Source organism: Saccostrea cucullata, unplaced genomic scaffold (assembly GCF_032062105.1).
Source record: "Saccostrea cucullata isolate Sc308-1 unplaced genomic scaffold, CSIRO_AGI_Scuc_v1 ctg3323, whole genome shotgun sequence".
Classification (NCBI taxonomy): Eukaryota; Metazoa; Mollusca; class Bivalvia; order Ostreida; family Ostreidae; genus Saccostrea; species Saccostrea cuccullata.
Window position 1 is genome coordinate 1 of NW_026930025.1, and position 107,540 is coordinate 107,540.

Below are 107,540 nucleotides of genomic sequence, written 5' to 3' on the forward strand. Positions count from 1 at the left end.
CTTATATGGATTTAACAAATTATGGATCAGTGTTTTCCCTTTATTTCAAAGTAAAAGGTTAGAGATCAGTTGTACCAGGCTAGGGGCTGAGGTTTATGAAAAAAATCTCTGTGAACCTTGTAACAAATTTTTCTTTCAAACATGTCAAAGCGGCATATTTGTCAATTGAAGCGGTCAATTTGGCCAGTTGCTGGTTCTTAGGGAAAACACTGTGGATATAGCGAAGTAACTTCATAGGTCCCAGTGACTTCTTTATAACAGAGTTTTACTGTGTATAATTACACATGTATCTAAGACCATCCAGGCTGTCTTTATAATGACACACAGTACATGTACCCACCCTTCTGGCAACACAACTCCATCTGTGTGTAAGTATTCCAAAAATTCTGCAGGTAGTGGTATCACAATACTGTAAATATAGAACTTCAACATGATTATACATTGTATGATATATATATATATATAAATTCAAGGATATTCAATGTCATGTATTAGAATTCTGAAAAATCTTCACAAATCAGAAATGTTGCCAATCATTATTTATTTGTCCTGCAGAAAAAAAGAAGCTTCACAGAAATGAATAAAGGGCTAATTATTACGGTCATACGCAATATAGTTTGAACTTTATTTGCCTCTTCCCCGGAGTTGGAAGATATCGAGTTCAACTAAATGAAGGACATGTGTCCATTATTTTTAATGTCTATATATGGATTTGTACACCTCTTCTAAAACTGTTTTTCGTGAAAAAAATCTGGAATCTAAGCTTTGTAATTTTTGTACATTTTGCTTTGAATAATGCAAAAATTAAAAAAAAAATATTTTCAAAACCCCTGGTAATTCATGCTGACTTCTTGTTTAAGAACATGTACTGGTAATATAAGTTTAAATTTAGAATATCTTGAAAAATTATCAATAGGTAAGGTACCTTGCATATGTCCTTAATTACTTCTTACCTCTTGATAGAAATATGTTTGAATTTGGGATACCAGACCGGAAAGCTACAGTACATCACTTCTGACACCTTCATTGCTGACTTCTATAGATGTTGAGATCTGAAAAGACAAATTATTCAGCGAACTCTCTTCCTGCAGTATTGAACATATGTTAATTGTCGTGAAAAAGTTAAGGTGTAATTAGTTAAATGTTGGTTTTACATTAGACCTAGCCTTAAGTAGCGCTTCGATTCACTTTTTAATTTTTTAACATTTATTTAGTTCTTACCAGGTCCAGTACAATCACTAGATTTAGCTACGTATGTAGAATTACCTACATAGTTTTATTTACCTACCTCAGGTAGCTTTATTTAGCTATTTCAATGTACCTTTTCAAAATTTTTTTTTTTATTTAAGAGAGACAAAAAAAATCACAATTAAGAGACTATTAATATTCATACTAAGGAGGCTTATAAAAACAATCCAAAGCATAGATAGTTTAAACATTGCTGCGTTTGGACAATTTAGAGCAAAATATGTTATTCCATTGTTTGATTACTGTCTTCTCTCTCATGTGTGCGGTGAGGCAATTGATTACTTCACATTGTGCTGAATGATTACTGACCTATTATTGTGTCAACCAGATGTGACCGACCGTCGGGGAGGGTAGGGGTCCACCCGGAATAAGTAGTGCACCCTACAACACTTGGTCACGCAGTAACCATTAGACTTGGTTACTGTCCTTGACATAAACCTTCAAGGATTAAGACATAAGTAGGAATGTCTTTACCAGTCTTTATTACAGGAATATGTACATTATATATAATACACATCTAAGACTGGGTCTGCTAGCTGCATGTCCTAACTCTAGCTAACACACTCTGTATCTCATTCTCAGTCTCTCTCTTCTTAAACATTTTACATATACATATATAATTGCTTTTGAGTCGATCTAAGTAATTAAGGTGATTTACTCAAATGTCTTGTCAATGAAAGAGTAGGTGACATGGACAGGTAGAGTGATAATTGTTGTCACACCTGTCGTGCCTCAGATATAGATAATTAGGCAACTTAATTGACTAAGAGATTAACTAATTAAACTTCAAGGGATTAATAACAATAATGTGATAGCTAAGCCATCTGGTTGATCTAAATACTGTCATGATTTGATTTTGACATAAACAGATATTGCAAATGAAGGGAAATAAAATAATATTCTAAATTTGCATTTTGTATGACCCCTAACCTTTTGGTTAGTGGCTATACATCCCCCTTGCCCACCTAATTTTACTCCTGTAAAATTAAAATATAAATGGATGGAGACAATGAGAACTATAAGAATCTAGTCATGTAATTATATATACATTTGTAAGTATATATAATCTATGCAGCATAGCAAACCCTAAAAAAAAAATAAAATATATACATTCTAATGAGCATAATGATAGTATGAAATGAAAGTATGATCAAAAGTCGACAGTCATATGAAAGAACATTAAAGTCAACACAGTATGAAAAGAATTTTTTGATTTGAAAGTTTCTGATTCCTAGCTCTTTGTGTTGTCGTCCTTGGACATCGTTAGGTTCTTAAAATCACACAGGAAGCTGTCTGTCAATAGCAAATCAAGTGAGATCCTTAGCAGAATATTGGAATCTTTCGGAATCAGGGATCACACAATAAACATTTCCATACAATTTTGACTATTCTACTAATTCACTGTAATATTTCACTTATTTCACCATGTTCACTGGGTGTTGATGGTTAATTGGTGTAGTTGATTTCAGCAAGTACACACACATATTTAGAAGGTGATCATTTAACTAAATGGAGTTGAATGTTGTATTGGATATACACTTCCTTTCTTGCTAGGTGTAGTTGTCTTGTTTGAAGCTCAAATCACATTGTCTCAGGGAGTCGATGGACTGAAAAGCTGCTTAAAAGTCATATGGTTTAAAGCAATATTGTTAAGTTGAACATGGTTTAGTGGTTTCTAAAGTTGAAAGGCTACATGAAGTTGTTGAGAATTCCAAATTGCTGGTACAGTAATTCTCATCAATTAATGGAAGAAATGTACAATCACAATCAAATACTCAACAGGAAAAACCTTATGCATGTGACACCATAACCTACAACTTACACAACAATCCTTAAGATGGCAATTTTGAAAACAGAGATCAATCATTTTGTACTTATATGTACTGTACTGTTCTCCAGCAGTTTAAGGAGTTAATCCAGCTGGCACATAAATTCACAAGTACACAACATACATTAAAGTACATTCCTTAAGATGCATTATGATATTTTAACAACTGGAAATAGATGCAATGTTGAGACCAAATCATCTTGCCTAAAGAACTTGTCAAGATTAATGCAGAAAACTGATTGAAATTAGGTAGAAAACCTTTACCCATAGGGTAACATAAGACCTATAACCAGTAGTATAGCCTACATTATTTTAAACTCTTATAATATTCCTGCAACTACAAGAATGAATATAGTCTAACCTGCTGAACTTATCTGAGAATGACAAAAACTTAAGTTTCAGTAATTTTGTAAACCGGAGAGCAATAACAGCTAAGTACAATTATTTGCTTGGAGACCAGGCCCATGTACTCCAAAACTAGCACTAAGGAACAGCTATTATTCCTCTCTAGCATAATGCCTAAACTTATGAAGAATGAAAATTAAAACTGAAGTTGATCTAGATTAAACAAAATATATCAGATGTTTAATGGTAAGTAATGTGTTGAGCTTTCTTAAGTTGATATGTCAGGACTGTTGATGAGTTGTGTAGGATTGACAGGTGTAGAAAATTTGCATAAAAACTGTTTATTAATTGTGGTTGTAAATTTAGCAACGAGTACAAGGTATTCCGCTATGAAGCTCATCCATTTCCATGACTATTTGAGCTTGTAAGTCTAGTCTAGCATGGTACTGTTCTAAAAGGTCAATGCCTAAGATAACGGGATGATGAAGAAGTTCAAACACATGAAAGGTATGAGATGTCTGATGACCACTAATATTCAAAGTTAGCTCTGTAGTTCCTAACATTTTGTGAATTTCTCCACAAACACCTATTCCGTGCACTTGATACTTGATAAGGAAATTTTACCGAATATTCTTTCAAGAAGACTCCTAGACACACAACTAAAACTAGCACCAGTATCAACTAGAGCAAAAAGATCATGTCGCCTTATTTGAACCGGTAGGAGATTTTTCTCCAAATCGACCGAGAATGATAAAATGGGATTATCTGGTGAAAGACTACCAATAAACGTCCCTGTACAGATCTCTCTTGAACACTCACTATAACAATCCATTATAAACCTTTTGCTATTTAATCACCTAAACCCTAACATACAAATATGCAATGGTGTCACAAGCATAAAGAAATGGTTCCTAGAAGTGTACAAAAGAAAGTGACTGTACTCACCATTAACTGTCGTGTAAGGAGTTGTCCCTTTTCTTGGGTTCTAGCTGGCTAACGTCTTGGGGAAACTCGCACGCTGCAGATAAGAGGTACCCGGATTATTCTCCACCACCTTGTGACCGACCGTCGGGGAGGGTAGGGGTCCACCCGGAATAAGTAGTGCACCCTACAACACTTGGTCACGCAGTAACCATTAGACTTGGTTACTGTCCTTGACATAAACCTTCAAGGATTAAGACATAAGTAGGAATGTCTTTACCAGTCTTTATTACAGGAATATGTACATTATATATAATACACATCTAAGACTGGGTCTGCTAGCTGCATGTCCTAACTCTAGCTAACACACTCTGTATCTCATTCTCAGTCTCTCTCTTCTTAAACATTTTACATATACATATATAATTGCTTTTGAGTCGATCTAAGTAATTAAGGTGATTTACTCAAATGTCTTGTCAATGAAAGAGTAGGTGACATGGACAGGTAGAGTGATAATTGTTGTCACACCTGTCGTGCCTCAGATATAGATAATTAGGCAACTTAATTGACTAAGAGATTAACTAATTAAACTTCAAGGGATTAATAACAATAATGTGATAGCTAAGCCATCTGGTTGATCTAAATACTGTCATGATTTGATTTTGACATAAACAGATATTGCAAATGAAGGGAAATAAAATAATATTCTAAATTTGCATTTTGTATGACCCCTAACCTTTTGGTTAGTGGCTATACAGAACTGGACTTCTTTGTCATTTCATTCAAGGAGTAACTGTTCTAACTGTCATCCATAGCCCCAAAACTTTCAGAACTTTGATTGCAATTGCGCAGAAAAATACATTTCTTCAAGAATGAGTTTTTCCTGAGTTGTTATCAGATGAGTTCAAAGTTGAAAATGATCACTGCATCAAAAGGATATTTTCCGCACACCCTGAGAAATATGCTTTTTTATAGAAATGATAGCTAAATAAAGCTACCTCAGGTAGGTAAATAAAACTATGTAGGTAAATCAAGATACGTAGCTAAATCTAGTGATTGTACCAGACCTGCTTATAGCTGCAGATCTGTAGCTCTCCGAAAAATTATATTGATAGACCGAAGAGCTACAGAGCCACCCATTGAAAAAACTGTATATTTATTGCGCACAAAAAAGTGCGCTCGGTTCTCAACTTATTTCTCTATGTTTTTAAAACTGTGATCTCAAAATATTACTAACCGTATGTTTCTAGCATATTCTTTTGCTGTTTCCACAACCAAACATTCCTCATAATTGCTGTTAATAGTCCTCCTGACCCTGATATTGTAATCATAGAACATTTCGCTTATTTATACTGCCATTTTGGTTTCAAAGATAATTCGGTCCAATATGCTTCATTCAGATGTCAACTAGGGGAGTACTTGATAAAGGAGAAAGGATTTTTTAAAATCTTCCCTTTTTTGCAATTGAGGTAAGAATTTGGAAGAATTAATCAAGAACCGAGCGCACTTTTTTGTGCGCAATAAATATACAGTTTTTTCAATGGGTGGGTCTGTAGCTCTTCGGTCTATCAATATAATTTTTCGGAGAGCTACAGATCTGCAGCTATAACCTGCTTACAGTTACCACATAAATATGAACACCATCTCTAATAAAAAATAATATTCTTTAAAGAATTACATATCAACATGATCAAAGTTAAAATAGCTAATACTTAAAAAACTGTATATATCAGTATTGACACAATCTTTATATTCCACATGAAATCTGATGCAATACCTCGAGGTGATGAAAATTTCATGGAAAACGGTTCAGACTAGTCACTCTTCATATATCTTTAAGCCTCCAAGTAAAATTTTCAACAGGAGTGCGTCCAACCAACATTAAAATCTGCTGATACTGCCGACAGTTTAGAAAAAAAGGTACAGAAGAGTTTTTCACTTGTCAATCGGGTGACAGTCGGCGTCGAACAACAACATAAACACATGGACACACCATTTGTAACTTCAACACTGGAGAGTTCCTATAGACTGGCCTTTCTATATGATCGCCAGTCTACTTTCTTTGATTTTCAAACCTTTCTAAAAAGTACTGCATAGAACACTTAAAGATTGGGCATATTTTTGGGAGATTATACTTTTTATAACCATTAAAAATATCAAAGTATGTGAATGACTCATTTCTGTGTAAAACAGATTCTCTTGCCATGGCGAATTCATACTAATACTTTTTATAAAAGTGTTCAAAGATAAAGAAAATTTTATATGATAGCATTGAATGATGAAAAATCGCTCCAAGAGTATTCGTGGTCTGGGATTGTGAGGGAGGGTGTGTCAGGTGTGTTTTGTGGGTGGGGTGGGGACTCATGCATGATTGCATGTTCTTCTCACGGTACATTGTATATAATCATGATAATAATCAATACATTGTATTGTATGCGTTGACCAAGACGGTTAAGAATTACACAATTAAAAAAAAAAAATAAAATAAAATTATCTGATAGAACAATTCATAATTCTATTTTTGTGAAATGGAAAAAAAAATACATGGACTAAATATCAAATAGATGTGCATGTCAGACTCTGTGGTATTTTTTATTTCAAACTCATGTCTTTTAGACAACAGGAGTTCTCGTACCTATCAATTTACCAAAAATTGCGGTAAATAAAAAAAAAAAAACGCGTTATTATTATAGGTATTACACTTTTTTTTACCTGACACTTTCGGTAAAATTTATTGATTAATTAGCGAACTCCTGTGTATATATTGACAAATGAAATCTAAATGTCAAGAGCTGAAGACCAAAGCAAGTGTTTTTTCTTCACAAGTATAAGGTTTGGGACATGCATGAATACTAAAATATAGGTTCGCTAATAATGGGGCATAATTGGTACCCATGGGAATTCTAAAAGATTGATGGAAGACCTGGCCTCTAAAAACCACTTCATATATTTTGTCAATCAGAAACTCAAGCATTTTTTTATATCAAATTCAGAGTGCTTGTGTGTATAAACAAGATGTTTTTAACCAAATAATTTTGTTTATGATCAATATATAGGTTTAGTAAAGATTCATGAGTTCCATCTTTATTGAAAAAGTTGCATGTAAATGATATAAAAAAGGCCGATACTTTTATTCTTGGGAATGGTTGTATATAAACTTGAAAAGTCTTAAGTTTTTATGCTGTTGATTTTAATGAAAATTCTCGTATATATTTTTGCACACTACTCCACTTTAATTAGAGATTCTGAGGAAAAGAAGTCTGACCAATAAGATGAAAACAGTATTTTTTTCAACAAACCCTCATATGCGTAATAAATAATAACACAATATTCTGAAAAATACAACTTATTCAACATTTCACCAAGAACACCATAGATTAATTTTATTAAACGAACAAAATTATCTTTGCATATTATCATGTACATAGAAAATGTACAATGACTAGAACGTAACCTTAAGTGTATAGTTTATAATTTTAAATAGCTTCCATTGTATAACTAAGTGTAAATAGTTAAATTTTTCATAAAACCAGAAAAATCCTATTTTTCACAAATAAAAGCAAGTTTTTCTCCACAAGGATTGTCGAAAAGACCCCCATTTCGCTCAATCCCAACACAATTTTCAGAACCGCCGCCATTGGGTTCATCTACACTCCAAAGACTGCTGCTGGCCGATAAAACATCCTGGTCACTGACCCATTTCCATTGACCAATCATTTCTTTCTCCTGAAGACCAGTCCAGTACTCAAGGTGGGTCAAATCTAAAGATAAAATTGAATAAATATATAGAATAACCTTCATGTACATGATTTTACTGTTGTTTCAGGTATAAAAGTTTGAAGCGTTAGTTTTATTTTAACAAACCAATTATTTGATAGCGTTCAAAGTTGGACACGTTGTGTGGACTTCTACACGCTGAAAATTTGTTTCTACAGGACAAGCCTTTTCTTTGTAAAATTTCGAACGGTTTGTTTGTTTGTATGTTATATTGTTTATTGTCTCCCGTATGAAGACGCTACCACTTGCCGGTGGAGAACTGCAACTTTTGTCCTGTACTTTGCACTCAAGGCCATTGTGCATTGAGGGATCAAACTGCGAGACCTTGGTTTATACTGTCTCCTCCGAAGGACCGTTCCCAACGTCCTATAGTGGAATTTGAACCTGCTACATGTACGTAAGAATCAACTCCTTACTTCGCGACTCGAGAGCAGAAATTCTTACCACTGCGTCACGCGGGCGACCGCACGGTTTGTATAGGCCTATGGTAATGTACTTACTTTTCAGAATTGCCTTTACTTGTATGCTGTTTAGTTTATCAACATTGTCCAATTTGGCGAGAAATCCACCGTCCGAGTTGCACCTTCTCTCGCTTTCTGTCCAGTTCATCTGGTCTTCATAAATTTTATAACATGAATTACCCGAACTAAGTTGGGTGTATCCATTTTCATGACAGTCTACAAAATACGACAACAAATGTTCAACATATATATCTAAGTAATGTAGACAAATGGAGTAAGCGTCATTTTGGGTATAGTTTAACATTGGATACCATACATTGGATAGTTTTTTTTTCAATGTGTAAGTCATATTCAGTGGAAAATGTTATGATAATGGAAAATGTTGGTCTTCTATAAGTAGATCACCTGAGTTTGTAAGTGTTATTTTTTTATTTGGAGCGGGTTCTGACTTACCTTCACTTTTTCTAAAATGTCTTGCTCCAGATTCTAAATACGAGCTCTCCAAATAATCAAATATTCTTCTATATCCTCTACAGGTGTGATTGAAGACAGTGAACGAAAAGCAAGCTTCTTTCTGACACAAGATGGCACATTCAGTATCAATTTTAATTGCAGCGAAGAAGGAAGGATCTTTAAAAGTAGTTCCGTCATGAAAGTAATCTCTTTTCTATATTTCTGAGCTAACATAACCTGCAAAACAACTGTAGGTAAGTATTTTATAAATATTATGATTATATTTGTATCATATTTATTATATTTTCGAGGGAAATATCTAATGGCCTGTATCTTGGAGATTGATTAGATAAGTTATACATGTAAGGATAATATAAAATAGAGCAATTTAAATATTTTGAAAAGAAATGCTTAAATGCTTATAGAAAAAAATCATTCACTACTTACCAAAATCTTTTAATGCAAAGAAAAAGAAAATCACCACAAGCATCGTTACGTTTCTCTAGTCCCCTTATTTAGATATCATACAAACTTTGATTCTTTCACACACAGGATTTCAAAGTTAAATCATTTATTGATTTTGTGTGAAAGGTTAATTTGACCATTCACATAACTTCCGTTTTCTTACACCATGTTTTATTTACCATTCATTTAAGCTTGTTAAACGGTAAACAATCTTCTTTCATTCTGATACAAAATCATGAACATCTGATAATTTGTAACTGACCAACGTGTGTCAGATCGAGAATTTTGACTACAATAATATTTTGAAGGCAGTATAGGTACCACTAAAAAGATTCTAAGCTGGACCATTTTTGAAATAATGTTTGCTTGACCTCTCCTGATTCAGGATAAATTTTTTGGTTGGTAGGTTGTTGGGGATTTTGTATTTTGCTCTACGAAGGTTATTCAATAAATAATGTCCTCGGTGCTGGGATAGAAGCAAAAGAGCTTTTCAATGATTAATCTTAAGCATTTAACTTATTTTATTATATGATTGAATAATTTCCATCTCTCTGATTGGCTGAGATCCAACTATGTTAGAAAAATATTACGCTGTATTGACCTGCACGTGACGTTCCAGGTCAATACAAGGATTTATTTCCTCTACATTGATCTAAAAATAGATTGGGAAATTCTAAATTGATACAAATTTTTTTAGAAAGCTATTTAAACGACTATGATTTTTATTTTCATGTGAACAAAACATAAGCGAATATATATTTTAGGTGAGGGTGGTAAGAGGGGATGCAGGGACCCCCCCCCCCCTCCAACACTTTTACTGAACAACAATTTTTTTTTACTTTTTGGCAGTCAGTTTTTCCTGATAATGCTCCTTCCTTTCAAAATCTATCCTAAAAAAAGACTGACAATATATATTTCTTTATGGCAACTAAAATTGATTTTAAAAAACATTTCAAATTGATACGACTGGTAAGGTTTATTCACATTTTAATTCTGCTTCTCTCTTGTATTTGGCTAGGACTTAATAAAAAAAATGCAAACAAGTAATGAGCTGTATCATTTTATCAGTGAATCATATAATAAAACAATTATTGCTGTTTTTTCGGTCAATACAATGATTTAGCCATCTTCGAAGTAAAATATTCACCTCGCCCTTCGGGCTCGGTGAATATTGTACTCCTCAGATGGCTAAATCATTGTATTGACCTCAAAAACCAGCAATAATTGTATAATATTCTTTTTAATTAAATTACATGTCCGTAACATTTTTTTTAATCCGATTTCCGATTGTTTTTAGAATTCATTTTTGGGTATGACCTTTTGTATACTGGAAAATTGCAGATCCTATGATTTCCTTGACTTGTTTCTTCCTTCTGAAAGGTTTTTTTTTCAAGTTTGGAAATAGAAGCTAGTCAAAAGTTCAAGGATCTGGCGAATATTGTTAATATGAAAAAAAAAAAACAACAACAAACAATCTATTTATCCCCAAAACTCCTTTTCTCTTCAGGGCGTGCCGGTTTGGATGCCGTCATGAAGAAATTAAATGTAGAAGATTCCTGATTCTGGGTCCTTCCTCCAATACCGATAAACCTTCGATCTTTTTGCTTTCTAGACTCCTCCAGAAATTAATCTGTCTCCCCAAATACGTATTTTGAACAATAAATACCACTAATGTTTACGAAAATTGCATAAAAATATGTCTTTGTGCTCTTGCAGTCCTTTGCTCTTGTCAGACCTTCGCCGTTTTTGTCAAGTACATGTTATGGTAAATTTTGTTTTGGGGGTTTTAATCAAAAGATTCAAGTTTCATTATCTGTTTGAATTTCAAACAAACGTGGATAACTACAATAACCTATATTTTGAAATAGTTGTTAAGACATTCGTACTCGCTGTGGTCGTTTCACTCATTTTTCAAAATATAGGGTGACCTTTGAGTACTAAGGGTTTTTTTACCGTCAAATCTTTCTTAAAAACAGTGTAAACTACTCCCGAAATGATGTCTATCAAATTCGCTATATCATACATCATCAGATATTATTTTTTGAAGTTTAGCAATCAGTACATACGTTGTTATAATTTTTTGTTGGCAATTTAAGGAGGGTACCATTCTTTGATGCCCATTATATAATTTTTTTTAATTGAAATCCACCTGCTCATTTGTCTATAAAACAGGCATTGGTTGCTGTAAATGTCATAAATTGTACATGAGTTGTTATAATCTTTGTTGGCAAGGACGGTACCCATTCTTGATGCCCATTATTAATTTTTTATCATTGAAATCCACCTGCTCATTTGTCTATAAAACAGGCATTGATTGCTGTAAATTATACATATTTCAGTTAATACTTCCCAAGGAGTTTTACAGCAGCTCTAAAGAAGCTTTTATTTTCACTCTAGTTTACTGATTCTTTACCATTCATTTATAATGCAGTGTCTCGAATAGTCCTTGTTTTCAAGCTGCTCAAAATAAAACTATGTGATAAAAAATGGTCGCAAAAATATATTCATTAAAGATTCAATAATCAGATAATGCGAGAAAGTCAAGCTTAATGTCATATGATATCTGTATTGTCTATCATACAGTTCAGGACATTATTAATTGAACAGCTCTCGTATATACACAGAATTGTCTTTGCCTTCATTGCAAAATTTACAAAGACATCACTGTGCCGTATAAGTTTTCTGCTCATGTCTTCTTTTACAGAAAACAGTGTCTCATTCGGTAGAGCGTAGAGCACTCACTCCTTGTTCAGAAGGTCGGGTGTATGGGCCACGGGCCTGTTGCGACTGACGTAAGTCGATAAAAAAGGTAGCAACTGTTCTTTCGCACAGCTCTAGGAACTTTGAAAAGGAAGTTGTGGGTCCTGCAGAGGTTACCCTAAATATTGAGGTTAAGACAGGCGAACGATCCTTTACTGCTCAATGGCCATGAGTGTCGTGAAACATTAAAATTACGTGGTGACGAGTGCACTATTTTCCAACAGGACATAAAACATTGTACATATACACCCAATCAATACCGTTAACCGGGTGATAATTTGAGCTTATTTTGGCGTTTTGCTGGTACTCTAAAATTTTAATTGCTATAATAGTCAGTACTCTTCTTAGTGTTCAGCTTCAAAGAACTGAAACACTGTTCCCCTAAAATTAAATACGCCAAAATATTGGCATATATCTAAGCAGGCAAAACGCCAAATTTTACACCCACCAAGAATATCCGCTATACTGTATTAATGACTTTAATAGATTATTCAAAAAGAAAGGAATTCTCTATCAACAGAATATACTACAAGTCTGATGTACTGCGAAACTTGCATTGTATTATGTCCATTTCTTTTGAAATGCAATAAGAAACTAGTGCTAATTGTAACGGGAACCGTTACAGATGTTCCCCAAACGCCCCCAAACTCCCTTTCGGTGCCATATTTCCTGTAAGCTTCATTAAATAAGACAAACTCTGTGCATTTTTGACTTTAACAACGTTTTCCCAGAAGGATAGAAAATATATTCAATTTTTAGCATTGCACCCAAGCGCATGTGAATGCATGTGCGTTATGACCATATCATCTTGTCTACACTATTTATATATTTTAATATACTATATATTAAAGCATTCAGTCCAAAAGTAATAAAAATCCCTCATTCAAGAGTATTTTTAAATATACTCGTTTCAAATGCACGCACGTGCGTGGACGTGCATGATGATCATACCTTCTTGTAGGAGTCCCTTACATCTATCTATGTTCTAAATCCCATCCTGTTTGGTTGAAAATCAAGGGAGTTATAGTCATTTAAAGTTTCAGCCAATCAGATTGCAGCACACGTGCATACGCGTTATTTCATGATTTTTCTATATCATTTTGTAGGATATCCTAATGCATGACTATATTTTAAATTTCAAAGAATTTCGTCAAAAAACAAAGGAGAAATAGCCATTTTAAGTTTTAGCCAATCAGATTGCAGCACACGTGCATGCGCGTTATTTCATGATTTTTTTTTCTTTATCATTTTGTAGGATATCCTAATGCATGACTATATTTTAAATTTCAAAGCATTTCGTCAAAAAACAAAGAAGAAATAGACATTTAAAGTTTAGCCAATCAGATTGCAGCACACGTGCATGCGCGTGATTTCATGATTTTTTTCTATATCATTTTGTAGGATATCCTAAAGCATGACTATATTTTAAATTTTAAAGAATTTCGTCAAAAAACAAAGGAGATATTGCCATTTAAATTTTCAGCCAATCAGCTTGCAGCACGCGCACATGCGCATGCTTTCATGAAAATTCTTATATATCATGCGGTAGATCTTCATAATTTAGGACTATGTTCAAAATTTCAAAGGATTATGACAAGAAACAAGAAAGTTATTGAAACTTTAGTTTCAGCCAATCGGAGCGAAGCGCACGTGCATGCGCGTGAGATCTTGCTATTTTGACCATGCTATCTTGTCTATACTACTAATGTATCCTTACATTATGAGTTTCAAAGCATCTCATCAAAAAATAGAAAAGCTACGGCAATATCCATTATATTGGTAATTTCACCTGTTGCACGTGCGCGCTCTTGCAAGCACGTGCGCGCAAAATGACCTTTGTTTGGCAACTCTACATAACATGCCTACTGACCCTAAAAAGGTTTCACCTAAGTCGGATGTGTAGTTTACAAGATCACTCGTGGACAAAATTTTCCCAGGAAGAAGAAAAATAATAATAAGAACTAGAAACGATCTCGTTGCGAGCAACGAGTAGGTCTTCCGTCCGATTCCGAAAAATAACCCATAAAATCGAGCTGAAAATGGATTAAACATATTTTGGACACACTGGTAATTGAAACGGGTCACTAGCGTGAAAATCCAATACGCTTATCGATTACGCTATTTGAACAACTACTCTTACTTCACTTGTATGTACATATAATTCTCCAACAGTTAATCTGTCTTGGAATTATGAAAGAAGGGTCACTATTCATAATTTCGCGCCAAACGCAACGAGTAAATCTTGCGAATTTCTCTTGGAATGTTCGTGGTCCCTCGGATGAGACGGTATAGACCGAGGCCCCGTGTCACAGCAGGTGTGGCAGGATAAAGATTCCTCCCTGCTCAATGGCCCTGAGTGCCGAGCATAGGCCCAAATTTGCAGCCCTTCACCGGCAATGGTGCCGTCTCCATATCAGTGAAATATTCTGGAGAGGGACGTTAAACAGTATACAATCAATCAATCAATCGTATATAGGCAAATAACACTAAAGCAGTGAAACAGCTATGAATGGTTAATTTTTCAATTTTCAATCACGAAAGTTGACTATTCCGATTACTTACACTTTCATGAAAAAAGGTGGTATGTTTCACCGAAAAAAAATGCCTCGATCGCCCTACGAGGGTCAAGAAATAAGATTCCATTATATTCAATAACTTGCATTGAGAAAATAAAATGTTTATATAGGTCAATTAAACGGTCTTTGAAAAATTATCTTTAAAAATAAAATATTTTCTTATTGTAACAGTTATCCTTTCTATTGATTTAATATGACACAAGTGTGCATTAGAAAACAGTGGTCACGTTTTTTACTTACTACATTCTTGAAAAACTATTAATTATAACTATGATTTAAGCTAGGTGTTACCGTGATGCAAAACAAAAGATATAGATATTGTACTTCATTTGCACATTAATTCTTTTCTATTTCTACTTTGAGAAACAACCAAAACCAATTAAAGAAGACTTGTAAGTAGACCTTGGATAATAAATGTAGTTTGACACCGAATTGCAACGAACCTACGACGTGACAATCCAAGTATCCCTACACATTTCATTGCTCCTTATGTTACTTTCGTTCAAGCAAACGCTCGGCTGCCTCTGTAAACCCCTATTGCGAAATGTCGGAATTGACAGAGACCGCCGCCATTAAGATCACGCTTCAGACTTTTGAATGTTAATATCTCGAGTTCGAATTCATCAATTTACAAACAAATTATATATTCAGCCTAATGAAAAATGTATCTATCAACCATAGAAATATGATTTGAAAATATTGAAAAACAAAAAAGTTCAAAAATTTGACTTTTTTTCTTTGCATGCCGTTACGACAGGAAGTAGAGACGACGTACAGAAGATCGCGTCTTGGATAGTACTTATTACGATCTATAATCCCTGAAAGTTTCACAGTGATATCTTTTACCGTTCCTTAGATTATCCGCGAACAAAATGTCAATTTAAAATCAGAAAATTGTCCGTAACTTGGCACCAGAAAAGAATTTCCAAAAAATCTCAAGGATATAATAACTGCAGATAGCAACACATTGTTCCTGCAAATTTCATAAAAATCCATCCAGTAGTCTTCGAGAAATCACGTGCACAAAATTTGATGGTCAGAAAAATAATAATTATACTGAGCTCATGGAAAGCTTCAACGCCTTTTGCGCTGGAAAGATATAGACTCAAAAAAGCAATTTAGCAATCCTTCCTCTACCTTCACTGAAAATCTCAAGTCAATATCTTCATTCGTTTTTTAGTGATTGCCCGGACAAGCTGACCCTCTTAAAATCAGTAAATCATCCATATCTCACGACCGGAAGTGACGACGTACTTATAAAAAATTTCCAATAAGGTTCAGACCAATATCTATCAGATCTGAAAGTTTCGTGAAAATCGACCGAGCCGTTTCCGAGAACTGGCGTGCACAAGAATCGGTAAGAAAAAAAAAAAATAATAATAACTAGAAACGATCTCGTTGCGAGCAACGAGTAGGTCTTCCGTCCGATTCCGAAAAATAACCCATAAAATCGAGCTGAAAATGGATTAAACATATTTTGGACACACTGGTAATTGAAACGGGTCACTAGCGTGAAAATCCAATACGCTTATCGATTACGCTATTTGAACAACTACTCTTACTTCACTTGTATGTACATATAATTCTCCAACAGTTAATCTGTCTTGGAATTATGAAAGAAGGGTCACTATTCATAATTTCGCGCCAAACGCAACGAGTAAATCTTGCAAATTTCTCTTGGAATGTTCATGGTCCTTCGGATGAGACGGTATAGACCGAGGCCCCGTGTCACAGCAGGTGTGGCAGGATAAAGATTCCTCCCTGCTCAATGGCCCTGAGTGCCGAGCATAGGCCCAAATTTGCAGCCCTTCACCGGCAATGGTGCCGTCTCCATATCAGTGAAATATTCTGGAGAGGGACGTTAAACAGTATACAATCAATCAATCAATCGTATATAGGCAAATAACACTAAAGCAGTGAAACAGCTATGAATGGTTAATTTTTCAATTTTCAATCACGAAAGTTGACTATTCCGATTACTTACACTTTCATGAAAAAGGTGGTATGTTTCACCGAAAAAAAATGCCTCGATCGCCCTACGAGGGTCAAGAAATAAGATTCCATTATATTCAATAACTTGCATTGAGAAAATAAAATGTTTATATAGGTCAATTAAACGGTCTTTGAAAAATTATCTTTAAAAATAAAATATTTTCTTATTGTAACAGTTATCCTTTCTATTGATTTAATATGACACAAGTGTGCATTAGAAAACAGTGGTCACGTTTTTTACTTACTACATTCTTGAAAAACTATTAATTATAACTATGATTTAAGCTAGGTGTTACCGTGATGCAAAACAAAAGATATAGATATTGTACTTCATTTGCACATTAATTCTTTTCTATTTCTACTTTGAGAAACAACCAAAACCAATTAAAGAAGACTTGTAAGTAGACCTTGGATAATAAATGTAGTTTGACACCGAATTGCAACGAACCTACGACGTGACAATCCAAGTATCCCTACACATTTCATTGCTCCTTATGTTACTTTCGTTCAAGCAAACGCTCGGCTGCCTCTGTAAACCCCTATTGCGAAATGTCGGAATTGACAGAGACCGCCGCCATTAAGATCACGCTTCAGACTTTTGAATGTTAATATCTCGAGTTCGAATTCATCAATTTACAAACAAATTATATATTCAGCCTAATGAGAAATGTATCTATCAACCATAGAAATATGATTTGAAAATATTGAAAAACAAAAAAGTTCAAAAATTTGACTTTTTTTCTTTGCATGCCGTTACGACAGGAAGTAGAGACGACGTACAGAAGATCGCGTCTTGGATAGTACTTATTACGATCTATAATCCCTGAAAGTTTCACAGTGATATCTTTTACCGTTCCTTAGATTATCCGCGAACAAAATGTCAATTTAAAATCAGAAAATTGTCCGTAACTTGGCACCAGAAAAGAATTTCCAAAAAATCTCAAGGATATAATAACTGCAGATAGCAACACATTGTTCCTGCAAATTTCATAAAAATCCATCCAGTAGTCTTCGAGAAATCACGTGCACAAAATTTGATGGTCAGAAAAATAATAATTATACTGAGCTCAGGGAAGCTTCAACGCCTTTTGCGCTGGAAAGATATAGACTCAAAAAAGCAATTTAGCAATCCTTCCTCTACCTTCACTGAAAATCTCAAGTCAATATCTTCATTCGTTTTTTAGTGATTGCCCGGACAAGCTGACCCTCTTAAAATCAGTAAATCATCCATATCTCACGACCGGAAGTGACGACGTACTTATAAAAAATTTCCAATAAGGTTCAGACCAATATCTATCAGATCTGAAAGTTTCGTGAAAATCGACCGAGCCGTTTCCGAGAACTGGCGTGCACAAAAATCGGTAAGAAAAAAAAAAAATAATAATAATAATAGGGAAAAAGAAACCGAACGAAAACAATAAGGTCTTCCGTTGGAAACGGAAGACCTTAATAATAATAGGGAAAAAGAAACCGAACGAAAACAATAAGGTCTTCCGTTGGAAACGGAAGACCTTAATAATAACTAGAAAGTCTGCTATTGCAAGCAATAGCATATGTCGCCCCGTACTGGACAAGACTTTCATTTTTATCATCACTAAAACAATGGTCCATTAGCTAAGCTTGGACAACCATCGAGTCGTATCAGTCCTTTCCGTTGGAAACGGAAGACCTTAATTGGGTACATCCCACTAATTATTTTTAGAATCGATAGGAGAAGAAAGTAGTGCAGGAAAAAATTACAAGTTCCTAAATTTGCAGACTTTCATAAAAGAAATTGGGCAGATGTACTGAAATGAGCCTCATACTTGTTAATTGGCAGTATCTTTCCTACCAAAAAAGCTTGGCAAATGTAATTTATTAAGAAGATCAGCTGAATTATTTTGTGTATTATAACGCCAGTGAGAACTCTGAAATTTCCCTACTTTCACTTTCATTTTTAGAGGTTCTGCCGGAAAACGAATCTGACATGCCACCTTCAATTCGAGCATTTCTGCATTGCACAGGGCTGATGTTTCTTATGAGATGATAAATCATGTGTAAACTTTCTCAGTTTAGCGGAATCATGAACATTTTCGGCGAGATGAATGTTTTGTTTACAGTAGTGATCAAGGCTTTGCGCACCTGTAGGAGCGGATCCAAGGATTTATGAATGAATAAAAACTATGGAAATAACGTACCAATTTTCTAATTTATACTTGCACTATCTAATGAAATTAATAATATACAAGTAATAGATATACAAAAAAAAAACGCGAAATGCTAATAAATGCAGCTGACAATCGTTATTTTTTTATATAGATAAAATAAAATAATTATAAAATCTAGAGACAAGACAGAAGAATGAATGTGGGCAAACTATCAAATCACATCAGGAGAACTGAATTTTATGAATGAAACTTTTAAAACGTTACTTGTAAACGGGGGGGGGGGGGGGGTCGTCTTGAACATAGTACCTTACGTTTGAACGGTAAGGGCTAGGGCTTTCGTATTTCAAATATGTAATCCTTGTGAAAAGATCTTTTATTGGACACGAAGAACTTTGACCCTTTGACCTAGACCTTGGAGAACACATGTGTACATCTTAACCTTTTTTTCTGTTTCGTTTCTATGACAACTGTAAGCGACTCATTACAATTATTTTAAAAGTAGAAATCACTTTGACACATTGCAAGGAATTAACATTGAAAGTTTCAAAACGATTGCTTGAGTAGTTATTGAGAAAATCGAAATTAAAGAATTTTAACATTCCCCTGGTTTCCATGGCAATAATCGACTATTTGAAAATTTTAAATGCAAATCGCACAACTACAGATACTAATCATTAAAATAAAAAAAGTTTCATGACGAACGTTTAAGGGACCAGAGAGAACACTCGCGGACAAAATTCGTCGCTTTTTACAGGTTTCCATGGCAACCGTAGACATATTGGAACTGAACGACCTCACTGCACAACTACAACCAGTGATCGTCCTTTGAGGAAAGTTTCAGGAAGATTGTCCCAGCCATCTCCGAGAAACAGCCTGGATAAAAAAAAACATGCGTACAATATCAATATGTCGTCCCCGACTTCGTTCGGGGTTCTTGAGTAGAAGATTTTCAAAGATTTTTCGTATAGATTTCTATGTAAAACTTTGATTCCCCATTGTGGCCCCGCCCTACCCCCAGGGTCATGATTTCTCTAGTACCAAAGACAGTACAGGTTCAATTCGATGTCCTTTATTTATATTCACATAGAAATCCTTCGATGTGTCTGACATAGATTGACTACAAAATAAATTTAAACATAATGAATAATAATACTCAATACTAAATGTACACATAATATAACCTTTTATCCATAGAAATCATGACATGAAAAGCGCTCCTTACATTTAACTTTGTAAACATTGATATTATTAGAAACTCCTACTTCAATTAAACGAAACAAGTAAATATAAACAGCCGGCAGCATGTAATAAACAATCAATAGATAATTACCGTGATGTATGTCTGGTACTTTCAATAACTTTCAGTTAAAACATGTAGAACACAACTTTACACTGAATATGGCGCTCGTGCATTTTTGGTAAACATCATAGTAAAGTATCATTCGGATAAATTTGGAATATACAGAAATCGAAAGTTACGGATTAAATTGGAATTCGAAATAAAATATACAGGTTGTCCATTACACCGGCCCCTAAATGTGTTTTTACAAAAACATATTTCTTAATAAATCAAAAATGGACAAAACAATCATCTAAAATGAGTTCAATCACTTTACGTTTAACTGCACGGAGGTTCACTGATTTGTTTTCTCTTTTTCACAATCTGTTTCCAAAAGAAGACAAAGCTTTGTGACTGGTCGCGTGAGAATGGAAGACACTGTCTTTATCCTTGCAACGCGCACAACATCATACTTGTCCTTTATCACTTCTAACACTCTGCCGAGATTCCATGTGTTTCTTGGAGTGTTTTCCACGATGAGAACTAAATCACCTTCTTGTAAGTTTCTTTCCTGCTTCAGCCACTTCTGTCTCTGTTGGAGAAGGGGTACATATTCTTTGATCCAACGCGTCCAAAACACATCAGCCAAATACTGTATCTGTTTCCATCGACGTTTTGCGTAGTTGTCCGATGCATGGAAAATTCCAGGGGGAAAACTCTCTCCTGATCGCATGAGTAGTATATGATTTGGCGTTAGTGCACAAAGGTCATTTGGGTCATTTGAAGCTTCTGTAAGAGGTCGTCCATTCATGATGGCTTCAATTTCACAAAACAAGGTTAACAGTCCCTCATCATCCAAATGAATCGTTTGTTCATGCAGAACAGAATACATGATTTTCCTGACTATCCTAATGAGGCGTTCCCATACTCCTCCGAAGTGAGACGCAGCTGGTGGATTAAAGCTCCATTCAATTCCTGACTGTAATAATTGACTAGAAATTCTGTTCATATTCCAGGAATTCAGCGCTGTTCTTAGCTCACGTTCTGCTCCTACCAGATTTGTTCCATTATCAGACAGTATATAAGTTGGTTTTCCTCGTCGTGCAATAAGCCTTCGAATGGCGTCAATACAGGAGTCTGTATCCAAGGAAAAGGCAACCTCTAAATGTACAGCTCGAGAAGATAGGCAAGTAAATATGACACCGTATCGTTTTACTATGCTTCTTCCTCTTATAAGCTCAAACGGACCAAAATAATCCATGCCCACTCGAGTAAAGGGGGGTTCATCAGCTTTTAGTCTCTCGCTGGGAAGGTCCGCCATTTTCTGTTTCAAAGCAGGTGCCTGATATTTTCTGCATATAACACATCTGGAAATGATTGACTTCACAATTGATGACACACCAAGAATCCAATATTTCTCACGGATACGTGCCAGCGTTGAATTTTTCCCCAAGTGTCCGACAGATTTATGTGCTTCCTCTGCTATCAATCTGGCTAATACAGACTCTTTAGGAATAATTATTTGATGTTTACTGTTTAGAGTTGTATCCAGTTTCTTAAGTCTACCGCCTACACGTAGAACTCCATTGTGAACAATTGGGTCTAACTTGGCTAGTTTTGATGACCTTTTTACAACTCCATTTTCACTTGAATTCAAGTCTTTAAATTCTTGGGCAAAATACTTCATCTGCACATACTTCAAAATGTTTGTTTCTGCTTTGTCAAGAATGTCTGCATTTAATGAAGGTCTTTCAGTTTGTTTAACATTTTTCAATCTGTCATGCTTCTCCTTCATTTCCAATTCTTGTATTTTCTCTTCTGTAAATCCCTCTGATATCATTCTTGATCTCTGTTCACTTTTCCTCTCTGCTATTATTTTGAGGTTTTCTCGTGCTAAGAGTAGCCATCCAGTCACTGTTTTCAGCTTCTTCCATGAAGAGAAGTGCTGGAGTAATCTTTCCATTCCTTCCACTGTTTCTGTCTCAACTGCTGTGTTGACACTCTCCTTAATTTCAGCACTGTCAATTTCTAACAAGTCACTAGCGATTTCAGTAGATGGCCATGAAACATCTGGTTTCCATAAAAACTCAGGGCCGCTGAACCATGATGCTGAATCTAGAAATCTACTCACTACTGGTATTCCCCTTGATGCACAGTCTGCTGGATTTAATTTCGAGGTGACATAGTGCCACTGGTTTATTGTAGTTGCTGCATGAATAATGGCAAGCCTATTTGCGACAAATGTGTGAAAGCGAGTTTTCGTGTTCTTTATATAACGAAGAACTGACATGCTATCTGTCCAGAAGTAAACTTGATCAATTTGGTAATCCAACTGTTTTGTGACTATCTTGCATAATTTCACTACCAGCTAAAAAAAATAGGGTAGGTAGGTAGGAAAATTATTTTATTTTATTTTTTTATTTTAAGGTTGATGATCAAATTAAACATATCACAAGTGCTCAAGTGGTACAGAACACTGTTGTCACTCAGCGAAGGACCATATGTGTTACAGAAACCATGAACTTTGTTAGATTACACTGTATTTGATTTCTGAGCAGGTTAATTTTATCGTTGTTTACTATTTGAAATCTAAAACAAAAAACAAAAAACAAACAAAGATGATGAAATGAAATATTTTAGTGAACAGGAACTAAATCTGAACAAATGTTAATTGAAATTTCTTTTTTAAAAAGTGGGAAATAGTATTTTGTTTACATTTATATAACGAAGATAAAGTCCATGCAATGGGTATTTTACTGATATTAGTCCCACCTTTCATTTAATATATGTATGTATTTACTGACATTGCAAGTTGTAAAAGTAATTATCCAGAAGTCAGACTGTGATAATAACAGATTGACCAGAGTATACTTGATAATTTTCAATGCCAACTGATCCTTTTGTGCACTTGGATTTGGTAATAAAATTAAAGTATATCAAGACAATTGCAAAGATAATTGGTATCACTGTTTTACAATGGTGCCACCATTTTGTTTTGTATTTATAACATGGGAGCCAAAAACGGTGACAGAACGAATTCCGGAAATATTTCATTTTTTTTCCGAATCGAAAAAAAAAAGGGTCGTAAGGTTGATGCCGTCAACTCAAGTCTCGGTATTGTCACTGTTTTTAATGGTGCCACCCGCGATTTCCCAAGAACGAAGGAACAGTGAATTTTTCCGGTTTCACTGACGAGTCGTAGATATATCACAACTCCAATTCCAACTTCACTTGCATCGGCAAAACAGTGCAACTCCTGACATGTCGTCTTCTCGAAGTCCTGTGGTTTGTAGCATCTTTCAAGTGTCACATTTTCAAGTTCTTTTGCTTGTGTCAGCCAATTTTTCCAGTCCTTTAGTTGACTTCCTGTAATCTCTTCATCCCATCCAACTGAATTTTTGCACATTTTTTGAAGAAGTGTCTTTGCTGTCATCACGAAAGGTGATACAATACCAAGAGGATCAAATATTGAACTCACTATAGATAGAATTCCTCTTCTGGTCGTTGGCTGATTTTTAATGTTTATCAGGAATCCTAAACGGTCACTGTTAACAAGCCAGTACACACCTAGTGCACGTTCGACGAGTGTTTCACTTTCACCTTCGAGGTTCCATTTCTGCACATCTTTGGCTCGATCTTCTTCTGGAACAGATTCTAACACTTGTTTGGAATTACTTATCCATTTTGTCAGATGGAAGCCACCTTTACTACAAAGTGTAGACAGATCTTCAATGAGTAACGCTGCTTTCTTCTCTGTGTCAACCGAAGACAAACAGTCATCTACATACATGTTCCTGAGTACTGTGGTCACAACTGTAGGGTCAAAGTCAGAACCATATTCTTTAGCTGTCTGTTGTAGTGCATAGTTACAGCAAGTAGGAGAGGAAGTGGCTCCAAAGATGTGAACTTTCATTCTGTATTGTTCAGGGCTGGCATCCAGATTGCCGTCCTTCCACCACAGAAATCTTAGACAGTCTCGATCTTGTTCAGGGATAGATACTTGGTGAAACATTGCTTCAATATCTCCTTGAATAGCAACTTTCTCCTGACGAAATCTTAAAAGTACACCAAGTAAACTATTTGTAAGGTCGGGTCCTTGGAGTAACTGGCTGTTTAGTGAAATCCCCATATAAACTGCAGAGCAGTCGAACACAACTCTGATTTTCCCTGGTTTTTTATCATTGTAAACTCCATGGTGTGGGAGGTACCATACTCTGCCGTCCTCTCTTTGTAACTGACTCTGGGGAACAGGTTCCGCATATCCCTTCTCAAACAGTTTGTTCATAAAAGTCACATAGTCATTTCTAACCTTTGGATCCCTTATCAGTTTCTTCTTCAGACTCTCAAGTCTCTGAAATCCCTGCATGATATTGTTGGGTAACTGAATCAAAGGATCCTTAAACGGAAGTCCAATCGAGTGATGACCATCTCGAATGTGAATCGATTCTGAAACTTGAGTTAAGAAGCTCTTATCTTCTAAAGAGTTTTCTTTCACATCATCTTCAAGACGTTCTGGAAAGTCATAGTTTATGGAATCTTTCACCATTTTTTCTAAGTTTCTGTCTCTTTCCTGAGCATCTTCTATAGCCACTCTGTTTACGTCAAATGTATCTGATGCATTTTCCCTTATGACATTCCATACGATCCATCCTAGTCTAGTCCTTGTTGCATGAGGAGAACCGCTTGGCCCAGCAATTACCTCGAATGGAGAGTAAGCATCAGGTACATTATTCCCAATCATAATTCCAATTTCTGCATCAATTTCAGATGTTTGAATCGTTGACAGATGTGGCCACTGTTTTAATTCTTGCTGTGTTGGAATGTGTTCCTTTGATACGGGCATGCATTCTTTCGTGTACACATTTGGTAGAGTTATAATATGCTCCATCGAAAGTCCACATACTTGCAACCCACTGACGACGTACGTGTTTAGTTTCTGGGAATCCCCCATTGTTTTTATGGTGATTTGTTTCTTCTTCCCGCTTGCTCCAAGTCTATGCATTATGTTTTCTGTACAAAATGACACACTGCTGCCAGAGTCAAAGAATGCATAAGTTTCTATGCTATATGGTTTATTTTTCAGTTTTACTCTCACTGGAATAATCGCCATAGCACAGGTTGTTTCTCCGGCCCCTTTATCACTAAAGGCACTGATCTGAGGTTTAGAGATCTTGCATGTAGTTTTGACATCCGTTGACACAGGATTAATGTTTTCTTCATCTGTAGGTTTTGCTACACATTTCGTAGGGTCATGTAGGATCGTAGGGTGACGTCTGCTGCATATGGAACACTGAAGTCTAGCTTTACATTTTTTAGTAACATGGCCTTTCCTAAGACATCCATAACACTGTCCATTATTTCGCAGGAAGTTGTATCTATCTTGAAGTCCTTTGGTTACAAACTTCTTGCAGTCATTCAGTGCATGGGTACTACTTTCACAGAATTCACATTTCTGTTCTCTTACTTTAAAGTCTTGTACATGTACTTCACTTGTGACATCAGTAGACGCGACAGCTCTCTTCTGGTTACGATCCTGATTCTTGGAATTTCCACCAATAGATGCGTTACCATATGTGGGATCGTTCGATTTCTTAGCTTCTGTTTTCACAAAACTAACAAAGTCTTTAAACTTCACTGTTTTCTTGGTTTCCTTAGTTTTCAGCACAACATTTCTCCACCTATCATGCATATACACAGGGAGTTTTGTCATAAGTCTCTTTATATTATCTGAATAGTCTAATACAGAAACACTATCGATGCTTTCAGCTGCATTCTGACACTCCACCAAGAACAAAGAGAACTCATCTAGCATCTTTGCATCCTTCACTGCTGGCCAGTCTAACGCCTTCTTTATGAATGCTGTTGCGATTACCTCATTGTCTCCATACCGCTCTTCAAGTTGATTCATTGCTGCTGTGTAGGCTCTGTCTCCCGACATATGACTAAATCCAGACACTACTCTGTGTGCTTCTCCGAAAGTCAATTGTTCCAGATAATTCATTCTTTCATCATTGTCTTTCGTATTCGTTACAACTTTAGTATTGAATTGTCTAATGAAACGTCTATACTCTAATGGATTTCCTCCAAATTTCCTTATTTCTGCTACCGGTTTTCGGAGATATTGTACGACACACTGTATAGCGTCTGATTCAGATATCTGTGGTTTTGTTTTGATATCAAGGCAATGAAGGTCAAGTGGAGGAATTTCTTCACGCTTGGGTGTGAATGTCTCTGCATTCGGATTCAAAGGCCTCTCAAACAAGGAAGGTACTGACGCAAAGTCACTATGAAACAAAGGCGTTTTTGGCGTTGGTTTTGGCGCTAATGTTCTAGGATTCACAATATCAATGTAAGAATCAACATCACGCAAATCAGCATCCTCATATCTTTCATATTTCTGAAGAACTTCTGTTTTAGCATTCGCAATAGCGATATTTGTATTCAAATCCAACTCTTCTTCTTCAAGTTTTAGTTTCACCTTTGCTAACTCTAGTTCCTTCTTATGGGAAGTGCTGCTTTGCGAGCTTTCAACTCAGCTACTCTTTGTTCCTCCTCAAGGCGTTTGGACGAAATACTTGAAGCTATAGATGTGTGAGACTTGGACTTTTGTGATTCCTCCTTAACACTCTGGTGTTTGGAAAAGAACTCTTCTATTTCTTTCTTGAAGTTCATGAGGAACACATCATAGTCATAATGAGCCTTAAGCAATTCTTCTTTCTCATTCTTGTCAGTGAATTGAGGTACAAGTTCATCAAATATCACAAGAAAATGTTCATAATCATCAAGCCAAGAAGCATACTTTTTTCTTACTGTTTCTGGAGATTCATTATCAGAAATAAGCTGTCTAATCGCACCACTTGTTAACCTCAGTGTTCTGAAAATTTTGTTGTACTGTTCATGTTTATATTCTCTTCCTTTTTCAGTCAATTTTCTGTTTCGTGTTCCCGGTTCTGTTTCTTCTGTAGCAGGCATTATGCTCATAACCTGGACCGTTCAGCGACGGAATCACGTCAATGTTGTGTTCTCTAGTACCAAAGACAGTACAGGTTCAATTCGATGTCCTTTATTTATATTCACATAGAAATCCTTCGATGTGTCTGACATAGATTGACTACAAAATAAATTTAAACATAATGAATAATAATACTCAATACTAAATGTACACATAATATAACCTTTTATCCATAGAAATCATGACATGAAAAGCGCTCCTTACATTTAACTTTGTAAACATTGATATTATTAGAAACTCCTACTTCAATTAAACGAAACAAGTAAATATAAACAGCCGGCAGCATGTAATAAACAATCAATAGATAATTACCGTGATGTATGTCTGGTACTTTCAATAACTTTCACTTAAAACATGTAGAACACAACTTTACACTGAATATGGCGCTCGTGCATTTTTGGTAAACATCATAGTAAAGTATCATTCGGATAAATTTGGAATATACAGAAATCGAAAGTTACGGACCTTAAATTGGAATTCGAAATAAAATATACAGGTTGTCCATTTGGTTTGATATTTCACTTTCCCATAGGATGCTTCCACATAAATGTCTACTTTTCTGGCCTTGTGGTTCTTGAGAAGATTTTTTACTGACCCCGCCCTATTTTTGTTTTTTTCTTGATTATCTCCCCTTGTGAGGGAACTTGGCCCTTCAATTTAACAATTTTAATTTCCTTTACCCAAGGATGCTTTTACCAAGTTTGGTCAAAATTGGCCCTGTGGTTCTTGAGAAGAAGTCGAAAACGTGAAAAGTTTACAGACGGACAGACAGACGGATGACTAGATAGCTAGACAGATGGACAGCTAGACAGCTAGACGGATGAACTGACGACGGACAAAATGTTATCAGAAAAAGTCAATTGAGTCTTCGGCTCAGGTGAGATAAAAATATCTAAATTTAGGTCAGAGAGCATTATAAGAACCATCTTTTAGCCTTTAATGATATTCATGTACTTGTGAAAAATGAAATATGGATTTTGCATCAAACTTTCACCAGTTAAATGACGTCACCTTTTGCATCCTCAACCTGGAATTGACTACACCTAAGATGCACTATCAGGATCAAAATACAACAATACACTGACATGATTTAAAATACACGTTATTGACAAGTGGGCCCAGCAGAGAGAGAGAGAGAGAGAGAGAGAGAGAGAGAGAGAGAGAGAGAGAGAGAGAGAGAGAGAGAGAGGCAATCGCGTAAGGTGATGGGATCCTTATAGCCAGGAAGGGTAACTCTTTACTTTTTCATTTTATTCAAATTTCTCAAAATGAAAATGAACCTTGGAATTTAAATCTTCTTATTCCACAATTCACCTGGATACCTATAATTTTTTTAATCCTAAAATATATTGATCAATATTCAATCCCAAAACACAAGTTACATGTAAGTGTTTGCATTCACTTTCGTGAATGTAAATTTGATATTTTTTTTATATACCACCCAGTATAATATAATTAATGATAAAGTTTGAAATGACAAAGAATTCAGGAATTTTTTTGTGAGTATTTTAAACGCCTGATTTGAGAAATCTGAGGATCGGACTACCTTGATGAACAATCAAAGTACAGCTACATTGTAGCATTGATTCCCTCTCTAGAGAAAATAATACATGCAGATATTTTGTTCCTTTCAACCTCTAACCTCAACGTGATAGAAAGCAACGATATGAGCTTTTATAATCAATTTATTGGATATTCGGATACAAAAACTTCACTACAATTTGTTTTCTCCATAAAACAAAAATGTATTTCTCTGAGTCAGTATTTATAATTTGTATTATATTTCATAGATTTTGGAGTGTCTGATGATGGTCCAGCCAACATGCTGTTGTCATGAATAACTCTGAAAGAAATAAAGAGGTCAGATTTTTAAATTTCTGTTAAACAATAGAACATTAATTTGTTGCTATACAATTGTTTGGTCATTATTTGTACATTGTATGATGACGGATTTCGACGTTTTTCTTCGATCATAAGTAGCAATCGGAGATGTAACGATCGACAGGGGATGCTTACCCCTCCATGGCACCCGACTGTTTTTTAAAGGTCCGTGTTTGTTTAGCTCCCGATTTGTTTTACTTTAATGGACTTCTGAGCGTGAATATACTGATCGTTACATGTATCTCCATATATAAATATGAATCATTATTCTCGGCATATAATTGAGTTAAATAATGTGTCAATAATGTACTTTTTCTTTATAATTTTAATTTTTCGTCAGTTTTACTTCACAGTGGTGTCAAAGTATTTTTTTGAGGAAACATGGCGTTTTTCTTTTAATTTAAAGAATACTTACCTCTCCTTCTTCTTTTTTATATAAAGAAACAGTAAAGTTATAGCAACTAGGAGAGGAACGGCGAAAACTATTGCAATAATCCACAGCTTTGAATCTGATTTCTCTTTCTCCACTTTACAGCCTAAACATATTATAGTAGATAATTATATAATATAATTTTGATTTTCGTCATCTTGCTTGCTTTGATTGTAGTTCAAATTAATTTGATATTAATTAAATTTCAATAGTTTAGAGGTAAATACTAATTGAAAAGTGCATTCTTTTATTAATAACAGTAGTGTTCATAAAATACCTTTGACATCTCCTCGAAATGACCATTCAAATGTGTTTCGGAGAACATCACATTCGTAGCACCCCTTTTGAAATCCATCCGCTAAGCATGAACCATGAATGAAACAGAACCCCGCCTGTTTTTGAAGAAATTGCATTTGGAAGATATTATTGAAAATCAAATTTAGGTAATTTTTACTTCTTAAAGCTGACACACTATTGTTTTGTTAAAAATAAATTGATCATAATATAGCGAAGACTTTCTATAAAAATACATTAAAACATAAAGATATAACTTTTTTGCATCGCAAAACACAGTGCATACAATTTTAACTTATATTCAGCAACGTTCTAAGCAAAATCAGGATATTCTACATGATTAAAATACCAGGAGTATTCAATAAGGAACAATGTTCTAGCAAAGTGTGGAAAATGGTGTAACCTTCAAAGCAAACCGAAGTTGACCAGAAACGTTCACCGTGTCTTGACAAGTGGAATCCAAGATATATATTGGATGGACATCGCTGAAATTTCTTTTGTTATTACTGACAGAAACGTGATATCCAGTAACAAAAGCTGTCTTTGATACCGATCTCTTTGAAATAGAGTGAGGAAATTTACATCGAATATCACCGATCGTGTTGTGATCTCCAGGAATTAACGTTGTTTCTAACTCCAGGGCTGTGCCATTCATGTTCATCTATTAACCCATGAAAATAAGAAACTAATTGAAATTTCTAGAACTAAATACATTCAACTACACACACATACATGTATATATGTATAATAAGAATTGGACAATCGTTAATAGAAAATGAATAATTCATTACATAATATAGATAATAGAATTAAAAAAAAAAAAAAGAAAGAAAGACTAAAGTTACATGTACCTTGTGTGTATTTTAGCATGTTACTTGGATATATTCGTACAATATATCTTGCAGTAAAACTGAGTAATTGTATTTTACATGCACGTATATCTTTAATTTGTTTCAGGACAGATGATACTAACAATTTCTTTCCTTCGGAGGAGACCTAATATCATGTCACAAGTTTAGAAAAGTGGATAATTCTCAGAAATTTTTAACAGAAACAAAATGACAGAAAATCAGCAATATCACACTGACTGATTTTTACCATTTTGCTTTTCCTGATAAAATTCACCTGGCTTGGTATATTTTTCTTAAGTCTATATTACACTTTTAGCACCAAGGTAACATATTCTGAAAGGATGACTGCACTTGAGGAAACTTAGAAATTGCGATATAATTAATTCTAAAAATGAATATTTTTCTTTTAATGGTAGAAATGGCCAACGTGTTAACTGCAACTTTGTGTAATTACGTTAATTAAAAGTTCGTATTAACGAAGTTCGAAGTCGTTTTTATAGGGAGGGATTATCGCATATTCTGGAATCTCCATAGGATAACGAGTACGCCCACGTTTTTACAGGCTTAATACATAGTCAGCGCATGTTTGTCTATTGTTCTCCTTTTTATGGTAGTTGTATATTTATATATATTACCTCATATTAAAAGGAGATCAATAGACAAACATGCGCTCATGGTTAAAAAGAGAAAAAACTGTTTCTTCGTGTGTTCACTTTGATCTATAGTAAACAGGCCATTTTGACCACGTTGTTACCTGTTGAATATTATAATTAACCACGTGACTTCTATACCCAGGTAACTCTGTGAATACTAAAATTCCATCACGTGACTTGTAAGGAAACACGCATTCTGCTGGGCGATAGTGATTGTCCATATCTGTTTCAATCCATTCCAATCGAGCCACGGGCTATTCTCTTTATTCTTAGATATCTATAAGATTATTCTTATATTTATCTCAAAAGCGTTTTATTTTACTATATTTAATCCATGTATTTTTGAGTGTATTATATGCCTCTACATGTTCGTAGTCTACAAAAAAACAGTTCTTTTTTTATGTTTTGAACCATTGCTTAACATGAACATCCAAAATAAGACCCAGTAAATAACAATGAAATCACATCATCCTCAACCCTTTAATTTATGAGGAAAAATAATTTTAAAAGAAACAAAAACACCTTTAGTATAATTGTGGTGTTTTTCTTTCTTTCTTTTTATAAAAAGGGAAAAATAAAGTACGTCTTACTGTTGTTACATGTAGCGGGTCTCGATCCCGGACCTCAATATTATTGATTCTGTGCATTACCAACTGAGCTAATCGGTACTTATATTCGAACAAGCGAATTATTATCATCAGCCATTGCTGTTGTTTATCAATGGCTACTTCTACCGGTCGATGTTATTAGTTATATTCTTTATTTGAATGATTAAAAAATAATAGTGAAAAACAGATGTCGAGAGAGAGAGAGAGAGAGAGAGAGAGAGAGAGAGAGAGAGAGAGCGAAATGCACCAAATATAAATACAGTAACTATTCTAATTTTAGACCACTCATTACAATATTAGCTCCACCTCTTGTGCATATTTATAAATTTTACCTTCAATAAAGGGCAGATAAGTCAAATTTCCCGATATTTGCAGAGAAGTGGGATAAGAAAACAACGAATTATTTTATTGCATCGCAGTTTATAACCATGCATTATGACATTGCATTTCATTTGGGCATAGACTAATCTCTATAACAAATGACTTAAGGCAAAAATAAAAACCAAAATAAATGTGACAACAGAAATTGAAAAAGACCCAAAAACCGGCGTTAAGCGCAGTCATCCTTTGTTTTTATCTGTAAACCTTTTCTGAGTGTGTTTTGTCCATTTCTGTAATTATATTGAAATATTAGTAATATTATCCAAGCCTATTTCATTTTCCAGTTCTTAGGGGAAAAATTCTAAGAATTATCCATTTTTCTAAACTTGTGACAAAAAAATGTATATATTATCTCTCCTTAAGTAAGCATCTTTGACTATTTACATACTAATATAAAGCACAGTGATTTAAACGACATTCCTTATTCTTCAGACTACGCAATAAAGTATCTGAAATAATTGTGTCTGCGTAATTTTCTGCAAACCTTTATTTTTATGTTTGTGCAATATCTATATATTGAGTAATTTTTAAAGAGTTTACTTTAACCTTTTTTTTAATTGAGACACCTTTTTATAGACTAATAAATATATCTTTGCTTTTGTTATTATGTGAATTTATAGGACACCTTTTTTATTTTACAAAGTTTTAAGGAAATAATATACATATACCTCGAAACGTTTCATTTTGCATGTCAGTTCCGGTCTATTTAAAAACTGGTCTCCCTCAACAACGGCAACTTTGCAATATAACTTATCACAAAGTCCCCCAGTTTCGTAGTTGACAGCAAACACCACCGGTGGATCATTGAGATTGATGGAACAATCTCCGGCTCCAAATCCTTCACTGCAATTGCAGGTACCTGTTTTCAAATAGAAAGGATCATAATTTAATTTTTTAATTCCCCCCTGCGACAGAGAAAGAGACGTCTTTTGCAAAGAACGATTTTTCCACACAAGTATTAATTTTGATGAATCGTGTTTCAATTTTCTTAAATTTCATAATAGAAAATTAACGCTAAAACATTTTAAAGTAAAATATGTATACTTCATTGGCACGCAAATATAGCACACTTAAAAAAGATTGATGCATAATTAGATTTTGTTTTTATGAGAAATTTTATCATAGTTTCTTAGAAAAGGTCTAAAGTTATTATTTGTGCTCAAAGACTGCTACAGCTCGTTTTTAGCTCTACTGGTCAGAGACCAGAAGAGCTTATGCGATAGTAATGCGTCCGTCCGTCTGTCTGTTTGTCTGTCTGTCTTTCTGTCTGTAAACAATTTTTCAAAATGCTACTCCTCCTACAGTTTTGGTCCGATTTCAATATAACTTGGCACACAAGTAGACTACGCTAAGATACATAATTCTGTCCATCGGTGTTTGATTTCGATGAATGGTGTTGCCGAGGCTACTAAAAATAGAAATTTCTGTGAAATTCTTTCAAAATGCGACTCCTTCTACAGTTTTGGTTCGATTTCAATATCACTTGGCACACAAGTAGACTACACTAAGATACATAATTCTGTGCATCAATTTTTGATTTCGATGAATGGTATTGCCATGGTTACTAAAAATAGAAATTCCTTTGAAATTCTTTCAAAATGCTACATGTACTCCTCCTATAGTTTTGGTCAAAACTAAGATACATAATTCTCTGCATCGGTGTTTGTTTTGATGAGTGACAAGGATCATTTATCTATTTATTGCTGTTTTAAAGTTTCAAGTCGCAACTGCTACTTTTATCTTCCTTTGTTTTAAGTATAAACCAGTAGAGCTACAGTCTCGACAGAGACTTCTGGTTTATCATAATACATAACGCAGTTTGAAATAAGATGTGCTTGTGTAACACTGAACTCCCCGTATAGTAGTTAATGGAGAGGATTGAAATTTCTCATTTGGAAGTTAAGCTTCAAAGGTCGTGGTCAAAAGGTTAAAAGTGTTGGTATCCAAAGAAAGGTCTTGTTACACACAACTGTGAAATATGAAAATCCCTGGTGCTATCTGCTCACTAATGGCCAAGATAAAAATTTGTTTGAAAGTGGGTAAAATTCTAAGGTCAATGTGAAAAGGTCTAAAATTTTCTACCTATTGCAAGTTCTGTCACAATCAATACATATTATGTGAAGTATGAACGCATACTTTGTTGAATAAAGCCTTTTATGATTTTAAAGTATATCAGTTTGCCGATTTTTTTTTGTTTTCCTGTTTAGAACAGTTCTTTAAAGATATTTGGTAGATATTCTATTTGCTTTGTAACTAGAAAATACATTAGTATCGGGGTCGTTTAGTTTATGTTACTGTTTTATATGGTTAACAGAATTTGAAAAAAGCATACCGTTCCTACAAATGCCATTGTCGCTGCAATCATTTGGACACGCTAAGGAGAAAATCTTTTCTGCTAGATTTTCTCCATTTTCAGAAGTATTTCTAAGAGTTTCATTTTGATCGAGTTCCTTTAAACAAGATGACTTTAGACTTTCTCGTGGCGCGCTAGCAAATACTGTTGAATTCGTAGCCTGAAAGTACACGGATGACAATTTCAGTTATGATGGTTAACAGATTTTTTTTTAAAAACAATTCTCTTTGATAAGTTGTTTGATTCTAAAAAGTGATCTCTGCTATGTACATGTAATCCCCATGAATCAAATAAGAATTTTGATCCGAAAAGAGAATTGCAACGAATAATACCAGAATATCCAAAACACAGATTTCCACTGCTCTTTCAATGTTCATGTTGGGTACAGCTTTGCATGCTACAAATCCAGGAGAGTTATTCAAGAAATTCTCGCACCATAATTTTGCTTCAGGTTCAGTCATGACAACGGTAATTGCTCTCTAAAGATAGAAATAGGTATGAAACACCAATCAAGTATTTTGACTTATTTCAGTGCTGTGATATAGACGTGAAGAGAAAGATTTCCACTCTATATGATTGTAAACAATGATTCAGCGTGTACCTTGTTTACGATGATTTGTACAGTGTATACTGTTTTCTTTGAATGGAAATTTTTAATAGACTGGCTGCAAAATTCTGAACTTCATGGGAATTTTAGCGATAATGTGACCCCTGTTTATGGAAATGTTAAATAAGTGGAAGGACAAAACATGTAAATATGTAGTGAGAAGAGTCTTGTTCGGAGATCTATGTAACAATCGGCAGAAAAATTTAACACAAGAGACACATCTTGGATTTCTTGAAACAGAGGATGCACTTAATTTAACATACATGTACTCCTGGATTTACGATGTAAAGTACCCTGAAATTTCAATTGCAAAGCACTGGATACTAAACCAATCGTTAAGTACTGCTGAGACTACACGGGATGCAGTATTACAACGCGAAATGTAATAACAACACGAAATGTAATAAACCCGGCTTAGTACATTTTGCGTTATTACATTTTGCGTCGAGATCAACGCAAAATGTAATAACACAAAATGTAATAACACGATTTTTAGATTATTACATTTTGCATTGATCTCGACGCAAAATGTAATAACGTGCTTTTTCCTTCTTACATTTTGCGTTATTTTATTTTTGCACTGAAGACAACGCAAAATGTAATAAAACAATTCGCGCACAGCCAATTGTGCCTAACGTTAATTTAGTGTTAATCTCAATTAACATTAAATTAACGTAAGCTTGATGTTAGTTTAATGTTACTTTCGTGTTAAGTTAACATTAAAAAGGTTAACATTAAATTAACGTTAATTTTTTAACGTTAAATTCATGTATAAGCTCGATTGACGTTAATTTAACGTTAAATATTTAACGTTAAATTAACGTTATTTTCATGTTAAATTAACGTTAGGCACAATTGGCTGTGTAGTGGAATGTAAGTTTTTTGTGCTATATCTGTTTTAAAAATTGAAAGAAGTTGTGTAGTGCCTGTAGCCATGATAATCAAACATAGAAAATGGTACTCTTACATTTCAAAAAAATATACACAATAAAAGTTTCATTGAATTTGAAATCTAAAAGGAGTGTTTAGGTGGCTTTCAATACCTGTTTCATTGTCTTTTTATGAATGGCGCTAAACTCTCTTTACCCTACCGTAATCTAAGATATAAAACATAGAAATATTTCAAAACGGCGCGACTTTGACTAAATGATAAAAAAAACTTGCCGATGTTTTACAGTGAGCACCTTTGAGGAATGTTTATCGGGGTAGAACTCACGTGACTATAAGTATTTTAAATAATTTATTCCACGAGTGGGTTCAACATGGGTCAACATGGGTTCAACATGGGTCTCACTTGCTATAGGAAAAACATTGTACTTTTTGTACATTTTAAATATTTTAACTACCAGCCTAATCGTGTACAAATTTCCTCCTTTCACACAAGTTTTATAAATGTATAATGCGTCTTTTGTCATTCGCACAAGTTTAATGACCGTTCTCGATTTATCATAGAAAATCACAAACGTCGACTGACCCCTGCCGCATTCTATGGTTTTGTTCTTTGTAAATTCGTGAATTTCAGCGGTAAAATTTATTGAATCTTACGGTTTAGATATCAATAAATGATTTGGGATGAAAAATTTTGCTTAATTTGAATGTTTATTTTTTCTCATTTTGCCTGGGCTCATAAGTGCACTCGTTCTTTCCAACCAATAACACATATATAACTGGATTTTTCTACGGGGTGCTATTTTTTGCGAAATTCTGCGATCAAGTCTTAATCGCAAAAAATTCAATCGCAAAAAAATAAGTAAATGAAATCCTGAATTTTCAGTTGCCATCAACGAAGTTCTACTTTTACAGATACCGGAAGTATATGTAAATAATGCCATTGCACGTTTTCAATCGTATTTTAAAGGTAATTTACTTAATATCAACAACAATGATTGTTTTCGAATAAATAAAACGAATTCCTTAATATTCAATATTTATTTGTTCCTACATTGTATTTCATGATTTATTTATATGAAACCCGAATAACAATTGTCGGTTTGGCTATTCCGCTGCTTGATCGGGTCCTTCACCAGTGTTTACCAGATTTTTCTTAATCGGTACTCTGTCTTTGAGAAAAGAATTTCTTGTGTAATATTTCCCCTACTGGGATTATATAAACTCTTTATAATCATAAATGAAAGTTCATAGTCTATGGGAACTTACTGAAACGAACTTCTATAAATTAATTTCAAAGAATTATCGTCTCGGTTTCAATTCAAAATAATTGTGTTTCTTTTCATCGGCCAATACACTATTGAAAATTTTACTCAATCTGGTGACGAAAAAAGTGTTATTACATTTTGCTTTCCTGCTTTTTGCTAAAACTTGACGCAAAATGTAACAACGCAAAATGTAATAATCCAAAAATCGGTTATTACATTTTGCGTTGATCTCGACACAAAGTATATTAACGCAAAATGTAATAATTCTCAAAAGTGTGTTGGTACATTTTGCATTATTACAATCTGCGTTGATTTCGACTCAAAATGTAATTACGCAATATGTTATAATCCAGGTTTATTACATTTCGCGTTGCTATTACATTTCGTGTTGTAACAATGCAGTTTAAAAAACATCGCTACTAAAACAAGAATGCAAAAGCGAAACTAAGACTGTAGTTATAGTTAAATATTGACAATAAATTTACCCCCTTCATCACCCATAACAAACGTATTTAAAACTGTAAAAATAAAGATACAATATAAAGTTCTATAGCGACACATTAAGTTACAGCTCTGAGTCTTAGCGCAGAATTATTCAACTACTAAGGTAATCATGGTGAGGTATTTTAATTCAGTTATTGTACGTACATGTATTTTAATCTTTTTTGTACGTATTGGGGACAACCGCCTCCCAGCCTCCTTAATAATGCAAAAACCCATTGAGATAATTTTTTTCTCCCTTCAATACTTTCTTAATTACACAACAAAATATAGCGTCGCTCGTTATAATTGATACATTGCTAACCCCCCGTTCACACAGAGCTGCGATTCTACGGCGATCATACCGAACAAGCGACGATCTGAAAAAGTTTTGGATCGGGGCAGATCGATCGGCGTCTAAATAGAGCAATTTGGCAAATTATGGTCTTCGTAACGACCATGCTACGATGTCCCTACGTCAAACGCGTTGCTAATACGCTTCCACTACGATATCACGCAGACTGTTGCCGACAAGCGGCCGTGTTTACTGCGTTTACGCTACGCTGCCACTACGACATGGAAGACCATACTACGACGCTACACAGACTTAGATGACTGTACCGCGATGTCGCTACGGTGGTGCCGATCATATTACGATTGCATTACGCTTCTAGTACGATTTTGGTGATGATGGAAATTTATCTTGCAACCGCAGATTTTTGTAGTACGATTTTAGCAATGCGACCGCAGTTTTTTTGCGGCCTTTACCACATTGTTTACGGGCATTTTCAATTATAACTGTAAAAAGATGTGAAAAGTCTCCATTGCAAATGATCATCAAGTATAGTGTCACCCTTTACATGTAGTTTACAGATGATGATTGGTCAAATATCAACGCTATAAGAACAAACTTCTGCCTGATAAGTCGTGATATGATCGGCGTTAGGTCATTGTAGGTCTTCGTAGGATCTTCAGGAACGTAGAGAGATCGTTGTGAGAACGTAGTACAAACGTAGAGGGAGCGTTGTATGAGCGTGCTCATTAATTTCCTACGCTCTTAAGGCGCTTTTACTACGATCACGAAGATCTCTCTACGATGCTTTCGCGCTGCTTGTACGATTGCGGCGCTTCTACTACGCTCCTTTTACGACTTAACCCCGATTCATGTTGGCCACGATCCCGCTACGCTTGTTTTGAACATGTTCAAAATAAGCGTGGTGAGAGCGTAGAGCTCTCCGATCATGAAGACCCTACTGCGATCATACTACGCTTATGACGACTCCACGACATTTCTCCTACGATTTGTTACGATCGACCACGCTTTCGACAAAGCTTTGATCGTAGTAGAAACGGCGTCTATGTGTGAACGGGGGGTAAGTTTTTACGCCGCGCCATATAACGCACGGATATACATGTAGTATCAAAATGGCGACCGTACCGGTAAAGTGCATTATTTTCCTTGATGCACCTACCTTTGCTCTTTTCCTCTTGGGGTGAACATAATTGTTTGGTATATACGTGAATAGACGATCTGTGGACCTTTTCCTTCTGCTGTGTCTTTCATAACAAATATCCTTTTGAACTGATTTTCGATTATCCTTCTCACATGTTATTAATTCTTTTTCTTCATTTGTGCATGTCAGGGTATCAATGATATTACCCGCGACATACGTATCTGGTTTCTTGCAAATACAAAGATCTCGAGAATTCTTTGACCTTGGAAATGATTGTAATTTTTTGATGTCCATCTCAAGCATGTTGTCCTTGTGAAGAACACTGAAAGATAAAACAATTATTATATTTTTTTGAAAAGTAAGAATGATTCATTTTAAACTTTCCCCCAAAACTTTGAATGCGTATTTAATGTGCAAAGATGGATGTGCCCTCTTAATTTGGCTAATTCTTCTTCCAAATAATGTAACAAATAACTTATACATGTATTATGTATCCCGGTTGAAAAATTATATGGATTAAAAGCTTTATTGACATTGGGGCACATTTTAGACCTTAAAAGAAAGTTTTTAAAACGTGCGTGGAATAATAAGGGTTAACTTTATCGCTTATCACGTTTTATTGATTATGTTGAATTAATTTTTAAATATATTTCTTTTCTTAGAATTTGTCACCAATAATTATCCCTGTAATGCAAATTAAACGAGAAATGTTTGTAAAATACTTATGCTCTCCTTCCCCAAATTACTGGAAATTTCTAAGTACAAGGGACAGAACTTTTGAAAGTGGCTTGATCATATCCAAAGATGGACTTGATCTAGACTTTCTTTTGATAAATCTGTATAACAAATTTCATTTCAATATGTGAAGAAAATGAACGGAAACTGCAATTATTGGAATTTTTCTTAGTCCAAGGGGCATACATGTTACTCTGTCCCAAATGGCCCGGTCATATCCAAAACAAAATTTGACATAGATATTCTTATGACAAACCTGTATACTAGTACTAATTTTCATTTCAACATGTGTAACCTCTGTGAAGAAAATGAACGGAAACTAGATGGTGGACCGACAGACCGTCTTTTTTTTTTAGCATTTGTGTTTTAAAGAATTTTGGAGAAAACAATTTTGACAAGTCATTCGCAAGAAAATAATGCTATTTTCCCCTAACCGGGAAATATGCTTATTCAGATAAACTAGTAGAAATAATAGATTGTTCTAGATTGGGATTTTGCATTTGACGTTGTATACGAATTCAGAACATTTCAGTGCTGCTATTCATATGATAAAAAAATGTAATAATTTTTTATTTCTTGATTCAGGTTAGAATGTAAAACCAATATAAAAAACACCTCCTGTATCGTATAGTGCTTTATTTAAATCTAAACATGTTGTAAACATTATGTCCTAGTTGCATATATGACGTCATAATATGATAACACTATGACGGCTTAGTTTGGTAAAAGTCATCAGCATGCTTATGCAAGATAAATTAGAAAAGCACTATTGTCTAAATTCCAAAACAATTAAATTCATTACTTAGACTTTACTCCTTATCGTTGAATGCAACGAATGCGTGTGCAGTGTTTGGCTGTTTGATGTAAGATTCCTTTGATCAATATCTTGCATGGGACAGTCAAAGTTTACTTGCACAAGAAGTCCAGTGAAGACAAAGACCCAACAACAGTAAATAAAGAGTTCCTTTAATTTTAGCAATGAAATTTATGTAAACATCATTAGACAGCGATTTTTTTTACGTTGAAAGTCGTTTAATGGGCGCCTTTGCATTTAAAGAGCCCCCACAGGTGAAAAAAACTGACCACAGTACAACTAAAACCACCCTCTTTTATAAAGAAAGAATATAAAATGACAAGTTTAACAAATTCATTAATACGTCAATGTATTTAATTTGTGTAATAACGCATAAACTTAAAGGGATGTGAAAACGTTTAAGAAAATTTAAATAAGCAATAGGCGTTGTCCTGTCCACAAGCACCTTTAGTTAAAACTTTAGTTAAATCTGAGTGGATTGAGCAGTTTTTATTTCTCCATCTGTTTTAGTTACGTAATTGCATTTCAAATGTTTATATTTAAATCATCTACAATGTACTCCAAATGTTATGGTATTCGAAGAATAAGGCAGATTCTGGTTTGCTTTAAATAATGTTAGGACAAGAATGATTAGTTTTTGTGTGCAAATTAAAAGTTTGTGTTACAAGCTTTTAAATAAGCTTTTAAATATCAGGAAATCTAATACCAGGGATAGGTGATGTAAGGGACAACAATAATCATTGGTTGATCGTTATCAAAGAACTTTATTCGGTAATAACCAATATTTGCCCCCCTCAATCAAATTCTGAGGGAGATGTATTTAATTAAGTTCTTAAACAGGGGAGTATATGCTGACTTCAAAGCACTGAATATTTTCATACGTAATGACGCCATATGTACGTAATGTTGTCACAAACATTACGTAAATTTCAGTTTTTTATGAAATTTACAGAAAAATGTACATATTTCGTCGATATTTTGAGTAAAAAACACCGAGCGCATGTGTGTTAAGGATCAATATTTTGATATAATATGTAGAATGATAATATCAATGAAATATGTCAATATTGTTCCTGAACAAACTTGCGCTCTATAAATTTTAAAGCTAAAATTGTTGAAATTTTGTCCATTTTGTCCTTTTTCTGAAAAAGGATATAAAATCAGACTAGTTTGTGACGTCATAAAAACAAAAATTGTGAATACACTGCTTTGACACTATAATATTTTCTGTTAATTTATATTTCTCATATAATTTATTGAATTCAGCACATTTCAGGAAGTTTTCAAAATTGGACTTTTGTGGGGGCAAATATATGCAATATACCACATATAGTTCTTTATACCAATTGCTTGAGGGCTTTCTTATATCTGACAAACTTGCCAATCAGTAAAAACATGATGATAGCAATTTTAAATTAATTAAATTATTTAATCAATTAAATAAATTTGTGAAAAATAGCACACTTCTGATGAATATTCGATTTACAATGATATGAGAAGTCCTCAATGTTTCTTTTCAATATTATTGACTCAAACCATTTTAATATGTGTCAATACCTACAGAAATAAGCCTTTTCTGACTACGACAAATAAATTTGGACCCCATTTGTAACTCAATGTACACAATAACGTGTCCAAAACAACGAAAAGATGATGCATTTTCTGTTAGACGACTTTTGATGTTCTCACCAGCTGCAACTTGTTCTGTTGATTACCTTTGTTTTAATAATGTGACACAAACTGTCAATAGTTATAGAATTTTAAAAACTTTTGGCCCCCTTAAGATTCCTTATTTTAGGGACCAGGCCCTTTTTTGATATTGGATGAAAGAAAGTTCTACGTGTTTCAACAAATTATTTACAAGTGAAGAGAAATCGTAGGAAGGAAGTGTTGAATAAAAAAAAAAAATCCATTATGCCTTTCGAGTGCCATCGTACGTATTTTATTTATCCAATGTTTACCCCTTTATCCTTTTGATATGACTCACTGGATATTTTTTTTCATATCCAACAATTGTGACGTCACCATGGGTTTTTGGTTAGAGTGATGTAAAATGAAGCGGAGTTTTATATAAAAGTAGTGTAAAACATTAATAGTATGGTATAAAACATGGCATAAGAAGAATCTTCCACGATTTCTAGTTGGATAAGATTTTTATCAAACTCGTTTTGTGTTATTATCCTCCAGCTCGGGGATAAAAATCACAACTGTTTAGATAAAAATCATACCCAACTAGAAATCATAGGAGATTCTACATGTATATATACATGTATCTAATGTATCCGACCTGAAAGTATTTATGTTTCTATCTAGAGCTATTTATGAGAATATTTCCGGGCAACCCGATGTGAGGTAAACAAGTCCAAAAACACCCCAAAATAAATCCCAAAACTAAACTAAACCAAAAAAAAAAAGCGAAAAAAAAAATTAATTAAAAAAATACAAAAAAAGTTTCAAGAGATGATAGATAATTCCTTAGAGTGTCACAAAAATCTATCAAAACATTTTCGAGAAAACATTTGTCTGGCTTTAAAGTTCATTTTTCTAAAATCGGCATATTTAGATTGGTAGCAAAAATGTATCGTGAAGATACGTGACATGTAATAAGTAACATTTACTTTTGCAATTTTTTTCCTTAAAAAAAAACTTCGTCATGTGACGATAAATTGACTGATTATTCATAAACGATCTACTTTATTTCACAGAACGTGTTCGACGCATTAATTTTTTTTACATTTGAGGTTTGAAAAATATTACATTTTATGGGTTTACATGTAAACTATAGTACCTTACAATTTAAAATAAATCAATTACAAATGTAAATATAGTTACGTAATATCATTTTAAACTTCTATTGGGAAGTAATTTATAAGGGTTGACATGTAACCAAATCTACATGTACAATAAAGACCTTCGACAACATTTGATTTAATCAAATCTACATGCGCCATTAAGCCCTCCGGCTTTAATGGATTTGATCACACGACCATCTTGTACATCTCGATAAAAGTTTTAAATTGACACCTTATTTCTAATAATTCAGAGCTGATTTATGGAAGCAAATCTTTTGAAGTTTTAAGAAAAAAAATTGTTGACCTTTTATGATTAGCACAATATTAAAACAAAAATCTCAAATAATGCCTATTAAGACTTTATTAAATCAATGGAAGAGACGAAATTACACACAATTAGGGCGAATAACAGTCATGAAGTTTCCAACTTTGTCTTTGCACTACACTAATAAAAGTATTCTTTCAATTAATGCTATTTTTGGCTTAAAATGTAATACCATTCATTAAGAAAAAAAATGAATTTATTGTTATATTCAAAATACTAAAAATTATATAACCTCAAACTTACGACCAAGAAGATGTAAATGTTGATATCGGTACAGCTGATGTCTCTTTGGCTGGCGTTCTTAATGCCTCCAATCCAACCGTACCACATAGACCTTCAGACTTGTTTTCGTCAGCAGGAGACGGATATACACTTAATTCGAGGGTATCATAGCCACCCATTGTACCGAATCTTACTTCCAGATAAGTTTTGGAAGGAAAATGAATCTACAAAATTGACAAACAAGGACGTTTAACATTTTTATACATTATTGCTCAAACGTCAAGCTGTCCATTTTTAGTGCATATTTATTATGTACTTTAATCTACCGATATCAGAATTAAAATACCTCGTATTGATGTTCATTATTAGTATTTTTAACAACATGTAAAAGGTCTTCCACACAGCTTTGGAACCCAATTCGTCTTGGGGATGTACTTGGACATCTGTCTATAACAAATACATCTGATGCCGCCCTGACTGCAACTGCACAGGCGCATTTGTAGTATCCCTTATTACAAGTAAAGACCTTCATCTGGATCTTAAAGTAAAAGCATAAAAATGTTGCATATTTTCGTCACATTTGTCTCGAAATTTTGTAACAACGAAACTACGGTAACTACGAAAGTCTACTAAGATCATCTAGTATTTACAAAATCGAAAAGGTGTTTTCATACGGCGTTATTGTGGCTTTTCATAAAGCGTTATTGCTTCTTTCCTAAAGGCCTTATTACATATGTAGAAGTATTTTTTTTTCTGGTGCCTCTATAAACGATCACTAGTAACAGTACGACATTTAACTCTGAATACGACATATTCCAGACTTTTATACTATTTCTAATTATAATATCCAAAATATTTTAATATTACTTGGTGGAATTTCTTAACAGTATTCCAGGGGGTCGTGTTGAACTCTCAAACATCTCCACATCTTCTTAAGATATGAAGTCCTAAAACTAAGAATCCCATGGGAGAATGATTGGATTTACAGTCCCACAAACTATCCCAGCATTCTCCCATGAGAGAAAAAAATGTCAGATGGGATATTTTCTCCCATTATAGGACTTTTTCTTCCATATATTTTATTAAATGGGATATATATGCTAAAAGCAAAGTCCCGGCTACATGCGTCATGATCGCCTTTCTTACTATAAATAGCTCCATAGGAAAAATTAAAGAAAAGACCAAACAGCATCAAAGCTGATTGATGCTATCGATCGACAAAATAGTCATAATGAGGATACTTAAACACATATTCTTAACATCTCAGTCTTTGGAAATGTAAACCTATATTATTTTGAGAATTAAATATAAAGACGAATAAGATATTAATTTTATCTTTATATTAGCGTATAAATGCAATACAGAATTTGTGCACATACACTGCTGAATGCTTATGTACGCGAACTTTTTTAAAAAGCGCGGGCTTTTCAAAAAGATACTATACGCCTATTGATTTGGCGGAGAATTTCATTATCTTTTTCGTCGGTGCTATAGTAGCTGTTGACAACTTAATTACATGAACATCTTGTTATTCGAACGATTCTGTACGATTAACGCACGATTTAACCTGTTACATAAACGATCCTTCAAGAACACGTCTCTACACGTTACACGATCTTAGACGTTTGCCTACGCAAACACACAATTTTTCACGAAAAAAGGCCAATATATTTAGGAATGAAAATTTTCAAAACGAAGTGAGGTTTAAAATATATACTTATTGAATATTTCAAATAATTATTGATGTTATTTCATTAACTTTGAAAAATAGAAATAAGCAACATAAAATAATACGAAGAATGAAAATAGCTTTCTTAAGTCGGAGAAAAACATAAACAAGTCATAATCTAAAATAATTAATGCCTTACATGTATTCAAGGCAAAAAGTAACAAAGTACATTTCGTTGTGACATTATACAAGTATTAACTTGTTTGGGGTTGAATAGTACATTATTGTTTTGTTATATAGTCCGGATTATTGAAGGCTGCATGACGTTGAAAATAAAAAAAAATTTAAAAAAATGCCCAGATACAGCAAGTAACCTCTGTGTTTACCTTTTCGAGTTTTGCAATGTGTAAGACGTCCGAACGTTTAAAAATAATCCAGCGATAGGTTTGTATATAAAAAAATTCATGTTCAGATACATAGCTGTCTGTGGTTGTTGCAACCATTGTTTACAGCGTTGTTGAGGTTGTTTGTGACGTCACAATGCCACTGGACGCGCACAGACCCTTCGGTGAATACTATCTCCATTCCGGTCAACATGTAGTGTTATGAACTTTTTACACTTTTGAAGATTATGTAGGGACTATCCAAAGACTATAATTATATTAGTTATTTGCGTTTCATACTTTCTTTTTTATGAATATAAAAGCAACTGAAATAATGTTTTGTTTTACCTCATTTACGGTTCCTGCTTCATCCATATTTCTGTAAAGTATATAGGTCCCAGGACTATGACTTTCAAACTTACTGAAAGAAAATTAAATTTGTAATTTTTTTTAATTTCATATATTCTTAAACATATTTTTCATGAGGTAAAGTATATTATATCATTAAAGAATAAAAAAAAATATATATACACATTCTCAAAACTTGTCATGTGTGGATCACTAACAGCAGTGCAAGTTGACCCTTTCCATCTTGCAGAGTCTTCTATGACATGTATCTGAAAGATTTCGCTATTTCTGTATAGGGAATATACATATTAAAAAAAAAGGTAAAGCCATAAAATTAATTACTTACATATATCGTTGGTACTTCAATTTTATTCCAAAATTCTTCACCGTTTTCTCTAACTTTTGTTTTGAGATGTACTTCAAACGTATTAACGGTTCTATAATTGTTGTTGTTTTTATGTTTTATTGAAATACTTTGTGTCTGGTTCCAGGTTAGACTTGACACTTTTCTCCCACACATATTTACTGCATAAACTCCCTGACTGCATTTCAAATAATCAGGCGTGTTAAGCTCCACAGAAAGGGGACACTCCACAGGCACTGTATCTGTTGGACTGAAGAACGTACAACCAAATGGCACTGTAAGCTTGAATTCAATTTGTGATTCTTTTTCGTCTCCTCTTATTATTGTGTAGGACCGCTTCAAAGGCTACAACAGTAAAATTTAAAGAAACATGAACATTTTGAATTATATAAAATTTAATTTCTACAAATTAATTCTATATACTAAGTAATTAACTTTCATATGCTTTTAATGGTATCGATTACATTCATATGGTTACCTTTTATTCAGTTATTCATTTTTTTTAATAAAAAACATTAAATGGTAATTACGTTCTGGAATGTTTAAAGGCTATCTGTAAAATGCTAAACGAAATAAAAACGAAATATACTGAATCAAAACGGAACGAAACCTAAAAAAGAAATGAAATTTAAACAAAAATCACCGACATGAAACAAAACATTTAGAATATTTTTCAAATCAACGTATAAGTTATTATAATAATATTACACGCAAAGACCCTTTCACAATTGGTGCACGAGCACTTTACAACACTGCGATCGGAATATTTTAGCTTCGCACGTGCTCTTGCCGAGCTATATGCGTGGATTTTGCGACCATGAGACTGTTGCTCAACGTGTCTCATGTAATCTTGCAACGTTTTATTATGCGATTTATCAGCTTAGAATTCCTGTTCTTTGCCACTAGTATATGTGAAAGTATGCTGTATAAGCATCTTTGTTTTGGACCACAATTGACCATATATGCAGCTTCACCAATACCTCCTCGCCGTCTGCTTGGTATACTGAATTTTTGAATTCAATACAACTCGTACTCCAGCAAAGACATATGATCATGCAGGCGTTACTTACGGTATTCGTCGTCGACAGACATGAAAGACGTAGGTGAATTTTCTGTGCTTTCTCTCTCTCTCTCTCTCTCTCTATATATATATATATATATATATTCCCCTTCTCACTCGCACGATCATTTGTACCATGAAACGCATGATTGCACGAGCGTCTTACGTCCAATCGCATTGGTGCACGTCTAATCTTCCAATCACTTGACAACTCGCGCGATCCTTTCGCATTATCTTACAACACTCACTTTTATTGTGCAACAGTCACATATATCAAAGATTTAATGCACAACGGTCGCTTTAGAGCGTGCGAATTTCGTACGAATACTTTTTCATATGCGATTATTTCAGCAACAGTTTACGATCCAAATCAAAGTTTTTCGGTCGCACGAAAATTTTTTCGCTTCTGCTCGTGCTCAAATTGTGAAAGGGTCCAAAGTCTCCAAAACCCGATGGTGACAGCAAAGTCTGATGGTCTCGCCTCCGATTGTTTGTTGTCGACATGGACGCCAAAACTCCTAGGAGACACGCGAGAATCTGACACGTCGAAGTCCGATGGTGCGGAGAAACAATGAAAGTTTCAAAATGCCATCATTTCTGAATTGCTCAAGCACTTGTTAAGGTTTATAAACCCTCTGGTCACTCATATAAAATGTTGCTTGAATCTTAATGGTTTTCCAAAACAAATGTATTTTAAAAGTAAAATACAAACAATTATAACCATAGTTTGCGAGGCAAAATTGGACAAAAAAGACACTTCAACTTGGCAAAATTATAAAGGAATAATAGACATTTATGTCATTAAGAATTATCCCTCCTATCAGATTATCAATGTACATTAAACACCGAAAATTGATTCCTTGTCTAGTGAATCAGATGTGTTTAATAATACATACATGTAGAATATCAAAATACTCATTTAAATATGCGTATTATTCTCTTATTTTTATGTCTACCTTTTATTTTAAGCCCTTAATCATCTATATGTAAATATAACAAAATTCCCAACAATGGTGGTTACATTTAAAGGCTTGCTTGCTTTTTTACGGATAAAGCAACTGTACTTTTGTTTTGGTCGGTTATGGTCAATTGTCAGGCATTTGATCGGGTGATGATTTTGGAAGTAAATTTTCGATGTCTGTTTTTTAGTTTGTGTATTGAAGTATTTGTTTAAAGTGTCAGTCAGAGTTATTGAAATTCTTATACTTTGGAGCTTATTCTCAAAATCAGATATAATGCTCTGACATGATCAGAGGATGTAAACTATGGCTATATTGTTTTGGGACCTTTACATCTCACGCGAGTGTCAAAATCTCAACTGATCAACTGTATTTTACTATCGTGGATTTTTCAAATAAATGATGTAAACTTTGCGTAGATTCATATCATTCATACTAAATTTGAACCGACCATAAGACCCGGATTAATTACATATACATGTACATATGAATGCATATTAAATATGTGTGTATATATATCACGAGAAGGGGAACATTAACGGTGTTAACTTTTAAATTCAAAATAAAAATTGCTTTAACTAATTAACTAGATTTTATATGAAGTAAAGAAATGTTATTTTGTCTTGTTTATTTGGTTATTCAGGTATCCGGACGCTTCACATATCCGAACAAATTAACTAGGAACTAAAGCGTCCGGATAAATGAGGCTCCACTGTATATGTTAAATGTAACTAGCGTAAAAGCACATTATATGTCTTTATTAATTTAAGGCTCTACTTAAGAATTAATTAAGTGCTCTACTTTAAAATTAGATTTGTATGTTGCACGTGTTTTAGTTAGAGGGAATTTATTTTCTGATTATCACAGACTTTACTGTGTCACACGCATTTAATTTGAATCGCCACCGTAAAACAGCTCATGGAGAATCCTAAACAACATTTCAAATAAAATGAAAGATTTAGAAATGGACTTACATGTATATAATAGTTGGCTAAAATGCATTTTATCATAAGAATATAATTTCATCACCTGAATTCCAGCAAAAAAATGTTGACTTTTTTCAGACGATGGGCCTGGTGGACCTTGAGCATCATAATAAAGACGAACTTTACAGGAAATCTGTAGAAAAACAGAATATTTATATAGTTTCCAATACTTTATACTTATACTTTAAACATATTTTATTGAGTAATTCAATAAATAAATGCACATACAATATGCAGAAATATTTTTTTTTCTTACCTCTACACCAAGTTTGATTGAGTTAAGTCCTGTTTTACCCTCTAGATATGTTTCTGATAATGAACTTTCAGGAACGGCTTTGCTGGCGAAAATGGTTGAAGTGTGATTGTTGATGTACCAGAACACCTTATAGAGCACCCTATTGACGTCATTTCTGATTGGCCTAAACTGACATTGAAAGACGAGTTTCTGATAACTTTCGTCACCATCTGTTTTGCCTTTAACCTTAACAAGCTTAGGTTCAACATATGGTTTTTCCGTTGTTTTATTCGGTGCAATGCCTTTCAAAAATAAAGTTTAAGTAAAGCTATTTTATTACGGTACATGTACATTCAGTATAGAAAACTATTGTAGATTTTACTCGTCATTTTCTTCTTTCAGCTAACAGCTGATTTTCAATGACAGAAAAATCACATTTTGTAGGTGCAGAGAGGTCATATATGGGCTTATGCGAAACATTTTGAAACTATTTCTAAGGCAGAATTTTTAAATGTGTTCATGATTGGACTTACAGTTTATTTTGTTCAATGCTTTTTTGGATAAAAATATTGGAAAGAAAACATTGAAAATTCAGAGCGAAAAGGTTATATTAAATGCACTGCGGAGCCAAAAGAAGCATATTGACCCCCCATTTTTAGGTTTTATTTTTAATTTAGTTATGTGAGTAGAAACTAAAAATATACTTAACAAAAAAATTCAAGACTCTAAATATCAGGATCCCACCTCGTTAATTCGCAATGAACTTACCATTAACTCCAAATCCTGTAAATAAAAATAAAGAGTGAATAATTATGCATAATAGAAATAGACAAATGAGAGGAATCGTTACAAAATCCAATTATGAATCTGTAAATCCTATGTATCGTTTGAAAAGTAAACATATACATAAAAAGTGTGAGATTTTTATATCAGGTCTACACTGCACAAAATTGTATTTTCCTGATTCAGGAGGGCTTAAGACATTCATGTACAGAATGTTTCTTAGCGATTGACGGTTTAAGAGAAAAGAACACAGACATTTGATAATAAAAAATATTGTATATTGAAGCACTGACTACGTTGTAAGAAATGCCAATATCTCAATGATATATGGAATTATAAGAAAGGCAAAACCTATTATGCAAAAATTAGCCAATGTTTTTAAATTAACGAGTCTATGTCAACAACTTCAAAGATATGCTTCCTTGTAAATGTAACGTAAGATTTGTTTGAGACTTTGTGACTGCATTTCAATTCTTACTATTAACAAATCTTCATACTCTATTGTAAACTATTTTTTTAAAAGTTTGTTTATTATTATAGTAGTAAAACATTTTATGCTAAAGTATCTATAAATTAATAGAATTCATTTTCATTATAAACTTACATTATATATTTGGATTTATTTCATTCTGAATCCCTCTTAATTTTCTTTTTTAATGTTTGGATTGTTTGCGTTTAATTAAAGATGATAAAAGTAATCTTTGATATCAAAGGCTTATTTTCTTTCATTAGCCTAGAGTATATGTATAGTTCAAGGTTTAGCATATACATTTCTGATGTTTAATTATTATAAAATATTCATACTTCTCCAGTTGAAAAAAATATTTTTAAAAAAATATTATTCATTATAACCAAGAACTTTTCAGATTTCTTTTAAAACCAAGTGTATAACCCTTTTGAAAATTTTCAAACTGGCATAAGAAAATACTTAATGAAAAAGAAAAACAATGAAGTAGAAAACATTATGTTATTGTCATTGATGGCAGTTTTCAAATTGTTATCTTGGATAAAATATTCAAATAAATTGAAAATATTATTCGGGAGATATAATAAACATAAATATAAATGAAATTATTATGAATACCTACCAAAACAATATGCCTGATCACATGACGTGGGTTGTGGTAAATAGTAAGCAGTAAAAATACTGCATTTTTTCACTTTAATGGTATAGTGTGTTGTGCACCGTGGGATGACACAAGCTGTACGTGTCACAACTTCATTTTCTTTTGTTGGAGGATTGCCTGAAATATCCGAAATATTACATTTGGGTAAAATGCTTGTGATTTTTAGATCTGTTTATATATAAATCAACATTTTAAGCCGGGCGTATTGCTCAAAGAGCAATTACAAGTGTAAAGACGAATAATGCCCCCCATAGAATAATGACCAGGATATAAAACGTTGCCAAAATTATTTAGAAGTTCTTTGATAACAGTTTTTGCTTTTATTTACAAAATTGTATTTTATAACATACCTTGCATGTAGATACCATAATGTGTTCCGCATTCATAAAATTCTGTTTTGTTGTTAACCATTTCATTTTTTTCTAAAGTATGAAACCATTCTCCGGGTTCTTGAATGAGATATCTGTCGCATATAGCTTTATCTCCTCTTCTTGGGTCAATTTTAAAAACTTTCAACCGTAGTTCAAAGTTTGGAAGACTTTTAGCAAGCAGGCAGGGGTCTCCTGGATTAGCTGGAAAAATAACAATATGAGAGGAAAAAGAGGGAAAGAAAGAAAAAATAGGAAAATACAGATAAAGAAAGCGAGCATGAGAGAAGAAAATGAGAGAGAAAGAGAAAGAAAATCAGAAAGACTAACCCTCTATTAAGATGAATTTGCCAAAAAACAATGTTCCTAAAAGAGCATTGAAGATAACTGGCCCCATTTTTCAAATCAAAAATATGTGTTATTCTGTCTTAATATACATACACTTGTATATATATATATGATATTTGCTTAAAAAAACTTGATTCCTATTGGTCATTATCTGATTGACAGGTTCTTTAAAGCACAGTTTAGAATAACATTTCGAAGAAACAAATTCCCTCCTGACAACTTTTGAATTATTTCATATTCGGCCTTTTTTGTATTGATTTTCGTGTTATCAGTTGGAAGGCGTGTCGAAATATTGACTAGTAATCTAATATCTTAAGAGTTAAATCAAACTAGAATATTTGGGATGTGATAATAAGATGGGGAATATGCGGCTACTTCTAGCTGTCCTCTATGTCCTTATAGAGATCGATAAAGGTAAGGATCTTCCCTGTTCTTTGTTTTTTATTTTGCTTATATCTTGTGGTTTTTGTCAAAAACGTTCAAAACATTACTGTTAAAGGGGCTTTTGTCAATCCATGTGACGAGGAAAACCATTCCATTCTTCCAAATGGAGGATGGAGGGGAACGGCATGCAAACGAACTAGAGAAAAAAGCATTTGCGACAGATACATCGAAACTGGTAAAAATAAATGGTACAAAGTATTAGGTCATGATGACAAACTTCCCAGGAAAATGGCCGAGGGTCCTGTAAGAATGTTTTACTGTGGAACGAATTACCCTCTATACTTGCCTAAAGGTACAAAAATATGGCAACATTCTTTTATGAATACAATTATAAGATTTAAAGTTAATATATATATGAAAATCATGGGAAGGTTAAAATTCACTATTTTAAAATATATGAATATTTTTAAGGCTCTCATCCTACCACTGATGGGACAATTGTAACAAAAAATGCGTGCATGCATGCTGGTTCTGATGTTTGTAAAAAACAGTATCCAGTGCAAATTTTGAAATGCGGAACCTTTTACTTATACAACCTATCTCGTCCTGATAGTTGTGATGTTGCTTATTGCTTTGGTAAGTCATTATTGATTTGAATTCATAACTATATTGTTTCTTTTTAATTATGTAATGTAGTTATATACATGTGATTTTCATTCTTTGGGATTTTCTTTAACACAATAATTTTTATGTCTAATTTAAAGGCGAGAATTTGGAATGTTCAAAACCAGGTATGTTAAAATGGTTTCTTTTTCATCTAAAACATCTTTCATGTACAACTCGCAGATTCTTTAATCCAGCAAACATTTTTTTTCAAGACCCTTGTGAGGAAAAAAATCGACTCAACCTTCCGGTTTCCGGAGATCGATCAACTAGTTGCCAAGAAAAATCGCTTAAACTTTGCGATTCCGTTCTGCGAAACAGTTGGTATCGACCGATGAATGGAAATGTTGATGTGAAAATGCCAACATCATGTGTTGAAAGGAACAGCTGTGGAACGGAGGCCCCGATTTGGTTGAATGGTAAATGATATACAGTACATTGATAAACAACCTGACACTCTCAAAGAAACATTCAATTTACATGTACTTACAAGGAATTTCCTTTTAAGGTTTGGGGCCTAGTCTTACCGATAAAACAGTAGACATGAAAGCCTGTGTAAATTTGGGAAAAACAAATAAATGTTCCTGTGACAGGGAAATTGATATACAAGTGCGGAACTGTTCTTCATTTTTGGTATACAATCTAACTTCCACACCAAACTGCCCTGAGAGATATTGTTTTGGTAACATTTACTTTTTACATAAATTTGTCGTTTTATTGGAATTCTAATTAATAACAAATTGACACGTTTAAGCTTTTGATAAATATTTGCAAATAATCAAATAATTAAGTTTTCAAATAAATATTTTGAACTTAAATCATGTTTTTACTGTAGGTAATACAGGGGAATGTCATGTGGATAGCAAAGGTATTCGTTTAAGTTACCCCTTGATTTAATATGTTGAAATTTAATCTTTCAATAACGATACAATTATGTTTTGTTGGTATAGAACAAAATCTATTAATAGATGACTTGGATAGAATGCAATATATTTTCTTAATCCAAGTTTAAAAAATGTAAGAGAATGGACATAAGATCTATTTGATAAAAATATTGATACGTCTTTTTACTACATCTTTTCTTATTTCCAAATTGTTAAATTGAATCATAATTTCAGAAGATGAAAAATCATTTTGGAAGAACACTTTCAACATAATCTTGATATTTTTTGCGGTGGCAGTTTTGAGTCTGTTTTTGGTGTTTCTTGGTGTTTTGATATACAAAAGAGTGTAAGTAGCGACGATTGAAAAAGAAAGGATTATCAATGAAATTATGCATTAAAAACATGCTTTTAAAAAGTGTGTTTTGCTGTTAAATTTCTATCTTCCCAAGTTTTTTTTTATTTATAGTTCAAATTACATGAAACATTTTGATTCCAGTTTCAATCACAGTACAAAGATTCGAACAAGCAAGGACCAATTAAAGAGTGAAATTCAACATTCACAAAGCGGAATAAAAGGCAAACAGTGGCATGGTTGACATTACATTTATCAACACAACAATTAAACAGAGAAAGATCCATTTAAGTACAAATTCATATATCTTGTATGCAGTACATGTAGTACCCAATTAAATTTAATTTACAAAGATAAGTTTGATAATTAATTTCATTTTTTTTTAATTTTTTGTTGCCTTCAATGTAAAATTTTTAAAACAGAAATTGTATATTTTTTGCCTTTATGTCTTTGTCTTTATTTCTGTATAATTAAAGGCATCTTCAGTCATTAAATAGTGTTCTTTGCTAGACGCAATTTTCTTACTTAATTGTTGCTGGTGTGACATAACTTGATCATGAAGAAATGCGATGGCTGTTCAATTAATTTTTAAATAAAGTCCTGAACTCTATGAAATGTAACATTGAAATCATATGACATTAAGCTTGACCTTCTCTTATGACTGCATCTTTAATGAATTGATTGAAGTTGAGGTGACCACTTTTTATCACAAAGCTTCATTGTGAAAAGCTCAAAAACAATGGCTATTCGAGAACACTGCATTTAAATAAATAGTAAACAATTATAGGTAAACTAGAAAGAAATTAAACACTTCTTTTAAGCTGCTCTAAAACTCTTTAAGAATCACAAAGAAATTTTCTCTGTATTAGTAGTATGTGAAATTTACAGCAACTAATATCTGTTTTAAGGAAACATGAGCAGGTGGATTTCAATGGCCAAAAATGATATAATTGACATCAGAAATTAATACTGCCCTTAGCGAGCAGGACTTGCAACAAATAATGTAGTGTTTGTTTGCAAAAATTCAACAAATTATAACTGACTCTTTTGATGACTTTAATATGCAAAGCAACATTGAAAGGCATCATTTGGTGAAGTTTCCTTTCTTTTAAAGAAATATTTGACATTAAAAGGCTTAGTACTCAATGATCACCTTATATTTTGAAAAATGAGTGAAAACGACATGATGTAAGAATATCTTAACAATTAAGAATACCAAAAATTCTTAAATTCAAACATTTATTAATGAAACTTGAATCTATTGCTTTAAATCCTCAAATCAAATTGACAATAAGATAGACTTGACAAAAACAGAAGTCGTGTTGTTCAAATTCTTATTTAGGGAGGATGTTAGATTTCTGGAGAGGTCAAGAAAGCAAATTTATGCCAAAAAATCGGAAGGTTTATGAGGGGATGGAACCAGAATCAGAAATCCAACATTAAATATCTTCATGAAAGCATTCAACCCAAACTCCATATAGAGTAAAGGAGATTCGGGAATAAACAGATAATTAATAATTTGTCGCACCCACATTATTCGCCAGATCGTTCATCCTTTGACGTGTTTCAATTTCTAAGCTTGAAAAAAAAACTTTCAGAAAGAAGAAATTAATGAGTCCATGAAATCAAAGGATCGTCCACATTCCGGTATACGAAGGACAATGTCTCTTAGTACTCTCTCTTGATATGTATAAAAGCAAATATATTTACCACATCTTATTCGATATATTCATATAAATCATTTTATTCATTTAATATTTGTCAAGCATAAATGAATTAATGTGCTAACAATAACAGTCTGGCGCTTACAATGCAGCACCTTCCTAAACCACATTTCCTAACGTTTTGAACATCTAATCCCGTCTAGACTTTTCTCACATTTGATAGGCAGAAATATATAGGCAGAAAAACGTTATATCTCCGACTAATAATATTTGATTTTAAATTGTTATAGATTATTGGAAATGCTTATGCAAACAATATAATAAACTAAATGAAATATCTTTAATATCTTTCAACTCATCGATATCATGAGCTCGAGACATTTAATAACAAAAATCGGTTGTCTACATTTTACCAAAGAATTATCCTACTATAGACATACGGCATTTTTTGTCGAAAAGTATTCAAAACATATCTATAGACTAAAGATATATATTAAATACATTTCCAAAAATCTTTTATCTGTCTGGTGGTGCAATATAGTCATATACCTTTCGTTTGGAAAGCACTTAGCGACTTTAATTGGTTTAAAGTTGATATATGACTGCCAACATTATTTGTCCAGCAAACAATAAAAAGGTAATCAATTGGACTGTGAATCATTTAAAAGTACGTGCTTATTATGTGAATCAATAAATTCTAGCTTTATGATTTGCTGAATTCCGATATTATCAAAAAAAAAAAAAAAAACCCTTTTCTGACCTGCACTTGACTTTCAGGCCCTTGAAAGCCTTTACTTTATGCTAACTTAGTAGTGTAGTGTTCTGGTTGGAACAAATGAAAATCCTAAGGATGGAATTCGAATGAAATTTTGATAAATAAGTATATGTATTAAAGTAAATAAAATATACCAATTCATATGTAGGCTAACAGTAATCGGTAATTTTTAATTAAAAAAAAAATAAACCGACTTTTCATTCTCCAAATTTTTAGATGAGTTTATTTTTTATGTATTCTTGAATTTCTTCTTTGATAAAAATCATAATCATTTCTTATACATAAAAAAAATGTCGGAATGGTTATTAACGTGGCTGGGGTGTGGCAGCCATTTTCAAACTATTTTTATCTCCTTTAAAAGGAGAGCTCCATATGAAGATATAGAATATGATCAAATTTTAAAACTAAAATGTATGAATTTTTTCTTTGTGAAATGATTGTAGACAGCTTAAGTTACCGTATCTAAAAAAACTAAGTTAAATCTGGTGGTTAATTTGTGATTAATTTGTTGACCCTCCAGCCTCCTTATTTTGTTGCCTATGCTTTCAAAATTTATAAGGCACATAAAACAACAAAAGTGTTAGAAGCATTGATATTTTTACCGTAGTCAATACTCTTACTTGCAAATTTATCATTAAATATACAATATTTTAAATGATCACCGGGCGCTAACGACGTTAAGACGATTATAACGTTTATGACTTCCGACAGCGTCATTTCTTCTGAATGTCCTCTCCCGTTTTTCACATATTTTCTTTATTATGAGATTCAATTTCGATCCCTGAAGTTAAGTACTAAATAATTGAACGTATCTTGTTCATGTAAATTTACAATATGTATAAAGTAATGAATAGCTGATTTCAATGTAAATAATACAGTAAATGGATTGATTCACATGGGAAGATCCCTACAAAAATGTGCCACCACACTATTTTTCTGGAGTTTTATATCTCTGCCTCACATGCTTGATGTTTTAAGTCTCATTCGTTATGACTTTGGACATCCTGACTACAAATCAAAATTAAAGAGGAAGAGCCACTTTGGGCTTTATTTGGCCCTGAGAATTTCTGAAAATTCAAAACCTCTCAGTTTAGGTTGCAAATGCAGTATTTTTGACAAACACTGTTGGTGACTACTTTATCTATTAATTGTGACGTAATTTCACATCTAGTCAATGCATTATGACGTCATAAAATGCGTCATTTTCCTCATATCCTGAAAATTCCTTTGAAAATGACCTAAAATTGAAGTGCTTTTTTCAATATTTCATATAGAGCACAACCTCTGATCCGAAATATGCCAATACATAATGAAAGGTCTATTTCGGAAGATCAAAAACATGTTTTACTTTTTGGATCGTGGGCTGTGCTCATATTTTATACCTTTGTTGAAGGTAGTCAAATACGCATATTTTCTGCAAATTTCAAGAACACTGGAATTTCTCAAAGGCTGTTTTCATATATTTGGATTCTCAAAACAAAATTTCATTACAGAACATGAAAGCACCAAGTGTCTACTTTATTTTGATATGTGAAAATGAAAAGAGGGTGATAGTTAATTAATTGATATAAGTACAGGGCCACTTTATGCATAAGATGGCTTTTGCTTTTTATGCGTATCTCTTCTCCCTCTAAATCTTTATTTCTTTGCATTTGAAAAGAGAACCAAATGTATTTTATTTCACTTTAGCCTATTTCAGCATTTCGTAAATTCATTGCAGCATATTCGAGGTTTAATTAGACATTTTCGATAATATTGAACCAAAAAATCCGTCCCCTTTTTTTTTGTCATTTTCAACTTGAGTCTTGATTCCATTTTTTAAAATTTAGAATAAGATGTATGTTTTAGTGATTTTTTATTGCGTTTGTAATGTGTTTGTCACATGCACAACTTAAAGCACTTAATAATAAGTATTTAATGTTGAAGAAAAAAGTTTCAGAACATATTTGTGATAAATACATATTACATTGTAGTTGAAAATCTTAAAGTACAGACTGACTTTTTTCCAACTTATGGACAAGTAGATTAAATATTGTCTGCGTGGAATCAAGTTATAGAAGGGATTTCAAGCTAAAAACAAACAGACATTACTTTCATACTCTACTAAAGAGTGGTCAATGTCATAAACTACAAATATCACAAGGTTGTATATCGTGCGCGGGGTATCTCAAGGTGACGAACATGTTTGTTTGATGTAAAGAAAAAGCTATTTATAAAGCTTCCAAACCTGTCCACCATTTTATCTTATTGAACTTCCTCGTTTCGTTCTTTGTATATTAAATAAATTTTTATCGATTTGAAAAAAAAATATCTAATAATACCGGAGTATATATTTTATCTATCACATTTTGATTCTTAGTTTTCAAAAATTGATAATATCAATTTTTTATAGTGATGCTAACAATAGTTATGCTTAAATCTCACAAAATTGAAGATAAAACTTGTTAAAAAGGGTATGTATCTTCTAAATTCACATACCCCCCTTTCAATAAATGATCAAATCATGAAAAAACATTCTTTTTTATATCGTGTTATTTCGCCAAGTATATAAAGTATTTGCTGGTAGAAATTGCTGGAAACAATGCTTAAAACAACTTGCTACGTGTTCGGAAGGTATTCCCATTTCACCAATTGTAGACCCAATTGACCTACATGTAAGTTGGATTGCAATTGTTCCTTAGCTATGCGCTCTGCACTTTGAAATGAATGTTTTGATGTCCTTCGGATAGGACTTTAAAAGATTTGGAGAACGACACTTAAAAAAAAAATAAAATTGAAAAAATGAAAAAGTAATATTAAAACCGTACAAATGTATAGCTGGTAATAGTCTTAATCTGTTGCTCCCTTTCGGTACATGTTTTTAGATATTGTTAAATTAGTTCTGCACTACTATTAATTTTCAAAGATATAAATATGCTTCTTAATATTGTAGCAGGAATTTTGCATAAAAAGAAATGTAAATGTAAATTAAATGTAGATTAATGAATTGTCCTGCGGAGCTAATTTTTTTTTCGTAAATATGCATTTTATACATGTAAAAAAATCATTTTACTCTGTTTTCTGCCGAATTCACTTATCTCTGACATCAGAATGAGGAAGTTTGAAATTAAAATTGGACAGCGTTGCACTTACGGCCTTTGAGCAGGGAGGGATCTTTATCGTGCCACACCTGCTGTGACACGGGGCCTCGGTTTATACAGTCTCTTCAGAAGGACCGACCCATTTACGACAAGCAAGGGGGTACTGAGGACCTATTCTAACCCGGATCCCCACGGGGCGATTTTTAAAAGGAACATTGAGCCCAACTTGTTCTTGTATTAATTAGCCAAGTTAATCCCAGATGATACATGTATTTATTTTGATTTAATACTAGGTTTTTCTGTGATAACTGTTTGAAATTTAGTGGAGTTAATTTCATGATAATTCCACCGGAATATAAAAAAGAAAAATCAAAAGGTCAGGCAAAATATGCATCATGTAAATCTCGTGCGGCTGTCTTTGTGTTCGAGTCAGTGGGCGAGGACTACTGAAATTGGCATGCCAGGCCTCTTGTAATTTAAATCTATTATTCCACATTTTTAAATTCTAAAGCTACAATTTTATTTCACAATGAAATTAAGATTAATAATAAATAAAATATATCAAAATGATAAGGAATCAAAGTCTAGTTAGTATAGATTGCCAGGGACATCAACGATTGTGGGAAACATGGGATAATTTGTATAAAGAGGATACTTTACTAAGTAGGCAATGATTCCTTTAAATATAGTACTAATTATTATCTATTGTTGAGTATTTGCAAGCAAACTAGCAAACTGCTACATGTAGTATCAAAAACGTATGCTCCACCTTCAAACCAATTAACGTAATATAAGCTTATAACATTAAACATGAAATGGTAAAGTCATGAATGCTTGAGGTCATTCTAACATATTGAAACTGGAAAATGATGAAATGCACATTTGAAAGACAATTTTCAAAGACACAATTGTTATTATTATATATATGTATAACCAGCAATTTTGCTTATCAAAATCAAGATAAATACATTCAACAGTGTTCAAGTACTTTTTCTAGAAGAGCTTTGGAACAGATTTGAAGTAAACACTTTAGAGAACTAAGCAATTTTTGTGATTACCAATAATGAAGCATTTCAGACCGTTGTGTGACAAACAAAATTTCTCACATAAAATGGGTTTTTTATGCCCTGCATATTATATGGCCTGGACATATTATGTTTGTCATATATTTCTTCCATCCATAAATATTTCTGTCCTTTTGTTTTTCCGTCTGTCCAACAGTCACATTTTATATTTAATTAAGTTTTAAAGACGATATTCGGAATATTTCTACCAAAATTCATGAACTTTTACCGGCATATATTGATTTACATATGTATAAGGTAAAATCAACAACTTCTACATTTTTAAAATAAATCTTCCCTTTAATCTTGACATCACTCAGTTTCAAAGATAGAGTTCAAGAAAATTATTTTCATCAAACAGATATGCTGATAGGCACTGATAAGAGCTGTTTAACTTCAAATATAGACCCTTTCATTTATTTTACTTTGACCTCTTGTTTGAACTTGACCATAAATTGTGAAGTTAGATGTAACAAACAGTTTTTGAAGCTCAAAGTCCATTAAATATTACAATTGAGAATTATGAAAATAGGATCACCAAAATTAAAAAAAAATTCGAAATGGGATCAGGTTCCTGGGATCATGAAACATCTTAATATGCTGAAGTCAACAATTTTAAATTGTACGAGAGATGATCAAAAAGTTCGCGATCTATCTCTATATTCACAAAACCACAATTTAGATCAGAATAAAAATAGGCACAAATAGAGTTAAACACACTTTCTATAAATAGTATATGTAATTGATCGTTTTGTCTCGTGTTTGTTACATCCCAATATGAAAATGACGTCACAAGGAAGATCACTTTTGACAAAAAAAGGTTGACTCAGTCGTATTCGAGAAACAAACCGCTGTAAAGTTAAACGTATCATGGAAATTCCTTTTCAGAAGTTTGTGATATTTTGTACACAGTTTATGAAGAAAAAATACTTGCCAGAAGTTTTGTCATTAATTTGATTGATTGTTTAAGTAAAGGAAGGGTGATATTTAAAACTGATGATTGTTCTGTTGCCCAGTGAAAGCAAGCTGAGAAAGAGACGTTAAGCAATTTGTTATAAGAAATCGCTTACAGTTAGAAAAATAGATGATTTTTTTTACAATAATATAATTATCAAATCACTAAGAAATCTTTAACTTCAAACTTTAAACATATAAGATATGATAAAGTGAACGCACCAATGTTTTATCCACAGGAAATAAATGACACTCAAAAGACGGGGATCTTGGGTTTTGATGATGATGGACATTCAGCAAATGATATCATTATCCCTATACGGTTGCCGATATTAGGAAATTTCTGACAAATGGACTGTTTTTGTTGTAAAAAAAAACTTGCATGGTAAGAAATATAAGTCGGAAAGAATTTAAGCTTCTGTGAAAGTACGCTAAGGAACATGTCACGTGAATTCCTATATTACGTGATCCGCGCATGGTCAGACTGGTTGCAGATGCGCACTGAGATCAAAGAGGACTACTTTGATAATTTTTTCAATGCTGAAATCCTATATCATTTCTTTTTTGGAAAATTGCGAACTTCTTGATCACCCTTCGTATTGTAATCAGTAATACGTGAAGGAGTTTGTATATGCAGGTTTTACTGCACAATTTGTTTTAAATCGTTTTAAAAATTATAACCACTTATTTAAGGCATTGAAAGTTTTTCTTCTGCGTATTTTCTCTGTTTAATCTACATCACTGGACCATTTCAAGCAAATTAAAGAAATAAATCTTCTCGTTTAAATTTAAGCATCTGCATTTCAAACACATGATTTTCTTTCAGTTTAAGGCACCAGTTACATGTAATACATGGACCTGATTGAAATTTTCAATGAATTTCCTTGCTTTTTATGAAGTCTTAAAAAAAAACAACAAACATATAACCCTAAATTTATTTAAAATGTTCATGTATTTATCTATTAAAATAGTCTGCCGGGTATGTTAAGGAAGATGTCTACTCTGCAGGCTGTTGAAGACAGAAACGATATTTTATTGAGTACATTAATTAAATAAAAAATTGTTCTATATGGAAACAAATAATCACAAACTATGGTGTATAGTCATTATATATTAAAATCCAAGATTGCATTGATCAATATTTCAAAGTTTTATTAAAATTTAAAATGAAATGACCTCATACAATATCCACAGAAATGAACATTTATACAGAAATGCACAGCCCCTCAAAAATCTACTTAAAATTCAACGATTTTATGCTGAAATGTTAATTATGATTTTTTAGATATATGTAGTTTTTGTCCCTCTTATTCTGAAAAGTTCTGGAAGCAAGTTTGGCATGGTTGATAAATGTATTCCGTAAGTTTGCATCATTTCAATACGTACATAGTATTTTAATATTTGAGGTTTGTTAAAATACGGCTAATGTAGAAAATTCGATCAAGGGAGTGGGGAAGTGGTTCCCAGCACCTTTCGAGTTAACGGATTTGTCTTAAGGAAAGAATACGCAATCAATTTCACAGTGAGAATTTCCGTATATCGTTGAACTTTGTAGACCTATGTGGCAACGCACTTTGAAAAATTATTCAAAGTGCGTTTAAATTGGAACAAAATTAACGCACTTTGAAAATATTTTTTTCAAAGTGCTTTTGATTTGGGACAAACTCAACGCAACTTGAATTTTTTTTTCAAAGTGCAATTAGAGTGTACATCAACATTTTTACCATGGGGAAATTTAACGAACTTTGAAAAAAAAATCAGTATTAAACAAAAATTCTAGACTTTGATTTTAGAAATTGAGAGAATTAATTTGTAATATACATGAATATCTTTCAAAAACCTTTTAATTTACGTGAATTTAACCTCATTGAGAACAAGGAAAAGACGAGTAGAACGAATCTCAGCCTAACTTTTTTTTTTTTTTTTTACATATCCTTGGGAAGCAAATTGAATGTTGTCCCCACCCACCCTCCAACCCCCATTTTTGTACACCTTTTTGTGCCATTTTAGAATTTTGAAAAATGAGATATGATATCAAGACAATTTCTTTTTTTTAGATGTCTTTTGTGGCTTATCGCATAATAAATGAAATCTTAAAATCAATGTTTCAATAGAGATTGGGTATTGAAACAATGTTTAATTCTTAGGAGCAAAGCACATCGATAGGATGGAAGTTGGGTTTCGCAGAACAGCCAATCCTTCTATTTTAATTATGGTTCTATCATTTGAACGATTTAGCAATTAACAACAGCATCTAAAACGTTTTTCCATCGATAGGTGAAAAAAGAATCATAAATTATAACACTATATAACAAAGCAAATTTTTAAATGTAAAATTGTAAATTGTAAATATTAATGTAGAAAGGTAAAATTTATCATAAGAATGGGCCAACTTAAATATATACATGTACGTCATTTCTTTTTTCTTTTCTTTGGGAACTTCAATTCTTTTTCATGTAACATTAAAAGCCAAATGTGACACTAAGTGGAAAATAATCCTTCATAGGTATGATTAAACATTTTGAAAATAATTCATCAAATACACATGTAACTGTATTATAATGTATATACATAATTAGACATTTAATGTAATAGTATTCAAAAAATATTTTTAAAAGCAAATTCTGTACAATAATCTGTGCAATGTTTTGTTTTACTGACAGTCCAAAAATGTACGTAAGAAGCCCTACTTTTTTGTACATGTATGTTTTTACGTCAAATTATAATCAATAAAAAAAACTAATACCGTATGCATTTTTTCTTTCAGGAAGTGTTCCTTAGTATCTACTCTATCAAGTCAAGTAGGACCAACGCACAAATTTAACCCCTCAAAATCATATATCAATAACTATATCAATATTTAATCTCAAAGTTTGTGATTTCTAGGTTTGAAGTTTAAATAATTTATGAGACAAACTCTTGAAAAGTCTTTGATGAATTTCAAACAGTATTTAGACTTCCTTTTTCGAATGTTAATTATGCGCATGTTGTATTTTATAAGGCGGGGACATCCATTCGTTTGAACAATACAATATAGATGATTTATAAAAAAAAACTTCATACATATATCCTCATGTAAAACTTTAATCGCGAATGTATACCCAACCGGTAATCCTATATTTTTTTTTTTAAACTTGATGCATTTCTACATATCCTTAAGTAAAACTATTAGATATTATCCCTTTGCGTTCTTCTCCAACTTTTAAGGACATATTATCTAAACATAGTACATTTTACATCTCGGTATTTGATTTAATTCGAAATTTACTAGTCAGTAGAAAAGAAATTAATACCAAATGTTTGTACGTATGTTCTTTTCATGGGAGTTCCATACTGAGCTTCTGAGCTATTTTAGACCTTTGCTTCTTGAATGCTACATCATGTTCTTATATTAAATTTGGATTCTATAATTCAAATTAAGCCAAGTCCTATGTTACAAAATTCGATTTAATGCCATTAAAATACATGTAGATTTTATCAAGTTTTGTGACAGAAGGTGCTTTTATGTTTCCTTTTTGAAGGTTTTGTAATACTGTTAACTTTATATTCCTATTTTTTAATGCCAGTTGCTGACAGAGGTATAGTTTATACAGGAAAATTGTTTGACACTGGTTCTGAAATATCTTTGACATTAATTTTCATAGATTTAACAACATGATGTGACAAATATAGCTAATGTATTCTTAAATCAATTGGGGAAAATGCCCTAGTTTACATGTAAACATAAAATTAACATTTTTACTAACATCTAAAAAATTATATCATAGAAACAAATATTGATTTTCTTTTCTGCATATATACTATACCTTTGATTAATTTGCTTAAATACAGAAAAAGTTAAAGAATTTATAAGGAATGTCTTGCTTGTTACTATGTAATAAATACTTAATGCAAGAAAAACTAACTGCAGAAATGTCAAATAATTGCATCCGTGAAGAAATCTGAATACTTTTCGTTCTCACGTTTTTACATGTTTTTAAAGCTCTAATAATAATAGATTTATCCCATGATTTAATTGGATAAAATATACACTGGAGACAGACAAACAAAATGACAGCTAATTGGACTGACCGACAAAGGGGCAGATCTAGACGGACCCTTATTTGTATCCCTACCTTGCAACTTGAAAGCCAAGAAAGATTTTTACACTCCCGCTTGAAAAGCGGGAGTTTAATTGGTAATCAAGATGTCCGTCCGTCTCTCTATATATGTCTGTCCGTCTGTCTGTTACACCTCAGGGTACCCATCTCTTATCTGCAACTCTGAATGAAATTTGATAAAACTTTCACATAATCTTCATTACATATTGCCATGCATCTCCTATTTTATTTTTTGATCTGATACATATTTTGGGATTCTCGTGGCAAAACATGGACACTGCTATTATATACATATTTATACCCGAGCTTGAAAAGCAGGAGGGTATATAGTAATCACTATGTCCGTCGTTCCATCCGTATATCCGCCCGTCCGTCTGTCACATTTTGGGGTACCAATCTCTTATCCGCAACTCCCCTCATACCACTAAAATGATTTTACTGAGACTTTCACAGAATCTTTATAATACTCCCCCCCCCTTTGAAAAGGGAAAGAGTATACTGTAATCGTTATGTCCGTCCGTTCGTACATCTATCCGTCCGTCCGTCTGTCTGTCTCGCTTTGGGGTATCCATCTCTTATCCGCAACTCCTCTTATACCATTGAGTGAAATTTAAGGACACTTTCAGAAAATCTTTATTACATATTGTTATTGTGCATCTCCTATTTAACTTTTTGATCCGACACATATTAGGTTTCCCGGCCACAGCATAACATGGACTTTGTCATTATACTCATATGGGAGGCGGGGGTATCATTTAGTGAGCTCTTTGTTTTTCTGAAAAAGGAGAAATTCAAATAGGAGTATATTTTTTATGCTTCCAAACATGTAAAATGTAAAAACATGTATAAGGAATGTTTTTAAGTTTAGTGTGAATTATTTGTGCGTGAATCACACAGACTTGCAAGTAGGCATATTTTTCATGAAGCGCGCTATGTTTACATATTAACAAAGATTTAAGAAATTAAATAACAATGTTAAAAAGTTCTCAGGGAAATGAACTTTAAGTTGGTACGTGATCAAATCCTGTGAAGGGCTTCTCAGTAGATTTGATCACGTACCAACTAAAAGTTCATTTCCCAGTAACTTTTTAACATAGTTGTTTATTACTTATATTTATTTGTAATGTATACATTTCGAGTTAAATTGCACGAGTGTCATTAAAAAAAACGAACAATGTTCCTCATCGTCATATTATTATTGCAAGATTGTAGATCAACACATTATCGTAAATAAAAACATTTATTTTGTCGAAGTGTGAAGTTTCATTCCATTTAAAAAAAAAATTAACATTTTTTCTTTGCAGAACATCCATCGTTAGATTTAAACTTGCTACAACTCAGCAATTGTGTTTTCCATTTTATACAAATATACGGCTTATTTTTCATACATTTTCTAGTTTACACAGACTTTTTTAAGTTGTTAAAAAAGTTTTCCTAATACAAAGTATTTCATGCTCTGATTTTGATGAGGAGGAAAATGAAGATAACTAAGATGGATTTATTTCAAAAAGGAGATCTACATACAATAAAAAACACAAAACACTCAATAAATTACAAACATAATATAGCGAACATTTGTTTGAGCAAAAAATTTATATTACACATGAAATACTTAACTTTTAATTTTTACCTTGTACATGTACTTTTATTGGTAAGATATCTCATAATGTAAAATCAAAATCAAAGAAATGGATTTTTTTCCAGAAACCATCGTGCAACATGATATTTTAAAACTTTATACCAATGGTTTTTAAAACAAACCTGAAAAGCAAAATCAGAATTGTCCATTAGCAATATAAATTTTAATTGTGTAAATGCTTGAGAGGTTTTATCATGAATAAAAAAATCCAAGAATCTTTTAAGAAAATAAAAATAAAAATATTAACTTATAAAGAATCGATCAAGAAAAATAAGCGTATAAGATATAAACAGAACGATTTTAATATTAAGCTATTTAAAGCAGGAGGAGTTATCTTCTATCAATCGATAAAGGTTTCCAGTCAATATTTATGAACATTTAAGTATTTAACTTGCGATCCTCATTCTTTATCTGTACGAAACTTCTTTTCGAAGAGATTTAAGCTTCTACGAGGTTCCGATTAATAACAATGATATTTAAGATTAGTACCTATGGATTCATTATCTTGGCGTATACAACAAACTATATTTTCACTGAAAGTATTGACACTGGCCCATGGTCGCCATGGGGCAAATGTAATGTAACTTGCGGAGAAGGCTATGAAAACAGAACAAGAAGATCTTGTAGTGATCAGCAAACATGCAGTCAACATCTCGATGTAGAAAACCGACCTTGCGTAAAAATATGCGGAGGACAAGAGGGAAAAAATGCTGTATCTGAATCGCGACGTAAGTAATTATATACAAGGGTTGTCCCAGAAAATCAGGGCTTTTTCAACATTTCTTATTCTATTCGACTAAAACTACATGTATTATTTTTTTGCATGCCGTTGGAAAATGAATTTGTTTTCTTAATTTGAAAAAAATATAACATGCCTGTGATGCCATATGTATAAAAAGCTGCATTAATTAATATCAATTTTTACAAAAAGCATTGTCAATAAAGGTTTTCTTTGTTTTCAGGTTTTAAGGAAATATAATGACAGAAAATTTACCTACGCGAATAATTATATATATGTGATGTCATATGTTTATGAAAAAAAAAAATTAAATGGTGTTTAATATCGACTTTTACGAAAAAAATGTCAATGAATTTTTTTCCTGTGTTCAGGTTATACGGAAATATAATGTCACATTATTTACCCACGTACTCAAATATCATTTGATTTGGTTTAAAATTATTTTATTTGACATCATCATTAAGACATATATATATATATATTTATTATACCTCTGTTTATTTTTTCTATATAAAAATAAGACGAATAAACATGCTATTTTTTCTAAACAGTCTCTGCCGTGAAATAGTTTTTGTGCTATTTGCCCATGGTGAATAGTCCTCAAACTATTCAACGGCAGCATTAGATTTCCTTGCTTTTTTTTTATCTCGGAAAACTTCTGATTTTATATGGATTGTGACGTATATATTATGACGTAACAAAAGTAAAGTCAGCATCGGTATTTAATAAAACACCTATTTACTGACTTATCGGACAATAGCAAGTTTATCGTCCCCCTCGACAGCAAACAAAATAGTTTCCTGTCTTGGGGGACGATAAACTTGCTATTGTCCTCATAGCCATTAAATAGGTGTATATATATATATATATATATATATATATATATATATATATATATATATATATATATATATATATATATATATATATATATATATATATATATATATATATATATGTCATTACGTGCCAAGGCACTTTAAATTATATATTGTCAAAAATAACGACATTGCACAGTAATGTGGATCTGGATCATCAAATCATCAAGTAACACTTTGTTAAGGGGGACATGACTCTAGGCCTGGGTATAGGGAAAAGAGATGTTAACGATAAAAACACAAACATAAGTTTGGGAACAGGTTTATTTCTAGTTAAAGGGGTTTGAGGTTGACTTGACTGGTAATCTTATAGAGGATAATACCATTAAAATGAATACTACAAGTAATTGAAAAGACAGGGGCAGTATACCATAGGCCTACATGGAGTTCGCTGTTGAACAATGCAATCGGTTAGGTTGGTGATTGGGATTGTCAAAGTGTCTTTTCAGGGAATTAACTCCGCAATCTTATGGTAACACTTTTATTTTTGAGAGAGAGAGAGAGAGTTAATATAAATCGATTTGTATTTCAGGCTTTCAATTTGGTAGAGAATTAAGTAGAGATAAAGCTTTCATGTTTCTTAAAACTGGAAAAACAAGAGTTCGAAGAGACAATCAAATTCATGAAGAGTGCAATGAAGGCACCTGTGATTATGAAGAAGTCCTCGAATGGCTTGCTTTCACGATGTCCAGTACGGATGTGGTATGATATTGGTTTCTATAAGATACATTGCATTATTTCTCTTATAACAAATAAATAAAAGTAAATATAGGAGTTATATATACAGTTAATGTAGATTTTGAGATCGATCCGATGAATTAGGTACCAAAGGAGTAGAAGATTTTCTTAGCCGGAATAAAAACGTGAGTTATGCCCTAAGAGTTTGCTAAATCACCATAAGGACAAAACTCCACAATTTTGTGAATTATTTGAATGAATGACTTATTCACATAAATTTATAAAGCAATTGTTACAACGACAGCTTTCCTGAAAAAAATCTTTGTCTAACATCAACCCCCTACACACAAACCCCACCCCCTCGCCCGAAAGGAGGAGGATTATCTAAAGGCAAAAAATAAAAGACAAAAAAAAAAAAGATGGGGAAAAGACCAAACTTCAGCACCCCCCCTCCCATCCTTTTACACAATTATTTCAACAAAGATTTTAGGGACCTTTAATTAAATGTTATGTAATGGATGGAAATCAAGTGCAAATGACATTATTTTCTTTCCACGACTTTCTTTATCAAGTTATCAAGAAAGTAAGGGTTTAAGTTTATCGTGCCCTTAATATCAAACGTTTTCAAAAAGTTTTAAAACTGGCTTAAACATAAGTCGAGTTTATGACTGTGATAGATTAGAAAAGAACATGACATAAGAGAGTGCCATTTAGAAAATATGACATCGTCATTTTGATGCATTTTTCTGTTTTAAACAGAAAAAAGCCTCAAAATAAAATATTTCAAGCCTTAGGGTAATTTTCCTTCAAAAAATAATGTCCTCAGCCGCCCCCACTTTAATTTTTGCTTATGTTGTGCAAAATTAAAAAGATAATTAAATATTTTAAAATCTTTGTAGGCGATGCCTGTGAACAATATTATCTGAAGAAAATTTCATTGAAAATTTGTTTCATCTGCTAGTTTGTAATAAAAAATTCGGAGAAATACATACGTTTATGATGTCCCAATTGGCATTTATAAATGCATGCAAGAAAAATAAATTGTATTTTTTTTCGGCATGGAATTTCAATTATTCAGAAAGCATGAATTTTCAAATTTTGCTTCAGTTTCATTTAATAAGAAAATCTTAGGGCAAGATTTGCAATGAAACCATGCCTTGTTCTTTCTCAATCTGTTTAAATCTAATGTGGAGAAAAATGAATATTCTCATGTGGAACGACGGCCGGGTGAGTGTAACATACAGTGTTGGATCTCGATTTATTAAAGATAAATGATTTTATCATAAAATAATATATATGACTTAATCATAATATAATATAATTAATATGTATGTTTACAAAAATTGCATGTACAGTATCTAACGTATGTCATATGATTTTATATTCGCTTGAATATAGTGCACATGGATGAAAAACAAGAAGTGTCTCTACTGCCAGTCACCTAAAATTTGCCAAGTAGTAGTGAGAGATTGTTCAACACTCAATAACTTCCAAGTAGATTGTATCCGTGGTATGTTTCTTTTCTTTCTCTCTTTAAAAAATTCGTAAGCTTTAAAGAAAAAAACACATTCATTAAATTCAGTACCATTCCTTACAATTCTATTATATGCTTTTGAATTAAAAATACATATTTTGAAAACTACTCAAAGAGTCATAAAGACAAGATTCATGGAAACAAAGACTTAGAATGCAAAGGTTATAAAATATGAGGGTTGATCCAATAGGTCAAGGAAATTCTTCATATTTTATTTATCTATCATGGAAATGGTTGAAAATTACAAATGACAATTAAGACACTTGTCTACTTGTCCAGAAGAAGAATTTGTAATTTGTAAGAACTTGTTTCTGATCCTTTGTTGTTAAACAATAGAATATGTTCAAATGAAATCAATTTAGACACTTCTTGATTTTTTAAAATAAAAAGAAATAATTAAAATATCTATGATAGAAACACAATGACAGTTACCATATATAGAAATACTTGAAAATGCGGGAGGTATATTGACTCTTTCATTGTCATTTTTATTCTAAGTACGTAAAATGAGAAAAAGGTCGCTCTAAGTGGCATATAACACGAAAATTTTGTCATTATTACGATTGCTTGACCTCTTAAGAATCTTAATGTGTAAGTTTTACTGCTCTAAGAAGGATATGAAGATAATAAACAGTATTCAATATCAAAGTCCATAAAACAATACAAAATAGGAGCAGAGAAAAAACGGACCTCCGAATCGTCAGAGTTGGGATCTGGTGCCATGGAAGAGTGAGCATATCCTGCTGACAGGTCACATCCGCCGTGTCGGGAAAAAACGAAAAAAATTCGTCATCAAGTCAGTGTATTAATAATGGACTAAAACTTAGTATGAAAAACGTCAGTCAGCATTTGACTCAATGATGAATTGTATTTGCTGACAAGGTCATTATATCGACCATAGAACTTCCGAAATTATTCTTTTAAACGAGGCTATTGATATTCTTGTTTCATCAACTTGATTGTCAATAATTTACCCCGTTTTAGAAATTGTTCATACGTAGAGCATAGCCTTGCGTATCAAATCAACTGAGATATATATACTCCGTATGCAGGCGATGAATGTATATTGTTGTACAAGTAAGGGAGTTGACGATAGAAAAGTAAAAGTCGTCACGTTAATCATATAGCTTGGTTGTTAGATTACGTGTACCATTAACGTCTTTTTCATGTAAAATATCCAAATATGAAACAGATGTGTCAGACACTGTGGTATCTTTTATCTCAAGCTCTTCAGGATATATCGTATCGAGGTACAATGTAGGAATGGGAATTACCATTGTTAATTGACGTCGTCGATATATCTGAATGTCGAGTTGAAGGCCACAGGAAGTGTTTTCTTCCTTTGACGCATAAGGTTTTGCACAAATTTTGCTTCATATGAATATAAAAATAGGTATGCTAATAACAGAGTGAAATTATATTGAAATTTATTTTTTATTTTTTACTGTTTGGATTTAATTTGTTAGACAACGTCAAATTTCAAACAAGTTATACGTTTTGTAAAAATGTCTAGAAATCTGACTTAATCTGACGTAAACGCGTAAACTACTATTAAAAGCTTAACAATGCATTAAGGTAGTCCAATCCTTAGATTTATAAAATTAGCAGTTAAGTTATCAAAAATACTTTAAAAAGTATCTTTGAATCCATAAAGTTATGTAAATTTATCCACAGTATTTCTTAAACGTTAAAAATTAAAGTTATTCATATTATATCGGGAAAATTGTCAAATATCCATTATTTTTGCACAAAAACGTATTGGAATATCAGCAATGCATTTTTGAATTGTAAATTGACCAACAAATATATTTTAAGTTAAAAAACGATATGTATCCAGGCAATCAGACAAATCGCTATGATTTTTATCCTTATTTTGGTACTTTTTGTCTTCTTTTTCCGTCGTGTATTCTTTAATACATACATAGTGTAAAATGCTTTTGCAATCATTAAATTGCAAGATACCACAAATCACTTTTTATTTCGTATCATGCTAATAAGCATTGGTATCTAAGCCTGGATTCAAGAAACTCTTATTTCTCTTAAACTGAATTTTGTTCCCTTTTATAGGGTACAAATGTCAACTTTCTTAAGACCTTTTCTAAAACTTCAAAAAACCTTGAAGCTTATAAAGATGAATAAAATGAAAAGTGTTGCATGAAAAAAAAAATCAATTTTCAAGCTTAATTTGACGCATTACAAATAAAATACAATTTTTTTGAGTTATTCTTCCTGGTTGAGGATCGGATATCCTTAAGCACCTGTTTTTCTAGTAGCGTGCGAAATCTAAGAAAATAGAACTTTCGTGGAGGTTGATTAAAGGTTTGGCCGCTTTAAGAATTGTGTTTCTGCGTGGACAAATTCTGCGTTAATGGTCTTTGACCACTGACGATTTGTGCTTGGCATTGCTACTGTTAGAACATCACGTGGAAAGATGTTGAGTGTTTTTATTTCAAAACGAGTGTAATATCAATATAAATCGGCCGGTGCGAGAGGATACCCAGACTTCTCTTTAGAAGAGAAATGGAGAAAAAGGCAGCAATTGGTAGAATTATATATCTATTTCTGAACTAACGTGACGTGACATACTTAACTTGACATTACATTGAAGTCTCCCCCTGATGTTATAAACATCCATTTTCAGAAAGCTTGTGACCTTATTGGTAATCAAAACGTTGTTAAAATTTCCAGTATTGTTGCCTACTATTAGTTCTTTTATCAATTTTATTGTAATTTATTGTATTATTGTTCAATAAGATGTAAACTGATTACCTTAAGTCTTTGAAAATTTGAATTATGCAATACGAGTCCTTAATATCTAAAATATACTTTTAACATCAACCCAAACAATTATTTTGAGAGTACCCCTACCGGGTTCGTCTTTTTCTTTAGGATGTCATTTTATAATACGCAAAAGTAATGTCAAAGGTAAAAGTGATTGATTTTTAGGTTGTGAATACCTTTAACCTTGTTATAATCCACATAAAGACGAAAAATTAACTCACTCAACATCTTTTTCTAGCTTCATATATTCATAGCGCAAAACGAACCCGATGTTATAAAACAATTATGAAAAATTCAAAATACCATATTTCTGTCACAAATCAATGAAGCGAGACGAAATTCGGTTTAGAAAACAAGTGCGGAAAACCAAGTAGGATAGACTGACAGAGGGGACAGACAGACAGACGGAAGGACGGACGGATGGACGGACAGAAGCTAGACGGAAGGATGGACAGAGGCAGAGTAAAAAAAATTGTCCCCTTTGGTTTCACCGGTAGGGAACTGATAATTAATGAGATGAGTCAAATATCTTAATCACATGCCACTTTTTAATGCAGATCCAAAACTCCCAGAAGTAAGTTATGGCTTAAAAAAGGTTCAGGACGAGGAGAATAAAAAGACTTTGTTTTACGAGTCATTGTTTTTTAAATGCATGTCTGACGAAATACGAGATAGTGATGAAAATACTTCTTTCCAATTCAACTGGTATATTGATGGAAGTTTGAATTTCACGAGCGACACTGTTTTGAAGAACAATTTATCAAATGGATATTTTTATGAAAATGATGGCATAAAAAAATTAGGAATTAAGGTAAGTATTTTTGGCAAACTTCAATATACCGTCTGAAATCCTCCTATGCAGGGGGCAGGGGGATGTTTTCATTGCCTTTCAAAAAACTTACTATAGTTTACTATAGTCATAACTTTGAAACTTTGAAAACTTTGATTATTAAAGTGATCATTGTGACACTTTGAAAAACCTTATCGAAAACTTTAAAACTTTGAAAAACTTTGGTAAGAACTTTGACATTTGAAAAACTTTATCGAAACCTTTGACATTTTAAAAACTTTATGAAATTATTCAGCACTTTGAAAAACTTTATATGTTAAAAACTTTGAAACTTTAAAATTTTTTATCGAAAACTTTGACACTTTGAGAAACTTTATTGAAAACTTGACACTTTGAAAAAACTTTGGTGAAAACTTTGATACTTTGAAAAACTTTCAATTGGTGAAAACTTTGATACTTTGAAAAATTTGGCCAAAACTCAGACACTTTGAAAAAGTTTATGGAAAATATTTGCACTTTGGAAAACCTTGGCGAAAATTTTGACACTTTGAAAAATTTTGTTGAAAATTTTGATACTTTGAAAAACTTTGGCGAAAACTTTGAAAATTTGAAACACTTTAGCGAAAACTTTGAAACACTTTGGCGAAATTTTGGTGAAAACTTTGATACCTTGAAAAACTTTGGGGAAAAAATGACACTTTGAAAAACTTTGGCAAAAACTTTGACACTTTGAAAAACTTTATTGAAATTATTAACACTTTTAAAGAATTTATTTAAAAAATTTACCTTTTGAAAAAGTTTATCAAAAACTTTTGCTCCTTCACAAAATATTATCGAAAACCTTTTCTCTTTCAAAAACTTTATCGAAAACTTTTAAACTTTGATAAACTTTGGCGAAAACTTTGACACTTTTAAAAACCCTATTTAAATTATTCAACAATTTGAAAAAAAATTATCAACAACTTTGACACTTTAACAATTTTTATCGAAAACTTTGACACTTTGAAAAACTTGAGCGAAAACTTTGATACTTTGTAAAACTTTGGTAAAAACTTTGACACTTTGAAAAACCTTGGCAAAAATTCTGACATATTTATGACTATAGTTATCTATAGTTGAGAAACTACATGTATAGTAAACTATAGTAAACTGTAGGGTCACCCCAGAATGTATTCGCCTGAATTATAGGTTCCATTATTTGGAAACCATGTTTTGATGAAATATAAATGTTTTTCAGAAAAAACTATAGCAATAGCTCAATCTATTTTTAATTCTGTGTAAAGGATACTTTAAAATCACATGAAAGAAGATTTACATTAATACATAGAATATATTTTAAACATTACTTGGTTTATGGTAGTCCGTGAGCTCGGGTATTGGAAACATTAACATATCACTTTTCTGTATAGTCAATTTGATTATACTGTAGGCCCTGAGGTCCATGTCGTATTCATGTATTCATTGACAGATTTGATATACTTTTATATAGAAACTAAATATTGATTCTATGACAAAACATTCTAAAAATTAGAAAGAACTTGCAGTATATATTCAAATGAACAACTTGATTGAAAAACTCCATTCAACAACTAGTTTAAGCTATTCAAAAAGACAGAGCAAATCCTCGCCGCCATTAGGTATGTGCACCAGGGCATGTAAAATAATTTTGTTGTACAGCAATCCAAATGCAGCTTGTGATAGGTCTGAAGCAATGTCTTTTTATTTTGGGAGAGGGGAAGGGGCTCCTTAAATATCTGAGTTCTACAGAGCTGTGCTACATGTGTACCATCAGATCTATTTCGAATGATAGATATAAATCCACAACAGATGTCAAGTACCAGCCGTTATTGGTGACATGTATCAAAATAGCCCAAATATTTAAAATTACAAAAGTAAAAGCTAATCCGAAAGAAAATTTTACAATTTTGCTATGAAAGTATTATCAGTCAAAGAAAGCAGATCATTATAAAAAAATGAACAAACATGAATGAATTTTTACACGCTTAAAATTTTCTTTAAAAAATTGTATATTGGATTGGAACACATGCACAACATATACAAAATCGGCTTGATCGCGAAAAGTAATCGGCACAAATTAGTTATTCCCCGGTAAATTGTTAAATAAAGTTGTCGGGAATTAAAGTCGTTTTACAGTATATGTTACAGCAAATTACCTCATAACGTCAAAGTTTACGTTACAAAAGAAAATAATAATAACAAGAGGCCCAGGGGCCACATCGCTCACCTGAGCAATTGGCTAGGAAAAAGCACAGATCAGATCAGAACTGAAGGATCACTGGCGGGGGGGGGGGGGGACTTGAATTTACCCCCACCACCAGGGGGTCATGATTTGAACAAACTAGAATCTACTCTATCTGAGGATGATTCCCTATAAATATCACTAAGAATGGCTTTGAAGTTCTTGAAATGAAGATTTTAAAAGGTTTCCGTATATATTCCTATGTAAAAATTTGATCGGTCATTTTGGCCCCACCCTACCCCTGAGGGGTCCTGATTTGAACAAACTTGAATCTACACTACCTGAGGATGATTCCACATGAGTTTCATCTTTCCTGGCCCAGTGGTTCTTGAGAAGAAGATTTTTAAAGATTTTTCCTATATATTCCTATGTAAAACTTTGATCGGCCATTTTTGCCCCACCCTACCCCCGAGGGTCATGATTTGAACAAATTTGAATCTACACTACCTCAGGATGATTCCACATGAGTTTCATCTTTCCTGGCCCAGTGTTTCTTGAGAAGAAGTCTTTTTAAAAATACCATCAATTTTTTTTCTTATTCATAATGATCTCCCCTTGGAAAAGGGCCTGGCCCTTCATTTGAACAAAAATTGAATCCCCTTTACCCAAGGATACTTTGTAGCAAGTTTGGTTGAAATTGGCCCAGTGGTTCTTGAGAAAAAAATGAAAATGTGAAAAGTTTACAACGACAACGACGACGACAACGACGACAACGACGACGACGACAGACAACGGACAAATTTTGATCAGAAAAGCTCACTTGAGCCTTTGGCTCAGGTGAGCTAATAATAATAATAAACAGTTGAAATGTAAGTATTGTATCTCCACATAATTAATTTCTAAATACAGTGGACCTTCAGATATCCGGACGCCAGATATCCGGATGCTTCAGTATCCGGACGCTTTTTCATCGGAACAGAATTTCAAAATGTTATTATGTCTAGATCTTGTTTAACTGGTGATTCAGGTATCCCAACGCTTCACATATCCGGAAAAATTGACTGGGAACCCAAGCGTCCGGATAAATGAGGCTCCACTGTTTTGTATACGGAAAGGGTATTTGGACTGTTATATTGAAAGTATTGAAAGTATTTTGAATTTTCCTTTTTATTAATGATAATTTTAACTATTTCATAACCTTTTAGCTACAGTTAACTTGATGTCTAAAAATGCAATATACAATTCTGTTTCAGTTTTCATAAATTTGTTTCATAGATAAGCTGCCAATACACTTTACATAACCAAGACACAGACAGTAGATCGATTTCAAAAATGAGCGAGGATTTCTTTGCAGGATTAAAGGTATCTTTTTTCTTAAACAGATACAGATAGGTTATCCAAATAATTTTCACATGATTTTCTCTAAAATGTATATTTGTCTTTAAAGAACTTAATCATTTGAGTTGCAGATTTTAAATGAACCAATCATTGTACAAAGAGGAAAGGAGGGTGTCATAAGAATGCAGTTGACAGTGCCTTTTGGCTGTTTTTTCAACCCAGGTGATGACATATCCTGTAAATTGACTGTTGAGGCGAAAACCCCCCAACGTTCAAGCTGTAATGATATAAAAGGAATCGGTAGTTGTGGTGTAGGTATAGAAAGAAAGTCATGGAATGCTGTTCAATCAGTCATGATAAAAAATGAAGACTTAACGCTTGATTATAAAGCTTCTCCAGTACATTATATCCAGTTTCACACAACAGCAATGCCATCTCATGAAATATGGAGTAATGTTATTTTACAAGAAGTACAGGTTAGTTTTATACAAGAACAATTTTGACTGACTAAAGAATATTCTTCTTAACTGTAAAAAAAGAATAAAAATTGTTTATATCATTTAGATATACGTACAAGACACCAAGACAGATTGGAAAGGCAGGTCGTGTTATTCACACAGTGATCCTCATATGATGACCTTTGATGGACTGTGAGTTAGTTTTGATTTTATTGCACATTTCAATCATGTTTTTTAATTTATTCATGCATATGTTTTGAAAAGTAGAAAAAAAACACAAATTATCACCCGCAATAGTTCTGATTGTTTCAATGGTTCAATGTCGTGACAAAACTACAGCTTAACAAACTACAGTTTACTGTAATTAATTATTAGTAAACATTTGAATACTTTGGTTAATTAATAAACTTTATTCTATACCCTTTTTTTAAATTATAGCCTTAAGGTAGGATTGTTCTCTAGTTTCTGACTAAATGAAATATTCAATTTATATTTCCTCATATCTCTTATATATTTAGATATAAGAGATATAAAAGATCATTTTTTTTCTTATCACAATTGTTCTTTAAATATACTCTTCAAAAAAAAGAAACGCATATTAGGAACAATGCCCTGAAAAATGTATGATAGTTTTGTCATACCTTTTATTTTTGTATGGATACGACGTATTCGAGTGAAATGCATGATTTTTTAATGCAATTGTTAACTTTACAGCTATTCTACAAGTCTCACAGACAAAATGACCTGATTTTGCAAAATTCCCCCCAAAACTTTGATCTCAATTTTTATTTGTTGAATACCGATGCAATTCCTTCAGGTACAAAGGGGCTATCAAAAGCGGGGGTTCTCGATATTTTGGATCTGGTTTTATCTGAAAAAATGACGCTTCCTAAAATTGCTGCATCTGAATATTGCGTGGCACAAAAAGGAAAATGGACGACTGAAAGCAGGGGTACCGCAATCTACAGTTGCAAGAGGTTTTAATGTTACACACAGACCATATCTAACCTATAACACATAAACCATTAACATCGAACACCCAATGTTCGCAAAACATTTGGTAGACTACGTGTGACATCAGCAGCACAGCATCACTTCCGAGTATTACGTAAATTGCATGAATGTAATGCAAGGACGTCATCTAAAGCATTAGTTATCCCTGAACTGCATAGAGACTGTTTTCAGTTGACTACGAATTATTGCAAGAGGATTATTCATGCCATTGTTTCGACCCCACAGAACCCCAAATATCGACTTCAAAGATCTCAGATCAATAGAGTATGACCACAGCATCACTGCTGAACATTTTGGTTAACCTACTAGTCCAGAATGTTTATCTGAAAGCCTCTTATAAGTTTAAGAGTGCTAATGCTTTGTAATGAATGTTAAACAGATAACTGCCTCCAGGACGTTAAAAAAGTTGGTGGTGGTAGTGTAATGATATGGAAAACGGTATTTTAAGAAAGTAAAATTGATTTATTTCGAATTCAATGGACTTTGATGGGAAAGGGTACTCTAACCATGTTCTACCTACACATACCCATTCAATTTTGCAGCATCCTAGAGCCGTATTGCAATCTCACAATACACAGCCACATATGGCTCGTTTGACACACCTATTCTTGCAAAGAAACAACAACTTGTTTCAGTCACAGTCATCTAAATTGCTAGATTTAATCCAAATTAAGCATCATTAGACAAAATGAATTGACATGATTTGCCAAAGACAATCACATCCCCAGACTCTTCAACAGCTGACTAAAGTTCTGCATTTGGAGCGGGAGAGTATTCCTATACAGTTCTTATTACACAAATTTGCTTCCATTAGATGCCGTTTGTGGTTATCATTTGTGTCTTCGGGGGGCATACCAGATATTGATCTTTAATGGTCTTAAACTGACTATGATTTTAAAATTGTTGAGTAATTATGACATTTACATAGTATTCCTGTTGCTTGCCACATTTCTGTTTTATCAATGCACCATTTTACTAAATTATCTTTATGTTCAATGTGTCACTAAAATTCTACTATGCGTTTCTTTTTTTGAAGAGTATATACATGGTGCAGTGAGTTTAAAATCTAGCATGGACTATATTTTTGGAAGAATGGTGGCGTATGAAATATCTTCTTTTCTGATTCTCAAACTTTTGATAGAACACTGAATTTAGTTTTACATGTTACTCAAGAAAAGACTTTAGGAATTTTTCAAATGTTAATCGAATTAATGATAAGGGACTACAGTTTTAAAATCCATGTGTATCAAATACATGTATTATAATTCTCCAAAGTACAATTATGTTAGCTTTTAAAAGCGTCCAATCTAAAAAAAGATATAAGCCGAAAATTCATACATGTAGCAAGTGCGTTACCTGAAAAAATAAATCAAATATGTCTACCTGCAATTCATAGTCAAACAAGACGTGTTTATAAAACACTGATGCCCCCGTATGGCAACATAGCAAAGATTAAGCTTTTCTTAAATGCAAATCTAATTAATTCGTACCAAAAGTAGGGTATTCTCACTGGAAAACAATTGTGAAATTTGAAAGTAAGCTAATGTTAAAGTTTTTTAATAAGTACAAAAATCTCCAAGGTCAAGGTCAAAATGTCAATGTAATTAGTTTCAAATGAAATGTCTTGCCACATTAAATACTTATGTAGAGCATAACCGTCAGAAGTTATGGTCAACGTTCAATTTCTTAAAAAGTAGGTCAAACTCCAAGGTCAATGTCAAACGGTCAAAGTTATTGTTATCAAATGAAAGGTCTTGTCATAAGGATCAAATATAAAAAGTATGAAACAACTAGCCCTAACTCTTTAAAAGTTATGGTCAAGGATTGTTTTTTTAAAGTAGGTCAATCTCGTGATCAATGGTCAAGGTCAAAGGGTCGGTCAAGATTCTTGGTATCCAATGAAGGGTCTTCTCAAAAGTATTACATATATGAAGTATGAAAGCCCTATCCCTTACCGTTCAAAAGTTATGGCCAAGGTTAAAGTCTTTACACAAGTACAGAAATCTACGAGGTCAAGGTCAAAATGTCAAGGTTCTTGGTATCCAGTAAAAGGTCTTTAAACAAACATTATATATGTTAAGTATTAATGTCCTGGTGTCTACTGTTCAAAAGATATGGCCAAAGTAAAATTTTAAAATTTTTATGTAAAAGTGGGTCAAATTCCAAGGTCAAAACGTCAAATGTGGGTGTATCCAAAGAAAGGTCTTGTCACAAGGAATACACATATGAAATATGAAAGTCATAGCTCCACTAAATCAAGAGTTATGAGCAAGGTTAAAGCTTTTGCGGACAAACAGACAAACAGAGAGACAGACAAAGAGACAGACAGACAGACGGACATGACAAAAACTATATACCCCCGAAACTTCGTTTACGGGGGCATAAAAATTGATAAACAAAAATGAAAACTTTTACTTTTCTATTGTTACTTTAGTTAACTATAGTATTGTCCTTTCTGACACATCTGTTTAGATAGGTCTTAAAGCTCCTTAGGGACTGACCTGTTCCAAAACCTTTAACCTGGTCACTCATTTGGAAATGTAGGTCAGATCCTGCATCTGAAGCAAGTTTTGATTGTCATCCTTAAATCCATCATCCATGCAAGTCTGGCCAGATATAGCTTATTGTTTGTTGGGAATAACCTGATCATTAATCTGAAAAATGTAGGTTAGATTCATCATCATCCGAAGCAAGTCTGGGAGTGTCCATCCCTAGATGCATTATCCGTTATTTCCCGATCATAACAAGGAGCACATGGCGATTGTGACCGGTCAGAAGGGAATGCTCACTCCTCCATGGCACCTGATCCCACCTCTGATGTTTCGGAGGTCCGCGTTTGCTCTGCTCCTATTTTGTATTGTTTTATGGACTTTGATATTGAATACTGTTCTTTATCTCGATATCCATGTTTTATTAGATTAATATGTCAGAAAGGGCAGTACACTTAATTTTAACTATTTTAACTTTTTTGTTATTGCATTTCTCTGGTTTTAAAACACACAATCGTTTACATTATAAAATATAAATGTAAATCAAATTATTGAAAATGATTGGGCAGATTTAAATTAAAGTATTTTAATTGATTTACACTACGTTTTCTTGGTGTGGGTTATTATTACATTCTCGAGTATTTTGTCTGCAGATTGAATTCATACTGGATTGTAAATCAAGTTGTACATGTACCAATATGTATTTAGACAGGCACGTTTATTTACAGTTTTTTTTAACCTGAAAACCTAAAACCTTTTTAAATCTCATTTTTTAATACTCCATTACACTCTTCTGGACGAAGTAAGTTTCTGCCCCTTTTCATGATAATCTATATTAAATTAGCAGATTTTCATAGCTTCTAAATTGATAGCTTGGAAATTTATTATCATCATTATTCTTTATTTATATAAAAAAATGACTCACCCAAAGTTAATGGGATCTTATCGAGTTATAAATAACAAAAATAGTTTTGCCGCCTCATGTACTACAGACTTGTATATACATCCAACCCCAAGAATCATGAAATTGTACAATTAATATCGTCTATGGCACGGTGAATTTACAAAAAAAAAAATTAGCTTAACATAGTTTCACAGTCAATAAACTAGGTTTATCGGTTGTAAACTATAATTTACGAACTGTAAACTATATTTAACAACGTTCATCTATATTTTACACATTCTGTAAACAATAGTTAACGCGATAATCTATGTTTCAGAACCGTAAACTATACTTAAGGACATACGCAATGCACCTTAACTACTGATAATATTTCAAGATATTATAAATGTAAACTTATGAAAGCATTGCAAGTTCTTAGACAAAAAATCAGCATGCCTTACCGGGGGTTTTGAAAAGATATCAAATTTTGAAAATTTTATCATTTTTCAAAGAAAAATGTACAAAAATTAAAGAACATTTTCTTTTATCAAAAATTGTTTTAGAATAGGTGTACAAATCCATATATAGACATTTAAAGTATTACACACGAGTCCTTTATTTAGTGGAACTCTTCAACTGCAGGGAAGAATCCAATAAAGTTTAAACTACGTTGCGTATGACCTTAACACAATCATTTGCGATTAAAAAACATAGATTATCTGATAAGTACAGTTTAACAATTTGTAAACTATGGTTAAAACTATCTGATGAATATAGTTTCACGATTTGTGAAACTATGATTAACAACTCTTAACTATACTTCACGATTGTTAATCATAGTTTACAGAGTGACGTGAATATATGTTTATCAACAAAATACATTGTTAACGTTTATTACAGACATATAAACCTAGATTAGAATTCAAAAACTATAGTTACATGTAACAACCGTTAATTAAGTTTTACAAATTTAAACTATATTTAACGAATTGTAGCTATAATTCACTGTTTGTAAACTATACTGTAGATCACTTAATATTCGCGACACCTTATTTTCGCGAGTTAGTCATTGACTCTTGATTAGCGAGACAAAATTTTCACGAATTGTGGTTATTGTTCTATATAATCTTAAGGAATACTATTATACGCGAGAATCAAACTTTCGCGAGCACACTGTCTCGCGTAATTACGCGAAAATAAAGTTCTCGCTAATAAAAAGTGATTTACAGTAGTTAATAGTCGGTAAACCTAAATTATCAACTTGAAACTATCTTTAACGCATTTTTGTGAATTTTGCGTTCCATAGGACAAAGCTATTGCACGTAAATTCATACACAATTCTTGAGTTACCTAAATGATGAGGAAAAACACGCAAGAAAAATAAGTTTTTCACTTAAATAAGATTAAACGCATTGTTTATTTGATTATATAAAATGTTTAATTATTTAAAAAAAAGAAGCTAGAAAATGAATCATGCACCTTTTTATGAAGCCTTCGTCCTTCATAATGTGTGCAATATTATAAATTGCATTTCACTTAATTAAATTATTCTCTTTTTATAATCAATTTCAAATGGACCCTTTCCTTTTTGTTTTATCTTTTTTATAGCAAGTATGATAACCAAAATCCTGGAACATTCATTATGTACGAAAGTATGGACGGATTTGGCAATATAATGCAGGTACAATTTTCCAGTTTACAAACATGTAAGAAGTACAAGACCCCAATCCCCTCCCAACCCCAACCCATTTTTACACTTCATGAAACAAAAGACGCTAAAAAAGCGTTATGATCTTATATAAAAAAAACCCGCAAAACCGAAGAGCCTTATAAAAAACGTTTACAAAGGCCACTATAGTAAAATATATATATACTGTGAAACAAGAAACTGTAAAATCATGAGTTTGAAACTATAATTACGTATAGTGAACAATATCTTCTTAGCTAGTAAATTTTGTTAGGGTAGAATTAAATTTAACCTCTTGAAATTGAAGGTTCAAACAAGACTTACACCATGCAACATGGTGACTGCGCCTGGCATATTTTGTAACTGTGGTGTAGCTGTGCGTGCTGCTGCTGATGTTTATGTTATTGATAGATGTCCGAATGATGAATACTTTTTTGGATTCAAAAACTGTGCCAATAATGTCTTGGACGTACGCAAACAAGATGAATTTAATTATATGGTGAGTATATAATTATAATAAATTTTCAACACTATATGACGTACATATATAGGAGGAATTGTTAAATTATGTTCTTGCATAACACATTTTACGATTTATTTTATTCATCCTGTAATGTTGAAGTTTGTAAGAAATCATAAATATTTTTCATTATCATTCAGATTTATTTTCCTACAAGCACGTATGTACAATTGCGTTTGTGGAAATATCAGACCGAGAATGTAATTGAAGTTAACATATTTCCGTCAAAATTTGATGAAGGTGTATCTAAAGGCCTGTGTAGTCAATTAAATTCAAGTAGACTATATGATTTCAACCACAAATCCCATCTTCATGTTCACAGACCAGACAGTTTTTCTCTATCTTGGAGGTTTGTTTTTCATTGTGTTGTAATTGATAGTTAACATTGATTCTATTTTCCTTGTTTAAAGTTAATCTCATAACATGTACATAACAACAGCCAGAGACATAGATTCATGTAGTATAAATATTTTACACTGCTTGTAGAGTTAAAGATCAAAACAGCCTGTTCAACATGTTGAAGTCCGATATTGAAAATCTCGGTCATATGAAAGGATCTGTGAGCATTTGTACATGTCGTAAAATCAAATTTGAATTGAGCAATACTGTCCAATGTTCGAATAATGTTTCTTGTCCGAGAGCGGACGAAGCTGTCAAAAGTCATGCTTGTAATCAGAAAGGAAAACGGTCGATACGCTCTGTTTTTACTTACGTACCAAATAAACCCCTAAGTCGACCTCAGAGATCAAAGGTAAGAAGATTCTTTTATATGTATATCAATTCATTTAACCTTTGCACTTTCAGCTAAATATTTCATTTGAATCTGAGTTGTAAAGTCGTAGTTTCGAACCTCAACTGAAAAAAAAGTCAATAAAAATATATAACTATTTTTTTGTGAAAAGCTTGGCTCTTTGGGGTATATTAATAGAGTCATAATGCTTCATTAACGAAAGAAAGCAGTGATTAATTTATGTACTTTTCTGAATATTTGGTCTCTGCATTGCGTTGCTAAATTGTGCTGATTGTATTAGATGTAAAAATATAAATTAAAGAGATTTCTTGAAGATTTTGTGATATATTTAACGCTTAACTGTTGCTACTACTTTGATTCATGATGGGGACTGATTAACCAATGTGTCTTAGGATATAATTAATTTGTGTGAGATCTCTAGTTTTCTACTGCGAATTACTGTGAATTCTCAATTTATATTAATTTAAAATCTTCCATTCAAGAGATCTGCAGTAGTTATCAGATCAATGTCGGAAAAGGAGGCCAGAATTTTTTGCGAAACCTATATGAATTCATCTAAAAGTTTCCAGGCCTGCCGAAGTGTACCAAATGTGGATGCGGAAAATGCTATTCAAAACTGCATTGCAGACATTCAGGTATATACACTGAAACCCTCTGTTTAACTATTCTTGAACAGTCCAAAACATGCATTGATTGCTAATTTCTTTCGACGCAATTTATTTAGTATTCATTTGTACTTTATTCGTCTTCCTGTACAATGTATTATGCAATGTATTGCGTACATTGTTCCAGAAAACGTGAATTCAATAAAATGAGATATTATCCTAATTTCAGTTAACAAATACAACTCTCTGGGCACCTGCATCTCGTGAAGGATTGAAGACATTGTGTATGAAAGAATTAAATCAAAATAACACATTTAGAGAGGGAAAGGATGGACAACGAATAGTAGAAAATATTAAAAATATGATGTGTCCAAATGAATGCAGTGGTCATGGCATATGTAATAATGGTATGAAAATGAGCAGAATACATAGATGCACAAGAAGAAAATTATACATTTAGCTCTGGATTAGATAATTATAATTTGTTTTTTTTTATTCGTCACATATTTTTTTTCTATCTTATTATAATTTTATAGACCTTTAGAATTAACAATGTGTTTTTAATGAATCAGACAAACAAGTCTATACTGATCTTGTCTGTCAATCAATTTGTTACTGAAGTGGATGAAAGCTCTCGGTTTTTTAAGAAATAATTATAAAGTTAATGAAGTCAATTAGGTAAAGTTGAATAAGTAGAATTCAGTCTTCAACAATACGATTGTATTCATTTCCAACGAATGTTTTGAGTCCACAAAGAAAAAGTTATTCATAAAAAATTATCACACAATGGTTTGCAATTTTTCTCTAACATAACATATTCAATTTCACCTGTATCAAATTAGACAAAATGCTATTTGTGTAGGAACTTGTGATTGTGAGGGCATTTTTGGCGGATCAGACTGTTCCCAAGAGCTATCTATCCCACCTGATGTTTTCTCAATAAACCCTCACAGTGGAGGAATCTGCGATGTTGCAAATTGTGAAGAAGCTGTTGTAGAAGGGGACATGTTCCTCGACAGAGAAAATCTAACATGCAAGATGACTAGATTCCAGGTTTGACTGATATCATGTGCTATTTTCTTTAGATCTAGAATTTACATTATATATGAGGATGAAAAAACCCCAAGATAAATGCAGATTATTTCATTGGTTAGTAATCTGGAAAAGATAAGGGGAAAATTATAATAAAAAATTGTGATGAGACTCATTTTGATGGAGATAACATTAAGTCGGATAGAGAAGGAAAGAGATAGAAAAAGGAGGAAAGAAAGATCTACATGTCTTTGTCTTGATATTTCAGGCCTCCTTAACGAACATGAAAGTTTACCACGAATCTGTTATCATACCAGCAGAACATAATACCCTCGCTGAGGTCCGATGCCGTGTTCCAGTTAATGAACACAAAAGATCAATTCGTTATTCTCATGAAGCATTTGTGACAGGTTACATGATTTCAATAAGTAACAATGCTAACAACTTCAGCTCCGGTCAGTTTATGTACATCTTAGACTCTACGTGTCAGGATACAGTGAATGTGTCTGGACAACTTAGATTTGCTCTAAAGGTGAAAATTACGATATTTTTTTTAGAATTAAAAATCTGATTACTCGTTTTCTTCTTTTAAATAATGTAACTTTTCTTTATGACATCTATCTAAACGTTTTTCGAGTTCCATATAACTATACAAGGGTTGTTAGAAAAGTTCGCGGACAAGTTCTATTGTGAGCGAGCTATTTCCATGATACCGGTTTCACTCTTCAAATAAAAACTTCACCATTTTCCAATGAATTAACAAAGATTTGGTAAGTTTTAGTAAATGGACCTGATATTTTACATACTAATAAACAAAAGATATGAATTTAATTAGATAGGTCACACTTCAGAGTACACGATAGATTTTCCATAAAACAATGTGTCCACGAACTTTTCTAACAACCCTCGTAAATGTATATTATACACAGTTCTAAGAAATACATACGCATTGAATACATGGCCTAATAAATATCTTCATGAAACACGAGGCCATGGGCCTCATAGGTCATCTGAGTATCATGTAACAACTTTCCAATAATTGTAGTTGGTTCAGGTTTTAAACCAAAAGCCATAAACATCAAAATTTTGAAACATGCACCATTGTTTATAACAATTATGCACTTAGCAACTTACTTTGTTTACTTTATACTCAGAGGTAGAACAGAGTAACAAATAGAAAATTGTATTTTTAATTGAATTGAATTTTTAAAGAAATAATGTATTTTCACTATATAATCAAAAGAGTCCAACCCTAACACCAGAAACCTTGACTCCGAAACCATGAAATTCACAATTTTAGAAGAAGCAGCCTTATTCTTTGTGCTTGGTTAGTTTACTTAATGTCTAGGAGCAGAGAAGAAGGTTTTAATAATAATAATAATAATAATAATATTTAGCCCCACCCTAGCACTGGAATCCCACACCCCTTGGGCCATGAATTTCACAATTTTGGTAGAAGACTCAATTGCTGATTACAATCATGCCGGAAGTTTCACTATTTGATGTCCAGCAATAAAATAGATTTTTAAAGGTTGAATTAACTTTAGTTGTTTTAGCCCCTCCCTTCATGCTTTGTGTTTAAAATTCGTTAAAATTGGTTGAGCGGGTGCAGAGAAGAAGCTGAAAGTGTTTAATTAAATGTTAACGAATGATGAACTAAGAACGACGACGGATTTTATGATTGATTGATTTATATTGTTTAACGTCCCTCTCTAGAATTTTTCACTCATATGGAGACGTCACCGTATGTCGGTGAAGGGCAAATTTTGACCTTTACTTGGCACTCAGGGCCATTGAACAGTGAGGGATCTTTCTCGTGCCAATGCCTGCCGCTGACAAGGGGCCTCGGTTTCTAAGGTCTCATCCAAAAGACCTGCAACTTTCACTTCAAAGTGCCGAGCGCATGGCGAAGGAACAGTTGCTACCCATATTATCGAAAAGGTCAGTCGCGGCTGAAATACGAACTCACGACCTCCTGATCACAGAGCGAGCGCTCTACCGATTGAACGGTAACGACGACGGAAGAATGGAACAGACAGCAATAGGTCACTTTAGTTTACTCAGTGACCTAACAAATGTTTATAAACAAATCTTTCAATAATAGAAGTTCTTACCTAACTTAGTTTAAAGATATGTGAACCTGACGTTTTTTATCCCACCGCGCAACTCGAACTGCGGAAGATGGGACTGGTCAATGTCGTGATCATGGTACATAGGATTTTGCTAAAACACTAGTTTGAAAGATTCAATCGCGATTAAATAGTAAAATAAAGCCAAATTATTTCAATATTGCATGAATTTTATTAATTTTGGCTGTTTGCCTGTTCCAACCCAGATAATTTACGACATTACACCCTAGCCGGTTTGCGATGCCATGTTTCGTTTACAAGGAAAAAAGCAGTGTATACACCGAGAATACGGTTTATTTGGGATATCTAGGCGAAAAAGATACAGATTAGTGCCTTTCATTTTCATGTAACAACTGCATCAGCGATGTCACCCTGAATGCAATTCCACGATGCACTTCATTGTTTTTCACGTAAGTAAAAGTAGGCCTAAACTAATAGCAGAATAAACATGCACCAAATAGATGGATAACCTGAGTTTACCTTACACCATATGAATGTACATGTATTAATTCTTATGTTGTAATTTATAGCTGTATAGCATCATCGACATTCAATGTGTCCTTTGTCACCAGCTCGAATTACAATTGATTCGGATATTACAGAAAATCTGCACAAGATCCAGTTTTATGAAGTTTTTTAACTCCCTCATAAATTCAAAGAGAGATTAATGAATAAACGTATTTACAATGAGCTCTGATTATGATATCTTATGACAAGCATTGCCAGGAATCATGATTGTGTAAATGTATTTGTAAATTTACAGACTTTACATAAAATATTTTCCTCTCATATTTTCTCGGTAGGGTCATCATTTTCATTTAGTTATGAACATGGAATAAAAATACATGGTAATAAATAGTCTTAAATAATTTTTCTAGGGTATAAATTGGATTTACTATTTATTACCAGTGTCGAATAACCAAATTGCAAATCACAGGCCACGTAGCAAATTTCATGATAGAAAATTCAGTTTGACATACATGTATATGTATTAACCACAACTCTGTTGATTTTGTGACGAAATCCTGACTTACGATTGGTAGAAGTCTATCGCGTAAAGGATGTGAATTACTTATACCCAGTCAATTGTAAATCAATACCTGGTCGATGTAAAATTCTTTTGAAACACTTTGAACAACTCAAATTCTCAAGGTTAATGTTTTAGTGTTTGCAGTAGACCAGGTTAAAATTATAAATTATTTATTTTCTTGCCTTCGATATGGACAGAATATGAAATGTCAGGTTATATTTCCAAGATCACAAGAGACAAATTCCGAAATATTATTTCTTTTCATTTAAAAATTAGATAAGAGAGGAAAAAATATTCCTTCAAGAGAACAATTTATTTATTTCAGTTTTCATTTTCTAGATTAAATTATTCCCAAAATCTGTTATCGGATCCAAATGGTCCTCCCTTTACATATAACTTGCTAATATGATTATAGAAAGTCCAGTAGTGTAATATTTTGAAGCTTCACTCGTCTAGTAGTCAATTCTAATAAATACATGTACCAGTAATTGCAAAGGCGTCAAATTAATAAAATGTTAGAAAATAAAGTAATAATTCAAGTTTTAAATGGATATTATTTATTTATATGTTTACCATACATATCCATGTACACATCATTTAGACTTTTAATGGTTATAACTAAAATGAAATTTATTTTCCAGTTAAGAATCTTATTGCTGTATCAGTCATCAAAAACTGGAATCCGCATGGCACAGTTTTTTTTAACAGCTCTCTATTGTCTCAAAGTAAGAAATTTGGAGACCGGTCCTTTGGAAGAGACTGTATAAACTGTGGTCCCGTGCTGCAGAAGATGTTGGCATGAAAAAGATCCCTCACAGCCCAGTGACCATAAGTACCGAGTATAGGTATAAAGTTGCAGCCCTCCACCAGCAAGTGGTTAGCATCTCCATATCAGTGAAAAAAATTCTTGAGAGGGGCATTACACAACATACAAACAAAGCAAAGGCTAAAATTTTTGCCTCAGAAAATACCTACACCTACAGTGATCATTATTTCAACAAAGGATGTGACCAAAAAAGCTTGCAGTTGAAAGACAAAGAAAAGAAGAAAAGTATTCATTATGACATGAAAGCTAGTTTTTTATAGAACAAAGTGAACATAATGTAGATTCTTTTGTCAAGGTTAAAGAAATAATTCTGTTTGACTAGAACAAATAGTTCTCTTTTTAAAGAGTGTTATATGTTATACATTTTAATATTAATTACATTGGCAATAGCATCTGTGCTAAAATATGCCATTGTAATGTCAGTTTTATTGTCTGGCCTTTTCTCTATTCAAATAAACCTTAGTGCTTGAATTTAAGTATTTAGATATATGCTTAGTCTTCATTTCAGTTTTAATTTTGGAAGATTTTGAAAAAAAAAGTCAGAGGAAATTCAGATAATCATATCTTTTTTTTCCCAATTCATGTACATACCAATTTTTTCCCTCTTTCACAAAGCTAATCATCACTTCTTAAAAATGGAATTAAAAAAAATATCAAATTATATCAAGTGTGATTTTAAAAAAAATTTAGTAGTCAAGGGAAAGAAAAAATAGGCAATTTTTAAGAGGAAATTCATATTATCATATCTTTTTTTTTCCAATTCATGTACATACCAATTTTTTTTCCCTCTTTCACATAACTAAACATCACTTCTTTAAATTACAATTAAAAATATAATCAAATTATATCAAGTGTGATTTTATAACATTTTTAAAAAGTCAAGAAAAAATAGGCAAATTTTAAGAGGACAGAGGAAATTCAGACTGTAATTATGGGCACATTTGATATTTTACCAATGAAAAAGAATAAGCATGTTTGATTTTTTAATTTTATATTGATATATTTACATGTATATTTAAAATTAAACGAAATAATTTTTGATCAATTTGTTCGCAATTATAACAGACAAATGTGCTTTACGGGTCAGTATTTGAAAAAAAGGGTCAGAGGAAATTCAAATTATCAAATCTCTTTTTCCAATTCATGCACAAACGAATTTTCTCCCTCTTTCACACAGCTTAACATCACTTCTTTCAAATGGAATAAAAAAAAAAATAAAATCTCAAATATATATCAAGTGTGATTTCATAACATTTTCAATAGTCAAGGTTAAGAAAAGAAGGCAATTTTTAAGAGGCCTGAAGAAATTCAAACTGTATTTATGGGCACATTAGTACTTTATTTATGAAACAGAATAAGCATGTATGATTTTAATTTTTATATTAACATGATTGGTATTTAAAATTAAACGGATTGATTTTTGCTTGATTTTTTAGCAGTTATTACAGATAAATGTGCTTTACGGGTCAGCATTTGAAAAAGGGCCAGAGGAAATTCAGATTATCATATCTTTTTTTTCCAATTCATGTACATACCATTTTTTTCCTCTTTCACAAAGCTAAACATCACTTCTTTAAAATGGAATTAAAAAATAATATTTCCAATTATATCAAGTGTGATTCTATAGCATTTTTTATTATTTAAGGTTAAGAAAAAATTGACAATTTTTAAGGGGCCAGAGGAAATTCGGACAGTAATTATGTGCTTATTAGATACTAACTTAATGGAAAAAATAAGAATAGTACATTTCTGCACCAATTCTTTATATTATAGCAAATTAATAAATTTGAACTGCAATTTATAAGTTTTTTTATGACTTTCTTGAAATTTAGTGAAATTTTCTGAATAGCTTTAATCTTTTAAAACATGGTCATCTTCAGGGACTGTTGCCATGGAAACGAACTCATGTACTTATATCAAATTGTTGTTTTTTGATCAAGGAACTTGTACCCTATCTGTTAATACCCATTTTTTAATTTTCTAATTACTATTTGTCAGGTTCATATATCCTTAATAACAAAAATTGTTAAACAAAGAATGATTATAACCTTTATAACTCTAAAGATAATAAATCCTTCAAATTAAAAAAAAATATATTTCCTGTTGATAAATTTCTTTTCAATTTAACGAGCTATTCATAATTCACTAAATACATAAATATCCTAGCAGAAAAATTGAATTTGTTATAAAGTCATACATGCAGAAAAACCAGGTTTCTAGTTTTATTATTGTAATATGCCAATGTCTCTGCTCAATGTCTATATGCTAGACAATTTGGTTTTAATATATATGTATTTACATTTACGTACTTTCAGGATAAATACTGTTTCATCAATGGTCAATGTGTGCCTGACAATGCAGAATTTGGATCAAACAATTGCTATGGTTGTGCTTCTAGTGAGAATAAGTTTTCTTGGACATTAAATGCAACCAAAGAAGGTGAGCAATGCGTTTTATATATAAATATAATAATGCTTATGAGTAAGCTGCTTAAGTAGAATTTCATTTAAAAAATTGACGAATTTCTTTTTCTCTATAGAATGTAAATCTTCCCTGGACAAAGGCAGATATGAATCTGTTCTCGTTTCTTTGACAATGTCTTGTGTTGCAGTAATTTTGATCGTTGCTTTTGTTATTGCCATCAAAAAGTTAAAGAAAAGGTAAAAACTTTCAATATTTGCATTGATGAGTGTTCAAGAAGAAGCATCATAGTGAAATAAGTTAATAATACATGTGTAAATTCTTCTCTTTTTTTCAGAAATACTATTGCAGGTTTAACAAAATTCCCTGAATCTCACATTGATACAGGAAAACCTAAGTTGAATTTTTCATTTGACAGCAGAGGAAAATTCTAAAGCAGAGAAATAGGGAAAAAAATGTACTCCATTTCAGATGATATATTGGTCATAATGTGTTATAAATTCATGATTGATTCTTTTTGAAATCCTGTTTTATAACAATTAACATTACTGTCATATACATACCTGCATATACTTAAATTGAAATCTTTTGTTATAATTTGTAGTTTTAAAGAAAATCAAAAGAGCATTTTTTTTTAAATTAAATGCATCTTTTTATCCTCCATTCATCGAGACATTGAAATCTTTATCAGAGAAATTACCACGAAGTACACAAAATTATTTCTAGTTTTTTTTCTCTCATAAACTTTTCTCTTTCTCTGAAAAAATATTTGCAAATGTTTCATATTGTATACGAATAAAAAATCATGCATATGTTTTGTCAATTGCTTTTATGTAATTTGATTGCAAGCAAAATAGATATGTTAATCCTTTCGGAGACTGATATTTATAATGTCTGCTATTTTCATTTGAAACATCTTAAAGTCTTAGTTTTTAAGTGTTACATGTATACGGTGTGTCATTCAATTGGGTGTCAGTCAAAAGTTGATCTTGTTCAAGAAAAGGCAACTTCTTTTCTTTATTTCTAAAATTTATTTGGGTAAGTTGAAAAACACAGCACACTTATCTATATCAACTTGTTCTTAAGATAAACTCAGGCAATGGGAACAATATTTAAATATCAGCATATGTGTTTTGATAGTGCCTACATACATGTCAAATATCTCAGTGTTATCTCAATAGACCCTCTCCATATGACTTATTTTAGCAGTTATTCCCCTAAGCCGCCATCTTGCAGGGCAAAGTAGAGAATTTATCTCCATGAGCAAACAATTTTAAATATGCATGCAAGAAATATATGGGGGAAAATATTTACAATCATAAAATCATGAATTAATAGAGGCTTTTAAAAAAATTATATCATTAAGAAAAGTAGTGTTAAAATTTACATCAGTAACCAGTAACACAGATTTAACTTGGTTGAATAATAAAAATATCTGGGATTGCTACCCTACAATATGTTGGCCAAGGTGAATAACTCCTAGGCAAAATATGTCTTGGGAAAATGGTCTATTCACTAAAACGTTCTGTCTAAAAAGGAGACTCCGATTTCAATAGTGTAGCACCTTTTTGTCAAATCTTTAAAAAAAATGAATAGATTTTATTTGAAGCTCTTTGATATAAATGCTTATGATTTATGATGAAAGAAAGACTTTTTGATATTTGTTTTGTTAAATGATATTTCAAATATTTGACTCATCAACTCTTTTGGTCCCAAATTGTCGTCATGGCTAATGTTGAAGATATATGATTGTAAGCACATTGAAAAAATTGTTATGACATTCAAGTAAATCCACCTAATATCAATGAAACAATAGAACAGGTGTCCATACAATATTTGCTTCATAATTCTGTTACAAGAAAAAATTGAAATCTTCATTCTTATCTTTTAGCTTCACACTTTTGTCTAATACCGCACAAGGGGTGTTTTTTTCCTGATTTTTTTATTAGTACAAAACATAATGAACAAAAACACAAAGAAAACATACATTAATTCCTCAAAAAAATCAAAACATATATAGCTCGATAGAATTTTCATTTTTTTTCTACGAAATAATCAGTTTTCATGTGGTCAGTTAATATTGTAAATATTTTTTTCAATAAAGGCATCTTAGTGTTACTGCTTTATTTTTGCTTAAGTAGCATAATAGTGTGTCAAATACATCATAAACAAGTTTTGAAAAGTTGAATATAACTTTTATTTAATTGTGCATAAGAAAGTTTGTCCAGTGTAAGTTATTAAATGTACAAATGTACCAGGTCATACCATCTTGTCAGGTAATCCTTTTTGATCTTTCTGTCATGATATATCATATATGATGTCACTGACCTAATCATGCTAATAGACTGAAGCACAGAGTAACAAAGGGGTGGATCGCTCATGTTCAAAATTTTAAAATATTTACACGATTGTTCAAAAATCTTAATCATTTTACATTAAATGTTCAACCGTAAACAGCTGAACAAAAATTACACAAATGATGATGATTTAAACAACGTTAAACATCTACAAACAAGAAAACATTGATGTAACCATCAATTGTCGCCCGGAAAATAAATAAAGTAAACAATAGAAATGAGTCTTGATCATTAAACGGCTTCGATATGTGTGCGTCTTACTGATGGAGACGATAGTTGCGAATATTTTGAAAACTTAAAGTCGGATAAAAATCAAACAAAAACGATATTATTTTAAACTTGATCAATTCCTCAAGTAAATATTGGTTGCATAAAATATAATTGAAGTTAGATGCATGCATCACCTATATTCAAAAATGTATTAATTTTCAACCAAAGAATATAAAGCACGAACTGTGCAGAGTACGTTTTTATGCGAGAAGTAAAAGTCGATGCTCTAAAAAAGGGACCTGTCGTTTTTTCGATAGTAAATGATAAGCAACTTTATATATTAAATATGAAAAACATATATATTTTTACAGATTCACTTTATTGAAGTAAATAGCTTATGCATCTCGTATTTTCTAAAGGGAAAAACATTCTGGTTAGCAATCTTTTCAATGTTTAGAAAACCTTTAGTTCTGAGTAACTTCTCCCAACCCAATCCCCATACACCAACACTTAAACTTATCTGTATAGAGAGGACCGGTCTGCAATAACAGTGACCATGGTGTAGTCAATTCAGTCATGTGACATGTGTCTTATTTCCCTACATGAGCTCTATGACATACAACATAGATATTATATAACATTAATTTGCAATTCTCTCATAACTTAATCTTTAATGAATTTTATAAACTGCATTATAAATTAATGAATGGTAAAAAATCAGTAAACAAGAGCGAAATTAAACGCTTCATGAAAACTGCTGAAGGACTCGTGAAGATTTCCAAAGAAATATTCCCTGAAATAGATGAAATTCACAGCAACTAATGTCTGTTTAATGGAAACATGAACAGGTGGATTTCACTGAGAAAAATATATAATGGGCATAAAAAATGGGTACCGTCATTGGCGACAAATACTTACAACAACCAATGCAATATTCATGATATTTGCGAAAATTTATCAAATAATCACTGATGTTGTTTGGATGAATTTAAATCACATAGCAAAAATGATAGGCATCATTTTGGAAATAGTTTACAATGTTTTAAAGAAACCATTGACAGTAAAAAAGCTTAGTACTCAATGGTCCCCTATTTTTCAAAGATGAGTGAAAACAACGTGTTAGAATATATGTACAATTATTTTTAAAAATCAAAAATTGTAGTTATCCACGTTTGTCTGAACTTCAAACAGATAGTGAAACTTGATATCATTCCTTTAAACATTTAGTTCTGGAGATAAACAGGAAGTTAATGTTTTGTCAAACCAACAATATTAGCAAGATCTTTAATCTTTTCACCTGTTTCATTTTCCAAAGTTGGAAATAACACCATTCAGAAAGAAGGAACAAGTCAAGGAGATCATAGGATCTACCATATTCCAGTATACAAAGGGCAATACTCAAAAATGCGTTTAAAAAAAGATCAGAAATTGGATAAAAATGTTACGGACCTGTATTTCAATTAATAGAAAATATTTCAGTAAAATCATTAAAGGTAAATCGTTGAAAAGCGTTTTTGTTGCTTTCCGAGCACCGAGAACATTAATTATTGAACAGCCCTCGTAGATCTATATGACTGCACGAACTAAAAGCAACCTAATGTGTCTATGAAAATCCGGGTCATTATTACCAAATCGCAGGGTTCTTTTTTGCCTTCATATTAAGAATTTAGACGATGAAATTTTGATTTTTTTTTTCAGGATATGCAGGCCGTGGCAAATTCAACAGATTTCTTAAATAAACATATGTTTTTTCCATTGATCATGAGGTCCAAATAGAAAGTCAATAATCTAAATAAAACCAAATTGTACGATTGCTCATCCTTAGCAGTGTCCCAAATTTTAAAGATATGAACACCGTGACATTACTTTTGGATCAACCCTCATATATGATTTATTGATTGATTGTATATTGTTTAACGTCCCTCTCGAGAATTACCCTCCTATATGAAAAAACAGTAGGTGCATGTAGTAGAATAATGGATGGAAAGACAGACAGGCAGACAAGGTGAAGTACATATCCCCCTTAACTTTGTTTACTGGGGACAAAAAAGTTCTACCTTGAAAACTGACGACGAAGTTATCCTGATAAATGGCAACCTAGACAGCTGTATATTCAATACTTCTACCAGAAAATGTTGTTTGAAAATGAAATCTGAAAGTTGTTTTTAATTGCATGAAAAAATAAAAAACCTAACACAATATATGCGCATATGCTACATATGCTACATATATGCGCATCCTTAGTATATGTAAATAATTGATCAGAAAAAAAAATTCTTTAAAACTGTAGAATGTTATCAGGACAAATAAGACACCCTTTTGAAAGCGACTTACCCGCCCGCCACATTCACCATTTCATTTGGAAAATACAAATCGGTGAAAAGATTTTGGTCAGAATTCTTTTATAAGCATATGCCTTTGTGTTTTACGAAAGTCTACTAAAATCACTTTTAGATTATTTTGACTGTAATCAGTAAGATTTGTTTTCTTGCCTTGCATGTTTTGCAATAGTTTATAACGTACATAATCTATTTAGGATTTGCAATTAGTTTCATCTCATATACATATACTGTTCGTGATTTGTTGTACGAAGTGCAATCATATAATATCTATACTCTGAGCAGCATTCTGGTGGCTTTGAGGGGACATATCCACCCATCTGCACACATCCAACGCATCACAGAACCTGTCTTCTCATTTCCGAACAATCCATTAAGATTTCCACAAGTACAAGAATGGAACCACCAGCCCGATTGACAATGAACAGCACAGACCCCGTTCCATTGATCGTTGTCTACATCAAATGTGCTGAATTTCATTCCATTTGCATCTGTGCGTTTATAATCCTTGTTTGTCATACAATCTAAAACATCAACTATTAATTTATATATATTGCCTGACTATTTTATTTTTTTTGAATATTTTCTTACTTAATACGTAGGTCATAGACCATACTTATGAAATTATAAATCAATATAGAATGTATAGTAATCAGTTTTATATTGATCTAAACGATTTAAGAACTATGAATTACACATAATCATAACTAACCCTGCTATAACTGTGCTCTGCTAAGAAAAATTCCAACATGTACCCCAAAAGAAATTGTATATAAAAATCGTATAAATCCCTTTGTCAAGCTTACGCAATTTTTATGAAGGGGGAGAAATTGTACAAAACGTATAAGCATAGTAAGGAATATTTTATGATTATTTTTTTTTGAACGTATTGTTTTATTGTATATTGTTTAAGGTCCCATTCCAGATTATTTACTCATACAGACACGCCACCGCATGCCGGTGAAGGGATTCAAATTTAGACCTATACTCAGCCATTGAGCAGTGAGGGCTCTTTATCATGCCAACACCTACCGCGACATGGGAGCTACGTTTTTAAGGTTATATATTTCCGAGAGACCCGTGACTTTCACTACGGCCTAACGCTTGGCAAAGTAACAGTCTGACGTTTGTGGCAGCGCCGCGAATGAGAATCGAACCCGAACCTCCCGATCAAGGAGAGAACGCTCTACCACTAGGCTACCATGACGGGTTTAAACATGTTGAAGAATGTATCGAAATCCTCGGTTTATTAAAACTATTTTCTTGGATTTGAGAGTAGGATAACTTTAAGTTCCTTAGCGGATTTGTCATGGAAATTTTGATTGGTTGATGGGTTGATTGATGGTATTTTGTTTAACGTCCCTCTCGAGAATTTTAAACTCATATGGAGACGCCACCACTTGCCAGTGGAGAGCTGCAAATGTTGTCCTATACTTGACACTTAGGGTCATTGAGCAGGGAGGGAACTATTTCGTGCGCCAGCACCTTCTGAGACACTGGACTTTGTTTTATACGGCCGAAGGACCGATCTCCTCGTCACCTAGTAGGATCGACTACTTACTGTGCGACTCTATAGAGAATATACAATAAGTAATCTATGTTCCAAGACATCTGGTGCGGAAAGTTGGTAGGTGCAGCATCATTTTCAAAATACAAACCATATAAGCAAACGAATTGAGTAGATGCCATTGCGGAGCCTGCATACTTTACTTTTTTAAATATCAATAAGGTACACACATATTTATAAACCAAGACCGAAGTACCTGTGATTCATAAAACTACCTATTTACTGTATTTGAAGCCATATTCAACGCATGGCCAGTACGCAGGCACCTGCAGCAGTATTGTGATATCACAATCAATTTATAAAAAAACCACTGAAAACAACGGTTGCAACAGTTGACCGAAGCCGTCTATATGAACAGAAAAAAAAATGTTATGCAAGTCTATCGCAAATAGAAATATTTTAAAACGTTTCGATGTTTTTAATGCAAAAGAGGGTAACTCAGAAATTATAAGTTGCAACAGAGGGGTAACACAGAAGTGATAAGTTGCCTGTTCGTTCATTAAAAACATATCGTCATGCAGTCTTAATTATTTAATAATATTATTAATATATAAAACAATTATAGACTCTTCCTTTGTTTAATGTGCTTTGTTATTTGAAATTATCAATATCGACCTCATGATCAGCTTTGCCTCATTTAATATTGATAGTTATGGATACCTGATATGGCAAGAGATGAAAACGTAAGGGTGGATCTGAATGGTCATTTATTAATAATTGAATGACAAAGTAATCAGAATATGTCAACACATTGTAATATTGACAATACCAAACATGATTAAATACACAAGGTAATTGAAAGAAACATACATAGCAGAAAACACCATAAAATCTTAATTTCACGGTATTATAAAAATGACAAACGCATGGTACAAAAATATACAGAAAACAGAATGCGTATTTTATATCTTAGAAGTACCGAGAATGGGGCATATTTATCAGAAGAATTATAAAGCATATTCACCAAAGAAAGAGTCAATTGTCAAAAAAAAATATATAATTCACTATCATTGGGCCGTTTTATACTGAATTATTTTATTCCAAACTGAATTTGATTTTGGGATTGTTCATCAAACTTATCAGGGCATAGAGAATGTGACCAGTTAATAGGGGATGTTTTCTTACCTTAGGCACCTTATGTGACTTGCAATTTAACTTGTAGTCTAACTTATTATTTATTAGTAAATGATAAATGACGTGTAATGATTAATGTCACGCAATTTTACCATTTCCTGGTTATTGATGAATATGTATTTAAAAATTATTTGAATGTGTAGATAAATGTTTACGTAGTACATATAATTATGCTCACCATATAACCCCTTGAATCCACGTATTGTTAGATTGTATTTGGTGCTTTCTTCACCAACAAAGAAATGACTGTACTCTGCCTCTAATGGTTCGTTGTCTGTCTTCAGCATCTCTACTCTCATATAAGTGTAACCATTTTTCGTCAACATGTGTATTACGTCATTTCCTGTTGCAAAATTGTACAATAATATTTTTCCATTTATTACATGTATAAATCAAGGAAGTAATTCAACAGAGATATTTGTTGCTTGAAAATGATTCCGTAAGTTGTTTTATATAAATCTTCGCATCAAAGCTTAAGATTTAATTTAAAATCTTATCATATTATTTCACAATTCAGGCATACCAATCCAAAAATCTGTTTTTTCTTTGAAGTTACCGAAACCATCTTTGTAGTCGGGCCAAGTTCTATAAAAGTTTGTATTATCAAAACACCTTCTTTGTATCACCTAATAAAAGAAAAAATGCAGATTTACAGTAAAACTCGGTTATAACGAAGTCACCGAGACCTTTAAAATTACATTTCTATATCCTTCATTCGTTGAATCCGTATAAGGGAATCATTTAATTAATATAGCTGGGGGTCCAAGATAATTTTGCTATAGCCTTTAATTCGCGATATCCGTGTACGTACTGATCGAGTTTTGCCGTAGTGCTTAAGACAAACTAAAGGTGTTTTTTGTAATGTTAAGATTCATTTATATATACCGCAATTATATTTTACAGAATTTTGCCATGAAAATCTGAAATTAAAAGCAATTCAGTAATCAGAAAATATTTTAACAAGAATTTGCCTTCTGATGACCTACATGAATGATATATAGGTTTTGCCGTGTTACATGTAACCTTATCGTATTTACGAAGATTTACAGTGTAGTTATAAATCATAAAAGAATGTTTAATGCAGATGACCTTAATGTATTTCAATACCGTCCCCCAAGAATTTAAATTAAAAAAAGCAATTTGAGAATAATGTTAAGTGAGACAATGATTTTTTTTCAAATTAATATCTATACATTCAAAATCAGTTTGGTAAATTCTTAGTCCTATGTGCAACAGTGTGATTGATATTTTATAAAGTGAAAAATGTACATAAGATAAAAACATCCTATAATTTGATGGGAAAAAGATTTGTATTTTAATCAATAAGTAGGATAAGGGGTTTGAGAGTTCGTACAAAAGAGGAAACTTATGAAGTTGTCAATACATGTATATTTACTTATGATATCAGAAATTTTCGAGGACCTTTTAAAATATAAATCATTTAAAAAGAAATCTTAGGAGTTAAACTTACTTACCGCCCATTTGTGTCCATCTGAGTAAAAATAAGGCACGTCAATTTTTTTATCATCAATATCCAGAGTCTCTACCGACGTCACTTCAGTAGCACAGGTGATAAAGTCTAAAGTAGGATTTTTTAATATTTCATATTATATATGGAGACTATATACATTAAAAATTTGTAGTAGCAAATAAAATAATAGACAAGAAAATTTCAGATTTCTGTAGTATTGAATAATGATGAACTACGTATTTTTTATATAAGTCCACTCAAAGAATTTTTTTTTCAAAACATTACGGAAAAAAGAAACTATGGAATTAACTTGTTGAATAAACGTTTAAATTTATAATATTTTTACATACCACAAGGAGTGTTTTGATAATGTGTCCAATTTCCGTCTGATTGACATATAACTTTTTATCTATATTTTTTTTCATGAGTCCAAGGGTAGCATTGGAATATCCTCAGGGAACCCACCCCGATTGTTAGAAACTGTCCCTTTGATTTTATTTCCTTTGCATTTTTCAAGCTAGGAAGAGGTCCACAATCTGCAAAGTAAATAAAAAAACAACTGATCTCTGTTCACGAATGAAGATAATTTGTTAATAAGTATTTTGACAAGAAAATATATATTTTTAAATTTCTTGTGGTCAACTTACAACACAAGATATACAATTTGACAAAATACACTATAATATTTTTTCTTTTTTCTTTCATGTTATGCAAAATCTACCCAAAAGTGCTATTGTAGATTCCCTATTTTTTGCGAGTACCTATTATCGCGAATAAGCTCCTCAATGTCAAATCGCGATAATAATAATTCGCGAATGGACGGTTGGTCAAGACGTTTCACTTAGATTTCAGCACCATGAAAATAAAGGCAAGTTATTTTATTTAAATTATATTATTTTATTTAAATTTATATTAAATTACGCGATAATTAATTCCACCCGTAAATTTAGGAATCTACAGTATATAAGAAATATTGTGGGCGAGACAAGTCGACACGACCCCATAATTGCACTTGAACCTAGCTCTGATGTTTTCACAGGTCAATCTTAATTTATTTTGAATAAAATTTTATCCTGCAACTAACCCTTGCATTGACCTAATAAAGGTAATCTAATAATCCAAAGCTTTATTCGGTCAATGTCCTTATTAAGCCTCGCGCACGTATTCTGATATCTAAAATTTGGTGCACTCCGATGTATAAAATTTGGCACACTCAGTCAGACTTTGGCTAGACCATCGCACTTTGAATTGACCATCGCAGTTTGGAGACTAACATGTATGACGCCAATTAAAATATACATAAAGTCACTTTCATTTCTGTAAAGTGAACACTTGCACAAAGTGATATTCTTCAAAGTTTTCCTTCTCCTTAAAAAAAACTTTAAAACTTTCACTAAAAGTTCTTTTATAATTCGGTTTTGCCTAATATTTGTCATATTCATGTGGATTGAAATATGGAGTTTACAAACAGGATTTAAGCTTAAAGTTTGGTTAAACATGTCATATTGAGTACAGAGCAAACATAGACCTTCAATAAAGACTCGAAATCAAGTGACTTGGAGGAGTAAGAATCTTATTGTAATAAATTACCTGAAATTTCACACCTATGTGTGCCAAAAGGACCAGGAACACATTTCATATTGATTGCACATTTGTGATTTCTGCAACCTCCAACGAAGTGCTACAAAAGTATGGAAAAAATTAAATATAAAATATAGACTCATATTTCAATTTTAACTTATGCAATATAGCTTTATTAATCAATATAATGATTGTTTCGGATAACTGTTCACTTTTTTCCTTCATTTCAGTTCTTTATGAAAGAAAAGTCGTGAGATATGATTTATAAATATATTTCAGAAACTACACAATACACCCTTTTAGAATTGGTATATACAAAGATTATAACAAATTCCCAAAAGTGCCTGAAAATATTGATATTTCTCTAGAAATGCTTTAAGTCTTTGCCATGAAAGGGGATGTGAAAACTCCCTTACACAGCATTGAAAATTTTAAATGGGAACGAAGAATCCAACCCTTGTTTTCAAAAGGTTGCATCATTAAATGTCAAAGTTTTAGGAAATACATAATGGCATAAACACTATAGTGGTCAGATTCTGTACAGTAACATGTATAAGATGCAAGTAAAAAAAAATAAGCACACCAATTTGAAAACTACATAACCATGAATTACATGTATCTGTTTAAGGAGGTTAGCTACTGTCACCATAGGTATTGAGAATTTTTTGTCAAGTATATTTTAGAAGCTACATACGTAGCTAAAAAAAAGGGGGGGGGGGGGTCACTGCGCTTTAGCTTCTTTTAACATTACGAATCAATTTATAAGACATTTTAGCAATTTATTTACATCTAACACATAAATATTTTCTTAATATTTTTCCCGTAATATTTTTTGCTAAATAAATTATTGGAACAAAAAATCATTTTATTTCATCTTAGTTAGTCACAATCAATTTTGTGCCAACAAAAGTAGTTTCGAATTACATGTACGTCAAATAGTCAGTTATTTGACCTTTTTGGAGTTAAAAATTCAATAAGCAATTATATCATTTGAGAGTAATTAAATTTTTTTTTAACATAAGCAGCATGGTTAAAATTATCTATAATATACAGACAATGAAGTAATAAGTGAGGGTCTGTGATCTTAATGTATAGATATAGCTAAAATAGTGTTTATCTAAAGCTTAAAAAGGCTACTTTTCCATAGACTTCCACGATATATTTTATATATATGCCAAAGATGAAAACAGAAATCATGACAGTTAATTTAGGATATAATTTAGGACCCACATAGACCATTCCACTACCTAAAATTACTCCTTGTGCAGGTTACATGTAAAATTACATGTAGGAATCCACACTCAAAAAAATGGTGTTTTTCGAAAAAAAAAACTTCCGTCACGATTGTTTTTGGTATTGAATTCCATCATAGGATTTAAATTAAATATAGTTTGATAAGCATTATACAATCCAAATTTATTCAGAGAACTTAACCCTTATTTAGATTTTTTTCAAATAAAGGTTAACACAATAATATTCTAAAGAGCTGAGGAGCACACCTCTTTAAGAAGGAATTACTAGTATTTTGTAAAAAGTGAAAATGCTATACTGTAGATCACCTTTTATTTTGCGAGACCTTATTTTCGCAAGATAACCATAGCCTCTTTTA

The 107,540-nt window shown here is 32.5% G+C and overlaps 6 protein-coding genes and 1 long non-coding RNA gene across 8 annotated transcripts; 2 read left to right on the plus strand and 5 right to left on the minus strand.

The window, feature by feature from the left end:
- Positions 1-339: 339 nt before the first annotated feature.
- LOC134282744 (uncharacterized) lies at positions 340-6,330 on the minus strand. Of its 2 annotated transcripts, none has more exons than XR_009995344.1 (3): positions 6,120-6,330; positions 954-1,052; positions 340-409 (listed from the first exon to the last, which is right to left on the minus strand). It is a non-coding gene; the product is annotated as an uncharacterized LOC134282744 (long non-coding RNA). The 2 variants fall into 2 exon arrangements; XR_009995345.1 differs by having other exon boundaries at positions 6,083-6,330.
- A 1,552-nt stretch (positions 6,331-7,882) lies between these two features.
- Positions 7,883-9,523, minus strand: LOC134282746 (CD209 antigen-like protein 2). Its single transcript, XM_062765147.1, has 4 exons — positions 9,481-9,523; positions 9,034-9,210; positions 8,620-8,796; positions 7,883-8,103 (listed from the first exon to the last, which is right to left on the minus strand). Exons 1-4 carry the CDS (start codon positions 9,521-9,523, stop codon positions 7,883-7,885), a joined length of 618 nt encoding a protein of 205 aa, XP_062621131.1.
- A 10,483-nt stretch (positions 9,524-20,006) lies between these two features.
- On the minus strand, positions 20,007-22,597 carry LOC134282745 (uncharacterized). Its single transcript, XM_062765146.1, has 2 exons — positions 20,304-22,597; positions 20,007-20,090 (listed from the first exon to the last, which is right to left on the minus strand). Exon 1 carries the CDS (start codon positions 22,540-22,542, stop codon positions 20,608-20,610), a length of 1,935 nt encoding a protein of 644 aa, XP_062621130.1. The 5' UTR covers positions 22,543-22,597; the 3' UTR covers positions 20,007-20,090; positions 20,304-20,607.
- A 220-nt stretch (positions 22,598-22,817) lies between these two features.
- LOC134282740 (uncharacterized) lies at positions 22,818-27,224 on the minus strand. The gene is made up of 3 exons (XM_062765141.1): positions 26,793-27,224; positions 23,446-26,751; positions 22,818-22,841 (listed from the first exon to the last, which is right to left on the minus strand). Exons 1-3 carry the CDS (start codon positions 27,222-27,224, stop codon positions 22,818-22,820), a joined length of 3,762 nt encoding a protein of 1,253 aa, XP_062621125.1.
- Positions 27,225-27,257: 33 nt separating this feature from the next.
- LOC134282741 (uncharacterized) lies at positions 27,258-52,625 on the minus strand. The gene is made up of 18 exons (XM_062765142.1): positions 52,565-52,625; positions 52,176-52,331; positions 51,073-51,087; positions 50,326-50,606; positions 50,113-50,202; positions 47,047-47,409; positions 46,884-46,969; positions 46,701-46,773; positions 44,647-44,838; positions 44,322-44,524; positions 39,431-39,734; positions 35,048-35,194; positions 34,695-34,875; positions 33,031-33,221; positions 30,273-30,530; positions 29,853-29,967; positions 29,561-29,681; positions 27,258-27,363 (listed from the first exon to the last, which is right to left on the minus strand). Exons 1-18 carry the CDS (start codon positions 52,623-52,625, stop codon positions 27,258-27,260), a joined length of 2,943 nt encoding a protein of 980 aa, XP_062621126.1.
- A 643-nt stretch (positions 52,626-53,268) lies between these two features.
- On the plus strand, positions 53,269-54,874 carry LOC134282742 (uromodulin-like). The gene is made up of 7 exons (XM_062765144.1): positions 53,269-53,344; positions 53,430-53,666; positions 53,786-53,950; positions 54,079-54,105; positions 54,193-54,396; positions 54,486-54,659; positions 54,813-54,874. The coding sequence occupies exons 1-7, from the start codon at positions 53,287-53,289 to the stop codon at positions 54,872-54,874; spliced, it is 927 nt and encodes a 308-aa protein (XP_062621128.1). The 5' UTR covers positions 53,269-53,286.
- Positions 54,875-75,637: 20,763 nt separating this feature from the next.
- Positions 75,638-95,706, plus strand: LOC134282743 (von Willebrand factor D and EGF domain-containing protein-like). Its single transcript, XM_062765145.1, has 15 exons — positions 75,638-75,910; positions 79,365-79,451; positions 79,559-79,903; positions 79,992-80,077; positions 85,880-85,952; positions 86,266-86,457; positions 86,619-86,827; positions 86,965-87,229; positions 87,712-87,864; positions 88,064-88,241; positions 88,697-88,887; positions 89,135-89,398; positions 95,167-95,290; positions 95,391-95,511; positions 95,610-95,706. Exons 1-15 carry the CDS (start codon positions 75,638-75,640, stop codon positions 95,704-95,706), a joined length of 2,658 nt encoding a protein of 885 aa, XP_062621129.1.
- The last annotated feature ends 11,834 nt before the right edge of the window (positions 95,707-107,540 follow it).

Excerpts from the sequence above, each read along its gene's own strand:
- LOC134282740 (XM_062765141.1), bottom strand. The coding sequence starts at position 27,224 with ATGCCTGCTACAGAAGAAACAGAACCGGGAACACGAAACAGAAAATTG. Across the intron at positions 26,752-26,792 it reads GCCTTGAGGAGGAACAAAGA|AAGGAACTAGAGTTAGCAAA; the intron begins GTAGCTGAGTTG and ends ACTTCCCATAAG. Across the intron at positions 22,842-23,445 it reads TTGTGATATATCTACGACTC|ATTTCAAATAGTAAACAACG; the intron begins GTCAGTGAAACC and ends TTTTTGTTTTAG.
- LOC134282741 (XM_062765142.1), bottom strand. The coding sequence starts at position 52,625 with ATGGTTAACAACAAAACAGAATTTTATGAATGCGGAACACATTATGGT. Across the intron at positions 35,195-39,430 it reads CCAAGAGGAAAAGAGCAAAG|AGAGCAATTACCGTTGTCAT; the intron begins GTAGGTGCATCA and ends TTCTATCTTTAG. Across the intron at positions 29,682-29,852 it reads ATTTCGAGGAGATGTCAAAG|GCTGTAAAGTGGAGAAAGAG; the intron begins GTATTTTATGAA and ends TAATATGTTTAG.
- LOC134282746 (XM_062765147.1), bottom strand. The coding sequence starts at position 9,523 with ATGCTTGTGGTGATTTTCTTTTTCTTTGCATTAAAAGATTTTG. Across the intron at positions 9,211-9,480 it reads CTTTGCATTAAAAGATTTTG|ATCCTTCCTTCTTCGCTGCA; the intron begins GTAAGTAGTGAA and ends CTACTTTTAAAG. Across the intron at positions 8,104-8,619 it reads AGTAAAGGCAATTCTGAAAA|ATTTGACCCACCTTGAGTAC; the intron begins GTAAGTACATTA and ends TTTTATCTTTAG.
- LOC134282742 (XM_062765144.1), top strand. The coding sequence starts at position 53,287 with ATGGGGAATATGCGGCTACTTCTAGCTGTCCTCTATGTCCTTATAGAG. Across the intron at positions 53,345-53,429 it reads CCTTATAGAGATCGATAAAG|GGGCTTTTGTCAATCCATGT; the intron begins GTAAGGATCTTC and ends TTACTGTTAAAG. Across the intron at positions 53,951-54,078 it reads TGATGTTGCTTATTGCTTTG|GCGAGAATTTGGAATGTTCA; the intron begins GTAAGTCATTAT and ends TCTAATTTAAAG.
- LOC134282745 (XM_062765146.1), bottom strand. The coding sequence starts at position 22,542 with ATGTCAGTTCTTCGTTATATAAAGAACACGAAAACTCGCTTTCACACA.
- LOC134282743 (XM_062765145.1), top strand. The coding sequence starts at position 75,638 with ATGCCACTTTTTAATGCAGATCCAAAACTCCCAGAAGTAAGTTATGGC. Across the intron at positions 85,953-86,265 it reads GATTTGGCAATATAATGCAG|GTTCAAACAAGACTTACACC; the intron begins GTACAATTTTCC and ends TTGAAATTGAAG. Across the intron at positions 89,399-95,166 it reads AACTTAGATTTGCTCTAAAG|GATAAATACTGTTTCATCAA; the intron begins GTGAAAATTACG and ends ACGTACTTTCAG.